We start from the raw sequence: 130,028 nt of genomic DNA, 5'->3' as shown, positions 1-130,028 counted from the left end.
GGCTCTTTTCTCTCAATGCTTAAACAAATGCTTCATATTGTTTCTCCTATACTTCTCCATGTATTAATTTAAGCAGAAATTATTCAGGAGTTTAAAATCAGAATATATTAATTTCTCTTTTCTTTGAGCTGAATTCTGCCTTTGAAACAATCTGAAGATCTCTTTTGATTGAAGGCGTTCTGCCTTCATCCGACAGAACAAATTTATGTAGAACAGAAGGTGCTGAAGGTGGGTGTATTTGACTACTAAAGAAATTTGCAGATAATAATGACGTTCATGAAAGATTTGTCAAATTCCAGGTTGTACTTGTTAAAGTTTGTTGTTCCTGTGAGCCTTCTGGAATAACAGAATACCTGCTTGTCAAAAAAAATCTTTGTATTTAGATCCCTTGAAATCCAGGGAAAAAAGAATCAAAACATCACTCTTTTGCTTAGAAATGTCTTTCCTACTTGTACCAAAAAATTGCTTTTCCTTTCTAAGACAAGAAATCACAGTGGCTAATAATCAACACTGCCCAATTACTTACACCAAATAGTAACTTATTACTATGACTCAATGAGAGGGTAATTTATGTTGTTTCATTACTATCTCATGAATCTTCTTGACTTACATTGCTAATATAGCAGATAACTAATTTGCTTCATGTCATTAAAGAATTTTAACCTGGGACTGTATTTAGGGTTTCACTTAATGCTTTTATATCAGAGTTCAAAGAAGTAAAAGCAATAAATAGAGAGGTAAATTGATTCTAGCCTGGTTGTGTTCACTGTATCCTGGGGTGTGTTTACATCAGATTTAAAACTGAAACAGTAACAAAATAACCAAAGCAGAGAAAAAAGGAATTCTCCATGTCTGTAGTTCAGGAAAGAACAGACAGCTGTCAGTATGAATCTATCTTGTAATTTATAAAATAATCAAAGATTGGTTTCTGTGGTGGAAAGAAAGGAAAAAAAAGGGTTCAGTCCAGGGAAAGCTCTGACTGATATCTATCTGTGGAGAGGAAGCAGAGAAGGTTGGGTTTTCCTTACACACTTGGGATTAGCAGTTTCTGGCTGTCCTTGTGTGTTCTTAGCTTCACATCTCTCCTCATCCCAATGCTGAGAGTTCCATGTTTTTCCTTTGAAAGACAATCCTTGTGCTTGTCAAGGAAACCTTTAAGGGACAGAGCACTAGAAAGGAAGTTTCAAATCTTTAAGAGAGCTGAGAGGAGTTTTTACCAATTCACTAGGGATGGATGGGTCAGAACCCAGGCTCCTGCTCCCAGGGGCTGCCATCCATCCCTACAGCACAGGCAAAATCTTCCCTTTGGGCTCCTACACCACACCTGACCTCCAGCAAAAAGAGACCAGAGGCAGAAAAATCTCCAGTGCTCCCACAGAGGAGGAAACCAGAGATTCCAAGGGCAGTGCCTATCTACCTACAATATCTCATGGTTGTTTTAAGGACTAAGCTGGATTAAAGAAGCAAATTGAACTGAAAACCCATTAGTTAACAATTTCTACTAAATATACTCCAACAGAGGGGAAAATTCACTTTTAAGAGTGAGTTAGCTGATTGCTGTCTGCTTAAAGCTTGACCACAGCTAAATTAAATGCTCTCCATTCACTGAATTGTAACTCAGTGCCAGAACTCCTGTAACAATGAAACTTTTCCTGAGTCAAGAGTTCCTTTAAGGGACTCTTTGCGCCACTCTTTGCACCAGCCATCCTTATATGCTCAATTTATGAGCCCATTTGAAAAGCTCCTGCAAAACCCAGAGCATTCTCAATACTCAATTTGGAATGCCCATAACTCAATCCAATGAAAACCAATTTTCTCCAGAGAACTCAAAAGCCTTTCTTCTTGGTGAAAGCAATTTCCAAGCAGTATTTCAAGTTTCAGCTCCCATAGGTTTTGGCTGTAAAAGTGTTTAAAAAGAGTCACTCTCTCTATAAATATAAATATTACATTTCTATTTTACTTTGGTATAGATAATTTTTAACCTCTCAATTTCATCACATACAGGAGCAGCTGAATGCCCTTCACTCAGGAGCTTCCAGGCAAACTAAGATTACCACAGGTTTCAGGAAGAGACAGGCTGAAATATTTAGGAACCAAAGGTGAAAATGCAGAAGAAAATAAACTTGAGAGTAATAGAAATCTTATAGTTGTTTGTCTTGCTTTCCATGGATCTCCAGAGTCCCCAGAATTCCTACACTGAGCTCAAGACTCCTTGTACTTGTCCCTCTGCAGGAAAATGTGTATTAAGAAATAATTCTCCCTCAGTAAGAACCTAAATATATGCTGTTAATGGTGAGAGAAGGAACAGAACTGAAATCAAAATCCCAATAAGCCATCCAACTCATATAATTCAACAGTTCAGCCACAAATTAAATTCAAGCCTCCAGCCTAATCTTCCTGTATTTTAAATCAACTTATTACTGTTTATCACTTATTTGTTTGCCTAGCAAAATTTCAGTTCCTGCTAGTACACTGCAGGCTTTGTTGCCAGAGATCTGATGCTTCCATGTCTTACTCCTTCCATATTTGCCTCCTCTCTTTTCCAGTGTGCACTTGAATTGTTTCTATCCAGTAAGAACAGATTTCACCCCGGGCAGCCAAGAGATTTAAAAACATCCCTTATTGCATTTCTGCAAAGGTTGAGAGTTCCACTCCATTGCTTCTCCTATTGCAATAAACTAGATGTGATGGAGATCCCACACAGATGAATCCTGGCTTTCATATACCCCATTAGAGTAGGAATAGAAATAATTTTGTTATCTCTGAACATTACAGAAAAATTGGTTTTCTCACTTCTTGTTTGTGCAGAACATTGGAAATCTCAAACTGTTACAAGTCAAACTCCCATGCACTTTTGGAATAATTTGAAGATTTTCAGTTTGGATAAAACCACTGCAAACACATCACTGTTTTTGTTAGCATTACCTAACATTTCAAAACTAGGACTTACTCAAATAATAAAATAAGCATCCCAGATTATTTTTCATACTGAAGACTGCAAATATTTTTTCTGATAAATTCAAAATCTTCTGATTGCAAAAACTTTCCCTCTTATTCTATTCCCTTTGCCTTAGTTTTTGCTTCAACAAATTTCAACAGCATCCAACCCATTGTGCCCTCATGGTGCTGAGATTCTGCAAGGCTTGTTCTCATCCTGCAGTTAAATTTTTATGCAATCTAAACGTCCTTGCTCTGCCAGTTTAACAGATCCAACATATTATTTCAGTGGATTTTGCATCTGATAAGCACTGCCACGTGCAAACATGAAGTTAAGAACCGAATCCTGATTTTACATCTGCAAAGCAATGGCAAGCATTCAGGAGTTTGATGTAATAAAGGTTGGGACAATATCAGAAGCCACAGCTTGGTTCACTTACTACTAAAATTTCCTACAGGAACTCTGGTCACTTTGACAGCTCATGAAATATTAGCCTAAGCAAAACACATCAGCACTTGTATATGTTTGAGAAGAGCAATTTATCAGAAATACAATAAACGCCAGCTGTAATTCTCTCAGAGGTCATTAGAACTTGGAAGTTAAGATTTACATTTTTTTATCAGAAGGAGAATTTACATTGGATTGAATTAATTTTTGGTATGTCCATGAATCATTCAGTTTTAATGGAGTTTTATCAATTTATAGCAGCAAATGATTTATGCCATTGGCATGACGCCCTCATAGGTTTCAAAACTGCTGAAATTAAGCGTTGGAGCATTCACTTTGGTTATTGTATCATTTTGAAACCTTGCAATGTGTCTGGATCTCTTGGATAGAAAACCATGCAGTAGCATTTCTTGCAGCCAGGAGCCTAGGCTGGAGACAGACCTTGCAGAAAAATAGGTAGCCTAGCTGAAATATCTGGCATTGCAGCTAAAATGAGTGTTGCTCAGAGACCTACCTTTAGTGAACAAAAACAAACAGGATCAGTGGTCACGTCTGAGATGGTATTGCAGGATTCATTGGGTTCATTCCTCCAGTACCACACTTACCTGTTCTTACAAACTGCAATAAAACATTGCATTATAATAACACATTACACTGACAGCATTTTACATGGATTAACTTCCTAGAAAAAACTTCTAAAATACCTCACCAATTTTGTGGTTTTCAGCTCTGCTTATTTTCTATTTCTGATTATTTCTCAAGTTTTCATATGTTTTTGGTTCTAAAACTTCTTTAGAATATATTCAATAAAATGTTACACAGACATGAACACACTTCCTATACACTGCAGACAGTCAATTATGTATGATTCAGCTTGAGTGGAAAAGAAAAGGGATACTGTAAGAATGATGATTTCATGTGCTTGCTAAAACTAAGGCTTGCTGGTACTTTCACCAACAAACTTGGCTTCTTCTTCCCAAGAGTGGGCTGGAAAGTTTTCCCAAATTCTACAGTGCAATATAGTTGATGAATACTTTTTTCTTAGTACTCAATATTCCATAGACAGCTAAGCTGGAGAATTATCCAGGGTGATGCTTTCCAAGGCAGCTTTCATTCACCTTGATTAAACTATTTCAGGAAAAGTTCTGCTCTCATGCCTAAAAGACTGGGCAGCAAAGTGTTGAACCTTGATTTTATAGAGGTAACTCCTTTTTGTTTCCAATATGTGGAGTTTCTCTGTCTACACACAGGCACCAATGAAAGGGAATGCTCAGGCAAGTAAGAACTGCAGGTCTTCTTTTTAATTAAAAAAGCTGTGCTACACATAGCACAAGATCATGCCACAAATTTTATCTCAGCTGAAACCTCACACATGCATATAAAAATAACCATAAATCCACCTAAACAAGCATGACTCCATAAAGCAGTGGGAAAACATCTTGACCTTTTCTAGACATCTCTTGAAAAGGTTTTCAAGGATTCCTAGGCAGGCCTTACCTAGGTGATAGTGCCCCTGATGATATCCTAAGTGTAGGAATGGTATTTACTGGCATAACTCTTGTGCAATATCTGAGCAGTATTGTGTCCCTGCAGCAAATACTGCACAGACTGACCTCCCAGACCCTGCTAACTTGGAATCAATTGCAGCACACACTTAGTGACAACTTACTGTAGGAACACAGAGTTTGTTCCTGCTTCATTTTGATGGGTGAATGTGTCTGGTATTTTCTGCAACACTTGACAGTAAGATGAGATTGACACCATTGGAAATGACATGCCTTTATATGCTTTGGAGTGTATTTCTCATCCAAGAGCACTTCCAGCTCTCAGAGTACTCTCTAGGAACAGTTGCAGCATGAACCAGCTGCCTGGTGTAAATTGTAGGGGAGTTCTTATTGACCTAATCAATCCACACTGGTAGAAAGAGGCAGGCCATGCTGAAAAAGCCTCCTCTCAGTGCACTTGTTGAGGAAAGATTAATAGCACTGACATCTGTGAGAGCAAAGATAAAGGCGAAAGCCCAAGAGAAACAGATCAAAACATGCAGCAGCAACCCAAAATATAGCAAGTATTTTCTTCTATACTGCCTCATTCTCTGTCCAGAACTACAGATTTACATGAGATGTTACCTAAAACTCATTAACACAGAAAAAAAGCAGAACCTCTAACAAATACTTTGCCTTTTTGGGTTCAGAGTTGGGACTTCCTGCTGGAAGAGATCAGAAAAGAAAGAGTGGTACAGAAAGAGCAATTAAATTTCTCAGATTAAGTTTTGACACTCAAAACTGCTACTAACTTGTGGGTGACTGACAGCAAAGTGAGAACTGGCAGCATTTCCTCTAAAGAAAAATCATTGCATAGCCTAGTAAAGTAATATTTTAAGGTATGACTTCTCTTATTTGAAAAACAGGATTGACAAATGCTATTTCTGTCCCGGATCCATTTTGAAGTGTTTCCACTTTTTAGCAGCAACTTCAGCTTCAATCAGAGTGCTTGCTGCTGGAGCACAGAGGCAAGCCATGGTCTCAGGAGTATGGCTGCTATAGGCCACCTCCTGTAAGCCAAATCCAAGTATTTTTTACTGATAAATCTGAAACTGATTTTGAGGTCACTAGGGTACCTTACTTAGATAAAGTTGGTGTGCTACAGATGCTTTTAGAACAAATTCCTGCTCCCACTGAAGTCAGCAGCATTACCACTGACATCAGCAAGATCAGGACTAGAAGTTCAAAATTTCCCTGTGGTATGAGTACCTGCTTTTCTGTGCCTTGTAGGTTCTTACCTTAAATATCACTGAGCTGAAAAGAGCAGAGAAGTGTTTTTAAAACCTCTTTTCAAATGGGTGTCCTTGAATGGAAATAATATTCTCTATCCTTTGCCCTTGTAACATCACTAAACAGAGATGTTCGACAAAAATACTAAATAATAAATTAGTTCTCTTTTGCTAACAGATTAGATGAATTAATTAAAAAGCCCTTAAGTTTTGGAAATGCATATACATTTTGCATAATCTTCTTGGATGTGTTTTAGCAAATTAAAAAATGAAGTTTATGATTTCCTTTCCCCCATACTTCCCAACTCATGTGCTTATCTATAAAATTCAGCAGTGGGAAAGGATAATTATCCTTAACAGCTGGATGTGGAGAGCAAGACAGGCAGAGAAGCCAAATGTCTGTGTACAGACTCTGCTGCAGATGGAACAGAGTTTGGTGTTCCTGAGCTACAAACCTGCCAGACATAAAACACTTCCAGGATGGGAATGGCACAGTTCCCCAGAAGTGCACCGCGCACAGGACCTGGAGGTTGCTCACAGTAATCACAGCAAGGCCAAAAACACAAGCACTAACTGAGTCAGCTTGGGTATCTGCAGGCCTCAAAAACACAGCCCAGGTTTTCAAGGAGTCAGAGCAAAGAACTGATCCAGGTCACCCAGATCCCCAGCTTGTGCCATGAGCCTCAGAACAACCTTACTTTATAGAGTTTAAAAGTTTACATCTCGTTGGATTTTGGGTGGATAAGAGCGTTACTTACAGCACTTGGAACTTCTGCTCAGTACCACTTAGGAATTTACCATTAACCCAGGTTATTAAAAAGCATAATCCAGCAGGGAAGACTTTGAATCCAATATCTTTTTCTTTTCAATATTGTTAATTTTTAACAGGTGACTTTTGAACGCTGCAACAATCCATAAAAGAAAATCTTCCATATTTTTAGTATCTTTAATTTAAACAGTTGTATCTTGAGACCTCTGATCCTGTGCAAAGAGCTTTTGAGAGCAGTTTGTTTGCCTTAATGAAATTTCTGCTGAGGAATCAGCTGAGGAGTTCCTAATGTATCATTTTACTTAATGGTCTTTTTTTTAACACAAGAAGCAGCCACCTGGATTTCTCTCTGCTTTGGCAAGCTTTGAGCACCTACCCTTTCATCATTCTTTCATCTTGAACTCTTTCTAGCTCTCTCCCCATATCATGCAACAAAAGCCTTTGATGTCCCAGAGCTGTGCCACAGAGGTCTCACCACAAGCTCATTAACTCACTGTAAACTGCACTGCTGTGCCATGTAAAAATATACAGAGTATTTCCATTTTTGGGTAGCATTGCCCAAAAGACTGTAAAAAGGCATCACTACAAATTGGGGTACACATCTCAATGTTCATTTTTAGTTTATGTGGCTTTGGTAGTTTCTCACATCCTTGTTAAAAAACATTAATGCTGTGTATAAAAATATATCTATCTATCTATCTATCTATCTATCTATCTATATATATATATATACACATGCATATATGTTTTGTGAAAACTTTTACTTTTTAGATGCAGCATATTGTACTTCTTAGTAGTAGAATATTATATCTTTAGCACAAAAAGTCCTGCAGCACTTTAGAAACCACTTTGAAGATTGAATGTAACAACCTATGATTTATCTGACAGATGTTTCATATTGTTTGATAGGGAGAAATACATCCAAGATTATAGCTTACATTTATAGCAAGATATTAGTGTAAACTCCTGGATGTAGTGCCAGCACACTCCTGGCAGTCAGCAGTACATCTGGCTATGCTTAGTACAAGCTAAGACCTCCACAGCCTCTCTGCTTATCTCACTCACAAGGACATCACATGCCCTTACTGAAAGGTCCAGTAACCAAACAGTTGAGAAGTCACAAGGTTTGATTTTTAAGTTTATGGACAGCCCCTCAAAACCCAGAAAGCATGACAATTCAATAAATGACTGTACCTGACAGATCACAGCATTAGCAGCAGACAACAGCAGCTGGCTGATGCCAATAAACCCCTTAGGAATTTCTGTCATTCTCCAGGGAATGGTAGCATAAAAGCCTCAAATAGAGATTAGCCAAAAGAGCTGACCCCAACAACTGAAGATTCAACAATTAATTGAAAGCTGTGTATTTGCTGATGGATCCAGCACAGTTGAATTTGTCCCATGATATCCCACGGCTAACAAAAACCTGAGGAGCCTGAAAGCAAAGCTGAAAAGCATTTTGCTTGCAAATAAACAGTATAAAAAGAAACATGCTGGCAAAATCATTCACTGAGGAGGAGAGAGCAAGCATGCTGGCAGCATACTCTCACCAAAATAAAAAGAAGACAATAATTCCAAATTATTTTTTAAAGGGAAAAGAATATTTCACCTGAATTTAGTCTTTTGAAAGATTCTAGAAAGCTGCGCAAATAAATTCAAATCCTGGATTCTTCTGAGAACACAAGATATCCTGGGAGGATCAGGAAACATATTTGTTTCTGATTTCCCTCCTATGCTGTGCTCCCTTTCTTTCCTGCTTAAGTGACAATGCTCCCAATGTTATTTCCACTTAGTGGATCTTTAGTTGTTACGTAAAATGCTTTGAACGTATTTGTGGCAGATTTTAACTTAGCATAGTTTGAAATGTGAGAATAAAAGTAAAAATCAATAAAATACGAAAAGCTGACTCTGGTGTGAAAGGGGAGATAAATGGCAGATACCTCTTCACTGCTAATTCTCTTCACTGGACATCTGACAGGGCAAGCCCTAATTGTGTGCATTCCACATACCTGAACCAGGATGTTCCAGTAGCCAGAACTTCATTTTCCCTCTGAAAATTCTTGGAGAATAATATTTAGTCTTCTTTTTTAGGTTTCAGTGAATTCTTAGATTAACAGTCTCTGGAATTTTTAAAATACATCTATGTTAGCATTTATTGATAAGAGTCAGTGAAGTAATTTCTCTCTGTTATACTCTGAAAAGATAATTATCTGAAAACATAATTACGACCATGCACAGCAGAAAAACATTTTACAGCTTTCTTAGTCTGCCTGTAGACTTTTAAAATATTTTCATATCCTACAAACTAATGTTATGCCTATTAGTAATTATGAAAGAAATTTAAAGTCAAGTTAATGGGATCGGGTTCTTCTTATACCTTCTGTAGTCTTGTACACTTTCATTGATGTTTATAAATTTTAAAAGTTACTCAAAAAAATACTTATGCCACATGAGGCTTACTTTGTAACATCTAAATTTTTAAACACTTTAGGTGTTTTTATCTGCTAGTTGTAACTTTACCTATTTTTAGGCAAAATGACCAAGTTTCTAATAATTCAGTTGCTTTTAACATTTCTAAATGGTTTTAAAAGCAGGTTTATATTTTTATTGCCTTAGCCAATTTAGAAAGAAGTTTCTGGACCTCAATTTTATTAAACCTACCATTCACCATAATTGGAAATATAAAAAAACATTGCTAACAATTGCCCAGAAAAAGAGCGACACCCTTACATAGTTTGTTACACGAGAACAAACATAAAATGCATTTTTTACTAAATAGTCAACACAAATGGTAAGGTTGCTGTTGCAGGCCACAGGAAAGTAGAGGGGTAAAATACAATTTAGTCAATCAATGTTACCTAATATCTGGAGTTTAATTATAGAAATTAAGCAGAATACAGTCATGCCAATTTTTATCCCAATAGAGATATTTTAAAACACAAGCAGACAGTTCTAAAGTGACCCACAGACACATTATTGCGTTCCAAGGACTTGTAGTTTTAATTGTGACACACAAGGGAAGTACACACAAGGAGGATTGCAACTAGACAGAAAATACACGAGTAGCTACATCTCCTACCATGACTGAAATGAAGGTGTCAGTGCAGGATTTAATCAGGAGAATTCCTAATTAAAGGCAGCTGGACAAGACAGCCACACATACAGATTCCTGACTGCCAGCCATGGGCACATCCATTGACTGAGCTGAGAGCTGAAACACAAAGTCTGTAAGTCATAAAATGATTTGAACTGGAAGTGACCTTACAGCTCATCCAGTTCCATGGGCAGGAAGAAGTCACACAAGTAAACCTCTACTACATTTTTAAAAATATATCTTGATTGGACTTTCTAAGTGAGAAGCTCTACAGAACTTGCCATTGAAGTAACAAAACATTCAGAGAAGGTTGAGAAAGTAAAGTAAATGTAATAGCAAATCTGAAGTGCTGGGTGTTTTTGAAATTACAATTTAGAACTGAAAATATGCTCAGATAATGGAAAGCCTACAGAAGAAACAAAAGCCTACAAGGTGCTTATGACTCTGTGCTACATTAATGGCCTTGCCAACCTAACAGTATTTTTGCCTTTAAAGATCTTGTCAGAACACTTCAGTGCATTTTTATTATGAATTTTATATTATTCAGACCCTTTCTATTTCACTTGGTGAAATAACTTCCATTACAGACTTTCAAATCAAGGCAGGCAGGGATTTTGAATTGGAGCTGTAAGCACAAGAATCCATAATACTGAGAAAGTTTACTTAAGTGAATTGGCCTTAGACACTGTAATTCAATAAGAATTACATTTTTACAACAGAACTCTGCCTCTGGAAAGATGTGAAAGGTAAAGACAAGATCTATACTCACATAAAGGACAACTTTTCAGCTTAGTTATGTTTTGTGAAGGATATGACTTCATCTCTTCCCATCATATATCTTCTAATCATGTTTGTGTAGTATAGGGCAGTACAAGCCCCCAGCGCTACATAAACAATGGATAATGACTGAATGCACCTAATCTGTCTCCAACAATTCTATTATGATTTCAGGAGTTACCTGGAAACACCCTGAAAACATCTGTGCAGGAATACAGTGAAAGAGAGACATAGAAATTACATTTCCTTTTCTTCTAATTAGACCTATCAGAGCCCCACCTCTTTTCTAGAACATAATGAAGTATCATTAGCTGGAGTGGGATGCTGTCTGACAGAACTGTTGAATTCCTTTTGATTTATAGCATAGACTGTCTGCTGCACTTATTGTGAGCCTGCCTGGTTTTGTCTGCCTGCCTTCAGAGCCAGGAGGAGCCCAGGAGGCTGGGCAAGCAGGGACAGCACTTCCAGTTGTGACACTTGAGGCACAGGAAGGAGCTCTCAGGATCCCTGGAGCCTTCTCTTGTCCAGGCTGAGCCTCCCCAGCTCTCTCAGCCTTTCCTCATGGAAGACAACCTGCAGCCCTCAGGGCCTGCCCCTCAACTCACTCCAGCAGCTCCAACAACAAACCTTGCTTGGTTTACAGGGACAAGACTGTGAAATGGCATTTCACAAGGCCAGATTCAACATCAAATTACCTGGTTTTACAACTGGATGGCAATTACCTAGTTTTTCAGTGCTCTGGCTGAAAGGCTGACTCAAACAAAAGTTTAAATAGGCCCCAGTTCACTGGAGGAGGAATCTGAAGCCAGGGAGCAGCTGCACAGTGGTGTGATGCCCCCTGGTCAGGCATATCTGGGTTGTCTGAGAACAGCAAGTCTCTGAGCAACATGGCCACATGTTCAAGTAAAAAGCAACGTGCCAAGTCATACTCATGTCACATACTCATTGACGGGGCCAAATCCAGTCCGAAAGTCTGGCTTTCTGATCAGTTCTAAAATATTTCAGCCAGACACAAACTGTCAAACACTTCCTCCAGGAAGTGGAGCTCCTGGAGACATGACTGAAAAGCTCGTGCCTGTGTCACTATATCCTGTGTGCTGCCATAGGAATCTCTCTCAGCTTGGGAGATTGCAGCACATTTCCCCAAAGTTAGTAAGCATTCCAACAAATTTCCATGGATCAAGTTACTTGAGGCCAAATGTTTATATTTCACCGAAGCCCAAATAAAACGTGCAACTGCGAGCAGAGCAGTAAGCAGTGGTAGGAATACGAGGCAAATATTTGACTTCTACACGTCAACCTGAGTCTAAGTTTATGCCAAAGTCCTTCTCCTGGAGTGAACTGATTGGGAATCACCCCAGACACAAGGAATTCTGTGTGAGCTCCACAGGCATTGCTCTCCTCACATGAAGGACAAGATGGCCATGGGGAGAGCAGCTCCTGGGCACCTTAGGAATAGCCCAGAGGTCAGACCACAAAATGCAGGTGCATAACCTTCATGAAGGCAAAATATGAGTCCTGGGGCCATAGTGGCTCACCAATACACTCCACACTTCCTTGGGTTTCTTTTAACCAATACACTCCACACTTTCCCCTTGAGTTTGGTTTAACCTATACACTCCACACCCTCCTTGGGTTTGGTTTAACCAATACACTCCACACCTCCCTGGGTTTGGTTTAACCAATACTCTTCACACCTCCTTGGGTTTGGTTTAGAGCTGCAGCAGTGAGTCCATAGCTAAGCCTGTGACAGCATCAGCCATGGAGCAAACAACTGGAGTGCTCTGCTTGTATTCATACAGCAGACCCAGCTTCATGGAACCTGCTCATTAAACAATCATGTAAAATTACAGAAGTAGGGTAAGAGAACTCCATAGTATTTGGAAGATAGACTTGAATACATTTTGAAGTTACTGCTCCGATTTGCACACAATATTGCTGAGGATAAAGCAAAGGCTCTGAGTTGCATATTATTCCTCTGTCTCTGTACAACATTTCAATCCAGCCACACTATAAACCCAAGAACAATTAATTTCCAAACTGCTGATAGTGCTACTCCCACAAAAGTTCATATTTTAAGGCAGCTCAGCTCACATCCATCCAGAAACCCATATCTACCAAAGGCTAAGCTTTTTAAAGCTCAGTGTCAAAGTCCTAAAAATATAGTCCCCTTCTGGTTTATTACATTGGTGACACATGTGAAATCAGCCTTATAAGAGAAGGATGAGAAAAACTCCCAGGATTTTTGTGGAGGTCTGAGAGGTAAGGACTGAACATATTTAGGTTATGCTGCTCTCTGTTGCCCTTGAGGAACATGGGACACACTGTCTCAATTATTACTGGTTTTATTACTACTCCTTTTGGCTTTTGTGATCTTGTTAGACTGTTCCTCCTTTATAAGGGCAAGTGTGCTTAGCAGAAAATGATGGCCTATAGTCCATTCACCTCCTAAACACCTGCTTTGGGTTAAATTGCCACTACTCATCGAGCTCAACATACTGAATTTACAGTATAAATAAACACAGCAGAAGAGGAACAGAAGGACATATAAAACACAAGCAAAACAGTGGAGTTGTGTATTTATATTTGTTACACCTGCTTTTATTACCGTTGTTATGTCTTCTATTTCAGTCCCCAATCCAGGCATTGAATTTTGAGAAACACTGGACTCAATTTTTGATGTACAAAATCAGACAGCTAAAAGATTAGCCAGTTGTGGAATGCCTCAACAGCATCCCCCTGCTTATCTAAAAAGCTGCCCCTCAGACTCTGGGGATGGATTTCCTCCCCTTACACAGAATATCAAGCAAATGTAACATATTCAGAGCCACCCCTGTTATTGTGGCCCAGCATTGCTATGAAAAAGGACAGGTGGGTTATGTTACCTAGGCTGTTTTCCCAGGTATTCAGGAGCTCACTGGGTCTGAATGCAGAACAACAGCAGCCACTCTCCTGCAACTCTAAGAGCACAAAAGCTCCAGGGCACCTTTTCTCTGTCTGGGGACAGATCTCCCTTATTTCTATAGAAAATGGAGGTAGCTCTCAATTTTACACAATCACTCATACCTCAAGTGAACAGACAAAACACTTCTACTTTCCTGGTCTGTTGCTCCTGCTGTGTTCCAGCTCTGCAATCAGACTAATCAGGCTGCTAAGAACTTTTCAGGGAGCATAAATATCAATAATCCTTCTCTGGCTCCTCAGCTAAGAGAGCTCAGCAGCTCTCAGCCTGCACAGACCTCAGACACACAGCAAAGTACTGAACCTCCAAAAATGGCTCTGAAATGGGATGTGGCGCAGCACAACTAGCCCTCTGAGGCTTTTAGCAGCAATCTCTGTCTAATGCCAAGCTGTGTAAAATACAGTGGAATTCAGAGTGTTCCTTTACCAGAAAGAATAATTAATGCAAGCAGTTATTATGGAAGAACACAGCCAACCTCATTTGCATCAGTGGTACTCTGCCAAACTCTTTACATTTGTGATAAATCGTCATTTCCAGGCCATTTTAGAGTCCCTTTGCATGAGCAGTGGGAAGGGCATAAGAATAAATAAAAAATGAGAAATATTAATCATTTTAATCAGAGGAGTTGGACATTTTTAGGTACATTAAGTTTCACATTGAGCATGACAACATCAGAAGAACCCCTGAAATTTTGTTCTGGTTTGATTACTGTGTAAACCCTGTCTCAGGAAAGGTCTAAAAATAATTGATGCTGCAGCTACTGAAGATTTGTCCATAACATAATGAAAACCATTTCATGAACTTTCAGTTTCTCACAGCTGTGTGATCAAAGTGAGCTAAATCATTAATCTGCTTTTGTAAGGAAATGTGTGAGACATCTGCTGGCAGCACATTCAAAAACCACCAATTTTTTCCCTACTGGTTAAGGCAAGGGCAAAGACTAAATCTAGTTCAAAACTCATTAAGACTAGTAGAGTCAATCCTATTAGCTTCAGTGTTGTTTTTTTTTTTAATCTGATCCCTGATATATTAAAAAATGTTCAGAAGACAGCAAGTATGCTTGTCCTTTTTTTGATTTTTTTTCCCTCTTTTTGGGGTAGCTGTAACCTCCTGCCCTCCTTGCTCTGCAGTGCTGAAATGCAAATTGCAGTGCTCTCAGAATGAGGCAAAGATAAACAGCTGAAGAACACAAAACCAAACAATTTTCCAAAGGCACAAGCAAGAACTTGGAAAATAACTTTCCAATGCATATTTTAACTATCTTACCCTACAAAGCACAGAAGATGTGCATTTGGGCAAGGGATACTGGCAATATTGGCCCTTATGGATCACATATCATCATGCTTCACCCAACAACCTCCAATTCTTGTGGTTTTCAAGTTTGTTTTGCTCTAACTCCCAGAAGCTATTACAGTGGAAAACAGAGCCGATCCACTGCTACTGTAGGGCACCATTCAACTTGAAATAAAAGATTGCCCAATTTCTATCTGCTTTCTACATCCATGCTCAGGTGGAGTGATGCTGATATATCTAGATGGAAGTAGAGAGAAATGGAAACAAACCACCCAGTTCTCCCCACTCATTTCAGCTTTCTGGCACACTAATTTGAAATTAATTACTGTTTGCATAATAACAAATGAAAGGTTTCATTATTTCTTTCAAAACCACATCAAATTAAACACACTGCCTATAGTCTACATTCTGCATGTGAAAGGGATACACTGAGCACATGGAACAGGGTAGAGGAGCTTAAGTCTACCAGGAACTAGTCACTGAAATGCTGGCCAGGTGTTTTACTGGAGCTGCCAGGTAAAAAGTTCATAAAGAGAATTTTTCCTGCTGGCAAACAGCAGAAAATCCTGCATGCAGCCACCTAGAATTACCTGCCAGAAGACTTCACCCTGAAATATTTTCTCTTAGGGTTTCTCACTCCTTGTCCTCTGTCCTTAAGATATATTCAAGGCATATTTTCTCAGATTTATTAACACTACAGCAAATAAATTTGCTAAATTTGAAAAGTTAAGGCTGACATAAGTGTTCTTGAAAGACAGAAGCCAGGCATCTCTGTCAATATTAAACCTGCAGTGTTTCTTTCACAATTTCAGTGGAAACCCATCCTTCTTTTCAGAGAGATCCACTTCAGGATCAACATCTCTTGGCAGCAGAAGATGAGATTAAGTACTGACAGATCAAGATATGATAATAGTAACAATTGTGATGAATAAAAAGGAAAAATAAGGCTAATGGTTCCCTACAACCTGAGTTTCTCTGTTGAGTTGCCACACAGACCATGTCATTGGAAGGGTTGTTGTCATTGTGCTTTGCTTTTAAACTCAAGAGAAACAAGCAGTTCCTCCTCACCCTTTATATAATTCCCAGTAAATATCCACAATTAAGTAAGGTTTGAGAGGCAGTGACACAAAGAACACAATGAACTTCAGCTCTTCCAAAGGCCCTTGTGCAGAAATGGTGACTTCTTACAGCTGAGTCAAGGGTGCAGCTTGGACAGGGTGAACAAAATACTCATGGAATATGATGATGTACAAAGGCAACTTGTCAAGAGCCTCTGAGGAAAGAAACCACCTCAGCTCAGAAAAAAACTGTATTCCAAGCAGTAATTACAAGACCCTTAGTTTTTAGTTGTTCCAATTATCTCTACACCTGGAAAACTCTGATTTGGTTTCTGTTCAGAAAATAATTAACTGGCTTCACTGGACTGCTTAGAAGACTAGCAGAGTTCCATTTAATGCAGACCTCCCTCAGGACCAAATGCAGACAGTGAACAGTCAGCTGCCAAAGGCACTGACATCAGTATTATCAGTATTATGGGCAGCCTTGAACACTGAGAGTGCACAAACCCAAAAGTCCTCACTTTCCCCACACTAAGAGCTGCCACCACCACTGCCACTCATGCACAGAATGCTCACAGCCAAACACCTTCTCAGGCACTTAAAAATATCACTTTCATAAAGAAAGTGATGTGAATGCTGCATTTTTGGGGGAAAAATAAAATCTAATATAGGTAAGATAAGATTTTTTCCACAACTGCCTAATGTGTACAACTTAAGGGTACACATTAGGGGATCAGGATGAACTACTTGAGACAGTTCATTTCAGTCCCAAACAAGCCCTACTGGAAAAGGCTGACAGAACTCTTTAATGTTCCATAAAACAGAATATACACTGAGAACCTAAGTCAAACTCTTTCATATGTGATTGCAAACTCTCATTTTTCCCTTATTTCCTGCTCCAATACCTATCTGTTTGTACAAAAAAACTACTGTTTGATAAGAGGCTTGCTTAAAATACTTCAGTTGCATTTGAATACGCAACTCTGCTGTGCCTAAATGGCAGCAGAGCTGTAAGCACAGGCCTTTCCCATTTCAATTAAGAGTACATACCACAACACCAATGGAAATTCCACTTGTTGCCAACTCAGTCACAAGGTTTTCTCTCAGTTCCACTGCCTCCACCATTGTGCCTTTCAGTTCTCAGTGCACATCTGTTGGAGCAGATCTTGCAGGCAGATACAATAATAAAGGATGATAAACCCTTTTAAGACAGGCTATCTTCATGGGTTTAGTGTATATGAATTGCTTTGGATCATGTTCACCCTGGAGCAGCACATGGTCGTCATCATATCAAGTCTGAAACCATTACAGAAAAGAACCATTCCAAATTCCTATACTTCAAATTCCTTCATAAAAGAGTACATAAAACTATCAGATTTGCCTCAGCTATTATTTCATGCTGTGCACGCTTCATGACTTTTTTCAATCTGCCCTTCTAATTGAAGGAATTACATTATCATGACTGTGAAGAGCTTTTCCCACTTCAGCCAGATACAGCAAATGACTGGGAAAGCAACAGGGCTTGAATTCCACAGGGTGACTTCTCCAGGAGCCAGATATGCTTCGAGGACAGCAGAGCCCTCATGTTGGAGCCCTGCCTGCGCACACCCCTTGGTGTTTGAACCTGTGACCATTGTGCCTGCTCTCCTCACACTGAGCACTTGAAAAGCCCTCCTGGACTTCACACATCACAGTAACAGCACCAGGAACAACTTCAAGTGGCTCTGCTGTAGACCAAGAACATTCCTATTAAGAAAGAAGTTTGTCAGCAAACTCCAGTGGGCTGGTGAGTAGAAGAGCTGAGCTGGGACTGACAGTGAGATGTCCAGCCCTGCTGGCTGCTCTTCCACCTCAGCTCTGCAAGCAGTGACAGGAATGTTTGTGAGGCTTCAACTCTTGGCAAGCTCCTTGCTGCCTGCAGACAGGCCTAAAACTGCAACATAAGCAATTCTCACTTGTGCCTTCCTGCAACGAGCCATCTAAAAGCACTGCCTCCAGATGTTCCAAGCAGTGTTTTCAATTTTCTCCTGCTCATAAACCAAACGTGTCTCAGGGATGACTTGTGCATGCCCTCTATGCTTTTACATATGACCTACTCTATACAGATTCCTATTGCGTGAGGAATGCTTTGCCAAGAAGGTTACTCTCAACATCAGAAATTAAAAAACAGTATTCCAGGCCAATTTTGAACAACTTTTACCATAAAAACCCCATTTCCTAATTATTTTTTATACACAGACTGCTGAGAAAGCCTCAAAAGCAGGTTTCCCAGGACAGCATGCTGATAATTGGTTGCATTTTTGTTTTAGCAAGTCATGTTCTCCACTGAGAAGCTGGACCAGCTCTGTCTCCTGTTCTGTCCCAAGGCTTTGGTGCAAAGAAAGCTTCCCAGGTGTACCACCTGCCTTTTCCAGCCCAGACAATGGTTAAACACAATCTATTTTACACCTATTTCTTCTCTAAGTAAAATCAGTATTTGTAGGTTTTAGTTAAGAATGTCAAGCTCTTAATTAAACATGAGACATTAGAGAACTCTCGACATCTAGTGATAGAGACTGAAAGTAGGAGATAAACAAAAATAAGAGACAAATTTGGCTTTTCCTCAACTTGACAGCATCCTGACTTGTTTGAGAATGAATCTGTTCTCTAATTAAGGCTTGGGGATGCTCTGGGTAGATGGATTTTCCCAGAATCTTTGCTGACTAACAGACTAAACTCATCCCTCAGCTTTGACACGACACAAATTCTTGATGAGCTTTCCTGGAACATTCTGCCTTGTGCCAGACACATCTGACTATGCAAGTGATGCTGGCTGCACCCTGATGGACTCTTTGCTAGGCACTGAGGTAGCAGGGAAAGATTAAAGGCTCTAGGAAGTGCCACTGGAATTTAGAAACCAACTCCGAGTCCAGAAAAACAAAGGGGATGGGACTTCATCTAGCCCAGATGGGGAGCAGAGAGAAAACAAATTCATTGTGTAAGAAAGAATAATTTTAAGAAGCAGAGCCTAGGATCAAAGGGGCTGGTAAATTAAGGCCACTCCATAGCAGTGGAATAAATTAAGTATCATAATGCAATGATATTTATGAAGCTTCCTGTGGCAGAAGATCTCTCTGCATCCCAAAACCTGAATCCAAATCATTAAGAATTAATATTAATCATTCTTTTTCAGAGCTACTGTTATGCTGCTGCAGGATTTTGGCACACATATCAACAATCCTATTTCATCTGCACGGCCACAGACCTCTTACTGGGAGAAAGACCAGGCATGTTTTTGGGTGCTGGGCAAGTTAGAGCTTTCAGTAACAGCCAAAGTCTTCTCTGATGACAACTCTGAGCTTCCCACACCTGAGATGAAGACAAAGGCAGGTTTATGTGGGAAGCCTTACTGATTTTACCTAGACATGAAAACCTCTCAGCTTCTTCAGGCTGAGAAACCAGAGACAGCCCATAACAGCTATCTTTCTTTTAAGAAAAGGTGGAACATTGCTCCTGAAAGTGAAGTCAGAAGTGAGCTATCTTTCTCAAGTTTCAGAATTAATTCCTACCTCAGCATTGCTTGGCCCCACAGGGCAGAATCCATACACCCTGATAAACTGCTGAGATTGCCAAGGATTTCATGCAGTCAAACAAAACACTACCAGGAATGCAGTTGCTACAAATATTCTATACTTTTTTGGCTTTTCAAAACTGGGATTTTTTCCTCTTTCAAACTCTAACAGTTTAACACCAGGTACAACCTCCTGTGGATCTCATTATCATAAACAGGCAATCAAGCTCATTATCTAAAACAAGGAAGTAGCTGCCAGGTCCCCATTTTTCCCCCCTTTCCTAAACAGGTTTTGGTTTTCTTATACCAAAGCATTGCCTGGAAACATGACCAACTTTTGAGTGCTTTGTGTCTTATTAGATGTGAATACTGGGGATATGAATACTTATTAGATATGAATACTTAGGGATATGAATACTGACTAAAGAGAAGGGAATAAAGCAATAAAATATTTAGCCAACTTATGAGCTTTACATGACTCAACTTCATTGGCACTGTCCCTGAGTTTTCCTCACTTGAAGGATGAATTGTATTCACTTTCTCTCCCTTCAGTTACTTAGTATAAATGGAAGAGGAATAAAATAATTTGAATTAAAATGTTATTCCAACAGCCTTTGAACTGAAAGGGTGGAAAAATGAAGTCCCATTTTCTTTCACATGCTCAAATCAGAGTTGCTATTGAGGCCCATGGATATTGGCAAACTTGCATATTGTGGTCTTATTCCATCAACTCCACACACACATTCTGGACACCCTTGTCCAGTATTTTATATGTGTAAATCCAGAGATATGGCACAAGTGTTGAAGTACCAGTAGAGCCTGGTGTGAGAGACCAGAGCAGTAAATATGTGCTAAGTCAAAGCAATATCTTAAACCAGCAGCTAAGCTTGCTCAGTCTCACCTTCCTATCACACTCACTTAGGAGATTTGGTAGTAAAACAGCAGGGAGAAAAATCAAATGCCTCCTATTCCTCACAGGGATGATCTTGTGGCTGTGCCCCATAAAAGATTTAAACCAACTACCTTTTGGGAAGGAAGCACAACATATCTGGTGTTACCCTGGGAAATCCCAGTTAAACCATAAGGCTCCAAAGGGCCACATACTTGAAGCACTTTAGGAATGGGATGCCATCTTTTCTTCCAACAGATTTCTGAAGCAGCTTGTATTTGAAGAGCAGATGTCTATTTTCCCTCACTTTCAGGCCTGCAATTTTGATTCCTGTTACACAGCTGCCACCTTTAATTCATTTCTTATACCTGACCGAGCTGCTCTGAGGTCAGTGATACATTGACTATGGTTCTGCCAACTCTTCCAGCAGCAAACCAGGAACTGGCCATGCCTTGTTCCTGTCATGAGAAGCTAAAAGAAGGGGAACTTGAAATGGGCTGGAGTTGATGTTGATTTTCAGAGTCAAGCTGAGAGGACACAACACCCCTTTCTCACCAATTCACTACAGGCAGAGTGTGTAAAACACACTCTAAAAAAAAAAATGCAGATGCAAGGAGAAATAATTATCAACTGACCCTCAATAAGTTTAGGCTGGAAATTAGGAAATAGGAAATTATTCAAGACATGAAATTTTTTATTAAGCTTTCACAAAGTTTCATCAGAATTCAGAGGACAAAGCAGACAGCCAGTTCAGGTACAGGTAAAAATATAATAATCTTCTAATAAAAGTATTCTGAGGGTCTTCCACAGAGTTTAGCACTTTTCTCAATCCCTTAGCTACTAAATGGAATAGTGGTAAGGGTATTTTATAAAGTTGATCATTACATGACTTGACATATATAATAGAAAATAATTTTGCATTAAGAAATTGTATTTTGGTGGATAATTAAGATGTAAACACCACATTTCTCAATGAGCGCTCCGTTTCCATTTCGAAAGCGCCCCGAGTCCCCAGTACGGTAACGAAGGAGGGTAACGAAGCTTTGCCTCTGTCCGTGTTGCTGGAGTGCCGCCTTGTGGGCACTCCCTGCAAGTGCACCCGGATCGGCTTTACGGCTTTACACTGAACAGCCTGGGCACAAAGGGAAAACACCAATTCCGCCCATTTCTTGTCTTCAAAACACCCAATTCAGCCCATTTCTTGTCTTCGTGAGAACAAAACGGCACTGTGAATTTTTACGTTGAAGGTGGGAGTCCCTCCGTGATCTTAAATCAACTTTCACATCTGTGACTGCACCTGCACTGTCCAGCTTTCAGCACAATTACATGAAAGCTCATGCTCACCTCACTGTTTGATCTCCTTAGGACATGAAAGCCAGATTATGTACTTGGTCAAAATGAGCTGCTGCACATTTTGACACAAAGTCTTTGCTATGTCTCCTCAGCAAACCAAAGAGCCTGCACACAGAATTTGAGAACTAAAGCTCTCCTTTAGTTTAGCAGGACTGACCCAGGCTTGGCCTTTTCTGTGACTCAGAATAGCTGTGATGTCTACACACAAATGACACATTTCTTTTTCTTCTTTTACAAGACTGAATGCCCAAGAATGGAAATTACATCATTTGTACCCTGCACCATAAATAAAAATATTTACATCACTAGATCTCAATAAATTTCTTTTGAAATAAACACTAAATGAGAGGAACCTGGATTGTCTATGGTCTCCCATTTCTCCATCAATACATCTGCTCAACTGTAACATGACATGTCCTAGGAAAGGGACAAGGGACTTGGCAGCTGTCTGCTAGAACCTGACTGTTTTCACAAAATAAATGATAGCAGCTGCCCATATTTGCTTCTTAGCCTCCTCTTCTTTTATTAATTTCAGGTTATCAGTCACTTACCAAATACAAAATATTCTCAGTTCTGCTTTCTAGAGCTCAACTCAAATCTTCTACAGGAAATTAAATAGTCATGAAAAACATGTAAGAAGTGTAACCAAAGATGACTCATTTAGAAATAGTTGATTTCTTTGATAGCAACATAGTCCTACAAGAGTATTAGGTACTTTGACAAGAATAATTTGCAGACTTTAATTATCTATTTTAGTGGGGTTTGGCTCAATAGCTGTAGAACACTGACATCTTCAGGTGGAAGAGCTATTGAAGTATATAAATAATAGGACAGGCTGAATATAAACCATTCAAATATGAAATAATTCTTGAAACAAGTTTCCCTTCCAAGATCTACTAATTTGGCTCTTTTCTCTTGGAAAGAATTACATGGCTCCAGAGACAGTTCCATACTGATAGCATAGACATGAAAATACCTGCAGCCTTTCCAATATGTGATTTGAGTGATGCTTGAAAGATGTCAAAAGATATGAGGATTCCTCACAAAATATTCTATTAAGTTTCAATGGAATCTACAGTTGAGACATTGCCCAAGGATTTCATTATTATGGGAAAGCCAACAATTTATAGTCTCAGTACAAGGGAGCAAAACACAGCTTCCTTTTAGTTTCTCCATTTGTTTCTAGCAGCCCTTTTGCATAGCATGCACTCTCAGTATCTGGATTAATTTGACTCAAGGCAAGTAATTAAGCTAATTCTGAATTTACAGTCTTGACAAAAAGTACTGAAATTCTGTGGTCCTGTTGATAACTTCACTATATCCATGGAACAGTTAATCTACTTTTGGCACTTCTCAGCACACAGATATGACATTTTGAGCAGATGTTAGTAAAGAAAATTGATTTTTCCTAATAAGGGCTTTTGCTGATTTTTATTCTGGATTTGAAGGCTATAATTCTATTGGATAGTAAGTGATGGTTCTCAGATGTCACAGTAACAGGTGATTCAAGCAATGTTAATCTATTTGAGAAATTAACTTACCATGCCAAAGCCTCTTATGAAGTCCTTGTAATTTTAAACATTTTACTATTCAATCTGTTTATCTCCAAGTCAAAGTTATAGCAAAAACAAATTTTATTAAAAAACTCATCGAGCGAGTGCTCATTTCTCTGAATAAAACCACCCCAACCCAAACACAGGAACATAAAGACAAAGATATTGCAGATGCCTGGTTAAACAGAACACTGTTAGTGAGGAACTCTGTTAAACACTCTCCCTGTCTACAATCAGTTCAGCTGAAATTACATCTTTACTCATCATGAATGAGAGAAAAGGAATAAAACAGCAGAATAATTTTTTTGAAAAAAGCATATGAATGTTTTTTTTTTAAAAAAGCATAACCAGTGCCCCTACTGCAAAATGAAGGAGTAGAAATAGGCATGTTAAAGACCAAGGAGGAACTTCTATATAAACATTTCTGATCCTCTGTGCAATGCAGAAGCTCCTAGTCCTGGGCATTCTGCACAAATGAATCCTTCTTAAACCCCAAGGCTGCAAGCAAGGCTGGCATGTTATTAAATGACACCTGCACTTAGGTGAGAATGGCTACTATGAGTTGCCACTTGACCAAAATCAGATATTTACTGACAATTTAGTCATATGTGAAAATGGATTGCAAACACCAGTGCAGGTTGTTTGGCACCCAAACTCTTGGATAATCACTGTATCAAGGAAAATTATTACATGTGTGCGCAGACACTTCCATAATTAGAAAATAAACTGACAGTTCCTGTAAACCCATAAACTGTAAAAGTCAGGTTTCCACAAGAAGACTCAACTCTGATGTAAATACAAAGCCTTTGAGCACCTATTGACTTCTTGCAGCGACATTCCTGTGCATGCTGACCCAGTGCTGCAGGAACTCAGGACAGCAAGGAATGACCATTTACTGCTTTGGCTCTCTAGAGGTCCTCCACGAGCTGTAAATGCCTTATCCGCAGGTTCTGCAGGCTTCCTGCTGCTGAGCGGCATCGGGACCTGCAGCCTGGATTCTCTGAATGACCAAAACACCACCCCTCTCTGCTTTAACCTAACAGCTGCTCACACTGCATTTAAATCAATGGCAGCTCCAGGAATCTGGTGGCAGTAACTGTCACAGGCATGTCCCAAACTAGCAGTTGTCACTGACACTGAAGAGTTAATTAAGCTTCAACAGTGAGGGGAGGTTTCTGGGCCTGCCATGCATCTTCATTTTTGGCAATGACAGCACAAAGCAGCCTCTGCTTATGTCAGCCTGAAAGCACAACCCAGAGCCAGGATGCCCGTGGAAATTACTGAATGCAGACTGTGATGCTACCTTACATCTACTGAGGGAGGAAAAAAAACATGGTAAAACGGAAGTTTTACAGGATTCATTTCAGCAGGACTACTCAAGAGTACATGCAGGAAAGACAAGTGGTAAAGTGTGCGTTAGGGAAGTTTATTCTCCCTGAGACTATAAAGCAGAATATGGGAAATGCCTCCAAGATATCATCAGGTAACTGCACTTATTTGGTTAACAGCAGATGACAAATCCCTTTTCTGCCACTAAAAGACAAGAACTAGAGCAGTACCATGGGCATGCTGCAGCAGCCATCTTTTCAACTTCCTCGGCTTTGTTGCAGGCCTCTTTCCCTAAGTGGAAATGAATACTCATTATGAATGCAGCTCCATTAACTTATGTCTGCTGATTTAAAAAGGTCATATATCCAACAAGATGAGGAGAAAAAAATTACATGTGGGAAAGCAAGGCTTTATTGTATGTGGAGATTCCTGAGCAGTACTAATTTAAAGCAGCATTTTCCACTCCAATTCTCTGGAGTTCCAATTGGAGTTCCATCCTCAAAGTGCTCTTCCTTCCTCACTGAAAGACTTGCCTCTCTTGCAGCTGCAGGGCAGGAGTCCCAGTGCAGACCTTTGAGTGCCACTTCTGAACTGCCATCAGAGCTCCTGCTCAGCAGTGCAGGACTATGTCCGCAGGAGTAAGAATATGGGATCTCCTTCCTGCCATCTCCTTGAGAAACAGCAATCTTGGAGGAGCAGTGAAGTCCTCCTTGGTCAGCTGGTGGCCTTTGCATCAGGCCCTGCTTGGTGGGTGGTGGGACAGATCTTGCTGGGCCTGTGTTTGCCAACACTGCTGATAATTGCAGGCTTGGCACCAGGGTAACCCAGCTGGATGGTGCTGTCAATTACCCTTATCCTCCATCTCACCTTCCCCACCTGCACTGCATCACTGCCAATTAGCTGGGAGGGACCTGAGGGCAGGGACCAGCTCTCTCATGCACATGAGCCTGCACACCAGGGACCATTTGTGGGGAGGCACTGCAACGATACAAACGATAACCTTGGCTTCTAATTACTCCACAAAACACAGCCCCTGTTTAACAAATATTAATGAAATGCTGTTTACTCCATGTCAAAGCATGTTGTTACAAAGAGTTTGATTTTCTTTTTTTAAGCAGATAACTATCAGAGTCTCACAGCTTTTTACTTCCAAGGGATACACAACTAGTTAATGGAGGACTGAAAGTGATAAAATATTATTCAAATAATAGAAATTATTTCCTAGTCTTGTTTCTTTTTCTACTCAATTCTAATATATCCTCCACTGTTACACTAGAAGATTCTAGTCATAAGAACAATTGTTACAAGACAGTTCAGTATAGCCTAAAATGCCAACTGCCTTAATGAACATGCCCACAAGGACTCAATTCTGCATTGCATCCTTATTACAACACTTCTCCAAGAGCCTTAGTCCAGTTTACCTGTGTTAACAATGCTTCCCTCCCTGTTTGTGGATCCCCCTAAAGAACACAACCACAGTACAAAAACAACTCCAGCAACAGAAGGCAGGATTGTTTTTTCATAATTTCATCATTCATTCAAGATTTCTTTCCCTTTTCTTTGCCATCTGGTTGACTTCCTGCTCGATCAGGAAAATTAGCGGAGCTGTGTTTTTCTGAAGCTGTTCTATTGACAAGAACACCAATGTATATTCAACTGAACCTCTAAGTACACAAATAAATAATAAAATAAATACACCAAGTGTTGACTGAGCATGCCAAAGCACAGTAATTCAGATGATAACATTGATAGGTTGAAAGGTTAGACCCCGTAGATGCTGAAGTGTGTGAAGGCCATATTTTATGTCGTCTTCAAGTTTTCTAATTAGTGGCCCACACTGCCCTGAGCTGCAGTATTCTGTAACAACAGATAATTGTGAGTTGCTTCCCTCAACAAATACTGGGAAATCTCTTTTAACTGTCCAACATATTCATTTGCTATCTAAAAGCAACTCTGACGAAGAGTTCTGATGCATTTTTCACTTGTGTTCTCTTGGGGGCTTCACTTGCACTCAGTTAATCTCAAGGACACACCTCTCTTACCTAATCAGTGTACAAATGAGCCAGAACCTCATTCTATATTCCTTTGAAGTTCATTATCCCTGCTACTTCTAAGAACAAAACTTTAGTTTACTAGAAGTCTTTGTTATCCTGGACTATTTTGACTTGCTCAATTATTTCTCAATTACAGAATACCTAAAACATTCCAAGACACAAATGGTAAGACAAAACCAGTTCTCCTCACAAAGAACCATTTTTTTCCCATAGCACGGGGGCGTAGAATATTTGTGATGTTGACATTTGTGACTTGGTAAATACCAGAATGTATACTTTGTACCAGACAAGCCTACTCTGCAAGAACTCATACATACCTGACTGTTCACAGGGAGCTGTAAAAGGAGCCATCCCATGTCAGAACTGAAAACTGAAATCAGGGCAGGGCAGCTGAATTCAGATCTTTAGGAGTAACCTGAGTAATGGGGTTGTACAAGAGAGCTGTAAAAAACAATAGCAACAGAAAACAATTAGAAGTGATTTTCCATTAATTACAGATGAGGACTTGGATTTTACATATGGATTTCAATGCCAGAAAACAAAGTGCTCTGAAACATTGGCTTACACATGTCAAGCATTTAAACAGTTCTGAGAAACTGACCAATCAAAACTTGTATTATTTAAAAGCCTATCCAGAGGTTGCCTTAAGGAAAACCCTAGTATCTGCAAAAATCACAAATATTTCTTTTAGTCCAGAACTTATCCCATGCCTAAAATAGTATAATTATACCCATTGTCCCAGATAATCTGGGAGATTGCATCTTCATGCATTAAAGGAACGCAAAGATTTCTATATTTGTTTATTCCCTGTGAAATCAGTAAGAAGAGAAAGCAATAAAGCTACTAAATGAACATAATTTTTGTCATACCTCCAAAAGTCACATTTGAGGAGTGCCTGTGCATTTGAGACAACACTCATCTGCTCTTGTATGTAAGGCAGAGTCGTACTTCAACCAAATCCACAGATGTCTGAGATTTCTGTTCAAGCCTATTCTTCAATACTGTGTAAACTGGCACACATTCAACAGTGTTACTGCAGATGAATATGATAGTCATACATTCCTCTTTCTGGAAATACAGGAAGAGATATTCAAAACAAGCACTTAAATAAAAGGAAACACTAGATAAAACCAGTTTCCACATGCTTTCAGGATTTTTCATTAACAGTTCAGGATCTAATCTGCCTTGGCCAGTGGTGGGTTCAGGAATGCCTATTCCCTGACATACAGCTGCAGGCCAGAACCTTTCCTCATCCATATAATGCTTTTGGGATGGTTTATCACCAATTTTATAATACTCATGTGGGATAGTGTTACTGCATTGGGTGCTTCTACCCTTGTCCCACCTGTGCATAAATCAGTCTTTATTCATGGGCGGACACAGCTGTCCCCATTCCTTCAGGCTGCTCCCTGACACACGGTTTCCTGCTCTGACATCTGCAAACACCCGAGATCTTCTGATACCTCACCCATGACTTGCTGGTCTGCATCATCTGAGCACGTACACATTTCTGGCACTTCCAGCAGCTTTCTTCCAAAAGGAAAAAACATCCAGGTTAAATGTGCATTGGGAGGTCTCTTAGTCAATAACATACAGAACATAAAACACATAGTAATTTGTTTCGGTGAGTTAACACCATTTTTGAGGCCTGTCATTCCTTGTCTATGACACCATTTAGATAAGGGAATTTGGGAGGGCTTGCAGATCCCGGATGCTGGATGCACACCCTGAGAGCATCCTGACTTAGTGGTGTAATCTGACCTCATCAATTATTCTGTGCAATCTGACCTCATCAATTATTCTGTGCAAACAAACGAACAGCTCTCCAGACATGCAAGATAATGGAAGAAACAGCCCTTGGAGGCAAGTGTGAGATCTGGATGAGCTGGGAACTAGAAGGTGGGGGTCTGCCGCAGAGCACCCCTGTGGACAAAGGCTGATAGACCCTAACCTCTCCCAAGAGCCACTCAACACTGCAGGTTGCAGCCAATAAAAAAAGAAATTAAAAGATTGAGAGCACCAGTGCTATTACATGATGATTTTAATTCTTATGTGGATGCTGATCATGGATTATGACTGGGTTTGATTCAGCCACTCACTACTTAAATCTAAAGGTATTGCTTGTCATTTCCACAAGTGTTTGCAGTAAAACTGACATCCCAACCAGGAGAGACAGCATGCCAAACTACAAACTGGTGTTTTACTGCAACCCACTCTTGGCTCTTGTGTCAGCACACTTGTACTTATTTTCTTAATATGCACTTTAATATGGGGCTTGCTATGCAAGTTGCATGTTTTTTTTTTCATGAAGCAGCAGAACCAGTTGATTATCTTACTGACTGGTGAGCTAAGTGATAAAAGATGCTAAAGATCAGAACAAATACTTGATTTGTATATTGTATTTGTTCCCATTGTAATTAGCTTAAGACCAGCTGTCTCAGAATTCAGACCAAATCACTGCTAGTAAAGCCTCGGTCCTTGTTTGAAAACGCAGGAGAGTATCAGAATATGAATGACAGAACAGAAACCACAATTTAGTATAGCACTACTGGGTCCTTGGGGCCACTAGTCACAGTCCCTAAACAAATAATCAACATCAAGTATTTTTTCTTTCTGCTCCTATTTCTTGTGGGTTTTTAAGGCACAATCAGCCTCGGTCAAGGGACAGAAATAATAAATTTGATAAGCAGGCTCATAAAAGAAAGCAGAGGACAGACACCACTGGCTCCATGTCACCCAGCCAGGGTGACAGCAAAGGTTATTTCCAGCAATGCAGGAACTGGGCAGCTGCAGAAACAAGCTGCCCTACCTCACCATAGTGAGGTATGCAGAGGCAGATGTCCTCTCCACTTGTTGAAGGACTAGATAGGCACAGACTGCCAAGATTAAGATTTTCCCAGGGAACTAGACAGGAATATTTATCTCCTCCCCTTTGTCTCTCCATCCCCCCCCCCCCCCCCCCCCCCCATTTACCCATTTCAGTTCCCTCGCCATGCTTAGCACTTGATTTCTTAATTCTCTAATCTTTGAGAAGCAAACGGAATCTAGTAACAATATTCATTAAATCAGTGGTTCAGAATATTCCACCCTGCTGACAGAAGAACAACTTATCACGTTATGCAGACAACAAAGCAACACAAAAGGACTAAGAAAACCAAAACAAAACCTCAGATGACCATGTGGCCTACACACATTTTTTTGAGTTCATTTGCTCCACTCTGGAGACTAGCAGAGAGCTGTTTTCCAGAACACCCACTCATTTTTTTTGTATGGTGGAACTAAACAATTAGCTCAACCTCCACCATATTTAACATTTGTTTTAATAAGTAGAAGAAGCCTTTCACAAATAGTTAATGTTGACTAGCATTGAGCTTCCCTTCTACAACTACAGTCAATTCTTTCTTCCTCTCTCTTCCCCCTTTTTTACTTCCAAGTTCAAACAAATGCCTTCGGCATACTTGCTGCAATAGGCAGCTGTTTCTGGCAACTATAGCTACTAAAAGGCATTTTGAACAGCACCAGAGAACACTGTCCAACACTTGTAACTTGTGGGTCGGTAAGTCTGCCAAGATACCACAGAGCATACACGTTCATGGTCTTAAAGGAAACTATCAAGTACTGAAGAGAAAAGCACTCCCTTCATAAAAGCCAAACTGTTTGATTATGCAAGTTGTCCCCAAAGCAGACATTGTGTACTCTTTGGAGGGTAAGGCAGCAGGGGAGGTCCACCTACATTCCTATAAAAGCCCACTCCCACTGGCTGGGAGGGAATGTGTGTTGCTAGGACATTCTTCAGGCTTCTGAGAGTCAGCATCATCTGCAGCCTACTGCAATGAAGTGCAGAAGAATGACAAGCATCTCACTAGAAGCCTGTGTATGCGTGTGTGTACGCACGCCTGAATCTGGAAATGCCAGTGTGGTCAGTCTGATGGTATTGGAGATCCTGGCCAGAGCTCCCAAAACATTCAGGACCCATTTCTTTTTCCTAGGGATAGAATCATACATGGCATGAATGCAGAAAGAGCAGAGAAAATAATTTTTGTATATCCACAGTCAGCTGGTTACAGTCTCAAATAGGTCATGGGAGCCTAAATTAAAGACTGGGGTTTTCTGCAGAAATAGAGACCCACTTCACAGCAAGAATAATTTCAATACCTTTCCCCAAAGGTATTTAATTTGGTAATTGTGTTATTGAGAGCACTAACCAACTTCCAGAACTAGAAGAACACGTGACTGTTCAGATGCTGTGGCAGCCCTGCAAGCTCTGCAGAACCGAGCATGCCGCGGGACCTCGGAGCTGTTTGTACCGCGAACCCAGCGCGGGCGATCCCTGTCATTTCACATTAAGTGCAAGCGCTGCTTTCTGCTCAAGGAAATGCTTTCTGCAGAAAGAGGATGGGAGTGCAACGAAAATGCCACAGAGTCCCTTTACACAATAAGCCTTCTCCAGAGTGGGTGGAAAGAGATAACACACAAACAGAAAATCAGTGATTGCTCCCGAGCGTTCCATTTACATCCCGGCAGGATCAGAGTGCTTAGGCTACCCCATGAGCACCCGATAACAACACAAATCACGCCACTCTGTTCTGAGCGGGCAGGGTCTCCTTGGCATTACGGCTGCTCAGTGACCCGTGCAGAGGAACACCCCTACAGCAAGAGCGATTCCAGCAGGCTTTTGTCACAAGCCCAGGCACCCTCTTGGCACAGCAGCCCCGACTACTGCTGCCAATGACAGCGTCTCATCCAGAGGGGGCATCAAGTGTATCAGCAGCACCTTTGCGTTCTTCTCCCCTGCTCACCCTGGTTTTGGCTGAGCATCACGGGCGGTGTGAATCACCGACCTGTCGCAATTGCCGATCACAGTTAATGAATTGGGAAGAAAAGAACTTGCAACAAATCTCTTTGCTGAACGCAGCACCTTGTTCATGGTCCGAGACAGCTCTCAAGGCTCAGACTGACGATATAATTACAGGATATGGAAATTTGCTCGACATTTGTGCTTGGCCTAAGCACATGAATACAATGTAGCTGCAGCCTTGCCAACCCATCTTTAAGTGTTTATCTGTTTCCCATGTTTTCTCACCTCCACACTGGTTTTGACACACAAACTTACAACATACCAACTACCAGAGTTTCACCATCATCAATTCTGGCACTGTAATTGACATTTAGTAAAAAACTCTGCAAACAGGACGTGCTGCAAGAAGCAAGAAGGATTTCAAGCTGAGCAATTCCTATAACCCATGGCTGCTATTTCTCTTAAATTCAAGTAGCTAACAAACTTGGTTATTTTTTTTTTTAATCACTGGTTCTTAGGGCCTAACTAGCATCCTGAAATAATTAAAAATCAAGCAAATGACACACAAGGCTTAAGGAGCATACATGGAACTCATTTTTATACAATATACTCCTGCATTGTATGGGCTTTTCATAATCTTTTCAGTCTACACAGTAGCTAAGAAATTGCCCCAAATTCTTGTTGCAAAGCTGATGAGTTATCAATGACAAATGCCACAGGTCCCATATCCCATGACTGTACTGCAGAGCACTGAGAACTTGGATCACTGCACAGGAACAGGAAGAGCTATCTTCAAGTCTTATCTCCACTCCAGGTTGGGAATCCATACAGACCTCTGTGCTGGGATGTGATTTCACAGCCCACATGATAGGCACAAATCTGTGCGGAGGCACATGACGCAGAATTTCCTTGGCAAATTCTCTCACCATGACATCAATGAGGGCAGCAATTGCAACTCCACAACAGGGTTTGATGACAATCAAGTCTAAACACTTGTGCTGCAGCAACAGCAACCACAAGGTTTGATGTCTCCCACCCAGAGTATTCATACATGACTGGAATATCTGGCACACACAGCAGCAAGAGAAATGCGATAAGTGTGATACCCTGTGGTAAGTGACATGTCATAGCTCAATAAGCTCATGGCTCAATCAGGAGTGGTGTTCACCTAATATCGAATGAATCTGTGGCTTACAGAAACACCCAGCTATCCCATCCCTAGCTGTGACACTCACACACCCCAAATCAGGCACATCACCTTGGGTGCAGCATTACAAACAGCAGAATTGTCATCTGCCCACCTCTAAATGCCAAGCATTGGTTCATTTCCCCATTCACACGTGCTCCCTCCAATGTGCATTACAATATTCAAACATTCCCAGACATGGGGAGAATTCCCTCTCTTGGCCACTGAAGCTGCTGTTCAGATGATGAGAGGAAGCACACTTGGGTGGTTCTGCATTGCTAAGGGTAGGCCAGCAGTGCAGGCCCCATGTTCTACACAGCCCGCTCTCAAGGGCTCGACTGTGGCAGTGCTCCACTGCTCTGGCTGCCATCGGTGGCTCGGCAGCAGCTCTTGCATTTCCGACATCTCCCTTGCTGATATACAAGGAGCGGTCACAGATTTGCATAATGCATTCCAGCAAGTTCAAGGGGATACAATAGTGTAACAGAACACCATGGAGGGTGGGACAGGGACACAAAAGAGCCACATACCACTCAGAAGAACAATTCCAATTCTTCTGGTAGCTAAAAAAAAATTTAAATAGAGTATATATGTTTCCAGGTGATGACCACATAAAGCTAACTCTGTCAGTGCCAATGCAAAGATGTGCCCTGCACTACCTTTATCCACCACTCCACTATTCTGACTTACAGATTTTATTCTCGTGTCCTTCGGAGCATCTTGCAGCATTTCTTGCATTTGCCCAATTCATTACACCATTTTCAGTCTTGTTTTTAATAAAATTTTTTAATTCAAAGGCAATCAAAGTAACTCAAGGAGTTTTATTCCCTACACTGTAACTTCTCACCAGATAAGCATAGCTGGAAACTCAGTTTTCCATGCTAAGTTCACACTTCAGTTGTGGATGTGGCTAGCTTCATAAAGTTCCCTAATTTTTATCATCTGAATCTACTGGACATAATCCATACTCTAATTTTCAATTCTTGCTGTCCCCTCTTGTCATTCATGTGTCAGGAGCAAAGGTGCAGTATAACCTCCCAAAAACTATATAAAACCTCTTAGAAGAGCACCACACTACTTTTGTATCTTAGACATTGACACAAACACCAATCTCAGAAGAAAAAAAAAACCCTCCATGCAGCATTTCAGTGGTAAACTTGAGCCACAATTAAAAATACAGCACTTCATTCATACTTGGAATTTCTAACATTCCCAGTTGATTATTCCTACAAGTTTTGTCTGGTAAAACCATGGTGGGATACAATTACTCTGCTTAAATGGTAAGTGTTTGGAGAATCCTCATAATTTCAAGAAGATGACTTTCTGTTCAGTGTACCAACTTTGGAACACAAAGTCCCCAGGTAGTTAATACAGACAAATCTTAGACCTTGTATATTCAGGAACTTGACTTGTTATTGGATTAGTTGGGATTTGGAACATCACAGCACACAGGCCTGTAGGGAACAGCACCAGAGCTGCAGACAGTGCAGCAGCAACAAGAACAATCATTAAGTGCCACCCATTATATGCTGCAACACACCCTACAAAGAAGATTTTCCTTAGTTAAACCACATGCAATAAAACCCTCTCAGAAGCAGTGACAAATCCCTGTGACAGGCTCACTCCAAAATTGCCTTCTTTTCTTCTCCATTTGGAAAAGAAAGCCTTTGGCACTAGTTTCCTGATAATTGTGCCAATTTATCAGTAAGAAAAGCAACACCACCAATAATAACAGGGAAATATCAGAACCCCTTCAAGTTCTTCTGTTTTTTTCCCCATCAACTCCCTCATTTTCTTGGAATCACTTTCCTCAGTAAACTAATGAGAGAGCAGAACAGGTACCTACCTGAGAGCAAACAAGTATTTCTGCCACCAACTAGTTAAAGGAATGTTTTACAAAGCCAAAGATGAATAATAGAGCAGTGAAGTTCATTTTGTTCCCTCATATGCATAAGGCACAGCAGAGTCTTCATTTACAGGCAGAAACTGATTCCAGGGGATCTGTGTTCCAGAAACAATCAGTGCCACAATCACCTCTGCCTATCAGGGGATCCAATTGCAGGAAAGGGTTTCTTAGTGACTGCAGTCCTAGGTGTGGTGAATACAGCACCCAGTCCCAGCAGAATTTAACTTCCACACTCTCCAAGTCTCTCCTTGGGCACCTTTACATCTACGTGGCAAAAATCTGTCAAGTTGGACATATATATTGATATTTTTTCATTAAACCATTTCACTACCAAACACCAAATTCATGCCTTCCAGAATAGAGGTGGTAAAGCTTGACTGATTCTCAACATTTTATACCTGCACTTTGGCAAAGCAGGGTATTTTTCCTGATCCCTCTTTTCAAGTGGCCTTCATATCATATCCAAAATCATGTCATTACAACACTGAAAAACATGGAAAAAAACTCTATTCAAGTTCAAGAGAGATAATACTATAACATGCTCTAAAACAGTACTTTAGAATACAAAGCAGTTATAACAACAGATGGCACCATCACTTTCTTCTGTAATTCATACTTATGATTTACATGTATTTATGATAACATTCAGGACAAAAATATTTAGATTTTTCATACACTTATAAAATTTATCTTTCTACAGAAAACACCTACACCATCTTTGATAAAGGGTTACAGAGTTTACTTAAACATAGCTTAAGAAAACAATTTTATGAAACAATTATTTTGAAAACCAACTGGTGCTGAACAGTATAAATCAGCATCAGAGAGAAAATGCAGCAGAACAGTTTTCAACAGCCAAGCACAGCAAAGGCAAAAAGACAGTCAAAGCATTTCATGTTTGACTGATATCAAAGTGAAAAGGAGCTTAAGTTACAGCATTCACCTAAGTGATCAAGCAGCCTTCCTGGCACAAGCCCAAAGCGAAGGCAGAATCATCTGACATGGAGCTGGAAGGCTTTGCCTCTCCTCATTAAGGACTCACATTTCCTGTTCTACTGAAAGCAGCACCCAGAAGTGCATTCCTCAGTGCAGATGTTAGAGATAGGAGTTGGCATTGCTTAGGTGAACATCCCTAAAAATATAAATCTGACACATTAAAATATGAGGGAAGAATTGCAAGTTGCAGAAGTTATTTTTGGGACAAAGTACCAAGCACCAGAGAACACTGCCCAGTGACAGGACAGAATGGCAGGGTATGGAGGAGACCCATACAGGTCACAGGTTTGCAGTGGGTCTAACAATACAGGTGCCAGTAACCAGACATGTCATGCTTGATTTCAGACCAAATTCGCAAAAGTCATCAAGAATTCTAAAATACCCTTAAACACACTACTTTTTCATTGCTCCTTAAAAACAAAATAAATGCACACTCCTCATTCCCTAAAAAGCCACTACCCTGATTCTCACCCACTTTACCTGATGTAATTTCACAGACGATTTCTTGCATTTCTTCTGCTGGTGTATTTTAACAACACCTGATGTATCTCGTAATTGGGTTCTTTTTCTCTAAAACTGTGACTGTGCTAGTTTGAATTTGAAAAAAAAATCATTTCATCAGAACACAAGCTCTTTGCTAACTTCCTCCTGAATGATTTTCAGGAGGAAGTTACACTCCAAAATGCACCTGTGTTCCTACAGAACCATAGCAGTATCATGGCATCTCTGCTCTTCAGAGGCAAGCTGTAGCTCATGAACTAGTTGGCAAGTCTGAAAGCAGCCTACAACCACAGCACAAGTGCCCTTGGAATCCAAAGATGAGGCATCATTCCATGAAGTAAGAAATGCTCATGACAAAAAGTCTCAGATCCCATGAAGTGTAAAGCCAAGTGTCTGTGGAAGTGCCTCTGACTCTTCTTTTAATCAACTTCTTTTAATCAACTTACATATTTCTTTATAAGCAATCCAACAAGCCTTTTGATATTTATGCTGTCCTGCTGCTTTGGGATCACCCAGATAGGCATCATCTGTCCTGAGACAGGAACAGCAGGCATTTTGCACACCAACCAAAGTAATTCCTCTTCTCATGTTCTTCCAATTTTGTAATGAAAACTACTTCCTGAGTTGGTTGCTCTCACTGGGGCCCTGCCAGTTCTGTCCCAGGTATAAAGGACTCTCCATATGCAGGTGTGACCAAGATAGGGCTACACAGACCAAAGTGAGGTATCCCTAAGCTGTTTCCAATGGCAAGTGAGTGAGAACTGTTCTGTCAGCCATAGCAGAGGTCAGTGACCAGGTTAAGAGCATCCTCACCATCACTGTGGTTACCACTTACCTTCCCCTTCTCACTGCAACACTCAGAAGAGGTTCTAGAGGCTCACAGCTTCAAATTTATTTTCCTGCTCTGTCAAATCAAATCAAATCCGTCAGTGATCTTTAAACTCCACAGCTCCTTTAATTCTCGAAGCTGAATTTTGTTTATCCTTACCCTGTTGGCCTCTTGAAGCATTTTCCCCAATACTTCCATTAGGAAAACAACAAAAACCGAAGGTCACATGTGTCTATTGCATTTCCCAGGGAAAAATGCACTAGGAAACCTACTCCAGTATACAATTTGGTCTTGAACCAAACGTTGATAATCTTAATGAAAAGCTAACCCTAGTAAGAGCAAAGGAACCAGCCAGGAGAGGTGAACTAATTGACCCCAAAGTAATATCATCAGAGGAGTTATTCCCTTTCTACTCCACTGACTCGCACTACAGAAACTCCAAAAAGCACAGCCTTTCTTGAAAATCACTCAGCAAACAGAACTAGCAAGTCACTGTCAACTTGATTCTTCTGTTTTCCTATTAGTAGGTATCAAAAGCTGCATAATGTGGCAGCACCAAGCCTACTGGCTGCAAGTTCAAACCTGCTTTTTGTCTGCATTCACAGCTGGAAAAAAACATCAGCTGTGCACCTTCACCTGTGCCAAATATCTTTCATAAGCAAGCCAGACAAAATGCAAGACACAACCATGGAAGTTTGGTAGCCTAATTATTAGAGCAAATCTCTTCTTGTATCTCGCTGCAGAAAAAAGAAATGGAAAAAATCCAACCAATAGAACCACATAAACCTAAAAAAAAAAATTAAAAATGCAACTAATAGGGCCACATAAGCCCCATTAGTCCCTGTGACAGTGGCTTAGAGTTCTAAGTAAAAATTACTTAGAGGGTGCACAGGAATGCGGTGTGTAGATACGTAGCAAAAGAAATGTCTCAAGGCAGTGTAATAAAATAAGGGGGGGAACCTCAAGGTAATATTAAAGCTCTTAAGGAACTAAAAAAAAAAAAAAAGCATTACCTAGTCCTCAAACTCAGATACAGCCTAAATTTAATTTTTGCCCATTAAAGTAAATGTAGTTATAGGCTGGAAAATTTAAACTGTATTACCCTAAGAGAGCAGAGCAGCAACAATAAGTACCAGCATCTCATGTGTTCCATTGGCTCATTTCATGATAGAAATTGGGCTTCAGTCATACACATCACATTTACAATTTGGTCCCCATTAGCAACATAATATAGCCCAAGTATAAGGCAATAATTTAACCTCAGTTCACAATTCTCTCTGTCTCTCATGGATACACACAAGAAAGAGGGATGTACTACAGCAATAGGCACTTAAGTAACTCATAACTTGTGTGACTGATGCCTAAATAACAAATAACACTTCTGTCCTCCTTGTATCAACTCCACTGCTTCAAGCCTGATTTGCAGACTGAATCCCATTAGGAAAAGAGTAGCAAACAAATGCAGACTGTCATAGGGGAAAAAAGCAACCCAGCACCACAAAGTTGTGCTAGTGCTCACACCAGAAGGAATGCAGTAATTCCACTAGAATAGGACACGTCCAACTACTTCAAAATGTTCAGGTAAATACTATCAACATAGAAGTTGATGTTAATTACATTATCCTATGTATTCCACAATTTTTAGTGCATTAAAGGATTGCAAAGAAAAGAGCTATAAGAAAACTCTTTTTGGCAATGAGTTGCACTGTGTTTAACAGCTAACAAGAAATTCCTTGCTGTAGGGGAACAGCAAGACAAGTTCATCCATCTGCAGGGTTAGGTACACACCTCACTGATCTACAGTGCTGCATTCTCCACTTCCCAACTCAGCAGTGCTCCTTTTCCCATTTATAACAAGCAGCATGCTGGTAAAGCCCATTTGAGACAAACTCAAGTGTTTCTTATGGCATTGGTTTCATACCAGACAATACAAGCACACAGGAATGTCATAGCCACCTCTCGCTCACCAGTACCCACATGGTAGGAACTGCTGCTGTGCTTGTTCACCACAGCTTCCTGAGACATATGATTGTCATTCACAAAGGAAGTTGCATCCACTTCTGCTCCACTGTTATGCTCATACATTGCCTGTCACTCAAGAATTGTCCAAAGGACATGCTTACCTCTCATACTTGCACTCTGTGATCCCAAAGAAGCACCCCACAGCAGTGTTACTTCTCTTCCTGTATTTAAGTCCACATTTGTAATGTTTGATTTGCAGCAGGTTACAAATGAAAAGGCTTTCAATCAAACTCCTCCAGAAAACAGCTGTAGGTGAAATCCAACACATGAGCTCAGACCAGAAAGGGATTTAAGAGGATCATCTTCTGAGATGTAAGCTGTCATGTTTTTATTTGCAGTGATGAATGACATGTGAACTGGATTGTGTATTGCTGCAGTTGCCATAGGGAAGGGACCTGCTCACACATACCTTTAAGTTGGATTTACAGCACACCAAGGAGAGCAGACAACACCAACAACAATGCAGCCCTGTCAATAAAAAAGGTAAGTGTGAAAGGGAGAAGAAAAGAATAAAAGAAAACAATGCTGTATCATTTCATGTTCAATCTGTTTCTCCCCTTCAGTGGAGGGCATGGATCTCTGTACTATTTGAATGCTCAGCTACCATTTTCCAAAAGCACTTGAATGAATGCTGAAGGACAAAGGTGTCGTTCTGGAAGACATAGCCTCTTGCAGCACAGTAGCCCTGAGATGCTGGTTCTGTTGATTGAGTGTCTCTTCAGCTCAGATGAGTGATAGGAAATCCATCTCTCAGCAACTCTGTGACTTCATCTGTACTGCCAAAGCAAGGAAAGGAGGTCGACAGCATCTGAGTGGAACCCATGGACAGTCCTCGCTACTGAGGGTACAACCAGAACAGGATACACTACTAAATGAGCTAAAAAACTCTCATACCCAAATGAAATTCACAGGCTGCAGTCTGTTTCTACTTGCTAAATTGTGCTTTTGAAGGAAAACTAGAGGCTGACTTCCAGCTGCTTTATTGTTTAGGTGACCCAGATTGTGTTTTAAACACATTTGCTCAGCTGAGCTATGAACTGGTTTCTTTAGGGAACAAGAATTATGCAGAGCATTAAGACCGATTATGAGACACCTCCTTTCATTTCAGAATTCAGAAAAGTCCCACAATGTTAAGAAAAACTGGTCATGAAGATCAAAGGAAAAGGGAAGGCAATTAACAGATTGTTTCTTTTGAAGAGGGATAAGTGCCAGTTTCCCAGCTTTTGTTGAAAAGAACAAGCAACAGCCATATTTCAAGGGGCTCATGGGAAACCTGCAAATCACAGGGACATCAGTTTGAGGACTGTGAAAAAATTCTGCATACTCTAAAATCTGAATTTGTAGGAAATATTTGCCTATTACAGCAAGGCAAGAAACTCAATATTCTAATGAACAAATATAATGCAAAAACATCAAAGAAGGGACAGTTCAGTCTGCACAGAGTAAGTTTGGAAGGCTGACACTAAAGAAAAGACATAGTAGGCATTGACTGCTACTTTTCACTGAAACCCAAGAAAACCAAATATAGTGAATCCTATACCCAGTCCATCTTGCTTGCAGTACAGATAAATAAGATTGATATTGAAAGTTCCACTTATGACTGAAGATGCATTTGGCAATGAGTCAGACAAGGAGGGCTTACCTTATTTTAATACATTCTATAAAGCAGCAAAAACACTCCAGTTGTTATTGGAAGAGAGAAGAGCTGCAAAGGCATGTAGTGACTAAACACAGGTATTACAGAGTGATAAACCAGAACAAGGTGCACAACCAGAAACAGCTGATAAAAAAAGTCTTGTTTGAAACATCAAGCACCAAGTTGTGGCCAAGGGTGTTGGTGGTAAAGAACACCAAGACATGACAGGCACCCCACAGGGAAGTTTTCTGGGTGTAGGAAATCCCAGCTAAAAGGGAACAGGACAGTTGTAGCTTGTACTGTTTCTGCACTCTCTCCTCAGCACCATCAGATGAATGACACCTCAGCCAGGAGGAAATCTTGGCTGAGTTTTAGGCTATACTCAAAGGATTTAAAAATGTATTCAGCCAAGCTAAAATACAGCTGATTCTGTAAGACAATATGCAAACTGAAGCAGAAATGCAACTACCCCTTACTAGCTAAGTGCTCTGTCTTCAAACATATGGACAGAAATGAAGTCCCTAATTATCTTTTTGAGTTTTCTCTCCAAGAAGAAACTTGTGGAATTACTGGATTGAAAAATAGTAAGAAAATAGGTGAATTCATTATGCAGGAAAGGAAAAGGCAATCTGGAATACAAAGCTAAAGCTGGCACTTGCTATCTCAGGCACTGAAAAACATCATACATAAGAGAAGACTTTTGGATTTCAGTTAAACATATATCTATGTAACAGAAAAGCAGATAATAGAATTTATGACACTATGTGAGATAGAGTACTAACTACTGAAAAATGTTATCAACACAAAGCTAGAGTTAATAGACATCAGCTGCTAGCTTTCAAAGTAACAAATTCACCTATAACTATAACGCATAAAAAAAGATCACAAAGGCTGTGGGAGATGCACTCCAAGTGTTTGATCCAGGGTTTCTCAGAAAGGATCCCCAACAAATTGTCAAAAAGCTCCAAATGATATATTCCAAAAAACCAACTAGCTACCCAACACAAGAACTCACTCCAAAAATCCTCAAACCAACAAAACCAGTCCAATCTCAGCCACATTGCTCTTTTGTCCATGAAGTTGTAAATCAGGGCACAGTCCTTCCTTATTTATTTGTATAGACTTTAAATGTACCCTGATGAAAGGCAGCTTTTCCATCAGGTCACCAGGGCAGAGCAGCTTGTGCTGTGACATGACAAAAAGCACTGCTGCATCCACAAGGATGATAGATCTAACACTGTGCTCCCAGATTATCTGTGTAACGCAAAGAGGAGCGCCAAACCAGGGGCCTCATACAACACAGTAACCCCACTGAGGGACAGGTGAGGTGCCAGGGCCAGGTTTTTTGACTTTGACTTGTGAGAAGAGAAAAGTTAAAAATAAAGAGGGTGTTTATTTTGATATCTTTACCTTGGCAATGGCCAGCAGCCTTTGCAGCGAGAGAATTACATGCAAGGGTAGAAAAGGGCCCAGTCATTGATGTCTGAGACTGATTCTGACTACTTGAGTGGCTCCAAAGATCACAGCCTTCAAGCTGCTGTTCTCTTCACTCCCACTGTTCTCCCAAACTGTCACAGTTCTGCCAAAAACATCTGAGGTACAAACACACATTTTTTGTTTAATATGATAAGTCACACAGGCTCAGTTTAGGAAAACTATCTATCCTGTCACAAAAAAAAAATTCATCTAACTTGCTCCCAGCAGTGCTTCTCTCCTCTTTCCACACAGTAACTGTGGAAAGTGTGCAGAGACATAAATGAAGGATACTTCCAACTCGGCTCAGCAGACTCACAACACAAGCACAATATCTCATAGCACTGAAAGCAAACAGGTGATGTTCCATGGAGTTTGAACATGAAATACATTATCTGTGTGATGCTTCACTCAAATAACTTCTTCACCAAAACACCTCAACCACATTACTGATAACCATGAACAACACTTGCATTTTGTTGCTTTGAGGCATTAGTAGCAGCATGGCTGAACATGTACCTAAAACTCCCAGTTTATGGAAAACACATAAGGTCTCCAACTCCTGGCCTATTCTAGACAAAGTGCATTTGACAGGGGAAATCCAAATAAATATATTGATAGACAACTGGCCAACATGCAGCTGTTAATCCAGCTTCAGTTCAGGTGCTACCTTCTCATCACAAATGAATTCAGAGCAAATTTAGGTTTGGAGGTCCACAATAGAACTGCCCAGATATGAAAGCTACAATACATAATAAAAAATTTAGCATCCCACTTATGTCGTGGGGGCCCACACACCTACAGGATCCATATAATTTGCATCTGTTGCTGAAAGTGGTCTTTTCAGTTTAGGTATCTGGTTTAAGGATCAGTAGACAATTAACAATTGATGAGCAGCTCAAATAGCTCACTTGATATCTCTGTCTCTGAGCACACTCCCACACTGTCAGTGTCTCAGTTCACTCTCTCAGCTACACTGAACAATAACTCCAAATCAAAACAGAGAGAGTTGCACTAAATGTCAATAAAGAAAACTGCTTCAGCGCTGCCTTAAAAAATACAATCAAAAAAAAAAAAATCAGCCTTTATTTGCTACATTTCCATTAACCTTGAAGCCTTAACACATACTCTTATAAACAAGTTACTAGCAGTAGATGGTGTTCTGCAATGCTTGTGAAATGCTGCTTAAATGCATTTTAATAATTGAGAATGGAAAATTTTGTCACTGTGTACTAGAAGCTTGTCAGGATATAATGCTGGGGAGCCAAAATTTGCTTTAGTTTGGTGTTTTATTTTAGAATGAGAAAGAAGAAACTAAAGGTCTGGAATTCTATTTAAATTATTTAAACTAGCTAATAGGTGTTTTAATTTTTTAAGGGCAATGCACAAGGTAAGCAACTTGTTAAAAAAAGGCCAAGTCAGTTGCCACAGAAATGATATCAGGGACAAATCCAAAGGCAATGTGTACATCCATCAGAGTCACAGCTCAGGAAACAGCAGACTGCAGTGTGCCAAGCAGCTTGAAGGCCATGGCATCGCCTGCATACACCTCTTCCCTCCTCCACAGGAATCAGTGTGTCTCACTTATTAAAAGGATGCAGCTTTGTGGAACCTCAGGACCACATTTCTCGAGGAGAGGTTCAGAACCAGCTCTCCCAATGGACAGTGGTAAAGCACACAAACTGCCCCTGCTGTATAATTTTCCTCTTTTCACCCATCATCACTTGATAAAATTAAAACACAAATAGTATTGATGTCAGTGATCAAAAAGAATTTAAAAACACAACCTGCTCTGATAATTAAAATTCCTCTAAACACATACCCATTTGTCATCTTCCATTTGTTTTCCCTTCCGCAAGCCACAGACATTTTCCCTATGAGTCTTTCTATTTGATAAGGCAAGAGTCATCCCTTTTAGGAAATAAATTACAAATAAGAAATGCTTGGATTAACCAGGCCTTACTGATCTTCCTTCATGAATAAACAATGAGCTTTTCCAGAACTGTGAGAGAAATGCATTCCATAAAATGAATGTGTTTCTTTGTTGTCAGACAAAAATCCAGCACAGAACCAAAGCACTTTGTTCTAGGCTGCTTGCACTTAGCATGGGTTTTAAATCCTGAACTTCTGGAGAGGAATTAACCCTGCCACACAAAAGAGTCTCCACACTTATCACACAGGAGTCTCAAAAATGATACTGAAATCAACTACATGGAGCCAATTTGCCTTGCCAGAACTCTGATATGGGGTGGATTTATCCAAAAGAGGAGTACACTTATTTATTTTTTCTCTCCTAGCTTTGGAAATATTCAAGAAAGCTCAGAGCCTCTTGCCTCTTTTCCCCCAACTGAATTAAAGTGGGAAGGTGTAAAAACTAAATAATCCAATTATATTCATGGCTTAGAACCTTGGATACAAGCAATGCAAAACCCAGTAAAAAGAAAACACAAGGGTGTTTTGGCTGATTCTGTCATTAATAGGTTTTATGATATTTTCTAATGTAAATGAAGTTGCTTATTTTCTTCTCCTCTAGAGTATTTAGAAAAAATTGTTGAAATCAACTTCTCACACAACTGCAAACAAAATTTTTTCTCTGAAGATTTCTCTTTCAAAATAAAACCGTGGTAGAGAGGCACTACCTTCTCTGAAGTAAAAACTGCTTAGCAGAGGGTGCTTTTCATGAAGCAGTGAAAAAAGGAGTGCCCAGTTCTTTCTCTGTCAAGTGCCATGGCTACAAACCAGCTATGATTCATGGAGCAACACTGACTTGCAGTGAGGATTTAGTCCCAAAGGACACAAGGAGGCCCACCCCAAGGACACCCAGCAGGATATGCAGGAACATACCCCAGGGTTAGTCAGTGGTACTGCTTCCATAGCCTCACCCTCTACCTCCATGCTTGACGTGGATTTTGAGGCGTCCTTTTTGGGGAGGTGTAGTCGGGGGGTGGCAGGAGGAGGAATGAACAAGTATCATCCTGTTCTACCAGCACCTTCTGTTACTCAGATGCTCCCATCATCATCTAAGGAGCAGAAATCAAAATCCCAGCCTATACTCAGTGCTTGATTCACAAGCATCACTCAAATGATTAGACAGAGAGAGCTGCATCAGGGAATATCAGGATGGACCAGCTTCTTGCAGAATTCATCTCCTATTTAATTAATATTATTCAGAGCTTGACACATTTTTACTCCTAATAAAGTACTACTGCTGACATGCCACACTTCATGAAGCTCTTCTTCCATAATTACATGGTTGTGATAAATACAACGGGGAAAGAAGACCAACTGATTTTGTATCAGTAATTTGAAATGTATTCATAAGCAGTGCTGTAAAAAATAGATTCTGCAAGTTCCAGGGACTAAGTACATAATTCTATACATAAGAGTTCTTCAGCTAATAAGCTATTTTTGGACTATGCTGGTCCAAGTTACAACAGGCTTAAAAGGCAGAAAAGGACAATCTATACTGAGATATGATTGATTAGAAATCTGTTTGTCAAACCAAAGTAGAATGACAGACAGCACACGTGCCAGAAAAGCTGCACGCCAGAAAGCCTACTTCAAGTACCCCCCCATAAATAACAGCAAATCTAATCCCCAATTTCTATGGCAACAAACATGCAGCTTTCCTTTCCCACTTCTATCTGCAGGTTTTCTTTTCCAGGGCCATTCACTACACAAGTTTCATCTTAGGACTCCAATTTCCTCTTGGACTGATCATGAACCATGAAGAACAATTCTTGGGTCCTGGCCACTAACCATTGTTAGGTGCACAGTTAAAAACAGCACTAGGAAATCCTTGTGAACTGTGGTTACAGCTGATTCACTTCCCCATTACAGGGGCATCTATCAGCAACAGGCTGAGACTCTGGCTGGGAATTCCAGGCTGATGCTGAGCACACCAGAGCTGGGTTCATTACTTCAGTGCTTATGGTATAATGGCATTGTTGCCAGAAGACATTAGCGCAATTTCAACTGTTGCTATGGCCTGTACACAATTAGTAAGAGACCATGAATTACCTTGGATTGAATAGGAGTCAGAAGAACAAAAGTGGGCTTCCATTACAGCTCAAGTAACTTATCAATTCAAGAAGTAAATATTGCATAATTTTATCGATAGTTGTCCGGTTTTAAATGTGTGATGCCCAGCAGATTATGCTTTTCCTAACAGAAATAGCAGCTTTACATCTTCATTCCTGTCTTAGCTTCCTTTTAGAATGTACAGACCATGTTCTATATGATGTATTGTTATCTCTAATCTTTTATGTACACAGAGAAGTACTTGTGTATAGAATATTACCAACACAACCCCTTTGGAATGACAGTCATTTTCCTATCCAAGAGGCAAAAGCCATAAAAATGACAAGCTGCTATTTTTAACTACAATGCTAATGCCTATTCCTCAGCAGCCTCTATTCCATCTGAGTTAGGCTGGAACAGATTGCTTCTTAAAAATGTAGCTAACACACATTTGCTGTGGAGCACTAATAGTGCAACAAGCTCTTTGGGTCTCCTTGACTTGCTGAATATTCCACTGCCAGAAGAGAAGGTAAACAATACAGAGCATCACTTTTTATCAGCATGTCAGACATTGTGTTAAACAGCAAGAAAACCTGAGGAGATGCTGGTTTTTCTCAGTTTCACAGCCACATAACTTTCAGTTGGGCATCCCCATAAGGATTGAGAGTTATGGAAACAAAATTTGCACAGGAGCACACAGCAATTTTAGCTCTGGAATGACCACATACTTTTAGGAAATAAGAACTGTATCTGCTATTAGTGCAATGATAACATCAATAAGATGCAAGCCTAAGAAACATGCTACAGAAAAAAAACCCCAAACAGCTAGTAAAAATAATTAAATCTTGAACATTTACATTGATCAAATACTTTGTGTACTAACAACTTGATCATATTGCCTCAAGCCTTCAAGTCTTTTAAATGTGAACTAAGTATGTTTATTCTTCAAATAACATCTTTTGCTGAAAAAGGAAATTAAGACAAAAATCATACCTTGGCTTCTCTAAAACTGATTAGTTATTTAGTAAAAAACAAATTAGTTATTGCTCTCATGTGTGATTTCAGACACTCCCAGAACCCAGATACTGCTTTGCTAAGATACAAAAACACAGTTGAGAAGAAATGCTTCTATTTTAGGGTTCAAAATCTACTTAATAGTGTAATACTGGCTACTTAATTACAAGAAAAACAACTTCCACGTAATTGTTACCTTGCAACATTTTAAGTCCTTAATACCACATAATAGCAGAAATAATTAAATGCAATTATGTCAGTGATTGTTGCTGATAGCTAAAAATCACACAATTATCACAATCGTGACCAATCCCAAATACCTCACCCTGGACACCATGGCAAAGTTTGTAATTCAAAGAGAAAATCCAATTACAGAAAGGCAGCCCAGAGGCTGGATGGAACAACTTGAGGTCCTTGGAAACACAGAAAGGTTTGAGTTGGAAGGGACCTTTAAAGATCATCTCATTCCAAGCACCTGTCATGTGCAGGGACATCTTCCACCAGATCAGGCTTCCCCAAAACCCCTCCAACATGGCCTTGAACACTTCCAGGCATGGGGTATTGACAGCTTCTCTAGGCAACATGTCTCATCACCTTCATAATGAAAAGTTCCTCCTCATATTCCACCTAAAACTATCCTCATCAGTTTAAAACCATTGTTCCTCCTCCCCATTCCCACAGCCAGCCTCTTTCTCCTCTGGAAGCACTGATACACACTACACAAGGAAGAATTCAATTTTCTGTACAAACAGCTTTTCTGAAAACAAATAAATTTTCCAATTACTATTAATACAGACAGTACGGAAAAGCTTGCACACACATCATAACTCCTTGGAAGAAAAAGCCCAACTATACAAATGGTGCTGTGAGACCTTGAGGAGTGACCTCAAGGCTGCTGCAATGCTGTGAGCAATTGTGCTACTCAGGCTGTTCAAATTAGGCTCTTCTTGCTGTGACAGCAGTTCCCAGTGCATGCCTGACTGAGCTTTCAGAAGGGATCTATTTGTTGTTTCAGTGTGGACCCTTTGGAAAAAAACAGGACTTCCAAATCCAAAATGCATAATTTTTTTCACTATTCTGCACATTGCTGCTGGTGCTTGGAACCAGAGTGCAGCTGTACCTGTAATTGCCTAATAACTGACCTACACTGGTTTTATAGTAACTCTGCAATAGTAAGAAAAATTTCTAGACCATAAATCAAGGACCACAGCTCAGAAGTTGACCAACTCACAACAGAGAGAAAATAAGGCATTTTTAATATTTCTGTCTGGGATCAGACAATTTCTCACATATGATAATTTAATATATTCCACAGAAAGCTCTTCTCTCTTTATTTCCTGAAACTACCCAGTAATAAAATACAGCACACCACACACAGGGCATATATTCTGTGATGCAAGCACCTAGATCTGTCATGTTCCTCAGGCTACTCTTCCAAACAAGAGCTAACACCTGCCTCCCCATGTACCAACACAAGTAATATCTGTATATGGAACAGTGACCTCTGTCACTATGAACTGAATTCTGGTTGGAGAGAACTCTCTGTCTCCCAGGGAGGGCTGCCCGATGGCTCCCAGTCTCTCTCTCTTCCACCCTTCCACCCCTGGGCTCAGGCCTACCTCTCCCAGCCACATGTCTTTTCCCCTCCCACCGCCCAGCCAGCAGCTGGGCCAGAGGAGAGACCCAAACTCTTTCCCATCAGAAACCCAAGAGAGCCTCCCAGGGGAGAGCTCTGCTTTTAACCCCGTGTTCTCAGAGGCGGTCCCAATGTCCTAATGGCCAGGTTAGATGCCAATATTAAAGTCTGAATGTCCATTGGCCTGACCACAGCATCCCAGAAAACACATTTTCTGTCAAACCACCACAGTTCCCCAAAACTGAACATGCTAGGCACCTGTGACTATAGAAAAAGAATCTAACACTTATGTCCCATTATTTCAGCATTCAGAAACCTGTTTGGGAAGAACACAGAAGTAACTAAGCTGATCAATAAACCTAGTCTAGTATCAGATCAGAGACTCAGAGCTGCCATACAGAAAACCAGGAGCTGTATTTTGGTTTTTAACTCATAGATTATTCTCTGCTAATAACCATAAAGCATACAATAAATTACTCATTAAAATGAGATCTTACATCTCAGGTGTAATAACATCTCTACTCAATTTCTAAGCACTAACATTGCTGGGAATGCAAACACCCCAAACTCAGCAAGTACCAGAAAAAAAAAATAAATGCAACATTAAACTAACAAAGTTTAGTTTTGTCCCAATGAGTCACCTTTAAGGTTATCTTGCCATTTTTCTTACCCTTACACATGACCTCCCAAAACCACCCCACCCAACTCCCCAAACCCCAAGGAAAAAGTTGACAATTAAATCTATGCAGTTCATCAAACAGATAAAATACCTTCCTCTAGCTGTACAGGCACGTGCCTGAAGCACTGTATCACTAAACCCCATCACTTTCTACCCTGTGGTTATAACCTTGATTTTTTTCCCCATGATCATAAAATTTGGCTGCAATTAAGCTAAACACATGGCTTCCCCTGTGGAATAAAACTCGCTTTTAGGACCAGGCTTTCATCTGCCAATAGCAGGGGTGCAGCAGCAGCGCCTCCAAGCATCTCTTGAGTCTCATGCCCGTTTCTCCCAGGATGTGGAACTCCCTGGGCAGCCCAGAGGCCGGCCCTTTGCACACGGCTTGCCCTCAGTTGGTGCGGCAGCTCAGGTGGATGCAGGAATTCCCCATGCTGCAGTTTCTGTGCCCTGGGGCCCCGGGTAACACTTGCTGCTCCATACAGACCGCAGAGGGTATTACAAGCCCCATTGGCTCACGCATAAGAAATGAAGCTGGTTTTTTTCTCAGCCTCACCTTCTGCACTGTTGTACCTTTGGAATCAGCCTTGCCTTGTCTCTGACAGCAAATGCAAGATAGCACCCAGGTAGTGACAGGGAAAGCCAAGCTTCATACCACAATACTCTGACACATTTAAAAGCAGCTTGTGGTCCCAGGAGGGGTCACCACGGTTTTAACAATGGACCCTGTTCACAGGACATAAAGCCAAATCTGGTAACTCTCCATGGACCGGGAAAGGTAGGAGTTGACTGTCATCCCTGTCTAATTTCTTATTTAATTCTACACCTCTATTTCCCACAAAATGATGCCTAAAAGGGGTACTTGCCAACAGCTTGGGACTCTCAGTGAGGCATTAGCACCTCCTTGGCCACTGTGGGACTTGTGTAGAGGGGACATATTGATACTTCCCAACAGCAATAGCAGATAAGGAAATGACTTCTATTGCACAAACAGTACTTTTGTTTGCATGGGGACAAGATGCAAAGTGGAGGTACATTATTCAGAAGAATCCCATGTTTATAGTGCAGCTTCTACTAGATGTGACTGCCCTGCTCATCAGAGCAACACTTGTTTATAAACATCTTTTCAGGACCACATCAAAGGATAACAAGTTGATAATATTATTGCTACTTAGAGGTCTAACAGCAAAACACTTCAAGTCAAGAGCACATTAAACTTTTGTGCTTAATTGAAATCTAATTCTGCTCATGGAAATCTAAGACAACCTAATTTACTTCATAGCAAAGCAGGAGCACAGGAAGTCTTTGTGCCACTAACTTGGGGCAATACCAAAACTTTTAACAATGTGTGTGGATCTAGCATCACCTTTTTATTACCAATATCTACATTCCCATCTTTAAAGCACATATTGAGATAGCATTATTTCAGATAATTCCCAGAACTAGACCTGAAAAAGAAAGTACAGTTTAAGAAGGAAATGCATGAGATAAGAGAACATCCCCTAGAGACTTAGACCGCTGTGTAGTGGGCAACACCCATGAAAGTTCAGTTTATGAACAATTAAGTTCAGGTTATACCTTGGAAACCACAGTTTGATTTGCTTCCCTCCAACAGCTCTAAATCCTGGAGAGAAGGCTAACTGAGCTCGTCAGAGGTTTGCATTAAAACCAATGGTGTCCTAAAAGCATTAATACCTACAGCGAGCTTTAGAAGCCTTGCTGAGGCAAACAGATAAGGCTTCTCTCCTTTTTTTCCTGGAGGGAGGAACAGAGCTTTCCCAATAGTCAAGATGACCAAATGTCAGAAGTTGTGAACACTAAGTCCCCTTGGTCAAATTGTCTGAACAGGTGAGAAAGTTCAGCATCTTTTTATTCTAAGCTATATTTTGGTAATTTTTAAATACAATTTTTTTAACCATTGGGACAACTCCTCATCAAATCTACCTTTATTCCCAGGTCACTATTTTTACTTCCAACTTACTATCCCCCAAGCCTGTTACTCTTTTAAGAGGAATGTGGGCATGTGTCATGGTTTAACACTGGCACAATGCCAGTGCCCCCATGAAGATACCTTCTCCCTGGTTTCTGCTGTGAGATGTGACCAGGAATAAGCAAAGCAGGCTCCTACTTAGGGAAAAAGAACCAGAACTTTATTAACTACTCTACAACTACAGATAAAATAAAACACACACATAGGGAAAATGAAAACTTCACAAATGCATTTCCTCCTCCCCCCACCAAATTTCCAACACAATACATTTGTTTCTCAAATCACCAACTCTCGGTCCAGCACCACCCTTCAAACAATCAATCCTCAGTTCATCAAGAGGAGAGGAGTCCTTCTTGTGCCATGGGCTTCCCCTGGAAACACAATCGAAGCCTCATGTGTTCCTGTGTCACTCGTGGCACCGCCCGGAGTACATCTGCCGTCGTGACTTCTTCCTTTTCATGTCCAGTGCTCTCACCACTGAACACGGACCAGAGCTGCTTCTAGGGTTGTCTTTTAAGGATGCTCTGTCCCGATCCAAAAAAGGCACAGTCTCTCCTTTGGGACACCTGTCCCCACAATCTCTCCTTTGGGACACCTGTCCCCCCCATATTTTTTCACCCCCTGGGGCCGAGGGGCATCAACACTGAACCCTCTTGGTTCTGAGGCCATTGCCTCCCCCTAGAATGCAGTCTCTGTATCACAAGGAACATGGTTCTGTCCATGGCTATACAAAAAGAGTCCAGCAAAAGCTACTCCATCATCTCTTCCCACTAGGATTCTTCTCTATTCTTCTACTATCTCTCACTTGCCCAGACCTCTCTCACACTTGCACATTCCTTCCTCATCTTCCACTCTATCTTCTAGGAAAGGTCAATGTTCTTTAAAGTTCTCATTCTCCAAAAAGGGGTTAAAAGCTCCTACAAGCGGCCGGCTGAACCCCCCCCCCCCCCCCCCCCCCTTCTCCGTCCCAGCTGTGCTGCCGGCACAGGCCCATTGTTTATCAAGCTTCAAGGTTACAGTCTTAGGCAGCGGCTCTCTCTCTCTGTCTCTCAGGGGGGGCTGCCCGATGGCTCCCGGTGTCTCTCTCTCTCTCTTCCACCCTTCCACCCCGGGGCTCAGGCCTACCTCTCTTGGCCACATGGCTTTTCCCCTCCCCCTGCCCAGCCAGCAGCTGGGCCAGGGGAGAGACCCGAACTCTTTCCCGCCGGAAACCCAAGAGGACCCTCCCAGCAGAGAGCTCTGCTTTTAACCCCGTGTTCTCAGAGGCGTGTCCATGTCCCAATGGCCAGGTTAAATGCCAATATTAAAGTCTGGATATCCATTGGCCAAAAACACAGCATCCCAAAAAACACATTTCCTGTCAAACCACCACAGCATGCTACAAAACTTTTTCCTGAACATCTGTAATACTTGAATTACAAGGAGACATGGTCATAAAGACCTCATATAAGAAATCAACTTGCTGGGGAAAAAGAAATGCTTTCTTATTTTTAAACTAACCTGTCAAATAATTTGAAATTCAACAGCCATTCTGTCACAAAAGTCATTTTACTGATTTTTTTTCTTTAGTGGATCCAGAGTATTTGAGACTAGACTACTGAAATCTGTATCTATAAAGGGAGAGAAAACCTTAATATCAACAGTCTTAGCTTCTCCATACCACAAAGTTCACAACAATATTTAATACAAGGCCAGAGACCCAGAGCTGTGAAAAATCACACAGCACAGGCCTAAAGAAACCAAAAATCTTCAAGATGATTTAATACCTTTCCCTCTCATGATTTGCTGCTACAACTGTGTCTAGACCAAATGTGCTTGTGGTCTTGTGGGCACTGTACAGCAGTCAACTAAAACCAACCAGGTAGGCTGCCACTAAATATCCTGAAAGAAGGGGAACTCAGCATAATAAGGGAAATAGATTAAAAAGTCTCAGTACATTATGATCTCAGTTTTGCAGTCACAAACTCTCTTCATAAACATGATTTCCCCATTGCGTAGATAACAAGTCACCACTACCAAAGCAGCCAGTGGTTTAAGTTGCTTGAATCTCACCATCATCATTTACTTCAGTTTGCACTGGAACCTCCTGGCAAGCTCAGAAACAAGGAGAAACTAGCAATTTCAAGTACTTGATCTCTGTTTTAATTGTTCATCCTCCCACTACGTGTGCCTTTCCAACTGAAAAAATTTTGAGGAAACTGCCATCTCATCTGTATTTACATTCATTTGGAAATCTTCAGGGCTGCTACTTCACAGCTGTTACACAGAAAGATTTTATTAGATCAGCTGAATGACTTCTCACTAATAATTTCCTAAGGTCAAAAAAAAAAGCCAGAAAAGAATCCCCCTTTTTTCCCATGATATCTGGATGACATAGTGCTATATACTCTCTCCTTTGCAGAAGATATTAAATCACCATCAGTTTGAGATCTGTGCAAGTATGAAGCACCTCCTGTAAACCATGTGCAGATAAAGCTCTTTGACTTCCCAAACTGGTAACATGCAACAGAGAAATCTACTACATAAGATGCAATATGAGAATGAAATCATGAAGCCAGGCACCTAAGGCAGCACTACCACAACACTCCTCAGACAATAATTGCCCTAAGAAAAACTAAACGGCAGTCTTCATTACCTACAAACAGCCTGACTAAATAGCCCATTCTGGGGGGGGTTCTGATCAGAGCCACAATAATATCTACTATTTCCTATTATTTTGCCTAATTAATATGTATTATTTCCTATGTTTGCAAACATACTCAAGGTTGTAATCTTTATGTAATAACCTGTCCCTTGCCAGGCACAAACACAAAAACACCAGAGACTGCTCTGTAGAGCCATAGTCAAGGTAAACTCAAGTTTCTCAGAGTCCTGCTTAGGAGAAGTAGTGCTGGGAAAATGGCAAGTGGCCTTTTAATGGCTCATAGGACTGGTTAATGAGTGACATTTAAACACATCTGTTGTTTGGAAAACCTTGAGCAGTGCTATTTCCTTGTATCTAGTAAGGAATGCAGTGTTCAACAACATAGTGAAGTAAGAGACCAGACAGATACAACAAAAGCCTTTCAACTAAACTAAAAAAAAACTCATTGAGTAGAAAAATATAAAATATTATGACACAGATGGGATTTTAGATTTTGATTGCACATTCGATTATACAACTCTTACAATTATTCTTTATAGGCCTCAAGACCGCATACAATTAGCAGCAAGAAGAAAAAAGAATTCTCACAAGTTAAGAAAAAGATTGCAGACCTCCAGACACAAGTTCTTTGGAATCCCCTGACATCAGCCCTCTGCACCCAAAAGAACTTCATTTTTTGTCTGATAAGCATCATTCGAAGTGTTTTTCCATAAACACACAATGTAACTGGGTAACAGATTCATTCACAGAAGTGAGCCAACTTGACCACACATTCCCAGCCCTAGTACCATTTTAGCTATGGGTAGTGGCTAGGTCACAATTTTCTACACTAATGCATCAATTTAGCAGAGCTATGGCAGAGAGTCAGAGCCTTCAAAGCATAACTGATTTGGTCCTGTCATGCCCCTGTCCACAAATCATTAACATCATCACAGGCTGAGGTTGGAAGGAAACTCCTAGAGGTACGCTCTGATGCCTTTGGAAGGTACCTGCTGCTGTCCCAGCCTTGCTTTCAGATCTGGCTGTGATTTAGTGGATGCCATGCCTCTGTGGCCAACCTCTGCTGGTGCTTAATCACCCTCATTGCAAAAAAATTTCCTCAATTTTAGAGGAAAACTCCCCTGTTTCATTTTGTGCCCAGTGGCTCCGGTTCTGGCACCAGGCAGCAAAGGCAGCCAAGTTCTGTCTCCTCTGTACCCTCCCCCTCCAGCTATCTATCCACTGATGAGATGCCCTGGAGCCTTCTGTTTTGAGCTGAAGAAGCACAGTGCTCCCAGCTGTTCCCTGAAGACAGGACAGTGCTTTTCTTTGAACACATTCCTGGCCCTTGGCTGCACACTCTCCTGTATCTCCCTCTCTCTCCTGTGCTGAGGGGCCCACATTATCCAATGCATGGTCCCACCAGTGCTTAACGCCTTGGAAAAACTGCTACAAGGTCAGGAACAGCTCTGCACAGGAAGTGTGCAAAACTAATTCAACTTCTCTTAAAGCACACCAGCACACAGAAGGTTTCCTGATACTAAAGATTACCATTGTCTCACTTGGCTTTACATTTTCAACCACATTCCTGACCCAGATTTTAAATTAGAAAAAAAAAAATCTATCCTTAACATTATAGCTCAACAGAGAAAGCCCAAGATGTAATACTTGAGCATCAGGTTGCTTTCCAATAAAAGTTCTGAAAACACCCTGGATTCTTAGCTTTGGCCACCTTATATTTTAAACAAATAAAGGTCATTTAGCACAGAAAACATGAAGTTACTACATATTTAGAATCTCCTGATGTTGAAAGCAGACCTCCAAAAGGTCTATTCCATAAAGTTTACATAGCCTTTGATTTCTGGAGATCTCTTCCTGTTGCACACTGATGAGAAAAACTATGTGATACACAGATGATGATACAATCTCTACTTTTGGCATTTGTCTCCTCAGTAACTTTTCTGAATGACACCACAAAGTTAATAGCACTCCTTCCCAATCCTACTAAAGAGAACATCTGAAATTAGTCATTATCTTTTATGCCTCAACAATGGCTGGAAAAAGTTTAGGGAAGAAAGAGGTGGGTTTATGTTAAATTCCAAGGCAGTAAATTGGGACAGTAAAAGATCAAGTAATCTGAATGAGTCACAAAAATTTGGCAAAGGAAGAAATTAGAACTTCATTTCCTGAGTTATGACCTGAAGCTTTTTGAACTTAAGCTACAAGCTTGTTGATTTTACCATTTGTATTCCAAAGGCAACATACACAGAAGGACATGGAGTCAGCAATTTGAATTATGCATAATAATGTAGCTTCTACCAGAAACACATTAATGCTTTCCTAAGCTATGATTGTACTGCAGCAGCACTTCAGGCTTTGCTTTAAGTCCTCACCACGCTTTGGCACACGGACAAATGGCTTCCCGAGCTTACCTGTGCATGCAGAGGTGCAGACACAGGCACACACTGATGACCCTTGCCCTGGAGCTGGGCTATGAATGCAGCAGAGATGCCAATTGCTGCACTGACATCCCCACACCCCTCTGGGGCAGAACCAGCCCAGGCACTGTGGCCACACTGGCACTCAGTGCCAAGGCAATTGCCAGTCTATGGCACAAACCAGCAGTTCTGCCCAAGAGGAGGCGCCTCAAGCGTGAAGATGAACAGAACTGTGTTTAGCATGCTTCTGTTCCCATACCATAAATAAAAGAAACTGAAATATTTGTCCAGAACTTCCTTGTGATGCACAGTGAGTTTCCCTGGCAGACTGGGTGACAGTTACTGAAAAGCTAGAGCAATGGCTGTGGTACCCAGTACCTGATGTCCTGCAACATGGATTGTACAGGCAATCTGAATGCCCAGCATGGCTCACAGGAGCTTGTTGCTGTAGTATTCCTTACACAGTGTCACATATCAACCCTTGCCTTCCCCTGCAGAGTCTGAGAGATTTAAAACAATGGATTAAGGCAGGAAGTTTGCCTCTGGCCCAAACCAGAGTTAAGCCCACATTTAACCCTCACTGAAGCCGGTGTGGGATCTCACAAAAAAGTCAGCATCAATTTTAGGATTCTGTGTTTAAATTCTCATCCTAATTTTACTCACCATAAGGTTTCAGAACAAAGGGAGAAAAAGACTGAACACTTGTGTCCAGGTTTTCTTAAATATATACATATACTGATTCTTACACATATAATTTGTAACTGATAGATAACTTACAAACACATTAAAATGGAAGCAGTAGCAAGATGGGTTAAGCTGAAAGAAGAATAAACAGACCAAGTAAAAAGCAAGTGGCACAGAGATACCTTATCTTATAAAGGGGTATCTTTATTACCACAGAGAATAATAAAAAGAGGAATTGCATAGGAATGGAGAAACCCCATGGATAATGCTTTACACATCTCAGAGCATTCCTCTTAAGGAGAACAAGAACAGATGAAGATATTTTTCTCATTTACACCAGGATATTATCAACAACTCTGACTGGAGAGATTGTGAAAAGAAAAGTTTTGCTTTTCTTTAGTACATCTAAAAACATGTGAGAGAAGCACATAGTAAAGACAATGACCATGGACTTACAGCTTACCTGAAGAATTACATGCTGGAAGCCCTTGCACTAATGAATCCATTGTAGAGTTCTGTTCCAACATGACTCTAAGGAGCAAAGTGCATTCCCCAGAAACCAAACCAACTTATGCTGTCCCAAATCCCTTGGTTGAACCTAATAAAATTTCCAAGTTAATTTTTGTGCGTTCCTTAATTGCCATGAACTTGTAAGGCAGTGCCTCAGACAGCTAATGGGATCTTTGGATCAAGATGTGCAGAAACATGTCCCAAAAGCTGTGCCAGTCAAGGATTTTCACAATAAATTGAGATAGTAATTCCATAGCTGTGGTGATCTAGGAGAGGTCAGGCTCATAGGAACAGGTAGTCTTGTTAGGCAAACCCTTGGGCACACAGTCACAGAAAACTCAGTGAAAGGTCACCTTGGTGAACTCAACTGAACACACTGAAAACCAGCAGAATAAGATGACTGAGCATGCAAAAATTTCTTGCCTAATGTGAAACTTAGTAATAGAGCCACTTGTGAGGTCTGCCCTGTATGTAAAAAGGAGTATTCATGTCCCATCAGCATTACAATAAAACCACATACGCAGATGTTCTGGAAGCTGGAAAATGAAACCCTTTGCATACAATGACACACATGCAAGATATCATCTATCTGATGTGGCTTTTGGGTACAAAACCTGAGACTGCTTCAGGAGCCCACAACTCAGAAATGATACTTACCAATTAACTTCTCATGGCACAAATGCTGCTTTCTTGCTGCTCACATATGTTTTCAGTGCATTACATGGCAGATAGCCCCAAGCTATATCTGGAAATTCAGCCATTTTTTAATAGAAATGTAGAGATATATTGCATGACTGTGCTTTGAAATATCAATATATGCACTTTTTATGTCAGTCTGAACACAACCACCACAAAAAACCACATTTGGGAAGCCCTTTGCCAATAAACCCACTGTTTTAAAAGCTATCAGGTCACACAGTCAGATTAGTGGACAGTCAAGACTTCTGTTGGCCCAGCTGCATTAGAGTGGAACAGAAATTAGGGGCATGTGTCACATCCTCCCTTCCTAAAAGGAGATGAGCAGCATTAGGGAAAGAAAATTTGACAGCCATTACACAGAACAGTCCAAGAAAGTACAAGAAAAAACCCCAATACACTGCTGTCATCATATTGCAAAAGTCCCATACCTTCTCCGTGGTTTCTCATGGGCAACTCCTCACAGCTCTGACTCCTTCACAGCACAGCCAACAACTCCAACTCTCCCCTCACCCAGCTCACCCACCCTTTTGTAGCACTCGTCTTCTTATTGGACACAGGTGTGGCCTGTTAAGGGCAGGCCTGTTCCTAACCTTTGGTGATTAGTACAGCTGCAACTCCTCAGGCATAAGACTACCTTCTGCACTATTCTTTTACATTCTATCCCTCCAGAACACACTAATACAAGTATGATTGGGAAATGCATTTATTCATCAACTACAATACCATGGCACAGAGGCCAGTGAGATACTTAAAATTCCACCACAGAAATAAAATTCAACTCAGACTAAAGAAATGAAAAAAAATTGATTGACTTGCAAAGAGACATAACCAAAGACAGCAGCAGTGATTGCTTCACTTACTGGCATAAAAGGCCTTAAAATGACTTGTTTTATTTAGTCTTTAACCTGGTCAGAATCACCAAATAGATCAAGTGTTAGCTAGAACAAGTAATTCCACCTTACAAAGCAAGTTTTTCTGGTATCTTTGGTGGGGTTTTTTTTGTTTTGTTTTTTTGTTTTGAGTTTGGTTTTTTTTTTGTTTAATTGGTGGTGGGTTTTTCAGTTTGGTTGTTTTTGGGGGGTTTTTTTTTGGGTGGTGTTTGGGTTTGTTTGTGGGTTGTTTGGTTTTTTTGTTTCCGTTTTTCTTATTTGGGATTGGGGTGGGTTTTTTTAGAGTTTGTGTGTGTGTGTGTGTGGTGTACAAGGAGCAGAATACCAGTACAATACCAGTAGAGGTCCTTGGTTTTCAGGGCTTACCTGCACTGCTCCAGGCCCCAAATGTTCTCATACTTGACCAGGTAAATATAACCTGTATATAACAGGAAGTCCCAAGCATAAACTGTAACTTCCCCTCTCATACAGTTGGTATTTAAATCAAAACCTTTTCTCACACGGCTTGATACTGAATCATTCCATGACCCTTGCAATAATGTAAATTGAATCCCACCATATCTCCCAACTTTTAGCATGCATTTCTTTCTAGCTGTGTCACTATTTACAAAACACTTTATCTACCAGGATGTTGCAATTTTGGAATAGGAGCTGGTAACTTTTATTTTGGCAAGCTTCACATGCTTCAATTTCACTTACCTCAGCAACGTTCTAGGAGTGAAGCATTTCCACAATTTGCCCGCTGTCCTTGCTGTTCCAGTCTGTAGACTGTCTCCTCCTGTGTTTCCTTCTGGGCATATACTGTCACAATATGGAGTAAAACAGGATGTAATTTATGTTGCTAATGCCATGCATTAAGTGGTGGTACTGCTATGTACCACAGACACACAAAAAATACTTCTGTTTCACCTTCATTATCAGTCTATAGTCATTCCCTCTTATAGTTAAAACAGCTGGTCCCTCTTGCTTATTAAGTGTATCTTTGAAGCTAAGCTGCCTGTTTAAAAACCATCTCAGCTCTGTTGTAACCAGGAGCTTCGTAGGGAAGCCTAACTCTGACAAGCAGCTTGTTTCCTTTCATTTCTGATGGTGGATTTTACCACAAACCTCATATCAATTAGTTGAAAACTGAATGAAGTTAGGCTGAAAATATTTCTAGCATCAAAAACATTAAAGGCATTTTCATCTTTGTAGTTATATGTCATTTATATGTCATTTTCATGGGCCAAAAACCACAGGACTTCAAATCCCTTTCTATTTAAAGATGCTCAAATTCAGATTTTGCTCTCCAAATGCTCAAACAAGCAGGTCGTATCACCCTACAGGACAAGTCTTTTATGATGGATCTGTCAAGATGCCACCCTTACATATTCACTGGGGCAGCAGCAAACATTTTTTCCTTGATACTTTTAAGGAAATTCAAAGATGCCTCTGCTGCTCTATATTGGGACACAAAAAAGGGCAGGTAGTGTTAATCTGGGAGGGAAAAATAAATTTGCTAAGAGAGATTTTCCCATTATTAGTCACAAAGTGTTTAATCCAGGCAAGACAGCAAGGTGTGACACCATCTGCCTATCACTGTGGTTGTCAATGGTAATGAAATTTAACTGTTCATGAACATTTCTTCTGTTTTCTAGAATGAAATATTAATCATTTTACAGTGCTGCATGTATTTGTGCTTTGTTCAGTGACCAGAACAAATAAGTTATTGGCACAATGATGCCCATCCTGTTAAACCCAGGCTGTCATATGGACACAACACAGCAACTACTGCCAGCCCTGTCACCAACACATGCAAGTCATTTCACAAATTCTTTGATGACTTGTCCTGACATCTCAATGGACTCTTCACACTGTTGTACTCACTGACTTCTCACTCAGATTCTCCATTACTTACCATTCCTTCAGTTCCTTAATTTCCAGCTCCTGGCCACTTGCATACCTGTATCCCATGGCATTGCTTGCTCTGCAATAGGTGGCAAAAGCTGACTCTGTCTCTCTGCAGCTGCCTTGCTTGTCCTTGTTTCACATCCTGCTTAAGTGTGCTCTCCTTGTTCCTTCAATGCCATCCTTCTTGCTGCAGAGAGGGCAATATCCTCCTTACTACCTGGCTGTATCCAAAATACGCATAAACCCCTGGGGGGAAAACCCCAAACAGTTGGCAGAACAGCAGCTCTCCTCCACCTATCCCTCCTGCAGACTCATCTCTGCCTCTAGAGCAGACCACGGTGCACTACCACCTGTTTCCCTAATACAGCAAAAATCTCTTTTACTTATCATTGATCACTTCTTGGAGATCAATCCATTTGACTTAAGCTCCTGTCAAAAAATTTTTTAAAAAAGCACCATAAAGGTGGGTAATGCACCACATTTTCCCAAAAGTGAAATAGGCTGGAAGCCAATCCAGAGAAATGTGCTTGAGTCTTACTTTTAGCAAAGGCAAAACAAGAGACAGATTTACTCCAGAAAGAAGCAACATAACCTATTCCTTAAGGAGCTTGTACCACTAGATGGTGCTTTCAAGAGAACCAAACAAATCAAGTCAAAGCTGCAGACAAGGTCAACACACCAGAATGGAGAGAAAAAAAGCACAGCAAATCAAGCTACAAACATAGCCTTATGGTATTAAACTTGTGTTCTAGGCCAGGCTGTGGTTCCCTGGCAGAGAAAAGGAGCCTGAACACACCCAGCCATCACAACAGGGACATGACGAGCAATGACACGGTAATAAATATTCCGAGCTCCCAACTGCTTCCAGCAGAGGATACCAGGGCATGGAGAGAAGCAAATAGACTCAAGCACCCTCTGGGCAAGCAGATGTCCTTTTCAGAAAAGGGATGAATTACACTCAAAGTGACCTGAAGCCATCTCACCACCTGTCACAGTCCCTCCAAGCATAAGACTGGACCACTGGGCTCAGTGGTCTGAGAAAAAAAAGGAAAAAGGTTGGTGTTTGTCCTTATGGATAGGCATGAATTGAGAACTTTTCTGGTTATTTCCACAATTCAGAAGCTCGTTAAACAAACCATAAGAAAAGCTTGGCAACTGCCTTGTTAATCATGTTTTAAAACACATGTAACATTGCTGTACAGATACACAGCTCAGCCAGCTGGAAGCTTCAAGAGGTTTTGTTTTGCCTCATGCTCCAATCAGGTAATGAATAGAACATGGCATAGAACAAATATATACATTTTAATTTCAGTCTTTGCACTGTTTTATTGTTTGTTTAAGCCAGCCCAACTGAGACTCCTTGCACTATACGCCCCTGGTTGCATTCCATTGGAAACAAAGGCATATTTGAGGGAAGTACCTCTTACAAAGAGGTATTGATGAACCAGAAATCAGAGTCTGGACAAATAACCATTTTTCTATAAACACAGCTCTATTGTTTCAGCTGTTCTTCTCCAAGGGAATAAATATTTCATTATTCAAAGCAGTGGCTGAAAAAGAAGAACTCCTCCCCCTTCAACCAATAATCTTCCCCTCTACACTCTAGAAAAACCAAACTCCATGATTTCCATGATGCCCCTTCTTGCAATATTTGTACTCATTTTTTCACTCTTAACTTGCCTATAGACATTACTGTGATATTAAAAAGAGAAAGTCCAAGCCAATTAAGGCAGTAATGTCTGCAATCCCTTGCCCACCACAATTCCAACTTGCTCTTTGCATCTGCACCACCTATATTAAACTCATGGTTTTGCTATTACCAATGCCTTCATTTTCATTAATCCTCTTTTTTTTTGGCTTTACTCCATCTGTCAAGATGCCTCTTCTGCAATGAATTCCTTCCCAAGTGTGCTCTCAGCCATCTCACAGATACAAAATCAAAGGGAGGAACCAATTCTGTCTTCCCTCCAGCCCTAGCAGACTCCAAGATCTAATCCCAATCAGGAAAACTTGCTTTCTGGGAATCACTGTTTCTGATCCACACAAACCCCACAGCACCAGAGTTACAAAACAAGCCAAGATTTCAGTAGGTGTGGAGGGATATCTCCATACTCTCACACAAAATCTCCAGTCTGGCAAGACTGAAGGAACACAGGTGAATAAATTCTCTAGTGTCCTATATCTCAAGAGAGCTGAGGGGAGAACTCATTACTCTCCTCAGCTATCTAGTGGAGTTAGGTAAAGGAACAGCAAGGCTTTTTCGGAAGTGCTCAGTGATAGCATGAAAGGCAGTGGACACAAAGGCCAAGAAGAGCTGCTTAGAAAAAAACCAACATAGTTGTCAAACACCAAAAGAGGTTGCCCAGATAGGCTGTGGAACCCTGATATTCCAATGTTCCAGACTGAACAGAGCAGGCCCTAAGCACCCAAAACTAATATGATCAATTCCTGCCAGGGGTGGGACTAGACCTCCAGACATAGCTTCCAACCTGGATTATTTTAAGATTCCTATGCTCAAGGATACCTGTATCTGCAGTAACCAGTAGCCAGTAACCATCTCCAAAACTGTGCTCCCAAACTTCTACAAGGGCAACATGAAGCAGCAGACTTCTACAGAAGGAAGATGAATTAAGGCTCCCAAATATTCAACTCTACATATGACAGTTCTGTAATCGATTTTAGTACATTGCTCCATTCACTGCACACAAAATCAAAAACCTAAGTCTCAGTTAATAATCACATATAGAAAATATCTAAACTCCCCCTCAAACACAACAAAAGGAGAAAATTACATTAACTGCAAATGGATCAAGATTTACCATGCCTTATCAATAAAAGAATCAACCTTCAAAGCTGCTGGTAAAACAAAAGTGTAAGGGGAGAGGTTAATCGTGAAATGGCTGATTTTTACTTCCCTAAACATACACTTGGATCAGCTGCAGTTCAGTCACTACAGTTAGAGTAACAGGATAATGGGACAAAGGGAAGTGTAACAGTTCACTGCTCCAAACATTTTCATGATCTTGCATATGTTTAACACGCCCCCGATATGAAATAGGATCCAGGTTCCCTTAGCAAACCCTTCAATGCATTATTCAACGTTCCTAGGAGGGCTTTAACACGGATGTACTCAGCAAGAGACAATAACTTCAATTAAATCACTGAGGGCTGAGTAAAGGATGAGGTCCTGCCGAGGAAGACGATTGATACAGGAGACAAACAGAGGAGACACATCGAAGATCACTGATAAGAGGAGACAAACACAGGAAACACATCGTTATGTGATGGTATCAGCCCCGGGCTGCAGGGAGATGGAAGAGCTCTGTACTGGGACACAGCGTCTGCTCTGCCCCACATCACAAGCTGGGCCAACACATCTGTCTGCAATTACATTTTTCCTAGCCAATTTTGGTGTACCTGGCACATCACAAGCACAGATGGGATTACATAGATACCCACAGATACAAGACACAAGCTAGTTAGCTCCATTTTCACACAACTATACAAGAACGTAGTAACGAAAAAACAAAGCAACAAAAATAAACAGTGGATTTAACAGAAGGCAAATTTCCCTGCCAAGAGAAAAGACTGCTAGAAAATAAAAGAAGGAAAAAGGTTTATTTGAAAAGGAGAGACCAGATTTTCAATGATAAAAAATATTAATTTCTTTTTTCTGCAGTTGTTTTAAACTGACTTCCTAGAGTTAGTATAAATCATGTTGCTGATATTCTGTACAAACTTGCTACTTGCTTAAAGATATTTCCCCTGTTCTATTTAATAGTGTTATTAGAATGCAGCCTTTAACATTATTCAGAATTGCATCAAAATTGTTAAATGCTCTAAAAGTTCAAAAGTCAATACATAAACTCATGAAGAACTTGGACAAATATACATATGATGACTCATTTGAGACCTTTGACTTGAAAGAAACTAGTATGTCATCAGGGGTATGACATGGCACACCAGTAGATTTCTAATATCTACATATATAATTAAAAATTTCTTTTCAGCTTGTTGGAGCTCTAATTTGTTAAGGCTATTTTTTCCCCTAGTTTTGGGAGGAATAAAAATGGGTTCCTGACATTCTTAGAAGTGCCTTTCCCATCCTTCTCTTGATATTTAGCCCATCTTCTAAATAAAAGGGAAGAAGAAAGGCTACACTGGGAACTAAATTAACAAGAGCAGTTTGGAGAGAAAATGACTTTCAATTTGTTCTCTCTTCCAAAGCTGATCGCCTGCCCTAAATGATTCATTCTGCACTTGAGGCCTCCAAGCTCTCTGGTTGCCTTAAGCACAAGGACAGCATGAAATAATTGAAACCAACAAAAAGGAAAAACTTGACATTGTAGGAAATGGTACTGGACATACTCCTTAAAAACAGATAAACCAGTAAGAAATGGTAAGGCCACAAAAGGGACAATGTAAAATGACCCAGGTATTTAGGTACTCTAAAAGGTGTAGCTATGAAAACAAGGCAAGTTCAGCTGCAAAAGGCTGTGGTCTCTTAGACTTTGATGGTGGAATTGCACAGAAGGGATACATTTCTTAGAGCTGAGCAGAAGGAGCACCTAAGCAAAAAAGGCTTCTGCAGCATTCAGAAAACAGCTTGTCAGAACACTTTTATAACTAGGGCTACTTAAAAAGCACAGAAGAGGGAAAACAATTTGTAAGGCAGACAGGAATGCATAAAGATGGAAGTCTATTACTGTAAAGATCAAATAGAAAAACAGAAGACATTCCTGGGAAGCCTGCTTCTCCACCTGAAGCACAAAGAGGTCCTCTGATATCAGATGCAGTGGTTTCAGTATGACAGTCTCGGTATCATAATGCTTGCAAAATGAAACACAGACACGCAGGTGAGGAACTAGTTTGGAATATCTGGCATGAGGATGTGGTGGTGGCTACCCAAACATTTGGAAACAACTTCTTGGCATGTGGTAGGTACATAGAGTGACTTTGGCATGCTTCCCCATCACCCCCAGCAGCAGAGCTACAACAAGATGAACCAGCACTGCTGCTGAGGGCCCACAGCTGTGCCATAAGTTCCATATCCCAAGTTCCTGGCTTCCCAAAGCACTGCAGAGCTGAGACATGCTTGTCGCAGCTGCAATGCCATATTCTCTCCCCTCTCTCTGGACTCACATCAGGGGCCATACTTGATCCCCATAGCAGACTGCATTCACCAGACTTGGGTTGTTCTGCTTCGTAGCCATTGTTGGAAGTCACTGTCCCTGACCCCTCCCAGCATTATAGCCAAGTGTATTTATATCAGTCACCCGGCACTGGAGCTTAAACTCAGGACCTCTGCCCTGCTCCCAAACACCCCAAAAAGAAGGCTGGAGAGCCCTGTTCCAGTTCTTCATATCTCACTTCTCCTAAATATCTGACCAGCAATTCAGGACTGAAAGGGACCTCCTGGGCTGGGACTATTAATCACATAGAACCCAGCCCTACAATGGCTTTCACAGACCCATCAAATTCATCTTAAAATCAGACAATATTTCTGACAAAGAAACTGGTAGAACAGGTTAGGGTCACAATTAGTTCACCAAGTAGAACTTAGCACTACCTGAGGAGACAGAACACATCCAATGAAGGAAGGACATGATGTCTTTTCAGCAGACATTTAATACTGTTTAACAAGTATTTTCAGACTGCTGCTTAATGTCACCTTTGACTAAAAAGGCTCCAAAATGCCAAGGCCAGTTGGGCTTGACAACAGGAGGAGGAAAAAGAAAAAAAGAAAACAGAAGGAAAAAGAGAAAAGGAGCCAATTACATAAGATACAAAGGAAATGCAGAACTTCACTTAAAGAGTTTCATAACTATCTTTTGTCAAGCTTTCACCATACTTCGGCCAATGCTATGAAGACTGTCTTAAAATAATTTATGAAACAGAAAACCAAATATGCACACACCATGACACACCCCTATCGCCTGTGTCACTATGGGATTACCAAGCAGATCTCAGTTCATTTAACTATTCCCTTGAAGCCATTTTTGGGTGCTGCCCTCTCACTCTGCTGCTTACTGCCCAGATGGGCTAAGGAGAGCAAACTAGATGCACAGAGCTTTGGCATTTGGTGTTTTCTTAATAGGTGTGGCAAGAGCTCTTATCAATGAGAAATGGTTCAAGAGCCAAATACAATACACTACTGCTGGAGCAATACATTTGCTTGGTTTACTGCTCTTTTTATTCCTTTCAGTCAAACAGCAACACCTTTCAGTAGAGTATCCAGGCACTATTAATTATTTTACTTATTACATACAAACTAACCTTTTCTGCTTACACAGGAAAGACACACAAACCATAGCCCATTATCATGGATAATTTAAGTTAGAACCACAGATGCAAAACTAAGCAGTGCTTCCTGAAGCCACTCACAGGGAAGTGTAGAAACAGAACTGAACCAAGCATCTTGTTGGATTGGCTCACTCTCTCTGCAGCCAGGTTTTGAATGCAGTACTTGTTCAAAGATATACATAATGTCAGTAAGGGTCTGAAAACACCTCTTGCAAAGCTAGGCATAAAATTAGTACTAGCTCCAAGCTTGGGTATTTTAGCAACTTTTTTGCCTTGTGAAATAAGACTATTGCAGTAGCCTTTCGTAATTACTTCTTCACGTCTAATGAACTAATTGGAACAAGCAACCCCCACCAGGTAACAGACTTGGAACACCTTCTGGTATTTTAAACTGAAAAAAGACTACCTCCAATACCTGCTTCATGTTGTTTTCCTCAGATTTAAAGAGATGAAGTCCGAGTGCCTCTTTGAAGGATGATGAAGAAAGCTCATCATGGTGTTATTTGCTGAGATAAAAACCTATAAAAGAGCCAACTACATGTGCAAACATTTCTAACAGCAACTAAGAGAACACTGCTCTCACATGCAGGGTTTTTACACACTTAATGACTAATTTTATGTAATTGAATTTAAAAGCATGAACAGAAACATGAATATTTCTATTTCCATATTCCTTTTTAAAAGCACACTGAAGAATATGTTACCACACAATTCAAGAAGTGACTATGCAATTGGGGAGAAACAGTATTGAAACACAGGGCTGAAACAGGAAGTGGCACAGGTTTTGAACCTCCTTCACAAAACCACCATTAAGCATAGGAACAAAACCAAGTGAGCAAAAAGTCACCAGAACAGCTGACATAAACAAATTTATTCAACTAAGAAGCACCTACCCCATACCTAACACTTCCTACCTACTTGTGTTTCAGGAGTGCCTAGAACTTGAAAGTGTACCGGGATAAACACAGCCGAAGTTTCCAGAAGCAACTTTTGTAAAAGCACATTATCACCACTTACTAACAGAAAAACCACTTGAGTTTTTCAATTTTCTAGCTACATTATCACATTTAGAAAAAGTACTCTGCTTAAAGCAGTAAAAAACCACAAAATAATAAGTTATTGAGTATACCTACTCCCTAGGCTATGGTCCTCAACACAAAAACTTCTCTGAGGATGAATAAAGTTCCGGCAGGCCACTAATCAGCTTCTAACAGTATGAAAAGAAGACACTCTCAAGAAACAGCATAACCCCTACTGCTAATCCACTCCCTTACTACTCACTCACAATGCTCAGTTATTGCATTTGTACCACCACAGGCAACCACCAGAGCCAAAAGAGAACACCCTCAACCACAACCTGCTCACCCTATAACTAACCCTACTCACCCAGCCTGCCTTTTTAACTTCTTGGGAGTAATCAAGGAAATCAAGGTCAGCTGCTTGTCATTAAAATCTTCCTCTCATCTCTTCAACCCACTTTGGTGCTCACTGCAGTTACTCTCACCTGTTCTTGAATCACAGCTTCTAGTGAAAAGCAGATGTGTAGCTGTTGGCTCTACCCCCCTTCACGGTTTTGCAGATCTTGACCAAATCTCCTCTCAGCTATTCCCTTCCCACACAGAAGAGTTCCACCTTCTTTAGTCTTTCCTCAAAGGAGAGATGCTTGATCTGCTCAAATGCTTTAAGCGCTCCTCCCTGTGCCTTCTCTAACCACAGAACATGCCTTGCAACAAGGCACAGCAAAGGGGGATTTTTATGGTTTTAACATTTTTCTACATTAAAGTGTCCTGGCCCCATGGTCGACAAACCTGCTCAGAAAGTTACTGCCAAGCAAGGAATAAATAAGACATGAGGTCTCGCCTAAATTTGTCCATAAAGGATTCCTTCTTTGTTTGTTAAAATTTTTGCCCCAGGAAATAGAATGTTGTGCTTTATAATTACACAGGCTGCACTGAACAACTGCAGGTGCATCGCAGATTTCTCATCTAGGAGAAAAACTGTCTGCTACTACCCAAATAACATCAGCCAAGTAGAAATTGTACCATTTCACACCTCCACGAGCCAAAAAGCATGGGGTGGTTGCTTTAGTTCTCTGTTGGGAGCCACCGTTTACAGCTGTAACACACAATTAAGGGGCTCACCCTTAGTGAGATTTAACCTTAGGTAGAATTAACTCGTGTGTTAGTGTCACTTGTGGGAGACAATAAGGCCAACACTTGCCTACTGCAAAGGCAGACTCATTTATACATTTTTCCCACTTTTGTGGGGATCTGTGAGCAGGTTCCAAAGACCTGACAGGCAGACCCAGAAGTGCTGGTTGTCTGGTAACACTGCAGTTAAATTGACTTCTATACATTTCAGATGATCAACTCCTTCTGGCATATTGGGAAGGCTAAAGAACTACAAGCCCTATTTAAATAAATAAATAGGCTGCTTGTAGTTTTGGCTGCTTGTGACTGTATATCAACCAGGCAGCAAAGGCAGCTAACTCTGCCTTGGGATCTGAGTTACAAGGAAGGTGATAGTTGTACTTTTCTCTATAAAAACTCTGGAGGTGTGTGCATGTATAGCCAAAACAATCAAGGCTGAGGACAAAACACTTGAAGAACTCCATGTGAATCATCATGATCCAGCAATCTACTGGAGAAATTACTTCCTCTTTGGCCAGACCTGTGCAAATCAGTAGAAATGCACAAGGGACATAATCTTCAGTATACCTTACACATATTGTCCAGTTCAATGAACTGGATTTGCAGAATCACAAATCTGGAATTATCAGTGTAGCATTTCTTGATTCTTATGAGCATGATAAAAACTTCACCAGGACAAAAACATGACAGGGAACCATTGTCTTCCTCCAACACAATCAAGTTCTAACCTCATTCTCTTGGATGAAGGCACTCAACAACCTCAGAGAAATATGTCATGTCAAGAGGCATTTCTTGCTCCTCAGCAAGTAAAAATAACCTTGATGACATCACTGTCCAAATTAAAAGCAAATTAATTAAATTCCTCCCTTGAAATATAATATGAAGGTGTCCCTTTGGACAACAATTGAAGGTTCTTCAAAAATGCTTTGAAGTGTTTATTAACTCTGTAAAACTTTAACAAAAATTAAGAATGCTTCATATTTATAGCATTTTGTGATTTTAAATTTTTTTATTTGAATCTGATTTCCTATCACAATTTCAGATTTCAAGACTCCAAAACATTTGCAACACAGAATTTCTTTGACAGGGTCTGGAACATACTGGAGAGCAAAAAATCCCTCTTTCAGTATTTTGCTGTAAACCTTATACACCTTAGAGTTATAATCATACCTTAGCTAATAATGAATGCCTCATATTTACTTTGAAAGAAATACAAAACTGTTAAATACAAAATTATACATATATCTGGAGTTGGAAATAAAATCAATTTGGAAATAGCATGGAACCATAACAGGTAGAGACAGGACACTGTGATGTACATGTACCTAGAGTTGATGGAAACTCAAGGCTAGTTGCCATTACAAGGCAAGGAAAGATGCCATTACAATAAATGTAGGATGTTATGAGAAAATCATTAGCTCTTTAAAAATTTTTGGTAAAACATTGTGTCTGACCTATTCTCATCTGCTCAAGACAGGAAACTGGGAAGGCAGAACAATGACAAAATTAAGCAAGTCTGATGTACTGACAGAAGAGCGGGTGGGGAATAATATGAAAGATTTTAGAAGTAACATTCACTCCTGAGTATTAAATAGCACTCAGTAATTAAATTCAAAATGCTACCAGCACTGTGAGACATCTTCAGTACAATATTCCATGAAGAAACCTTTAATTTTTTACCAAGGTCTGGTAAATAATTGTAATAGAATTCCCCAGGTACCTGCACCAATTGCCACTTTTAGAGATTTGAGAAACTTTAACGATTTGTTCCATGTGTAAGAAACAGAATAGCTCTTAAAAAGCTGTATAATGAATATAGAGGAAAACTATATGCCCCAAATAAATTGGATTGATTTGAATGAAAGTTGAGTTTCATTTTCTTTTGCAAGCCATCTTGACTAAAATGGAAATCAATTTAAAGCTTATGCTCATTTTTCTTATCATGCTGTTTCATTAACCTATCATTCCAATTTCATTAACTTTTTTGTTTTGTCTGATGAAACTTAAACCTTCACTTTTATTGAAGGAGTAACCTGATCTGTCAAATCAGGAAGACAATCTGACACTTCTTGTCCTTTAAAGCTCATTACAAAAACTTCAGTGAATGTGAAAATGAAAAGAAACAGGGAAAGTTCAGACTTTAGAGTGTATGAGAGGTGAGGGGCAAATCTTGTTGTTTCAAAGAACTTTACTGTCAGCTATGAGATAACAGCTTTATTATATTTTGACATATCATTATTAGATAACAAGAAAATAACACAGGAAAAAAACCCCAAATTCACGTCCACCCAAACATGAAACCAACTGGATAATTAGTGCTTGTATTTAAAGACGGTCGGGGCAGCGAAATTGTGATAACTACGTTAAGTTGGTGCTTAATTGGCTAAATAGTTGAACGTGGCTTGGAGCAACCTGGTCCAGCAGAAGGTATTTCTGGCCCCGGTAAAGGGTTGGATCTGAAGAGTGGCCGCACTGGGGCTGATTGTGGGGGTGGTCCCGGTCCGCCCGCCAGAGGCGGGCCGAGGGGAGCTGCCCTGTGCCGGGAGCTGCCCGCCGTCCCGGCAGCGGGGCAGTGCATGGGGCGGGAGGGCAGCCGAGCCTTTCCCCGGACGCGGGGGCGAGCGGCAGCGCCGGTGCATGCGGTGGGGCGGAGCGGGGGTAGCCCGGAGTGATGCGAAGTTGAGGGAGGACGGAGCGAGGGAGCCTCCTCTGCTCGCAGGGCAGCCCAGCCCCGCAGCAGGTGCAGCAGAGCCCGGGCGGAGGCACCGGCGGGCCCGGCGCTCTCGGCGCCGCAGCAGCGCCGCAGCCCGGGCCGGGCGGACCCGGCTGAAGGACAAGAGCCCCGAGCGGAGCTGCGTTCGTCGGCTCCTTACCAGAGGCAGCGACGCGGAGGAGCGGCCCTGAAGGGAGAGCGGTGAGGGGCCTTGGCGGTACCGAGGGGGCCCAGGGGTCCCGGCTGCGGCGCGGAGGGTCCGGGTGGGGAGGTGGAGAGGGAATGTCGTTCCACCTCACTGCTTGTCCTAGTCTACCTTCGCCCTCTTTCCTTCCTGCAAGGGGAAGGGTGCCTGCGGTGGCGGGTCTGATGTAGTGGGAGGAGGGAAAGCTGTTCAAGGGGATGGGGTGCGTGAGAGTCGAGGGGCTGAGAGAAAGAGCTATGGAAGGGGGATGAGGGCTGGAGGGCTGAGGGGAAGAGCCATGGAAGTCGGGGTGAGAAGTGGGGAGCTGAGGTGAAGAGCCGTGCCGTGGGGTGACAGCTGAGAGAAGGAGCCGCAGGGGAGCCGCGTCGATGCGGTGCCTCCGAGCGAGGGGACAGTGTGACCTGAGGAGGGAGCTGAGGGGTGAGGGGGAGCGCCATGTCCTGAGGGGCACCAGAAGGACGCGTCCCTTCCCGCCCTTTTCGTGAGGGGCGCTCGGGCGGGGAGACGAGAGGGGCCCGGGGGCGGCGCGCAGCTACCTGTGCGGCGCGGCAGGCGGGCACTCATCAGCCGGGCTCTGGCGTGGTCCTTGTCCGGCGCCGCAGCGGCGAGTGCGGGGAAGCCCAGCAGGTGCTGCCGCTGCTCCTTGAGGGAGTTGGAGCGCCGTGATGGAAGAGGGAGCCGGGGGGGGGGCTGAGCGGGCGCCCGCCTGCCCGGGGGTCCCTCAGCGGCGGCTCCGCAGCCCTGAGGGGAGGCGCGCGCGAGGAGTTCGGCGCGCGCGGGGCGCTGAGGGCGGGAGTGGGGACGCGGGAAGGCGCCGCTTTTCGGACACCGAATTCTGGCCGGTCTCGGCGGGTCCCCGTTTACTATTTAGTGTCGCCGTGAGGGGCTGTTGCCGACAGCGGCTCCGCGGTGGTGTCAGCGCGGGTAGCACCGCGCAGAGCCCCCCCTCCCTCCTTTGTTGGGTTGCCACCCAGCTGCCGGCTTGGAGACGCGGTGTGAGGGAGAGCGGGGGGACCTGGGATGGCTCCCAGAGCGCCTGGGATGCAGTGCCCTCCCTGGATATTCCCTCAGTTTCCATCCCAGCCGCCTCTGAAGGAACAGCGTTGCGTAATTGCTGCTGCGCCTCCCGGTTGGGCTCAAAAAGGAGGAAAACGGTGAAGCGTGAACTTTTCGGGCGACACATCGCTGAAGTTGCGGTATTTAAGCGGGTATCGAGTGGCATCTTGTCTCTTATTCTCTAAATAACCTACTCGTTTGAGCCCTGGCTGTGGAACAACAGGGAATTTTTGGGAATTGCGCAGCCCGTTTTGCGTGCTCCTCAGAGTTCCCTGGGGATGGACAGCAGGGAGCAACTGTAGTAGTAGGCATCCTTGAAGGTCTTCTCCTCCAAAGCAAAAACCCTAAATAAGTGGTTTTTTATGTCTTTTTCATGTTATGACCAAATTACTTAGTTTTGGGGATATTTCACATGATATTACTTATTTCTAGGCTTTTATGCCAACGTTTTCTTGGTTAGTGTTTCCAGTCTGAAGCTGCCTGCTTTTCCAAGCAATTATCACACAAGGTCACTTAGGTTTTTAGCTGAGCTAGTTTTAAAGCATTGACACTACCTAGTGTGCAATTAACCTTTGCTTCACATTTCCTTGTTTTTGTTTGCTTGTTTCAGTCATTGATCCAGGCCGAACACTGGATACTGCAGTGGCTTTTCTTTTCCAAAAGACCAACCAGTTTGTGCTGGAGTCTTGTGCTCCGAGACAGCTTTCATGCTGTTGTGAAAATATTTCAGTTGAAGTACAGGGAAATGAGTATTTAGCACAAAATACTTGTGACTTATTTTTCCTTTTTTTTTTTTTTTTGTGTCTTTCCTGTTAACAGAAGCTCTTTATAGAACCCGAGAAAAGAAATATTTGTTTGGTGAGGTGTCTGTTAAATATTGAGACTCAGAGGTGAGAATCATGTCAGTGTTTTATAAACAGTAGATTTTATTTTCTTAGGATGCTTCTAAACAGTTGGGTTGCTCTAAAGCAGGATTTGGGTGGAGAAACCCATGAGATTAACCTGGACTGGAGGAGAGGACATCTGAAAGGATCCTGCATCCTTCTTCTGTGCAGGGTGATGTCACCTGAGCTCGGAGTCCTCTCCTTGCCCGTGTGAGTGATTTGCTGAGTAAGTGCTAATGGAACAGTGGGCTGGTTTTGGGGGATGGAACTGGTGGCAATTGCAGCTGCTGTGCCTCGCTGGCATGGCTTTGTGTGTGGGGCCTTCCCTGCACCTGTTGAGACATGCACAGAGGACATGATTTGCTGGAATACTCTAACTACTACTTGAAGAGTGTTCTGAGCTAATTTAAAGAGTAACAGTGTCGGTCCTGACTTGGTTATGTTCTAATTGATGCTCTTGACTATGAGATACATTGGTTTTGACTTCAGCTGCTGAGGGTTTGTTGCCCTTGCCTACCTTTCCTGCTGTTTTCCACTTTGGGCTCTTTAAAGTGCTTTTTGTCCACATTGCTCTTTCTGAAGGTTGCTCCCTTCAGAACAGAAGAATTTACCTTGGTTTGTTCCTTATTGGTCAAATCTCTTGTCTTTTACTCACCAGAGAAATCCCACTGCGGTATTAAATCCTATTGGGTTGTTTGTGGTGAGATCAAATTCATGAGATGATTAGCAAATGAAATAACTTTTTTCCTCCAGCTCTAGACTTTCAACAAATATTTTTATTTCTGTTTGATTATTACAAAGTCATATTTGTGAAGGTAACAGAAGTGTGTTTGAGAAATGCTGACACATGAGAAGCATTTGACATTCACCTCCTTTGTTGGTATTTCTAGTCCTCAGAAAAATTTCAGCGTGGATTGACTTCTTATTGTTGTTTCAGAAAGTATCTTTGGGCTGAAAACTGACTTTCTGGTACAGGTCCAAGTGTTTGTGAATAGGTATTGTGGAGGGTTCTTCTCCCCGTTTTCCAGGAAGTAAAATGCACTGGAAGCATTTAGTGGAATTCTCTGTCCTTCCTCTAGGACAGCTTTGCTGGGAGGAAATTTCCAAGACTTGTGACATAAGGTTTCTTGAACCTTTTGATGAATTATTTTTGATCTTTTATGACACTTGGATGTATGTCTGTTAAAATGTTCAGGGTGTGAGGTCCTGCTATTCTGTGTAAGAAATAAGCGTTTAAATGGTTAGTAGCCCAAACTGTGCCTATAAACTGGTTTGTCATGCCCATAACTTTATTTGTATAGGGAAACAAGCATAGCATTCTTCTTTGCTCTGTGCTGTTCTTTCCTCCTATGAATGGATGGTTCAGCTTCACAAAAAATAAGCAACTTAAGACTATTTTCCCTTCTTACTCAGTAACTAAAGAGAGAGTTAATGGGAAGTCTTGAGTCAGCTTCTGATTCTGAGCTGAAAGTGAGCCTTGATGCCCTGCAGAAACAGCATGCTTGAAAAAAAATGAAATATTAAGTTGTGTCTTATACTTAAAAGGCGGTAACAGTGGGAATGTAGAAGTTGGAGGACCTTTCAAGTTTCTTAATTCAAGACTATATTCTATTAGAGAAATTATTTTCACCACCAGTCTGGAAAAAGTTGTTTATTTGTTATAACTGAAGATGGAGTGCATAAGTGTAACAAAAACTTTCAAACATTGATTTTAGATGTCCAGGATTTAATCTAAACTGCATTTAGATTGAAATGCAGTTACATTTGTATTTGATTTGTTTTAGGTTTTTTCTGCAGCCCCCATCTGATTTGAAAATTATTTGACTTAAGTCAGATGAATAAGGTGCTTTAGTGCCAGGAGTACCAATTCATGAAATAGATGTTTTTAAAAGTATTGAAAAAACTTTCAACAAAAATTAAGTACTATCTTTAAAAAAAAAAGACAAAAAAGCTAGCACAAAGCAAACAAAGCTAGCACTTCATGTAGTAGCTGCTTCAGATTTGTGAGTGCTAGGGATTTTTAAAATGAGATAGTTGTTAGAGATCGTAGCTGCTGTTTGCAAGGAACTAGATTTTTTTCTTTTTTATGTTTGCTTAGGAAGCCACTTGTGCCAATTGATCAAAATGCAAACATCTGCTCAGCAGTATTTCTTTTTAACAGCATGGTATCCTGAGGTGGACCTTGCAGCAGTATCCTTCTCTGGAGTGTTCTTGGTTGCTGCCCCTGGAGAGCTGGATCTGGCATGGTTCAGAGTCACCACAGCTCAGTTCAAACCTGTACATCAATGTGCTGTGAATGCCAGCAAAGCTTTACTGAATGATTACACCACTGATGAAGCCTTGCTGGTCCTCAGAAGAAAATTATTTCTGGAAACCGAGCTTTGAGGGGTGTGTGGTGATTTGTCCCTGGACACAAAACTGTATCACTTTAATCAAGCTTAAAATGTTTGTGTGAAGCTTTGTCCACACACATTTTGCTTCCCAGCAGCACAAAGTGGAAAATTCCATGTGTATTATTTCAGTAACATGTCTGGATAGGCCAGTCTAGTGCTTGGGGCATCCATGACTTGTGGGGCTAAAAGGAAATGGGAGCTGTTGCTGTCAGTCTTGTGAGGACTTGTGTGGAAACTTGCCCAAGGATGGTTGATGGTTATCTGAGGTTGTTTGTTTTTTTTTTAAGTTGAGAATCTTGAAAAGGAGATCTGAATGTGTAAAATACAGGAGTGAAGCTGTCATATTTCTTTAACCACTCCTAATAAGTCATTAATTACTGTACTTTGTGACAGTTTGGTAATTATTTTGCTTGCTTATCAATTAGCTTTATTTTCATGGAAGTACACTTGAGGATTGCAGTATTCCAAATAATTTTGTTGCAGACTATACTTTTATTAGATAAGTCTTGCCTTAAACTGCTTACTAATGAAATAACTACAGATACAGATTATAAAGTTATTTCTGTTTTGAACCCCCGGCAGGTATTTTTTGCTCTGTAGTGCTCATGTTGAGAAAGGTTTAGTTGCTTTCCAGAAGTGGAGGAATACCTGGGAAGTGCTGTTTTGGTGGGTAGGAACAGACATGTGCATGTGTAGAAGCACTTGGGGTGTACCTGGATGGGTTATTTTTCATTTGTTTTGGTTTTACACCGAGGTTATTCTGGGAATTGTGGTCTTGGAGATGGGAACCATCTTTGTCTTGACCCCTTGTAATCTTTGGATTTATTTTCTCTTTTCCCTAATGTTTGTGAATTAACAGATTGTACTTAAGTCTGAGACTGTCTTGGAAAATGTACAAACCCTGTCTTAACATTTTGAATTATACTCTAGACTTTCCTTTCATGAATTATACTCTAGTCTTACTCAACTACTAGTGCTAGAAATTCGCAGGAAGATTGTATGTTTAAAAATTTTTGTACAGCTACAAAAACATAAAAAGCCGCAACCCTTACTGGAGTGTATTTTGTTCCTTCTAGAAGATTCCCAAGTTGGTTTCTGTCCCCTGTAGCTCTGGTAAGTGATGTGGTCTTGCTCTTAAAATCAGAATCTCAGGATTAAACTATACAGGAAAGCTGTTACATTACAGTTTTATCCTTACTCTAGGCCCAGATTCTACCAGGAGATTGTTGAAAGCAGGCACTCAAAATACAAATCTGAGAGCAACAGACAACAACTGAATTTGAACAAAACCGACCCATAAATTTCGAAACAGAAGCTATTAATTAACAGACTGAATAAGCTAAATATTTTTTGCATGTGTGGTGTTGTTGCAATTATTTTAATGGAGCTGAATAAGAGCAAAGCGTGATGAAATGCAGTGTTTTTACTTTATTCCAGGTTATATTTCCCACTGCTGAAACAAACCTGTGATAGTTTCCTTTGTGATTGTGTTTGTGTGGCTTGTTAAAATGTGCTTATTTGCTATAGGATGAAGTCAGAAAAGGAACAAAGAAATTCATTGAGTGCTTCTGGCTGTCATGTGATGGCGTGACCAGGGAGAGCTTGTACCAAGCTGAAGCCAGCTGGAGTGAAAAGCAAAGCATCCCCCCAATAATTATTGAAGTTAAGTGAAAATCCCAGTGAAATGGGTTTCAGTTTAAAACTAACATTGTCTCAGGCCCTGGGGCTTGTTCGTGAGCCAAAATTCATGCTTGGGTGATGGTAGCACGTAACTACAGGCACCAAGGAATTAGGCTCACAGCAAAGTGCACTGCAATTTCTTCCAGCCCCTTCTTCAGAGGGTCATTATAGCAAGGGTGATCCAGTCATTAATTCAAGTATTGAAAATCAGAGTGAGGTTTTTTCTTTTTTTCCTTTTTCCATCTCTTTAGCGCTTCATTCATCTGCTCTTTGAGCCTGTCTTTTGATGCCAGTGTGAGAGCAAAGACACCGTGGGCAGCTTTGACCCTTCAGTGGGGGCATCTTTGTCTCCATCAGCTCCTGTGGCACTTATGCCTTGTCCTCTCTGCAGGTAGAAAGTTTCCTTTTATGTTCAGCACTTAGTCCTGTGGTGAGTTATTCTGTTCCTGGGCTCTTCGGGGCACAGTGGTCACACAGTAGGAACAGGGATGGTAAAAAATGTCTTTACCAACACTGGTGTCCCCTGGAAATGTGGAATAACCTGTTGGCTCCTCTCTGTTGATCCCTCCAGCCCTAATATCACAGGAATATTTCTGGTTCTTTCTAGTGCAAAACGGCTACTGCAGGTGGAGGAACTTAGGGTTTCAGGTCTGGGTACTTGGAGGGAAGATCTCCAAGGAGCTGAGGAGACTTTGTCAAGGGACTTGGGTGTTGTTGCCAAAACACAGTGTCGTGAGTGAGTTCCCAGTAGCTGCGAAGGAAGAGGTGTCATTTCTCAGGGAAGGTTCTCCTGTTGTGTTGATGAAGCAGACAAATCTCTCCACCAGGAGTGTGTGTCTCACTCACAAACAGATGGCTCTGGGCTGTGTGCAGGAAGCAGGTGTCTTTCCAAGGTGCCAGGGCTGGGATAACCATGGGCAGCATGGAGCAGAGCTGTGTCACGGAGATCGCCAATGCGGAGAAATCTGAGCTGCTGGCACACCCAGTCAGGCTGCCCTGGTGGAAGGCTTGCTGGTTTTGGAGCAGTGAGTGAGTGCTTGGCTTTGCTAATCCTCACTTTGTGAAGTGTTACAAATTATAGGGATCTTGAAATGCCCTGTTTGAGATGCCCGGTGCAAAACAGGGCAAAAAGGACTGGCTGTTCTTGCTCTATTTGCTTTTATTTGGGTTATTAAAATAACTCAAGAATGTGTTTTGATTTGTTTTGATTACCCTACCTGGTAGGTCTACAGAGGTTAATGTTTCACAGGTTTTAAAATCTTGATGAAACGCAATTCCATGCAGTTAGTTGGGCTGAACTTGGAAAATGGATGCTCATACAATACTGACCTTTTGTAAAGTTTATAATTTTTGCTGTGCATTGTTTGCTCAGTTTTAGTGCGTGGAGTGTTAAGGAATGTAGGTCATGTGGAGTGGAAGGTGCCTTGGCCCTGTTGGAACTTAGTTCACCTAATGAAAATATTTAATTAAACTTGAATCCTTTACTCTCAGGTAAATGAGATTTTTGACTGATACAGTCACTACTGCAGCATTATGACTCCAAAGCATGCAGGTTATAAGGGTCTTGATTAAAAGATCAAATTATTGCTCTTAATAGATTTGGAAATCCTGAGTAGATTTAGAACAGAACCATTATAAAGATAGTATTTGTAAGTATTTAATCTTTTTAGACATGATCAGTCTTTTCAGAAGTTTGGGGCAGTTTTCCATAACCATGAAGAACCACAGAGCACTTCTTTCCAAAAGCCAGTGGTCAAGTGTTACCAGGAGTGTTATACTTTGGTCACTTCCTATAAAGTTATTTCAGTAGGACAGAATGCCTTACATAGGAGTTCTGTTCCCATGTGACTTCTGAAAGATCCATCTACTGGCATGCTTTTTGAAAATATGTTATGTATAAATTGTAGAACCTTTATTTTGAAGAAGTGCCTCTTCTGCCATGCTACCTGTGAAGTGGGGCTTTCTAAAATCCTTTTTCTGCCGTGGTTGAGTACAAAAGCTTAGGTAAAACCCTTCAATGTTTGATAAAACCTGTTGCACATACACTAAGTAGTTACTAAAAGTGGTTTCATAAATTGTATATCCTTTTGACTCCCTCTTAATAGCTCCTTTGCTGTTTGCATTGCTGACACAATAAGTCTGACAGAGGATTGTAATGCCTATATATCTTCCTCTTTTGTCTGTGGATGAGATGTTCTTGTACTCGTTCAAGTGCTTCAGCCATTGGAATAGGAGCTGTTGTTTGCGAGACTCTACAAAGCAAATGCAAAAACCTGCTCTTGTTGATACACGTGTCTTACTAATTTCTTAATTTATTCATTTAGTTGAAAAAAGGAGCCTGTGGTTGGAAGCCAAATCACACCACTCATCTAAAACATGGCAACACAGAATAGCAATCACAGCATACACTGTGCCTCAGCAATTAGTAACAGGATGTGTGATAGAGAAAATCTAAGGACATAAACCCAAAGGCTGTACAATGCCTTATGACAGAGTCTCTTCCCAGATGATTTCCTGATTTGTTGCTCCCAGGCTCTGCACATTTCCGCATTTCTGGTGCTTTTTTGCTGCTTTTCAGCACGCAGGTCACTTAGTACCAAGTGCTTCCTAATATTAACCTGCAGTTTGCTTCCTCAAGTCAGCTTGTGCAATGCTGACTGTAATGTTGTAATGCTCCTAGAGGATTAGGGTATTTTGGATTGCCTGTGGAATATGTACAGCACGGCAAACAGTATTATGGGCTAAGAACATGTTTAACATTTCCCAGCCTAAAGGAATCGTTAGGAGGCAAGTTTTTGCTTGAAGATCATGGTATTCCTTACTGTTGTCTGTTATGCCACTAATTAAAATCTTCCTGTCTCAATGATAAAATTATATTCTGAGACATGCTGTCAGACATAATTTGGTTAATGTATTTCCTCACATAGGTACCATTTCTGGGTGCTCAGCAAAAAAATGCTGATGTGGAGTGCTATTAAATCTTAAAGTGTTTGGGGGAAATGTGAAAAATCAGACATGTTGAGGGATGTGTAAAAGGGAAGAGTTTTTCTTTTCTCTGCTCACTCCTTTGGTTTGGAATCAATGCACTTCATGCATATTTGTGTGTATGTGTATTTGTATTTTGTCTTTATTATCACCTTCATGTATTTGGCTAGCACACCTAAGATTTGGGTTGAGTACATGCATTTTTAGCATAGAATCATCCTGTACTCAGGACTAGTGAAACCTTCTCTTTGTCTTGAAGTATTTTATTTGTCTTTCAGCATTATACTTAACTGCAAGTGCCTTCTGTTAGTCATTCCTGCCTATCTGGGGCTTGATAAAAGGCTTTGCTTACAGGGCCTTTGGTCAGGCAGCCTGGGTTGTAGGGCTTGGCTCTGTGTTTGTATAAGTGAGGTGTTCACAAGCCTCTGGAGGACGGCTATCATGTTTTACCTGTAAAACTGTTTTTAACAGCAGCTAAAGCAAACAGAACTGCACACGAAGTACACTCATGTCAATGGAGTTTGGAGTGGGCAGGGCTGGAGTGGCACTCAATTGGGTAATGTCGGGCAACAATCTAGGATCAGTGGTCATTTCTTTCCCTGTTTTAATGCTTCCTTTCTATTGAGAGCAGTAGTAAACTATAATCAGCAGCTGCTTATGGTTTTTTTTTTTTTTCCCAGAGACAGTTTGTAGTGCTCTCTGTGACCAGTTCTTCTGCAGCTTCCCTCAGCATTTCTCTTGCTATGCTTTCAACCACGTGTCTCCTACTACAGCTACAGTACATCTGATTTTGAGAGGAATGAGCACCCTGTTTGTGTTTATCTGTGGTGAAGGCTGCAGTTGGGCATGGTGGGGTGGGATTGGCTCCTGAGGTGACACTGCCCTGCTCATGATTCCAGTTTTTTTGACCTCAGGTGGGATAACTAAGGCCAAAAATGCCTCACTGGGAGAAAACCACCCTGGCATGGGTGGTTGCTGTATTTAACTGAAAACTGGTCAAGGTCCCTCTACCTATGTGAAAATGGCATCAGATCTGCAGCTTTTAATGCAAGTTAGTTGCTGATTAAATCACCTTTCTTTTGGAAAAAAGGTTAAATGAAAAAATGGTGTTTCTGCCTTTTTGTTCCAATTGGCTCAGACAGTAATGTCAAGTTTTAGGGAGTTTACAGCTCCAAGAGCAGAGTTTGTGTTCTTCCTTCTAAAATAAGGAGTTTTGTGCAATGAGGTGTAGTAAAGGGAGGGGGACAATACTGAGAGCAAGATGAGGGAATAAATCTGTGTGTTAGCACCACAATGGTGGCAATTGCTGGTTTGCTGAATTACATGAAAATCTCACATTTCCCCGCTTTAAAAAATAATATTCCTGGGATGCACACATTAGCTTTCCATTTGGGCATAGTCATTTCATCGCTCATGAGCTCCCAGATTTGAGCTTGCAGAGGTGGCAGCCTGTTCCTTTAACCTGTGTTGTCTCGGTGGAATGGTAATGAGTAATTTGAACTCTTTGGGTAAGGTGAGTGATCAGCAGCTCAGAGATTGCTCCTTTGCTGTCAGAGAGCACTGCGGTTTGGGATGAAGGGCACCTTTCCCAGCAGAGGTCCTGTTCAAACTGCCCAGGTAAACTCAGCAAACCTTAACAGATCTAAAAAAAGGCTGAACGGAAGGGAGGAACTCAAAAAAGCAGATTGAATCGCTGAACTGAAGCTCTGTCAAACTTCCTTTGCTGCTTTTGAAGTCAGGAGTGTTCCTGGTTAGTGAATAAAAAGGACTCTTAATGTCCTTATGTATAAGAGCTGTTTAATCTTTTGAGTAGTGATAAATGTGGGAGCAGTTTGCATTCAGGCTGTGCTGGATAGAGGTGAGTGAGAGGCTCTTCTGCTTCTGGATCTCTCTACCATGGAGGAAAATGTGGATAATGATATTGCTGGCTTGCAAATAGCTATTTCTGAGTTTCAGAAAGAGCAGGTAGGCAGCCAGGAGTGTAAAGCAGGAGAAAGCCCTCAAATATGCCAAAAAGTTCTATTAGCAGTGATTAGCAGATTATTAAGGATTGGCAGCAAATCTAAATGTAATCTTGGGTATGTGTTCTAGGACTGTAATTGACTGTTACACCAATTATTACTTGGAATTCATCTAAAATAATTTAAAATTGATGTTTATATAAATGACATTAAGTCTTAATGTTTAAATTAATATTCTACAAGTCAGCTAGCACTACACTTATTTCAGTCATTCACTTCATTTCCACATTGCCCAGCCTTCAAGTATCAGAACTTTGTGAAGAAGGGGGGGGAAGATCCTCCCTCCTATTTTTTAGTTCTGAAAGTCATTATTTTCTGTGTAGTCACACTTCTTGTTGTAGGTTCTGCTTGGTTCTTCTGGGTGAATGGAAGAATTCTTCCTTAAAAAAAAAACCCAGTTGTGATTTAGAAGTGTTTTGGTCAGCTGAAAACTGCTCCAACAGTCTGACTGTCCAGGAGTGTGCTTGTTTTTCTGTAACCCTTTAAAACTCACGCTTCCTCTTTCACTTGAAAACCCCCACGTAGAGGTCATTAAACTTACTCCAACAGCTGCTCATAAAGTTAAAGGCATACCAAGAAGTTAAACATTAACTTTTTCTTGTTATGCTCCAATAGGAGAACCCTTTACAATGAGTAGTTGGTTTCACTACTAAAATGCCGCTCTGCATCTGGCCTTTCTCCATATCTTTGCTTTTGGGCCTTTTTGAAAGGAATGGCTTCAATTCAGTGATGATTTTATGGGTGTTGTTTGGTTGGGCGTTATGTTTTGGGGTTTTTAAGTGTTAGCAAATTTGGATTTTCCTTTTCACCCCTGTGATAAAAGGATGTTGCATGCCAGCTCAGATGCCAAAACAGACACCTTTAATGGAGGCAAATCCTAAGAAGAAGGACTTAAGATAGAGGTACAAAATGGTTTTATATTGTCAACCATCTTAGAGAAATTCATCATTCTGTGTCTCTGGGCTTTTCTTTCCCCTTTTCTATCAGGACATCTGATAGTTGCTTTCATGCTTCTGGTGTGCAGAAACAGAAGGCAGTTGCATTGGACGTTGATCCTGTTTATTTCTTTAGGCCAGTGGTTTGTTCTGGGAGTTGACAACTGGATTGTGGCTGGGAGTTAGTAGGAAGAATCCCTGAGCTCTGGCTGTTACTAGCCGGCTTCAGCTGAGCACCACCTTGGCCTTGTCCTGACACTTTTAAAGACTTCTGTGCCTGGGCACTGCCTGCTGCTTGGGGAGATGAGCTGAAGCAGAAATTCCCACTGGAACAGGCAAGTGTCCCAGGGGAATACCTGCTGTGCTGGGGGAGCTCACTGCTGAGGGCCCTTGAAGTGGGGGAGTGTCTGGGAGAGAGCCTGGAGCTGAGCTTGGGTGGTTGTGTGTTGATTCCCTGCTGATGGCACCAGGCGCCCACCCATTCCCCAGTCCCAGTCTGCCAAATGGGAATTAGGCTGGTGATTAATTGGCTTACAGAATGCTGTTACCTATTGCCCTTGTTCCTGCAGAATTCAAACCTGAGCTCCCTGCTTCTGTCTGGCCAGGGTATGAAATGATGAGGCTGCAGGTTCCTGCCAGAAGTTCAATAGAAGGTCAATGCAATTTTCCCCAGTAAAAATGTCACTTAATCGGCATTGCTCTAATAGCATCATGTGTTTTATATTGCTATGGCTTGGCAGGTCCTGTACATATATTTTCCAGCTCCTGTGGAAGGTGCTTATGTTGAAAAGGAGAGTTGCATAATAGGTTTTTGAGAAGTGGTGATTGTTTTACCAGTTCTGAAGATATCACAAGGTAGAGACTGCCAGGGAAGTGTGTTGTGTCATCTCTTGACAGTGATACACTGCAAGAGGATAAAAAATAATATTTGGTAAATGGTTTTAGTTATATTGCCAGGTTTTCATGTTAGTATTTATAATACCTTCAGAAGGAGTAGAATATGCCATGTGGTTCCTGTTTAAAACTTGGCTGCCAGGTAAATGTGGGGACAGGAAGCAGTGGGGAAACACTGTCAACATCCTAGGGGAAGGATGGCTGTAGTTCCATTGGCCTTTGGTGACACGTGTCACCCCAGCCATGGAAACTATGCCTTAGGGCTAAGGATTGTCTCTTCTGTGCTGTGCTCTAGGCCTTGGATCAGGAGATGGAAGTGGAGCTGGCCTGTGGCATCATGTTGGATCCTCAGGAGCCCTCAGGCTCCTGGAACCTTTGATTTCTGCTGCTGATAAAACATAACTGAGTTTGCCAGTCCTGCGCCTCCAATTCATGGTTTTGTAATATCGCTCTTGTTGACAGGAGCAGTAACTCAATACCGTGGGAACGCTTCTAGCATGGGGACATGGAATCAATATTGGGGTTTTTCTGAGTTTGATTAATCATTTTTCTTGGATATTTCATTGGTGAACCATGTTTACTTCCTTTTCCTAACACCTTTCTTAGCTAAGGAGCATTACCCTCCAGCAGGGTCCTGTTCAGGATAAGTGAGCATGGGCCAGGGCAGTGATTCTCCATCTGTGACTGGCCCTTTGAGACCACACCTGGAGTGCTGTGTCCAGTTCTGGGCCTCTTGCCTCATGAACCATGTGGAGGTGCTGGAGCACATCCTGACAAGGGCAGTGAAGCTGGTGAAGGATCTGTAGAATAATTCTTGTGAGAAGTAACTGAGGGAGCTGAGGGAAAAAGAAGCTCAGGTGAGATCTGCTGCCTACAGCTATCTGAAAGGGACATCCTTCAGAAAACTCACTACAGAGTAATATAACTCAAAAAACCCTTAAAATTTTTACATAATAAGCATATAGGAATATAGTAATTTATAAATAGCTATATGAAATGATCTATTTGTTAGCTAGTAACCCATGTAACATTAACTAAGAGAAAGTCCTGAGCAGTATCAGGAGGGAGGAGGGTTGTAGGAGGGTTATATGGCTATACCATAAGGAGATAAGGACTGAGTAGCAGTATTATCTGTTGTTTTTATTTAGAAAGGACACTGCAACAGACTCGGGCTTCCACCTGGATTGGTTTGGCCTGAGACAAGAGCAGATTGTTTGGTTTGGCTTGTACTCATTTCTCTGTCCTAGGAGGGTGATGGTGACTGAGGATTTTCTGACATGTCCTTTTTGTGCTTCTGAGGCACTTTGCTTTTCTCTGCTGCGTACAGCATTTTAAATCACCCAGCCATGTGTGAAAAGTATTTTCCCTTTCCCCAGCAGTGTGCTGCTGTCAGGAGCAGTGCTCTCAGGATGGCAGTGGGGTTTTTCAGCTGGTGTTCAAGTGGGTATTTAAGTGCTGATTGAAGTAGGTTGAGAATCAAGTACTTCAGTGGAAGTTGCCACGTTCACGTGTGCGGTACTAACTCCTGTTATTACACTTGTTCTTGTAAGCAGAATGTCATTTTTGGAGGCTCAGAGTTGGTTCTTACTCAAAGTGGTAGCATCTTCCTGCCTGATTTTTTGCTTTCCACTCCTATGTATCTGATCATCATTGATACTAAAGGAAAACATGGCAGGAATTTGCATGTCCTTTTAGACCTGTTAGCTTATGTGAAAACAAAACCCCAGATAATGTTATGCTAAAATCAGAGTAAAGTCGCAGCTTGAAGGAGGACATCTTGAAGCCTGTGGGTAACTATCAGAGAAGGACTTGTAACCATGCAAACTTAAGCAGCAAAGTGCAGTCCTGTTGTCTGTGATGTAATGCTCTTATTTCTCCTTGCAGCTATGAAGCCGTACGCTCCAGCCTTCATTCTCCTGTGGAGTGCTGTTGGGATAGCGAGGGCTGCCAAAATCGTTGTTGTGCCGCCAATTATGTTTGAAAGCCATCTTTATATTTTCAAGACTCTGGCCTCAGCCTTGCATGACCAAGGTCACCAGACAGTGTTTCTCCTCTCTGAGGGCAGAGAGATTCCTCCATCTAATCACTACAGACTGCAGCGCTACCCAGGGATCTTTAACAGCAGCACCTCAGATGATTTCCTCCAGTCCAAGATGAGGAGTATCTTCTCGGGGAGGCTGACCGCCCTCGAACTCTTTGATATCCTGGATCACTACTCCAAGAACTGTGACATGATCGTCGGCAACCGCAACCTCATGCGTGCCCTCAAACAGGAGAACTTTGACCTGCTCCTGGTAGATCCCAATGAGATGTGTGGATTTGTTATAGCCCATCTTTTGGGGGTTAAGTACGCCGTGTTTTCCACAGGCCTCTGGTATCCAGCAGAAGTGGGCGCTCCAGCTCCCCTGTCCTACGTTCCAGAATTTAACTCGCTGCTCACAGATCACATGAACCTATTCGAGAGGATTAAAAATACTGTTGTTTATCTTATTTCAAGATTTGGAGTCAGTTTTTTGGTTCTGCCAAAATATGAAAGGATAATGCAGAAACACAAGGTTCTTCCAGAGCGGTCCATGTATGACTTGGTCCATGGATCCAGCCTGTGGATGCTTTGTACTGATGTAGCACTGGAGTTTCCGAGACCTACGCTACCCAACGTTGTTTATGTGGGAGGAATCCTAACGAAGCCGGCCAGCCCTCTGCCAGAAGTAAGGTTTGCTGAGTTTTACAGTAATTCCTGTGCTTTCTGCTTGACTTCATGTCAGTGATTTTTCAGGTGGGACCTGTTCTTGCTGCTTGGTGAAATATTCTGGGGAAGTCACTTCATGTGGTGATGAGGGGAACTGTTGGTTGCAAATTCAACAAAATGAATAATTTTTGGATGCAGGAAGTATTTTGCTTTTGAGTGAGGTGTTTAATGCTGCACTAGAGGTGAGAAACAGTGCACTCTGCCTTGGAAATCACATCAGTAGCTTTTAACCAGACATGGTTTAAAATGAACCTGAGGGAGAATGTTTGAATACTGTTTTTTGCTTAAAGAAGCCTGCTGATAGTTTATGCTAGGTAACTTCATGGTATGGGTGTTTTTATGGTATTTGTTTTTGTATCCCCCTTAGGTTTGATAATGACTCTAAGACTAGGAATACATGAGCCTGGAAAGACTGTACTGAGTGAGAAATGGAGCTAAGAGTTGGCCAAAATAGCACTAAGGCTGCACTCAGATATGAATTTTTACTGTGCACCTGCACAACATCAGGCTCAGAACTTCAGACTGAAACAGTGATAGTGACTGGACTGGCTCCAGAAATCCTGGCTGCACAGATTAATTATTAAGTCTGATTAGTTCAATGATCTGTGATATGTTATACCTAAGAATGCCTCTGTTGAGCAATACAGTGGTGAGTGACAGGCAGAACAATCTCACAGAAAACAATGTCATTTGCACTTTGGTTTATGTGTACATAAACAAATAGATCTTGAATTGGAGGGGATTTTTAATGGATGCTTTCGGCTGGATGATACAAAGGACTGGGTAAACCTGCAGTGTTCAACAATTTGCTTCTTAAAATGGCTGTTTCAGCCTTTGGTTATTGTATGAAAGGTGCTATTGTCTGTTCTCCAGAGTGTCATCAGAGATGACCATAGCAGTGCTGCTTCTAAGTGGCTGTTTACACATGTGCTGCAGTGTGTTTGTGTTAAGGAAGGGTCAGGTATCCTGAGAAAGCAGACTGAAGGTACCCTTGTGCTGTCTAAAAGTTCATCCCTATTTTCCCTCCAGGAAAACTTTGCTGGCTGGATTGTTTTTCTTTTGTTTTCCAGACTGATATTTCTTTTCCTGTAAGAGAAAAAGGGTATTTGCATAATCGATTTGGGCAATGAGGTTAACACTGTCTGTTTTGTCTTTTGATGTTCAGTGTAACAGGATAGTGACCTTGAAAAAGACCTGTAGTGTCTGTTTCAAGTAAATGGTGGGAAATATTTGTTACAGAGGGGGAAAGAAACTGCCTATAATTATTAGTGAGCTGAGACATTATTTACTTTTTCAATTTTATCAGGCAATTCTCTCTTAGTGTTTGAAGCATGAGTTTTCATTGAAAGCAAGAGAGGGACAAAGTGAGCATATTCCTTTTTTATCCTGTCATTTGTTCATGCCGAAACTGTTACACATCCCCCTGTGGTGTGTATTGTAGGTAAATTACTGGGCAATCAGTTTGTGTTTGCTGAGCAATTGGATGCAATTCCTAAGTGTCCCTCTGTCCTGGCAGATGAGAGCTGCGAGTGCGGGTAGCGCGTGTGCTGCGGCTGCTCTCTGCTCTTGCTGCATCTCCGAGGCAGCAGCCTTGGCTAATTTATTTTCTGCAGCTTCTAGTTTGGTGCATTAAGGTGAGCCAGAAGCAGAGTTCATGTTTCTATGCTGGGCTGGAATTGGTGATGCTTCAGCAGCTCTCTCAAGTCATTTTCTTGTCCATGGATGATGATTAGAAAAGGGGAGCTTGTAGCAGGACACAGCAGCTAAAATGTGCCCACTAAAGCTGTTATTAGAAGTCTTTCAGGTGTCTTGAATTCACCAAAACTGCATGTAAGTAGCCTAACTTTGTCTGCTAGAGAAGTATTGGGGAAGAAATCAGGGGTCTTCTTTCAAGTCCAAAATACCTGCTCAGACTACCTGGGCACCTCAGTAGTGGCACCCCTGTGTTGTCAACAGTGTTTTCCTTTCTTTCCTCCCTCACCAAAAATAACCAAGTAGATGTTTAATCATAATGGAATGCCTATTTTAATGTTAGTTAAAACTTCTAGCTTTCTGCTTATAACCAGCATCTTTAAAATAAGAGGCAGGAACTAACAAGCAGTCAATGAGGAGATGAAGGTCAAGATCTTTTAAGGTGTTACATGGCAGCCATTCTTTCATTCCAGGGGATGGGGTAGCTCTGTTTTGTGGCTGCTCAGATTCTGCACATGTTCCCTGAGCTTCTTGAAAGAAAAGTTGGAAAAACACAGATTTAAAGGTAGCATGTAGCAGTGGGCACTCAATATTCATGTTGTGTAACAGTGTGAGGGGAAACAAACCTGATCCAACTTTGCTGGTCATCTGTGTTAATACTGTATTTTTTACATGTATGTGTGTGTATATATAAAAATACATAACCTGACCCAGCTTTGCTGTCCCATCTGCATTAATATTTCGATCCTGGGGCACATCGTCCCTGCTGCTCCTACAGTTAGCGTGTGTCAAGTACGATTTCTAGTTGCTGCTGAGCTCTGTAGCAATTACGCTGCAGCCTCCGGCTGTGGCACACAAACTGCGAGCGTGCCTTTGGGTTGCAGCTTGCCCGGATGCCTCGGGAAGGCTCCGATCCTGCTCGCTTCTCTCCCTCCCGGCCAGTGAGTGCCCCGGTGTCGCGCTGCGCTTGGCGCAGTGTCCCTCGGCAAGTCGCAGTGCTCGGCGTGCCAAGGAGGGGGAGCCAGCGGCGAGAGCAGCGGCTCCTTTGGAGGTCACCGCTCTGCCCGGCTCCCTGCGGCGCCTTGGGCTCCCTCCTTGGCAGGGCAGGGGCAGCCCCACCCGGGCAGGCAGTGGCTGAAGTGCCTGAGCATGGCACATCGCCCCTTGGGATCCCTGCTGCGGGGGGATGAAGTGAGCACACCCTGTCACTCGGCTCTGCCGTGCTGGGAGGGCTGATGGTGGTTTTGCCAAGCTCTGCATAGGCGATTGTGGTTGTTATCTGTGAGAGCCAGTGTGACGTTTTCGCTGGTTAAACTGGGTTTGGATGGTGCTTCTTGCATGAAATGTGCTGTGCTGCTCAGTAAAAGACGAGGAGATGGTTAAGGTGACTTATCCCACGTGCTTGTGAAATTTTATTTTGCTTATGGGTGGTGGGTGCAGAGTCCAGGATTTGTGTACATATCTAATCAAACCATATGCTGAATTATTTAGAGGACAGTGTGAACAGAACTAGCCTCAAAGGATGAAAAGCTAGAAAGAGACTGGCTATCAAGTTCTTAAGGTCCTCAGTGCCTTAAACTATTGAGGGTATGGTGTCCCTGGCAGCATTTTGCAGATAACTGTCATGGGCCATTAGGAAAATCACAGGCTCCTCTGCCTCTTCCTCACTACACTTCTCCAGAGGGACCTGAATGAAGCTGGCTTTTTAAAGGGACACTCTTTTGGGAAGCCTCTTCTCTGGCATTTCTGCCTTGTGACCAGGTTGGTGCATACCAGGCATTAATCAGCCTGATAAGTCCCTGAATCAGGGCAGGAAGCTGAGGGGTGCTCCAAGCAGCTGCCTTGGGAAGTACTCAATCCATGAGGAAACTGAATTTATGCTGCAGAGGAGGGTGCTCTCATTTTGGAGTAATAACTTGTCCTTACAGTTGCAGCTGTCAACAGATAATTACAGGAACTTCCTCACTCCTCCATGGACATCTCTTATCTGAGCTCGTTATTATAGAGATCAAAGTCTATGCAGCAAATTGGTGCCTTTGAAATATCTTCACTAAAAAGTATTTTGGTATTTTTTTGTTTGTTTTCTTGGTTTTTTTCCCTCTCTGAGCCTTGCTGACACTTGTATGTTTACTCGGTGTGTTAGCTGATACTGATGTGTATCTTGAACAAGGGGTGGGAGAATCAAGAGATGTTTTATTCCTTAAACGTGGTTTTTCTCCTTCATTCAGATCCAAGGACACATCTATAAGCCTTTGCAGACTGTAGCAGTGGATTGTTGTGCATGGCATAGTACCATCACTTTAGTATTATTTTTAAAGTCTGGGGAATGGTTCTTACAGACCCGTTTGGACAGTAAGTTCCTGATGATGTAAAGCATTTCCAGAGCTGTTTGGAAATGCCTGTGGTTGTCAGCTGGGGAGGCAAAAAGTCTTTTAAGGATAGTGGAGATGATGCAGCACTGTGTGAATTCTGTGCTGAACTGTATGATCATGTCTTTTAGCTCTGAAATTTGTTTTAGATAAAGCTTCTTCCCCCCAGAATTTGATGTTTTGATCCACAAGAAAGAGTTGTACCCACTGTCCTAAAACTGTAGTGTCCAGTCTCAGCTGCTCCAGCAGAACTGGGTTGGTGAACCATGTCTGGTCTGCTGTACTGCTGCGTTTTAAATTTGGGAAGAAATGTTGACTCAGTAGCTGTTTAGTGCAAGACACTGGGAAAAGCACACAAGGCTGATTTTGGAGCTTGGTTGTGTCTCCAGTTAAATTTGTGAGGAAGGCAGGTTCTCCAGGTGCATGTGCCAGGCATAAAGCTGGCATCCCATGAGCTGACCAAACCTGCAGTGAGCCTGTGCTGTCCATCAAAAAGTGAGTTTACTTGCTTCATGGATTACAGTCCAGGCTGGTTATTTGTTGAGTTCAAGCAGTTGTTTGTATTGGGAATGGAAAATAGAAGTTGCAGACCTTAGATGTTGGATAGGTCAGATGATGAAAGCTGAAAGCTAAAACCAAGAGAAGTGACTGTTTTTTTTTCATTCATACAAAAAAAAAAAGCCCCTAGCAACCCAACACTTTATTAAGCTACTACTGTAAATAGGCTTTGTGGTTTTAAATATTCTAGTTTATCATGTTCATATTGCAACACACAAACTAACAAGATTTATTCAGTTTGGGAACGTGCAGTGGTTTAAGTGAGTGTCTCTTGGAAAATTTTGAGGAATGACCTCCGTTGAGGACAAATAACAAGCCAGTGTTTTTCCCATATTTCTCCCATTTATAACATAAAACAGAAGGTAGGAATTTATTTTAAAGGGTGTTCTTTTTCCTGGGGTATTTGTAATATCCTTGAGTTTGGGTACCATATTGCTATAATTTGGGAAGTTGGGATGTGCTCAAAGCTTGACATTTACAAGTAGCAAACCTAATTATTAATATTATTGACTCGAAAAAAAATCATTAATCAAGACAGCTTTTCAGATGTCCTAGTTGCTTAAAGGTGAAGTGGATAATTTGTTTATGGCTAACACCTTGCTTTGGGGGATGAGGTGTCTCCAGCTTTGTGAGGAGACATCTTCCTGAGCCTTCCCAAGGGGAATTCTGCAGGCAGTGTGTTCTGCTGCTTACCCTGACCAAGGGGAGTCTGGTTGGAAGGTGTGGGTTTTACACAGGCTCAGAAGCCAGCTGACCTTAGCATTTTCAAAGAAATTGTGGTGAGTGATGGCTTTTTTAATATAAATATATATGGGTATTGTGTACATATATATATGTATGCATATTTATATATATATGCACTTTACGTGTATTTATAAAGCTGTTAAAAAAAAGAGAAGGGAGGAGGTAAACCCCAGGAAGAACGAAAACCTGTTTTATCTGAAGAGGAAAATGAATAAGAAATTGCAGTTGTTAGATTAAAGGATTTAAAGCTCCAGTTTAGAGTTCCTATGTCCTACCATCCACAGAGCACAGGTGTCATACTAGAACAATGACAGACAAAATTTCTCAGTTAAATGAGATTATCATGTGGATTTATGGGTGGGGGTGTATGTCAGTAGCTGTAGTCCAGAGGTCTGTATTTATAATTTAGCTTCTTGTCAATTTTCTTTTTAACTGTATTTTCACCAATTTCGTTTGACTTTGTTCTGTAGGCAGAATAAGTAAAAACAGTCTCCATACTTGGTACTGTTTTTTTCTTAATGCCTGTAGAGTTTTTTCCTCTGTATGGAGCAGCTCAGAGGGTTGGTAAGACCTTGGTTTGCATTTCCATTTGATAATCAAGTTTTCCATTCCTGCTTAGGAAAGTGGTTTTGGGGGTGTTTTTAACAGAATGCTGCTTGTGGGGTAATGCCAGCAAGGTTTTCAATTGGAACCCTGGGTGTGAGGATCCCTTTGCAGTGATTTTAATAACCTCTCCTGAAGGGCAAGCTCCTTGTTTTCCACTCCTCCCATTCATTTGAAAGGCAAGGTTGCTTTCCCAGGGTGCTTGCCAGAGCTCTGGTGAGTAATGGATTTTTGCACCAGGGAAGTCCTTGCATGGCACTTTCCTGGTTGACCTCTAGCTTTGGGTAGAGCCTGTTCCCAGAGCTTCACTGGATATGCCTGCAGCTCTGGAGGGGGCTCAGGTGAAGCAGTCAAGGCTTGAGGGACTGCATTTCCTCACTCTGGTTTGGAGTGAGAATTACATTCCTCTTTAAAGTTAAATGGACTTAAACTTGCTGTCCCTCTTGGATGCTAAATGGGAAAAGGCAGTTAAGGTCTGGGATCAGAAAATACAACATTCTAGGCACTGGAAAGCTTTGTAGGATTTTAAAGACTTTTTTTTAAACTTAATTTTATACCTCATATGTTGTGGAGAAGGCAGATACACAGTGGTGTATATATAAAACCAGCAAATAATTAGTTGAAAAATATGGCAGGAAAATGTCTGTTTTTCAGCAGGGTTCAATCTGTGTATAATACTGGAAATGCTAACAGCAATGTCAGATTAGTATGTGGTGACTGTACTTCTCAATGTTTGGGTTTCTGTTAGGAAACAGTTCAGATTTTAAGAGTTTGTTTCCCAACAGGTAGCAAAAAACCAGATTAAGTCTTTCTTCTTAGCTGGCAAGAAAGCAGGGATTTAGTCTAATGCCACAGTCTGGGTACGCTTCTTCAATGGGCGCAATGTATTGTTTTTGGTGTTAGCTCACTCTGTGCCAGTATGAATTACAAAATATGGAAAAATGGTGTGAATATTAACTGCATGCAATTGTTGTATATGGTAGAGTTCATTAATAAAGCCTAGGGGAGAGAAGAATTAACTTGTCATTAATGGAGAGGGACATGGGGGCTCGGGAGGGTCCCATCCTCATTGGGAACTGCGTGTCTGCCCTTAATTGAACTAAGAACTTAATTAAGATGGGTGATACGGAAAGGAGCAAGTCCTGATAAAATGAGAGAATGGCTTTTGCCTAGTGGCCCCTAGTTTTTACAAGGCAGGAGTTCAAGCAGTGGAAAATCACCTTGGGAGTCTGAGCGAGGCGCTGGGCAATGCGGAGCCAGCAGAAGCAGCTGGATGTGCGGAGTCAGGGAGGCTGACTCCATCCTCTGCCTCGTGCCCTCTGTGTGCACTGGCCTCTTCTGCGTCCTTTGCTGCTCCAAGCAAATAAAAACTCCTATTTTTGGTTCTAGACTGACTTAAAATTCATGGCAAGTAAATACAAACAGCTTACTTTGCCTGGAGTGATAGTTTCTCTGAGTTTCCTGTGGAATTATGGGGTTTTATAACTTTCAGGTTATACGATACTATTTTGTTTGTTTTGTGATAGTAAAGGTTGTATAAGTGCACCTGTATGACCTTAGACCACCTGTTCTGATACATTGTGTTAGTAAAATCTGAAATAAAAATGTATTAATACAGGATTGAACTATGTCACATGAGAGAAATACTATTCAGAGGACAGCAGAAAAATTTAGGCACTCAAAAAAAAAATCTTTATACCTTTCTGTTAATTTATCAGTGAGTACCTCTTTTCTAAAGATGGCTTAATGTGGCTTCTTAATTTAAAATAGATCTGGTTTTCTCTGCTCTTAGCAGCATTTTGTAGAAGTTGCATAGGATGCCTGTGCTCTGCCTTGGGGAAAGGGTGGTTTGCAACCATATCCAAAGAACAGGCGTTTGTGCTATTGCACATTTGAATGGAGCAGCTGAACAGGGGAAGCTTCGGATATTACACCCAGTTATGTTTGTATTTGTGCACTTTGTTTATTTGAAACAAAGCTCAGTATTAGGCACCACTGGTTACTGCCAGCTGGGCCCTCGCTCCCTGCTCACAGCTGTGTGTTCAGCACCGGGGCCTGCAGAGAATGGCTAATTAGACAACCAGGCAGAACAAAGCCCACACAGTGGGGCTGGCACAATAGTATTCCTGTCTCACACTGGTCAAAAGATGGATTTTATGTCTTTATTCCTCCCCCCTCGCTCCTATAGTACAGCATGGATCAATAAGTGCTTCTTGTCCCTATTCAAGCACAGAGTCCTGTACTATTTCTCCCAAAGGACATGGATTTGCACAGAACTTGATGGAAACAAGCAGAGACCTGGCAGGGCTGGGCACAGTGTTTTGAGTAGAGGCCCTTTGAGTTTTTTATGCTTTAGTATGCAGTTTTTATTTCTTTTTAAAATAACTTTGGAGAAAATTGTAATTAATATAGGTATCGGGTGATATTTGCATTATTTATTATTTTTTTAAACTGTTTAAGTGAAAATTTGAATTGGTTATAATATGTGTATTAGGTGGTCCTTTATTATGAATGTGTATAAAGCTGTAACTGCATGAAAAGCAAAATAGAGCTGGAAAACTTAGTTTACAGTTCAATTCAGAATGTGAATGTGCTGTATTAGGCTTGCCAGGCCTACACTTTCAATGGACATGATGTACACAAGCTCTGGGAATGTCTGTTCTGATTGTTCATTATACATTTCTATTGGCAGTTTTGTGTCAAGTTCATCCAGGTTTGGGGGTTATAATTCCTTCAGGTTGATTGCTGGTTTGGAAGGGAAGAGCCTGATCCCTGTTTCTAAGTCACTGCTGGGTTTGTCAAGTTGGCAGTGTAGCCTCAGCAAGGCAATGTTGTCTCTTGGCTGTGCTAGGACTTAGAAGGAAAAAACCCTTGCCTCAACCCTTGTAATTTTCAGTTTTAAGAAAACCTGAAAATTACTTATTTCTGTGTGAGGGAGAGGGTTAGGTGTTCTCTTCCAGTCACTGAAAGGAAGAGCCATTTAAAGAAGTGCATGTCCTGATGATTTATATCTTAAGTTTGCATTAACTTCGCACTTCTGTGCTCAGTTGAAGTTTGAATCAGAGTTTGAGGAAGGCTCAAAGCAGCTCATCATGTAACAAACTCCCTCCCCCGACTTTTTTCTCCAAAATGGTAATTTCCTTTCCTTGTGTTAAAAGAAAACCATCCTGAGTTTATTGGAAACCTGGAAATCCTTTAAAGTGGGCAGGAGGCGTGTGTGCTGCAAGGCAGGAGCTGTGAAGTGCTGCCCAACCAGGGAATGCTGATTTTAATGAGGGTGGCTCTAATGACTCATCCTGACTCAGTGCCTTTTCATACAGAGAGTAATTAGATCGCCGGGCAGAATGTGCTGGAGGTCAAAAGTGTAAGTGGATTTAAGACGAAGAAAGGGGTGAATTCATGGGGATGAACTTGGGTGTCTCTGAGGGCTTTTTTGGTGGGTTCATCGAGGCTGCTGTGGGGGATGTTAGGGCTAATATGGCCCCGGAGAGTGGAAAGGTAGGAAGGTGACTGAGGCCTGCTGAAATTGTAGGCAGAAAAAACTGTTCTGTGGCATCAGTGTGTGCTTTTTCCAGTGCTCAGGTTCTGTGAGCCTTGCTCCCAGCTTCTCTTTGGTGATCATTACGAGTGTACATGCAAGAATGAAGTGACATTGACAGCCACAGTCACAGTGCTGCTGAAGTATTCAATCCCTTTCAGAGATGTGCCAAGAGCACAGCCTGCTCTTTATCTGCTGTGGGTATCTCAGCTACACCTTGTATACTGCACAAAGAGCAGGCAAAATACAAGAAAATACTGAGGCTTTGTGCCATGGCCTGGCTGATTGTACCAGGACACTCAGATGTGTCTTAAAACCAGAGGCCTGGCAATGCCACTCGCTTGGATTCAGTTTCACTTGCTCCTCTGTGTAGAAATTCCATGCTAAAAAGCTGTCACAGAGATAATTACAGTAAGTTTAAGGACCTGGGAATAATGGAATAATAATCATCCAGGTCACAGACTTGGGGAGCTCTAAGAGGATGCAGTGTAAGTTCCCTCTTTTCCATAGCCTACTTTTTACCCAGCTCCCTACATTTGTAGTGATCCCCTTGAATCAGGGCTGTGTTATGCTAGGAATGATACAGATGTTTGCAGGAAAAACCTTCATCCCAACAAGTCTGTAGCTGATGTTCTGCAGCAATGATGTCCAGCACCCCTCTGGGGAAGCAGATTGGGAAGGGGCTGCTGGTCAGAGGGCAGGTAAACAATTCCTCTTGCTAACAGCATCATGTAAAACACAGATAAAATCTGGGGTAGGAAAGAACTTTCCAGATGATGTCAAAACACACCAAGCTGAGATCAAACTCTCTGGGTCGTCCTGAGGTTGGCACTGGGCAGTTTTGACCCTGAGGAATAAATTGCGTTCTTTCTAACTTACCATTCTAAAGGATACTCCATTAGGTTCCTCTGCTTCAGCTTTGGCCAGGCATCATCCAGCTCTGGTCTGGATATTAAGGTTCTGTTGATAAAAACTATTTTTTTTCTCAGTATTCCAGCTTTTTTTTTTTTTAATGTAATCACATTTTATATGACAAACAAATCCCATGCTTTCGGCCTGATGGTAGGATCTTGTCTTGCCAAGACCAAGCTTGTCAAGATTTTAAATTCACCTTTGTCCATGTGATGTTCCACTGAAGCAGTGGGATTACCTTCAAAGGGAAGGATTACAGAGGCTTGGCTATGAAACCACCATAACACAGGGTTGCTTTCCTGTTGCACAGCAAAATGCAAAAGTCTGTAGGTGACAAAATTCCTTTTTTAAAAATTATTCTTCTTGTACATAAAATTATAAGTACTTAGCAGCTATTTGTATTGTATACGGGGTTTTTTTGAATGCTATTTTAGAAATTCCATTACAGGGAAATACTTCCTCTATGTTTCTATAATGAAGTGTAATTGTTACTGTGTGAATACATGGGGTCTGTGAATTCTCCCAGAATTTCTCATAAAGCACAGAGGAGCAGTGGCATTGGGAGCCCATTCTCAGCTAGAACAGGCTCCTTTCCAGCAGCAGAAATCAAGTGTCTGGCCAAGGAGAGGTAGTCACAGGTAGGACCTTCTGATGCCAGGATGGTCTAGGATTCTTTTCCATCACTTTCCAGGGATCAAATTGGAGCTTAGTAGACTGCTCCATGGGTTTTCCGCTATAAAAGCACAAGTGACACTTGTTATTTTTCCTGTTTCCTCACCCATTCCACACCAGTTTCCAGGCACCTGGCATTTCTGGGTTCATCCTATCAGGCCCTGTGTAAGTAGTCTATGTCCAGTTAATTTAGACTTTCCCTCTGCTCTGAGGGACCTGGCATTGCCAAAGGTCAAACCCATAAAGGCTAAAGTGAAGAAAGCAGGAAGCACTTGGAGCTTTTTGACATCAGGTCCTTTGTCCCATTCACCTCTGGCTTTGGCTGGGTGAGTGCCCTGTGAAGACCAGGACCTGTGAATATTGAGCTTTTCAGGATGGTTTGTCCTAGAGCCCACAAAAAGTTATTTTCTCTTTAGCTTTAAACAGCTGATGGGAAAGACTTGAAGATGTAACTAGCTGAAGCACTACAGTGACTAATATAATGACATTTGCAGTGTGCCTTAGGTCCTGAAGTAAGATTCAAGGACGAGCTTTAAATAAATCACAAAACCACTTGGAAACTTTGGTGTCAGAAGTTCAGGCCCTAATAAATGATTCAGCTTTGAGGCAGGTCAGAGCCACTTCCCCTCCTTTGCCTTCTCCCTCTCTCTCCACATGAACAAAAAAAAAGGAAAAGAGTGCATTGGAGAAGGACAAGCAGTGGATTTAAAGAAAATGGAAATTATTTTGCTTTACAGCAGAGAGCAGTACACAGCCCCCGGTGCAGCGTGCTGGATTTTGTGCTGGGATACGACAGCTCGGCGTTACTCCATTACTGTCTGCCCTCCTATTTATTACCAGGACAAGAGGCACATTGTGAGCAGGGCTCTTCACTTTCTCTTTGCACATTTCCTATTGCTGCACTGGTGTTGAGCAGGCTTGTGCTTAAACTTGATGAGACCAGAATTAAACCATATCCTGAGATATTCTTCTTCCGACTGATGTGTGTTAGGAAAAACCCAGAATTTAAATTCATGCTTTAAAAAGTAAAAGGTATATTTTCTTTACTCCTTGTGCAGTAGGAACTGACAGTGTTTTTAGAAGCTCTGGCTTCTTTCAAGTTGTATTTATTCTTTTTATATAAATGAAAGCAAAACGAGGCTTTTGAAGCACTCTCCCATTGCTAAAGGCTGCAAATGACACAGCTGAGTCCCAGGCTTCATTCACACTTCTCCTGTGCAGGGCTTCCAAGCTGATACTATGAGATGGATCTATTTATGCCTTGCTGAGTTAAAATGCAGCCTGGTAACTTGTGCATGTGTGTCAACTGCTCATTTAAGGAGGGACAAATTGTCTGAAGCCGTTGGTGGTTAATAGTGCGGCTAAAACAAACACGGAAGAGTTTTGCTTTTTGTCACCTCTGCTCTGGATTCTGAATCTTGAGCCATTGTTCCCAGTGACTTCTAGGATGTTTGAGATTTGTGAACCTTGGCTTCTCAAGCATCAAATGCACCACCAACTGCTCATTCACAGCCACGTTTCCTTACCGTTCATGTGCTTTGCCTGCAGTGCTCAGTGTGAACTTTGTTTCCCACAGGATCTGCAGGCGTGGGTGAGCGGCGCTCACGAGAACGGCTTTGTCCTCGTCTCCTTTGGTGCTGGAGTCAAGTACCTGTCAGAAGACATCGCCAATAAGTTGGCACATGCCCTGGCAAGGCTGCCCCAGAGGGTCATCTGGAGGTAAAGGCACTGTTGGAGCAACTTGGGGTGGTTTGGAGAGTGCTTGTTTGCCACTGGAGTTGAGGCTGCCTGGGTGGCACAGACGATGTGGCACTCCTGAAAAACACTCAACATGAAAATACTGCAATATCCTGGTAACAAGGAGAAGCAGTTACTGTTGTGGCAGAATAAGGCGTGGTTACACTCCTAGGCTGAGTTTATGTCCTTGGAAGGATTAGGGACAGTGAAAACAAGCTAAGGTTATAACGTTTAGGACCTACTGTCCCTATTTTTGATGAAGGAACTACCCCAGGGCTCAAGAATGAATTCTGATGATGAAAAGCCTCCATTTTCTTTCTTCTTTCCCTTTTCTCTCACTCTTTTGGGCCCTTTTCCTCTTTTTATGTGTAAACACAGCCTTTCATTATTGATTTTCCCACTTGCTTGTTCTCTGTGAGAAATTGAAGGAGGAGAAATTTTCAGAAGTCAGAGTCAGTAAGAAGCATTCTTAGTTCTAAAAACGTCTTGAGTGGTGCTCACAACTCCCTGTAAAAATCCAAAAAATGTTTAGTCAGCTCTGCTTGGTGTCAAGCATCTCTGATATGATTTGGTGGAGTTCATGTGAACTATTTCTTGTTTTTCAAATATTGTGTCTTACACTTCATGTAGGTGTCTCACAACCCTGCCACACTCTTGGAGTTGTATTAATAGTTTTGGTGGCCTGTTCTCCACAATATTTTAAGGAATGTCCTTGCTGCTGTCTGTAGTTCAAGGATCAAATCCCACTAATGAACAGGAAAAATAGAATGCTTTCAGGCTCTGGCACAGAATCTGTGGTAGTGAAGATAACATCAGTTTTTGTTTGGAGTAGAGCCTTTGTTTTCTTATGAATCCCACAACACTGCTTGGCTTCTAATTAATAATACCAATTTATCTCACTGCTTTTCTTCTCTCCTTTTACTATGTTTTCCCTGGAATATGCCTCTTTAGGAAGCATCCATGTTTTGTAGTAAATAAATCTGGAGGATTTTTCATAAGGACAGCTTTTTTTTTAATGCCAACCCAACAATTTCATTTAAAGCCTTCTATTAAAATTTAGGTATTTATAGATCAGTCAGCTGTAACTTGGAGTTTTTGGGGTTTGGTTTTGCTCCTTAGATCATGGACCTGTGTGTTGGACAGAAAAGTAGTGAGTACTACTTGGTTGTCTTAATGTCATGATGTTAAATCAAGGGATTTTTGTAGTTTTTTATGCTCTTCTAGTTAGGGCATAAAGAAACTATCTAGTTAGCATAATTAATTGCTTTTATATAACTTAGCATAAATAATTTAGGCTTTTTTCAAGGTACAGAAGTACAGGCCAGTTGCAAAGATGTGTTGTGGATTCTTTGCTCAGTAACCAGAGTTCCAACAATGTATGTTTTGCTTCATTGGGAAAGTAGCTGGTTCTTTCTGAAGTTGCAGTTCCAGTCCTCTCTAATGAAAAAAACAACCCTATCCTTTAGTAGTTACTTGGGAGGGTTTGATAACTGTTTCCATTTCATGTTACTGGTTTAGGTTTTCAGGAAACAAACCAAGGAATTTAGGCAACAATACCAAGCTGATCGAATGGTTGCCACAAAATGACCTCCTTGGTGAGTATCTGTTTCCATTATTTATTGCTTATTCTCTCTTGAGTTCAGTTTGTTCTTCCAAAAATACTCTACTGAATTAGCAGCTATTATAAAGCCAGGATAATTTCTGTCATGGCAGTCATGGAGCAAGAATATGAAATTAGGATCTGAAGAGAGAATTGAACACCACTCTGTTAATTGTCTTTCCCTGATACAAATTGCATGTTTTCCCTAAGTTCAAGCCCTGTTCAAGGAGGAGTCATGAAACTGAGCATCAGAGTAAGTTTTAGGAGTCTGTAAATACTGTTTTATAAAGACAAGAAAGCTCTACCAGAACCTGGGTATGTGATGCAAGCTGATAACCTTTCTGTTGAACTGAGGTGCTTCAGGTTCTCAGGGGAAATGAAACTTGATATTTTATTTTTCTTTGTCTTCCCTGTCAAAGGGTGCCTGAGCCCCTTGCAGACCTGAGAGGCCACTGAATATTTGACTGCTTCTGGGACACCTGGATGTCTGTGTGTTCCCGAAACAGCTCTGACGGGAGCTGATGAGTGCATTAAGCATCAGTGTGTGTGAGCTGGAGAAGGTAGTGAGTAGGTAGATGACTCCTAGAGCAGGTAGATTTGTTTTGGTTACAGGGTTGCTCCGAGGCAGCCAGGCTGCTTTTCCCATCACATGAGGCTGTTGCTGTGATTGTCAGGTCTTGCTAAGCTCAAGTAAGGCATGTGAAACTTGAGGGAGAGTGTGACTTCAGTTGTCCTGCCGTTAAAAAAATATTATTTTCCATACAAGTGTGCTCCCCCTTGCTCAGGTGTACTGCTGGACCTGCTGGAGTCACTACCTGCAGCTCCTCAGGAGTGGGCAATGCATATGAATTACTCCATTAATCATTTTACACTACTCATACACATGAGAATTTTCTTTCTTTACTTTGGCTGTTCTCTCTCTCAGTGTGTAAGGAAATGATTTAATGCATGAGGAATTTTAGCAGAGGAGGAATTTCACCAAGGTAGAACTTCAGAACAAGCTGCAGTAACATTAACCTGCCAGAGTTGCAGTTATAGAAACATGGTGATCAATTTGTTGTACCCAGGTGCTTCAACAACAGGAGATAGAAGTGCATTTTGTAACCTTGGTGCCTCTTGTGGTTCCAGGTCACTCTAACATCAAAGCTTTCCTCAGTCACGGAGGCTTGAACAGCATTTTTGAGACCATGTACCACGGGGTGCCGGTGGTGGGCATCCCCCTCTTCGGTGACCATTACGACACTATGACCCGTGTGCAGGCCAAAGGGATGGGAATTCTGCTCAACTGGAAGACCATGACTGAGAGTGAGCTCTATGAAGCCCTAGTAAAAGTTATTAATGACCCCAGGTATGGAATGAGCCATTGTGCTTGTGTGTGAATGGATAGGAAACCGTTGTGCAGTGGAAAAAAACTGCCTTTTAAGATTTATGTGTGCAGTTGAGGCAAGTCTGGGTGTTTGTCCCATTTCCCAGGATTACCCAACAGCTGAAGTTTCTGTGTGGGTGCTGGGCTAATTGCTCAGCACCAAAACTCAGTTGTCTTGCTTGCTCTTTGTAGCAGTTGCCATGTGGAGGGCACAGAGATTATGGAAACAAACCTGTCCCAACTTATTCCGTGTTGCAGACTAAGGTCCCTTTGTGTCTGTTTTGATTACTCCACACGCGCAGTCTGGCTGTGGTGCTGCCTGGAGCAAGATACATGTACATGGTTTGGGTTTTAGCTAAAATGGGGAGATATTCAGGAAGAGTGCCTCTAAGTTCTGTGATTTTATTATTAAAAAAATTATACTTAGTGTTATTTTCATTTTCTGGCTCATAATACCATTCATATCCAGATAAAAATGAGTGAGGGGTTATCTGGCAGTATATTGTATTGGGCTAACCCTAACTTTGGAGCATGGTGCTATTGACGCTTCTTGCTTTCATGGCAGCTGAGTCTTTCTGGGAAAGGAGATGGCTGTCAGGAGCAAGCAGCAGAGAGGGGGAATGTTGATAGCAACCTTGATAACATCAGTTGCATCACCTTCCCCTTGTGCAATTATCCTTGGTGTGAAGGCAAGTCCTGTGTAAATAAGCTGCAGACAGGAAAGGAAGAAATTGGTAGGGTCAGCTGCTGGGGTGAAAAACCAAAAGTTTTGGGCGAAACTCCTGACCTGGGCGGAAATGGTTTATTGCAAAATCAACCCCAGGTTTCTCACTGTTGTCCGTTTCTCTGGTGATTCAGTTGCACAATGAGATGACAGCTTTTCCTTTCTTCCTTGTTTGCTTCCCTCCCCCAGCTATCGGCAGCGGGCGCTGCGGCTGTCGGAGATCCACAAGGACCAGCCTGGCCACCCAGTGAACCGGACTGTGTACTGGATCAACTACATCCTGCGCCACAACGGAGCCCAGCACCTGCGTGCTGCTGTTTACAGCATCTCCCTCTTTCAGTATTTCTTACTGGATATTGCCTTGGTCCTACTAGTGGGTGCTGCCTTACTTTACTATGTTTTGGCCAGGATGGCAAAGTTAATCTGCAAGCAGAGCAAACATCTCTGGTCCAATGACAAACATAGCGCTGTTAATGGACACTACCAGAACGGGATCCCCAATGGCAAGTATAGAAGGAACGGCCACATTAAGCATGAAAAAAAGGTGAAATGAGCCAACAGCCCCATGTAAAGTAGTAATGAATCAGATCAGTAATCAAATTTTATCGCTGTAACTTAGTCTAACAACTACTTAAAACCTCAATAAGCAGTTCTAACACTCCCCTTCAGTATGTAATATTATGTGACAAAATTCTACGGAACTAAGAGAGGTCTTAAAAAAAAAAACAAAAAAAAAGGCAAGCACAACCTAAAATGGAAAATATTTTATTCTTAATACTGATATGCAGAGAGGTTATTTTGGCACTGAAGTTTTTAGAAGCCTTAATTCTCTAAAGTTCTATACAATGACCGTATTTATGAATTTTCAGCTTTTAAAAGCTCAGTGTATGTGTCCTAAATGAGGAGAGGTTTCTTTTTATTTGCATAGGTGTTCTCCTTTTATTTTTTTTATTTTAATATCTCCATCTTTTTAGCTGAGAGAACTCTCTAGTGCTAGTTCTGTGTTTCCTTTGTGGAAGGTTCAACCTGTTGTGTAAGAATGCTGTTTAAAACACAAGTGATTTCCCCCAGTCTTTATGCGAGAAATAGCAAGTTGTGGACTGAGAAAACAAATGTTAAAAAAAATAAGAATAATCTTAAAGAGCACTGAAGAAAAATGGCAAAAATATGTATTCGTTTTACTGATAAAGCTGCATGACTCTTCTGCTCGCTACCAGTACTTTGGAGAAAAGGGTCCTGAGTAAGTCTACAGTGTGTCCTAACTTTAACTGAGACAAAATGTTGTCGCCTTTCTCTGCATACGGAATTTATGCCACAAAAATATTAGGGAGTCTTATTTCAGTTCCAAATATGGCTGTGTGGGAAGTAGATTTGCATAATTAAGAAAAATAAGTGAAACAACAGCAACAAAAAAAAAAAAAGAACTTATAAAAATCTAGCTCTGTGCTTAGTGCAGGAGGTTTTGTGATGGCCCAGAGCTGTGCAAGACTCGAAGCACTCCTTGGGGTTTGTTTAAAGGGAACGACCCCCACACAGCGCTCCCCCAGAGTTGAGTGTCTTTCCTGTTAATTCTCATTAAGTTCTTTCTGAATCGCAATGTTGTAGATGTTCTCTTTCAACAGTTGTCTCTGGAGAAACAGAAACATTACCTTCTATTAGTCTGGGCCACGCAATCCATGTTCCACCTTGTTGCCAATAGGAATTCTGTGCTGCGGGCTGTGTCCGGCCATCCTGCCTGGGGCTGGTGGCATGTGTGGGGTGAAGCCTGGTCACCTGGCTGTGGAGGTGGCCCCGTGTCCCCCTGCCCCCAGCAGCCTCCTTCAATCATTGTCGCCGACACGGGACCCCGCACTCCCGGGGTGGGAATGCTGGGCGCGGGATCCTTGCTGCCCTGCTGAACCAAAGTTGGCAACTCTGAGTTTTATTTCTGTGTCATTCTGTTTACTTGGAATTTGCACTACACATGTTGTGAGTGTATGCTTTATTTATTTGTAGTTCGAGGTCCCGTGGCTGAGAGGGAAAAGAGGGAAGTCCTGAGGTTTTGCCTTGTGTCGCTCACTAACATGGGAGGAGTTGGGATGATGACGGGATGCTGAGCTCATCTTCATACACAGTGATGCAAAATTTCATCACCATTCCATCAGGAGCCTCGGTCCTACAGCAATAAATAACAGTGCAGATATGTTTCTAATATGCAGGGCAGCTCCTCGTGCTGCTCTCTGAATACTTGAACACAAAAATGGTATTATAAATATAAGCCTATTAGCTATACCTTTTTACAATCTCGCAGCCCGTGGCAACTACAGGAGCACACAGAGGCGATGAATGGTGGGATGGTGAGAAGACTTCGAGTGTATGAATGACTTGGTTTAAAATGTGGGGGTTTTTTGGCATTAAAGAAGGTACAAAAGCACTGACCGGATGATTAAGCATAATTTAATCTCCACTGTGATAAAACTTAAGCAATAAACATGGATTTAATAGAGAAATTCTGTTGTTGGAAGTATATTTTTGTTCAGCTGGATGCTGGTTGTCTCCAAGTACCCACTGTATGTGTGTACTTAAGTGTGGATGCTTACTGGGGTACACTTAACTTTTCAGTGTTTACTGTGGTGCATGATATATATTTGAAATCAAAAATATATCTGGTTTTTGTGAGTGTAGGTCCATTTCCTGTAGGAGCTTTGAATTGAAAGAGAAAATGGTTCATTACATTTCTTAAAAGCAATTCAAGTTTTTTGAGGTTGGTGGACATAGCTGGCACAGTGGTTTCTGTTTTGTTGTTTTCCTGTACTTGGTAAACTCTTGACTTGAAAAGCAGGGCTGAAAGGTTTTTCACAGTGATGTTAGCTGAGATGATGGATTGGTTTCTTGAGTAGTCTCTGTAGGTACAAACATGCTGCAGTTCTTTTGCAGGAAGAGGCAGTTGCTGTGTTCATTGTGTTGCCAAATTCCTGATGAGGCTGATCCACCTCATGTCTAGAAATACCTGTTGTGTTTCAACTTCCTTCTAAATTCAGGCACAAGCTGTTACTGTGGTTATTTCAGTCCCCTCTTTGCCACAGCAAGCAACTTGTTCCTGTGTTTCAGAGACAGAATGGAGCAGTGATTGCTGTTGGTGCCCAGCCAGTGTTGGAATCAGCCAGATGGCTGAAGGAATGTTAAAGGAAGGGTTTAAAAACACATGTGTATCTCCAGAGTGCATCACAGTGTCAGGACTGAGGCTTTAGTCACCCCTCTGATCAACATTAGTTATTAAGCATTGAACAGAGAAACTGAGTTCATCTTCCAAGACAGTGCTCTGCCACCAATTGGAAAATACCACAGTTGGGCCTTACTTATCCTAATGAAAATCACACCTTTTGAAAGCTATAAAGCTGATTTATTTATGGGTATGTGTGTGTTTTCTCAAACAGAGGCCAGCAAATGCTGCATCTCATTTCACTGTAAAATGAAGAAGCACACAGTGTTGGGCAGTCCTGGTTACCCTGTAATGAAACAAAAATTGGATAGAAAAAACTGTGTTCCTCATAGATTGAGGGGATGGAAGGCTGAACAGTATTTAGGGAAAGCCTGGAAATTCCTGTTCTCCAATTTACTATTAGAGTAGGGGATAGAATGATGAGCTGCAGTGGGGCATAGGGATGTTCAGCATTCTCTGGAGATGTCTCTGGTTATTTGTGCTCTTCAAAGCTCACCTGGTCATTTTCCAAGCTCTCTGCAAAAAGATGCACTGAATGCCTGTGACAGCCTGATGGGAAGGAATTGTTCTCATTCTAAACACAAACAGCTCTTTGCTTCTTGAAATGAAGCAGCAGATATGTGATAATCTCAGAGACCTTGAATAAATTCCTAATTTCTGCTCCTGTGAGATTTATGGCAAGGGTAGGAATTTTCAGCTCCAGGAGATGACCACTGAGGAAAACTTAGTAGAGACAGTAAATATATATGTAGAGAAAATAGAGTTCTGTAAGGAATTAACACATGTGCCTGTTCTTGTAAGAGGTTCCACTGTGTTGTGCCCTGCTTTTTTGTGCATTTATGCATCTTTTTCTGAATGTTTCTGTATTTTCCCTTTTTGGTTCAGCAGCCTTTCTCAGCAGCATTTTTACTGTGTGTTAGTTTCTGAGCTTGCCAGGTTTTGATTTGCCATTTTCCCGAAGCCCCCTTGGTATTTCCCTGCCCTCCTGGTTCTGCCTTCCAGAACTCACCTGGGGACACCTTAACTCTACCAGAAGCTGTTCCAGTAGCTCCATCCCAGCTCTGCTTGTCTGGAAAGCTCCTGTGGATCCTGGATGTCCTCCCTGGCCTCTGTTGGCTCTTGGGTGGAGGTGGCCTCACCCCAGGGAGCGTTTCCAAGCTGAGATTTAAGTTTGGACATTGGATTTCACTGCAGATAAGACCTTTCAACACTTCAGGCCTCACCCATGAGCTTCTTGATGATCTTGATGAAAGAAATGTTTATTTAGCTTTTTCTCTTTGTTTTTGGCTCTGCAGCCTCTGGTCTGGGAAAAGGTGCAGTTCTTGGTCTTTTGGTGGCGCTGAGAAAAGCGTGACATGGAGACGCATGATTAAAATCTGCATTGCTTTTACTGGAAGAAAATGCTGGAATTTGCTTTTTTAGATGAAATGATAGGAACTTGGAGTGTGATTGATGGCTGGGCACAGCAAGGGGAATAGTTTATTCCCTGGATCCCATTGCTTGAATTACTCAGGTACAAGAACTTCATCCATTCTTTTTTAAGGACTCATTCCTACTGGCCACCTCTCCTGCTGTGGACTGCAAGTGGTTCCTGGTTTTTGCAGACAGATCTCCTTTGTGTGGAGCTGCACCACAAACGAACAGGGTGAGAAGATCCAGGTTAAAAATAACCCTAAGGGAATAAACCCCAGGTCATTGCCTGTTTGTCTCTTTCAGAGCAGCCTCACAACAGCAGATGGAGCAGTGAAGAAACCAGGGGGTGAGGAATGGCATGCAATGAGGGACAGGACTCTGTGACTCCATGCTTTTCCAAAAAAGGCAAATGAATCCACACCTGTTCATGACACTTGGGATTCCTCAAAGATTCATCAGCTTCTTTAATTTTATTTTTCTTTGTTTTTTTGTGTTTTAGTGGATGTAAAGAGAAGAGCATCTCAAGGTAACAATAGGAAGCATTCCAGTCTATCTGTGGGAGCCTGATGGGATTGCTGTATCAAATTAAGGGGGAGGGGGTGTATAAAAAAAAAGCTTTTAGTTAAGACGGTTAAAGTAACATTATAGGTAAAACAACTTTTCAGAAGTAACAAATTGTCACCACTGAACAAATGATGTAAGAGCAACTTTAGGGTAGGTTACTATTCCCAGACCTGTGACCAACTTTCTTGCTACTACTTTCTTAGCCAATTTCTTCATCTTCAGGAAATGTCCCACAGACCCAAACCATTTCACCAGATGTATTGTTATGGATGGGTTCTGGGCAGTCCTGCTGTTCCTGCGTGTGGGAGGAAAGGTTGGGAAAGCTGGACACTCTTCCTTGTGTCATAGGAGTCACCACATGTCCACCTGGGTGGCTGTCCTGGTGAGGGCACACCTTGGTATGTTGGCAGAGAGAAAACACAGAGGCAATCCTTGAGGGGTGGGGGAGGAATGGCAAGAGTGTGACCTTCTCCTTGATTTATCCATCCTATGGCATGAGGAATTTGTTTGTGGAATCTCTCAGGAGCTCATGTCAGGACTGTACCCCCCTGCTGTGTCACTTCTGCCTCATGCTGCTGCTGTGTCCTTGTACCTTTTTCAGGTCATTGCCCTGCCAAAAAGGTGACCCCTGTGGCCTTCCTCTGGCCAGGCTATTCAGTGGTTGTCTTTAATGCTCTGAGTTTTCCCATTCTGTTCCAGGACAGGAAGGATTATTCCCAGCACTTGCTGGTTGATCTTGGGTGATCTGTGTAGGGGCTCCTCATCTTCTGCCCTCTGCTCCTGGCTGGGATACAGGAGAAGGCAGCTGCCCTGGGCCATGCAGGAGCCTTCAAGGTGGGGATGCTGGGATGAGAGGTCCCTTTACTCACACCACGACCGGGAACATGGTCTACATCCCAGTTATGGGAGTGGGGAATAAAGGAGCTGTGTGGGTGGCAGCCAGAGGGCAGATGTCCAGGCCAAGTTCAAATATCAGTGTTCAGGCTGGAGGGATTTAAGCCATGTATAATTCTGGTCACTATTTAAAGGCTGATTTCTCAAGTCTTTAGCCTACAAACTCAATTTGAACTATATTTGAGGCTGAATTACCTGAACCACCATGATCTGTGTAAAATGGAGGCCAGGTTGTTGCTCCCCTTCAGTGTCCAGGGACAGTCTGGGTGCCAAGGGAGAGTTCCTTCAGCCTCCTGAGTGTGCACAGTTCAGGAACTTCCTGGCAGAGAACAATTGCTTCTCAGGGCTGGAGCCATGGAAAGGTATGTCAGGTGTGGTGTGAGAGATCATCCATGGCAAGGGACCAGTCATGCAAGCCAGAACATCTCTTATTGACATTTTTGGGGAAGTTCAGTTGAGCTGAACATCAATATTCCCATAACTGCTGAAGCATTGCTGCCCCTCACTCTCCTCACTGCCTTTATTTGCATTTTTCTCCTAATGCTTTGCCTCACTCTGTGAGAAATATGAAGAGACAACCACTCCCCAGAAAAATCCCTGCTTGACAGGAGTTGCTCTCCCCAGGACATCATATATTCAGACAGGTAGGTCTGAATATTCCCAGGGAAGGAGTCTCCCCAGCCCCTCTCTGGACAGGCTGCTCCAGCACTCAGTCGTTGGAGTGCTGCTCTTTGCTCTCAGCATCCCTGAACCCCTGGGTTTGTTGGCACCAGATTTCAAGGAAGGAAAAGCCAATGGCCAGCTTGTTCTGTCCCACTGATGACAGACAAAGGCTGGGAGGAGCTGAGGTTACACAGCAAGGAGTGTGGAAAAGGGCCTAGGAAGGGAGTTTAGCCAAATAACTATTCTGTGAGGCAAAGCCAGAAAGGTAAAGGGGAAGTTGGGCAGGAGAATATGGAGGTGTCCAAGGCCAGGTTGGATGGGGCTTGGAGCAACTTCTTGTAGTGGAAGGAGTTGGAGTCAGATGGGCTGTATGGTCTTTTCCCACCCAAACTATTCAGTAGTTCCATGATTCATTCTGTGGTTTAGGCTGGTGGCTTTCTGATTGTACTACAGGAAGAAAATGCAGCTTAGTTTCACTCTGGAGCTTGATGAACTTGGAGCCAGCCCCTTCTGGCGCACATGCAGACTGGAAAACACTTTCTATTTCACTTCTGGGCATTTCTGGGCTGGGAAATATCTTGGTGTTTCCCAGCATCACCTTGGCTTCTCACTATCTAATTGAAAGGATGGCTCTCCTCAGGAGGTGTGCTTTTTTGCTTTTAAAAGGGAGTTTAACAGGCCTAAACCAATCCAAAATCTGCTTCTCATCCTGGCTGATGTTTTAACTTGAGATCCAAAATCCCAGTTCATGGCATTATTTGAAATTTACAGTAATGTGTGCTTCTGGTTAAAAATAAGATTTTTTTTGTTTGTTTGTTTTTTGAGGGGTTGAAGAAGAATAACAAATGTGTGCACCCCTGTACACGTGTCAACATCCTACAACTGTGTCCATATATCCCTGTTTTCTGTGCCGGCCCTTTAGCACCTTGTGATGCTTTTTCCCGGGGCTGGAAGCTGGAGCATCCCACTGAAGGTATTCCCACAGTAGAGCGGCTTTCCCTGCAGACACCCTGTTAGACATCCGCCGCTTTTTTCCGTTTTCATCTTTTTTCCCTCCCGTTTTCCAATGCCCCCGCTGTTCTCCATAGGTGGGGCTGTGCTGCCACCTGGCGTCACAATCCCGCAAGCCGGGAAGGAGCCTCCTGCTTTTCGGGAAAAGTGTTTTTCTGCTGCTCCTTGGGGCTGTGCGTCCTTCAGAAAACCCTCAAAACAAACAAATATCCCCCCCCCCCAAAAAAAAAAAACCCACTCCAACAACAACAAAAACAAACAAACAAAACCAAAAACCAAACCAACAACAAAAGAAGGGAAGCACTGAGACATTTTTGCCATGTCCCATAGAGCTGCAGCTTCCTCCTGGGAAGTGGTTTTTTGGATGTTATGTGCTCTGTATTATAAGTTTTCATTAGATAATGCTGCTGGGATTTGAGCCCTTCTGCAGTATCCTTTTTCTTATCCCCATTCCTTGATCTCTATAATAAGTCAAGTAGAATCTTTCACATGTTGCTCTTGTCCCAGAGGATCCCTGTGGTTCAGGAGATGTGTTTTCCCACTAATTTCCCATATTTACATCTCCTGTGTTGTGCAAGGCTCTGAGGGCAGAGCCAGGTGTCAGGAGCAAAAGTCACAGCCATGAATATGCTTGGCTTTGGGATTGAAGGCAGGGGAAACAGAAAGGTAATGTTTCTTTTTCCTTAGGACAATGGGAAATTTCTATTTTACAGGGAATCTCCCTGGCAAATACTAATTGCAGGCTTGAAGGGTGCCACCACTGCCCAAGTGGAATTTGGGGGACTCAACTCTGGGTGGATCCTGCTCCAGCCCTGCCCTGGCTGTCCTTCCCAGTGCCTTTGGATTTGTGAGGACCTGGCTAGCACCAAGTGCAGTCTGTGCCTGAACACAAGGGGGTGATTCAGGGATTGGGAGAGGCTACCATTGGTGCCCCCAGCACAAAGGCAGGATTCAGGTGGAGCAGCCCCATCCCAGGATGAAATTGCAGCCCCTGCACCATGCTGAGAATGGGCCTTGTTTCCCTAATCTGCTGCTGCTCCACAGCTTTAAAGCTGAGGGAAAGAAAATCTGGATGTAAGTGCAACTGTGAAAGGAGTCAGTGATGGCAGGGAAATGTGAGATAAAATTATAGCCAGAATGGGCAGGTGGGGATTTATTTTCGATGTGGGAATAACGTCCATGCATGCACTCATAACCCCAAGGCAGCAGTTTGTCTCATCTCAGCCTTGCCAAACACGGGTGACCTTAGGCAGGGATAACTTTAAGGTCTACAAGGTCATGTCTTACCCCTTCATTCTGCTGCATCCTTTCTCTCAAAGATGAATTTGAGAACTGGTAATGTTTTTAAACCCCTGGTGGTTAAACCAGGGTTTAAAACCAGGGTTTAAACCCCCTGGTTTCCCCCGCTTTTGGGGTGGGAAATGAACACATTTTCTCCACATATTTTACCTTTCCAGATTCACATAGCTTGTATGGAGTAAATTACTCCCAAAAAATAATGGGTTCCTAAGTACAGAAGAATAGTTGCTAGTTAAAGATTTAGCTGTATTCCTTTCCTCAGTGCATCCCTAACTCAGGGAAGGTGGAAATGAGTCACAGAGTGGGAATCAGCAGATATCACAAATAATGTTGTTCCTGATGAATTAACGCCCTGACTTCCTCAAGGCGACTTTGGAGGTTGTTCAGAGCATCCTTGGCATTGCTTAATGGCTTTGCTCTGACATTCATCTTCAACCCAAATGGATTCTGCAATAGCTTAAAAAAGAAATTAAAAAACAAGTTAGTGCTTGAAAGGTTGAAAAGGAATTCTGCTTGGCTTGACCTTGTTGGTCATGGGAATGATTCTTCTGAGATTTCAGATGCATTTCAATCCACAAATTAGGGGAAAGACACTCCAGGTTTTATAGCTTGAGCAGCTCAGGTCTTTCTTCATCAGCAGAGATGAATCAGCCCCTCAGAGAAGTGAAGGAGCTGAATTCCAACTTCTGTTTCCATGTTAGCCTTGTACAATCCATGGTGCCATATCAGTGTAGTATATGGTGACATGATTCCTGTGAATTCCCCCCAGGACCCATTTCCTCCTGATTCTGTTTGTAAATATGTGGCTTTGTTCCAGGAATGCTTTTTGCTTCAGGCCTCCTTAATATGGTGGGGTATTTACTTGTGCTATTTGACTGCTTATATGTATAGGAAAAATTATTGCCAAGGAGATGAACACATGTCCTGGGGATAGTCTGAAGCTCCAGGGGCTGGCTTCCTCTCACAGCAGCATTCAGCTTGTTAGAGAAACTGCCCTGCAAAGGCAGGAGCTGTGAAGCTGCAGGTCTGTGGGGGCATCTGGGAGAGGATAGAAACACAGGGGCCCGGATTCTCCTACTGCAGCTGCTTCCAGTGGAGATATTCCCCAAATCCTCACCCTTCTGAAGTGACTCCCAAATGTTGTGGAGTGGGTACTCTGTGTATGTATTAAAGCACTGTTAGAGGATGTTGTTTACCTGCAGTGACAAAGGGGGGGGGGGGGGGGTTAGAACTTTAAATAACTTCTGCATTGTCTGTTGATGTTTTAATAGGCTCCAGGCTGGAAGTGTAATCCATAAAAATGTGTGTCAGGTGGTTGATGAATATAAGTTGCTGAGCACTGTAGCCCTGTGAGGCTGGAGGATGCACAAGGGAGACGGGGCTGTCTTCTGTGTCGGGGAGCTGGACTGTGAAATTCAGCACATGGCTCTGCAGCCTTGTCATTCTGTGTTTCCTGGAGTTCCACTGCTGCAGACACAGCCAGTTTATGGAGATGCACAAAGAGGTAAGAAAATCCCCTGTGGCACAGACACAGATCCTGGAAAAGTCACAGGGAAGAGGTTAAAGTGTGTGGGAGCTGGTGTGGCTGGAGAAAAGCCTTGGAGAAATCTGGGTGTTACCCAAGTGGCACAGGGAATGGTGCCACTTCTTCATCTTCAGGAAGGATAAATACATGAAATAGCCTGCTCCAAGTCTTTTGGTCTGTAGGCTGGAGGAGAGATAGTACAAGACCCAAAGTTTTAAGGGAAGGGAGGGCAAGGATAGCCCAAATGGAATGATGTGGATAGGGATGAAGGACGTGCTTCTGACAAGCCAAATTTGCCTTGCCTGTAGGGAAATGTGGTTTTCACACATTTTGAACTTGGGTTCAGTAATAGCTGTAGATCAGAGTAAATGAGGTATAATAAACAGCAATGCAGAGGGGCTGTGCTGACCATGGCTCTGAGCTGGGGAAAATAGCCTTTCTTACCCTGCTTGACTGAAATCCTGATGTCTTAAATCATTTTACCAGCCAGAAGCTTGGGGAGGAACGATTTGTCAGAATTCCCGATTATAGCAAAGAAGTAGAATGGACTGCGCTCCTCAATTACAGCAGCCATTCTGATCGCTCTTCCTCCCACACAAGGTGTACCAGGAAGGGCAGTTGGTACATAAATAAATAAATCCGAACACAGATCTTGTGCTGCTCCAGGAAGGGGAGCCTGGCGGTGTTGGTGGCTGAGGGAACAGGGGAGTTTGACTGTGGGGAGATGGTTTTGGTCACGTCCCCATTTACTAAATGTTCTGCCACATCCTGAAGCCAGAGCAGATGGATTGTACAAGGTTGAACAAGGTCCATTTGCTCAGGATGGATGGTACTCTGGAAAGGAAAACACTGACAGGGATTTTTCTCTGCCACAGGTGCTGCCTTGTAGACAAGGCCTTCCCAATGGATGAGGTGGGAGCTCTGAGCTAGAACACTCTGGCAGGTCTCCCAAGATGACTGGGATTTCAGATATTGCAGCTATTTTCGTGTTGCTTTAGCACATTCCACAGCCACTCCATGGGCTCGTGGGGGCTCTGGTGACCTCACAGCTTGGGACAAAGTACTCAGTGGTATTTGGGGAGGATGGGTGAAAACATCAGGAGGTGTGTGCCCTTTGTGAGGAGTACTTACATGCCTGAACTCCTTTGCAGTTCTTCCTGGAATAGGGTCTAAAGCTTTTTCTTTAGGTAAGATCCTAAAATCCTGGAGTACTATGGATTGGAAGGGATTTTAAAGCTCATCTTGTTCCAACCCCTGCCATGGTCAGGGACACCTTCTACTAGGCCATGTTGCTCCAAGCCTCAACCAGCCTGCCCTTGAAGCCCATGGCAGTGGTCACTGCTGGGATTGTTACTGTGGAGTAGCTGTTGGACAGTCAGGATTGACACCTGGAGAGTGCCCTCAGTCAGTGCCTTTTTTTGCAGAGAAACTAAGTGGCCAAAACCCAAAGTCAAAGCTTGTGTACAAATGAGGACAAACATGCCCTGTGCACTGACCCACAGCTCATTCCCCAGCCTGCCACCACCCTCTGGAGTGTCACCACATCCCCCTGCTCCCCGGATTGCTGCCTGTACGACAGAGACACCTCTGATAGGGACAATCCAGCAGAGCTGGGGATTTGCTGTCAGGCAGGAGGGGGGTGGTGCCGGCTGGTGAGAGCTGTGCTTTCTGTCTGATTCCCATTCCCCAGGGGCAGCTGACAGAGACAGCAGTGACAGGAAGATGACAAAGATGACAGGTTGCCTTATTGCCAGGGGCTCAGCGTGTGTGGAAACAGGAATTGCAGAGAGAGCCAGGGCCCAGGCTGTGGGATGCTTCCTACTGCTCTTCCTTCAGAGCCTGTTTGCTTGTCAGGGGGCAGGGACAGCCTGGTGGAGTATCCCTCTGGAATAAATGGGATAGGAGCAGGACTGCCCTGATGGCAAACATCAGTGCCCACAGTAAAAGCCTGCTGGATACTTCCAGCAGTGCCCAGAGTATCTTAGGGAACACTTAGCACCCACAGGGCTGCATGTCCTGGGGTGAAGCTGTGGTGTTGGCTTAGGGTAAACAGAAATCCCTCTGCTTCCCAGGGTGTTATCCTGCTTAATCAGGGCTCTTCCAGCTGAACTCAGCAAGGATACTCTCTGTCAGATCACTGCCTGAATCCTGGATGTCTTTACTGGAGGTACCAGAGCAGGACAAACAGTTCTGAGTTAGGCTTTTCCCTCCTGCCCTGTATCTGAGGGCACTGGGAGCAGTGTGGTGAGCCAGTGAATTGGGAGTTTGGGAGTTCTGAGCTGAGCAGACAGGACAAGAGCCTGACCAGCCCCAGGGATGAGACCTGGGGCAAAAACAGGGTTATCCCCTCTGTTATTCCCTCTGTGCCCCATTCCTTGAAGTGTCCAAGGCCAGGTTGAATGGAGCTTGGAGCAATCTGGGATAGTGGAAGGTGTCCCTGCCCATGGCAGGGGCTGGAAACTGGATGGTCTGGAAGGTCCCTTCCAACACAAACCATCTTGGGATTCTCTCTCTGAAGAGATTTTCTTTTTAATAGTGGCTGCACAAATGAGGGGAAGTAATTACTTTGTCCTAATGGATAGCCAAATCACCATCTCTAAGAATAAATATTTACAGAAATGAATAGCAATTCAAAACACAGAGTAATTGCAAAGCAAAATTTATAAATATTTTCAAAATTAATTGCTGTTGCTTCCCAGCAGAGCAGATGGAAAAAATTCTGTTAAAATGTTCCTTCATTGCTCTCTAAATATGTTAATAACTTAGTCAAATGAGGGCTTAACACAGGTTACTGGTTTTCCCCTTTTCCTGTGTGCCCTGAAGATTAAACCAGAATCAATCTTTACATTTGAATTCAATCCCAAGGAGGTGTCCTACTGAGTGTGCTGAGGGCTGTGCCACAGAAAATGTGCCTGAAACCAACATTTTGACCAAATTGTTGAACTTTGGTGGAAAGGATGAGTAACCCTGTTGGTGCATGGTCTGAAGCAGCTCAATTATGAATCCCAGAGATTTATGCAGTATTTGGATTCTCCCTGTGAGGTTCCATGAGTGTGCTCTGTCCATCTTTTTGCACGCTATCTTTACCTTGTGAGTGAGGGGTTCCCGTTCATCTCCCTTGCTTGCTATTTATTTCCACATCCTCCTGGAGGGGCTGTTTTATCTGTAAAGGGAGGAAAAAAAAATTCAGCATGTTTCAAATAACCTCCATCAAATTAGAAGCTGAGTGGGAAGCGTTCCCACAAATGTCCCTTGGAATTCATAAAAGGCCGGACATCAAAAGTGATGGAATTATTTAAGGTTTTATTTTCTCTGGCTGGAACAACAGGAGATAAATCAGGGGAACGATGTGATGTATTCCCAGTGTCTGCATCCAAAGCTCTGTGAGCAATTCTGTGAGCAGCTGTAGAGCAGAGCCTGTCTCCATTTCCCTTTCATTGCCATGCAGATTGCTTTCCCGGGGTGCTGGGAGTGGACAGGCTGATGTGTGCCGGGTAAACATTTACAGAACAAAGTGTTACAGCGCCCAGAATGATTCCAAAATCAGGCCTGCTGCAAATTGCCGTGAATGGGAATCATCTGTGGCCCGAGGGGAGCTGTCAGAGCCGCGGGACAGCTTGTGGGGAGCCTGGATGTGCCTGGCCCTGCAGGAGGGAAAGGAAGCAAAGTTAGAGATCCAGCTCTATCCTGAGCTGTTTCATTCCTCCCTGTCGGGGTGGGGAGGCCCTGGCACAGGGCACCCAGAGAAGCTGGGGTTGCCCCTGGATCCCTGGAAGTGCCCCAGGTTGGCCAGGGCTTGGAGCAGCCTGCAGTAGTGTGTGGGGTCCCTGCCCGTGGCAGGGCCTTGGCACTGGATGATGTTTAAGGTCCCTTCCAACCCAAACCATTCCAGGGCTCTGTGGTTTGCCAGCAGCTTCCACCTAAAGCCCAGCTGGTCCCAGCCACTGTCTGTGGGTGCAAAGGACCTCCCCAGGCTCAGCAGGAGCCAAGGTAGCTGGTTTTATTCAGGGAGAAATTTACCCATCTCTCACAATACTGGCACATCCGGCAGCTGTCCTGCAGGGATGGGAACCTCTTCCCTGTTGCCTTGCAATGGTGGTGTTCAGCTGCTCTCTGTCCTGGGTAACTTTGCAGCTCCTCAGGAGTTCAGGTTTTTGGAGCAGTCCCTGGTTTGCTGGGGAATACTTCAGTTGTGTTTGGACATTTGTAACTTCCCCAGTGCTCAAGTGTTCTGTGGAATGTCAGCAGCGGTTCCCTGCTGCTGGATCTGTTAATGGAGGCCTTGGGACAAAAGCATCTTTTGATAAGGTAAATCTGAGTTGTGAAACCCCCAAAATGAGGAGACTCCATGGGAAATTCAGGGGCTCTTTCTCTGGGGTGATTGATGAGGTGGCAAGATACAGAGGAACCCATCTGATCCCACCCTACTCTCCCAGGCTCTGGCAAAGGCAGATGGGGTTTGGATCAGGGTGGAGAACAGGAGCCCTGGAGGCTGCTGCTCCAGCTGTAAATCTGCTGCTTGTCTCCATCCCATTGCTCCTATAATTCACAGGCACAGCTGAACTGTCAGCACGTGGCTTCCCTCTGTAAGGAGGCTGAAATGGACTTTATTGGTTCCTTTCTGAGGGTGAAGGGTCTTGGATGATGCTAAAAATCCAGGTCATGACATCCTCCTCACAGGAGGAGGCCAGATACTGCAGTTTTTTTATTGCACAGATATATAAAGGAGGGAATATAATAAGTAATTAGAAGGAAAATAAGTGTGCAGACCTCAATTCTTTTTTTCAGAAAATCATTGTTTTCAAGAAGAGCTCCTGATTCAGGTAGGCATTAAACCACCTGCACTGGAGGATGTGGCTCTGCCTAGCACCTCCTGTTTGCTCCCTGGCCAGGCAAGAATTAACACTTGGGAGTTGTGAGGGATGAGGGACAAATGGCCTGATTGCAGAGGGAAGGGAGGAGAAGGAACAGTAGGAGTTCTTTGCTCAGCACCACTGCGCTGATCACTTATTAAATTACATCCATTGTGGGATCTGAAAGAGCTCCTCCTTTTATCTTGGCAGCCATCAAGATGGAAACAATAATAAAACTCTGCTGACAGCTGCCACAAAGGTGGCTTTGTTTTCAGAGCCCCTCTTCAATTTCTGCTGGATCAGAGAGCAAACAAAACAACAAAACCCAAGGAAGTTCTTGCTGGGCTGGTGTGGGGAGAGAGGAGCAGTGTGGTAAATGCTGGGTTTGGTCCTGGCTAGCTGCTGGAGGACCAAAGGGGAGATGGAACAGCAGGCTCTGGGTGTCACCAGGTCTGACACCAGCTTTGCAAACACTCCCCGTGCCTGTGCAGTATCACTGGGTGGTTAATCACAGCTCCTGACTTGGTACAAGACATTTTATAATGAGATTAGCAGGTGGCTCTACAAGAGCAAAGCCTCCTACCCAGCACCACGTAATTAATCCATAAAAAATAAAGGCAGGCTCTCTCCTTGGCAGCTTATAAGTATTTCAGGCTTCGCAGTGTCATAGGCTTTGTTACAACTTTGAGCTTAAGGAATTAAAAAGAAAAAAAAATTAAAAACCTAAATTCAGTAATTTAATTCTAATTAATTCATTATCCCAGGATCTTCTTTGGATTGCAGCTCATAGCTACAATATTTCTCTGGATTTCTTCCAGTTTTTTTTTTTCCCAAGCTTTGCTGCTTTGTGGGCAGATAAGGAGTGCATAGATACATTTGTGGTCCTCAGGTTGTATATTAATATTCTTTAACCATCCTAAAGTTCACCAATTTAATGCTGTATCATCCAGGAACAGCCTTTTCTTAAGCAAGTTTCAGGATTTTATGGCTTTTCTGCTCGTGAAATTGTTTTTAAAGAACACTAAAAAGTTCTCTCTCTTCTCTAGCACTGCCCTGGAGAACTGACATTCCCACCATGAGCAATCTTTCAGCAGGAAACATTTGGGCACATCTTTTGTGCCCCTCAGGTTGGTTTTGCTGAGTGCATCCACACAACCCTGGAGCAGGAACAGATTATTTTAGGTAACCTCAGGATGGGCCTGGCTGCCCACATCAGTGTGAGCAGCCTTTGAGTCATTCCTGTGAGGTTTGTCCCCAGGGGTGGCACCTGCAGCTGCCTGGTGGTGGCTCTTTGGGCAGGGTGGTAGGAGGTTATGGAAGCTGGAGGAGCTGGAAGTCCATAAACAGGCATATTTCCCACCTGGAGAAGGTACAGAGCCTGCAAAACCTGGTAAGGTTTTAGGGCATAAACTGCCTGTGGCAGCCCTGCCCTGCTGCCTGGAACATTGATTTATTTTAGGATTGTAGAAATGCTACTCCTAGGAGCTCTCTGAGAGCCCCCTGGGTACTTTTAGCTTTCTCCTCTCACAGGTCAGCAGGGGGAAAGCTGGTGGATGGCAGCACCAGAGGGCTTTATAATCCTGGGAATGCTGCCCAGGAAGCCAATTCCCTGGGCTGGGATGGGGAAGTTTGTCTTCACCAGGGCTGGACAGTGAGAAAATGCTTTTTCGGGGGAATGGGGTGGGTTTGTTTTCTTGTTTTGCGGCTTTTAATGTATTTATACGTTGTGGGGAGTGGTGTGTGTGTGAGTCAGGAGGGAACTGATGCAGCTCTGCCCTGCCTGGAGCTGCTGCCTGATAAATGAGCCAGGTGGCACTGTGGGGCTGCTCACCCGGGACGGGAGAAGGGGCACGGGGCTCTTCAGCTCTGCTTCTCTGCCTTGCTTGCTGCTGCCTCTCTCGTCTTACGTGAGATGGAGCTGAAGCGTTCAGTTCATTAAAAAAAAAAAAAAAAAAGAATAAATTCAGTTAGGGTAGAAGACACAGCTCTTTGCTACTGAGAGTATTTAAGCTCTGCAGGGTGGGAGACAAGAGCTGTGGCCCTTTTGCATCAGCCTTCCTGGAGAGCTGGACTGGCTTTGCCAGGAGAGGAGCCCAGGAGAGGGGAGTGGAGGAAAAGTCCTCTTTTGAGAACATTCTTGCCCTCTTTTTTTCTAATAGCCATGGACGCATTCCTGCTGGTTTCTCATGTCTGGGGCCAACTCAGAGGAGGGAGGGCAGTTTGAATATATATATTCAAATACCTGAGTTCAGGCATGGTCCCTCCTTTTCCCATATCCATGTGTCCAGGCAGCCTTGGAGTCACCCCCACATTTATTTTAGTGGGGATGCAGTGGGAGAGGGGCTTCCTCTCCAGTGCTGAGGGATTGTCAGGCTGGATTGTCACCCTGTGCACATCATCCACTGATCAGCCAAGTCCCTCAGCAGTCCTGTCACTGCTCTTGTGTGGGGAAAGGAGATTTTCCACAGCAGGAGACAGACAATTCCTCACACTCCAAACAAAGCCTGCCAGAAAAAGATCTGTTTGATACTCAGGCAGCTAAAATGAGCCATAGTATTTATTCCCACAGCTCTATCTGCCCTAAATATCAGATCTATGTGAGTATCAAAGGGGCTTCCAACCAAAGCACGGTGGCTCTGACAGCAATAAAAGACAGGCACCCACGGATAACTCTTCCCAATGGTTTTACAGCCAGGTAATCAATATATCACAACAGACATGTTGCCTTTTATTTGCTGTTTCTGCACCACCCAGGATCCTTGGATGTGGTGTTGACACCAGCACAAGGGTACAGGAGCTGGGGATTGATAGCAAACACTTCTTCGGGTGTATTGATTACCCAGAAAGGGATGAGGATAAATTTTTGTGTGTTCCTACTCTGTCTCCAAGTCTGTTAAAAGGAAAGAAATGGCCTGGTTTGCTTCTCTATTTCTCTCTTCTGAGAAGCTGAAAAAAACCCCAAAACAACATGGCAAGAGCTTGGGGCTGATGGGTCTTCTTTTATTTTTTTAGACAGTGGGGAAATCTAATATATTTCTTTTTTGACCTTTTGTCTGCTTTTCCCATCTTGGGAGCAGAGAAAACAAGGATGACAGCTAAAAGGGACAGAATGCCAAAACAGGGGAAAAAACCCAACCCTGAAAAGACAACTCCTGACATCCTTCTATTAATCTAATGAGAATTTGGTTTAGTATTGAATTACTGAAAACAGGAATCTGATTACTTTTCATTGGTATGGGAAGTGGGAGCTGTGTTCCAAGGGGGGGAGATTTGACCTTGTACTGCAAGCGCTCCAGACCTTGCTTTGGCACAACTTTTCCCACTCAAAATTCCAGGTGTGCTCAGCATATTCTGGAATTAGAAGAGTTCCTTCTGGGCAGGAAGGCCACCCCTCAAGGACACCCATCTCTGTTTATCTCCTGAGTTCCTGCAGAAGCTGGAATTGTCTCCGTCAGCAGCAGGTGCCTCTCAGGGTCTGGGGAAGCTCTGTGAGAAGTGAAGGACGTGAGTGAAACAAGTGGAATTCTCCAGCTTGATACCTGGAATTAAATGTAGTTATTGTAGCCAGTGTGGGGGAGGTGTGGTGCTGGAAAATAAAAATTCCTGTGAGAAGTTAGTGAGCTCCAGGGCAAATCCCTGAGCTGCAGCCAGCCATACCAATCACTGCAGGGTGATGTAAGATCATTCCATCCCCCCTCCTCCAAACCCACCAAAACTAACCAAACAAAAACTGGAGTTCAGACACAAAATACACCTGCTAGTTCATTAATTCATTTCTGCCTTAAATTCTCTGCTCCCCGGGCATTCCCTGGAATCACCTTTGCAGAGGGCAAATTTCCTTCTGGTAGCTTGGAAGATTATTATTATTATTATTATTAAGATACAATTGAGAAAAAAGACCTCAAAATAATGTCAGCATCAGTGCTGCCAGGATTTTTTTTTTGCTTTTGTTTTGCTGGGTGTTTTTGAGGAAGAGCCTTTTGCTGTAATGTTGTTTTAAGGATTTTTTTCCTTGTTTCTTTTTTCCAAGTGATTTGTGAACATCTCTGTCACCCTTTCATCCCTTCTGAAAAAGCTTTGCTTTTGTGAAGAGGCTGCAGCATGTCAGAATGAAGTGCAAATACCCACTTCAAGGCTCTAACAAGTTCTGTGCCACTAAGAGCCTTTGATTCCTGCATTTAATTATGTCACATTGGATTAGAATAATCCTATTCCTCCTTGTTTCTCCAACTCAGTTTTCCATACTTATCTTGCACTTAATTAAAAGTGCCTCCTTCACTGCTGGGCTGGTAGGGAAATGAAGGCTGACACAGGGTGAATTTTGCACTGGAGGGATCTTATTTTTAACCTGCCATACTCTGCACCTATAGACAAATATTTATCCCACTTCTCATTCTCCCCTTGCCTAAAGAAATACTCATTTCAAGTCCAGGAAAACGGAAGGTTACTTTGTGAATTTGCTGTTAAACATTTGCAAGATATTGAGAGGTGTGAGGAAAGGAGAAGTTGAATACCGTGCTAATTTCTAGCTAAATTTGGCTAAACCTTAGCTAATTTCTTGGCAGAGCTTTCCCCACCTCCCCTTTTTCTTTTAATAGCCGTGTTTGGACTTGAAAATCTTAAAGGTCTCTTCCAACCTTAAGGATTCTCTGATTCCATGAGTTTATGGTAGCAATGAATTTGGGGTTTTTACCCACTGACAGGAAATGCTGTCAGGAGACAAATAAAACAAATGTGCTTTTGGCACTCTACATCTGATTATTAAATTTTGAGTTGGCAGCTGCTTTGAGGCACAATGCCTGATTTTGAGGTCTGTTATTCATCTCTAGCTTTTCTTTCAGCTCCAGTAGTTGAGAAAATTTGTTGGAATTTTCTGAGCACCTGCTCTTATTTCCAGCCCTTATGGCCTTATTTCAGCTCTGCTCTGTGCAGCTCCACTCACCAGAGCAGCTTTTCCTGCATGGTCCATGACTCAGGACCCTTGAGTCATCCTGGTGTTTTGGGATTAGCCAAAGGATTTTAGGGCATTACGCTTCTTATTCCTGAAGCGGCGATTTGGGATTTTTGAGATTAACGCGGCTTTTTCCTTTGATCCCTATTTGGTCCTTCAATCCCTATTTTCTCCTTCCTTCCTGTGGTGCTACAAATGCAGATCTGGCCATGAGCCTCCTCTGCCCTGGCTGCACCTACAGTCACGGGGCTTGATTTTCCAGAGGCTCCTCCCAGGTTTTCCAGAGTGGTGCTGGCTGTCATCTTTGCTCCAGCAGATATGGAAAGTGTTTAAACTGCCACCATAACAGGATTATGCTTTTAAACCCTCCATGATTCCAGCTTCAGAGCAGCATTTTGAGATCAGGTTTGGATTCCTATGGCTTTTGATTATTTTGGGAAGCTGGGGAGCAAGGTTGCGATTCGCTGCGCTAATTGTGGCTCCCAGAAGGGGGGAGTTTTGGCTTTCCCAGGGAGTCTGCAGCCAAAAAAAAACTGCCTCTGTGAGCTGTTGGGTGGGTCAGCACCTCCAGGGTTGTCCCTGTCCCTGGGTGATGCTGTGGTGGACCCCAGGAGCTCCCTCGGCACTGGGAGTTCCTGGTGAAGCTATGCCAGGCTGGTTTGGCTTCCAGTAGCTGGCTCGTGTCTGAAAGCACCCCCAGCACTCCTCCAACACTTAGTAACACGGCGTATTTAAACCTGGTAATTGCTGCTGTGCTCCAGGCCCTGCAGAAGCAGTTCTTGAGGCAGGATGTCCAATCCCTGTGCCACTGAATTCCCTTGGATGAGGACACACTCTTTGCGCTGCTGCCAATTTTCTCCTACTCTCACTTTCTAAAATAATACATCTCAGTCACCTCTTAAATTAGACACAAGCTTAACCCTGTGACAGAGTTCATGAAACCTGTGTGCTGTGAGGAGAGACTGGAATGTGCTTTTAATTTGGGAAATGCCATAGGTGCCAGGTCAGTCAGCTGGATTTTATATAGCAATTCATAGGATCATGGATGGGTTTGGTTTAGAAGGGACCCTGCAGAGCATCTTGTGGGCTTGTTTTTCCTGAGTTGCTTTGCCAGGAACCCCAACTTTCTTTTCCATAAGCAAAGCTCTGCCTCCAAAGAAGTGCTTTCCCCTTCAGGGATGTGTTACTCATTTCCTATTCCCTGCTTTCAATGATTTCTCCTTGGCTTTACAGTCTCCTCTCCATCCACACATGTCCGAATGCAGGGATGGCTCTCAGCAGTGCAGCAAAATGTATCTCCAAGCTTTCCCAGCAGACACTTGCCTGCAGTGCCCAGCCCCTGCTTCATGTGAAAGCCCTCTGTAATCCCGGCACAAGAAGCTGCAGAGTTTTCCTCTGCCCCTTTATTACACAGGAGGGTGGGTGTCTGCCCCACAATTCAGCTCTTCCATTGGAAAAACAACAAAGCTGTGAAGGTATAAATTATTGAGGCCATTAATCAACAGGTGGCAAATGGAAAAGGCAGCCAAAATGGATGCTCCAGTCTGTGGGCAAACTAGAGTCATTTTAAATGGGCACTAAGCTCTGTAATTGAAGGTGCAAGAGTACAAAACTTAACACTGGAAGGAAACCAGAAAATGGATGTACTTATGGTTGGGCACTTGTGAAGGTAGTTTTATTGCACATTACCAAATTTTATAATGTCTTCATTGTGTCACTGTTAGGTATCCAGAATTAATATTCTTTAATGTGTAAAATAAAAGTGTGTTTAATGTGCCAGTATTAAATAGGTCCATGGCAAAGTCAAGTCTGCGAGGGATATTTCTCCTTTAGCACTCGGTATTTTATCGAAGAACATTTTATGAAAAAATCCCACACTGAGTGGGCTGCTGGTAAATGCTTCCCTTCCCTCAGAGCTCAATTCCTCAGGGTGGTCTTTGTGAAAGGGGGCAAAAAAGAGTTTCTCATTTCCAAAGGACCATGGATGGAAACAGCCTGTACAGGTCCATGTGCAGGTGAATTGGCACCTGACATTGGGAAAAGGGGGAGGAATTGCCCAGCCTGTGCTTTGCTGACAGAACTGGAGCTTTCAGACTGTCAGAGCTGGAAAAGCACTGAAGTCTTTGTGGCAATTTTCTAAATGCTGCTGAGCTTTCCAAGAGGACTCATAGTTCTCTTCCTTAGGGATTTCCCTTTAAACAAGCATCCTAATTTACAGTATTTCCCTGATTCCTGCCTTTGTTCTAGGCCCACTCATGGGCTCACCCTGCACAATTCACCTCATTCCCTGATTAGTGCTTGGCTCTGTGAGCATGCCAAGCCCTAAGTAAAAGCACTTGGGGTTTATGAAAATATGGAGCTATTTTGGAAAAAAGGATCTGCAGCACTGCAGGAATGGTGATTTAGGATTCACACTAAAACCTTCAGTGCCGAGCAGCTCCTGTGGCAATAAAAATCCTCTGTTCTACAGATGTTTTGCACACCAGAGCCAAAACACTGTCACAGGATGTCACCAATATAAAACATGTCTGTCAAAATTTCATGTGGGAGGGGGGAAAAAATGGCTTGTCATGAGCTGGGCTTTAGAAAGACTGTGACAACGTGGTCTGTGTTAAAGCCCTGACACGACACCTTCCCACAGCAATCCAGGCAATCCTCCAAATGCTTCTTACTCTGCCACTTCTCTAACGTGGAGGCAAATAAAAAAGGCTTCCTGGCTGTGCATCTGACCTTTGGAGAAATGAGTTTTAGTGTTGTGCTGAGGTGCTTGTCCCTTCTGATTGTCCTGGCTGCTTTGGATTGCCTCCCTGTACCTTGCTAGGCTTTCATCCCCAGGTTTGGGATCATATCTTTTAAGAAGATCGAAGGGAATTAAGTCCCCAGGCTCAAGTCTCCTTTTCCAAGCAGCTGATAAATTGTAGTGTGTTCTGTGTGGCAGTTACTGGAAATAGCTGAAGTCTGCAGAGGGTGAGCCAGGATCCATAAAAATGTTCTTCCTACTTAGGATGACGATTTATAATTTAGCTGCAGCTCCCAGCCTAATGATGGCAGATTTCATCACAGTGCCATCCAGCTCTGCTGTGCTTTATGACCAAGAAGCTTCCCTGCATTGGAACAGAGGGAAAACTGTGGGAATGATGCAGGAAAACCACATCAGAGAGAGCCTCAGCACTCTCCTAGAACACATTGTCTTAATTAACTGGGATAACCTAAAAGTAATTGAAGCCTGTATGGTCTAGGCAATGAAAAGTGATGCTTCCCTGGGAGATCTGCAGTTTCCTCTCTAGAAGCAGGGAGCAGAATTTAGTCAAGGAAGAGTCAGTTGGGACTGAAATTTGCAGGTGAATGACTAGATGCTGATGATGAGAAGTAGCCCCAAGGTGTGTGGGTGAGTAGGAAAGCACAAAGGGGAAGCAGGCCTACAGCACTTCCTTGTAGGAAGGCAGAAACCCCAAAATCTAAGACACAAAACTTTCTCCTAAAAGATGAAAATACTCAAAAGGTGATTCTGTGCCTTTTTTTTTAGATCAGATTGCTTATGAAATATTAAATGCTTCACGTTGCAGCACAATTTCTCTTTGCTTACTTGGTGTGATTACACAAAGCTCTGCAGGAAGATGTGCTGCAGCTACAATGTCATTAAATAACATTTTCTGTTGGTGGGTCTATTCTCTCCTTCACCAGAATATTTAATTGTCACTGATGCTGATGGGAATTGTGAGCCTTTGGAGGGCGTGCAGATTTAATGTGGAGATGATTCCCCAGCTAAGGCAAACACAGTGAAACACACACACACACACAGAGTTAAAGAAAAACTGTAAATAAATATCTGCCTCAGAGCAAGTTCTGAAAAAACTCATCTCCTCCAACATCCAGCTCTTCCTTGTAGCTCAGCTCCTCCTCTGAAGGGAAGCTAAATTACCAAGAGGGGATGTGTGTTACAGATAAGTTCTGCAAGGCAGCAGAACATCCACCAGACTCTGAGAAGTGGCAAGTACAAAGTCAATTGAATGGCATGCAGTTATCTCCCAAATTATAAACCACACTTTTCAACCCCCACAGCATTTTATGGAATTGCAATTCAGATTGAGAAATCCCACTCCACCCGCTGCTGACCTTCTCCTGGCTGAAAATAACCTCTGAGAAAACCCCAGGATAACTCCAACTGCCAATCCATAAACCCTCCTGACCTTCTGTGATGGAGACAGATTTGTGTATTAACGTGTCACATTCCCATTCCCAAAGAAATAGGAGCACTATAAAACTAGCCCAGGTCTGGTTAGAGGGAGCTGCAGCAGGACAAACAGCTTTGCAAACCCAAAGTGGCAGATCTGGGTTTATTGAGATGTTTTAAATGTTTTTCTCCCCACCCAGCAGCTGCAGCTGACTGAAATGCAAATATCAATCTGTTTTCCTGGGAAGTCTTTAATTCCTCATGAGCGGAAATAGGAGTATAAATTATATGCAGGATTCATTTCTGCCATTCTATAAATCAGTTGCTGACTGGGATTTGGATATTTACAGGGCTGACAAAGAGCTCCTCTCCTCTCCTCTCCTCTCCTCTCCTCTCCTCTCCTCTCCTCTCCTCTCCTCTCCTCTCCTCTCCTCTCCTCTCCTCTCCTCTCCCACTGGACATAGGAAGGCTCTTTACACAAACAGATTACCTCACAAGTTAGTTCAGGTTTCCAGGTTCCAGGAGGGAATAGTCTGATTCATGAATTTCATAGAAGTAGTAAAATTTTTCAAGAATTCGGCTGTTGTTTTATTAAATAAGACTGAGGCAGGAAATTTGCCTGGGCCTGGAAAGCCTGATAGAAAGCCAGCTGATTTTTAGGGCCTACAAGTATAGGGGCCCACAAGTTTGGGTTTTTTGTTTTTCTGGTTTTTTAACAGATTTAGACTCCTAAAATA

General features: G+C 42.2%; 1 protein-coding gene and 1 long non-coding RNA gene across 4 annotated transcripts; one reads left to right on the top strand and one right to left on the bottom strand.

Annotated features, from left to right (window-relative positions):
• Positions 1-39,185: 39,185 nt before the first annotated feature.
• On the bottom strand, positions 39,186-73,681 carry LOC139591962 (uncharacterized). Its single transcript, XR_011679818.1, has 6 exons — positions 73,167-73,681; positions 62,243-62,293; positions 61,312-61,446; positions 60,069-60,170; positions 39,487-39,545; positions 39,186-39,323 (listed from the first exon to the last, which is right to left on the bottom strand). It is a non-coding gene; the product is annotated as an uncharacterized lncRNA (long non-coding RNA).
• Positions 72,242-107,231, top strand: UGT8 (UDP glycosyltransferase 8). Of its 3 annotated transcripts, none has more exons than XM_071431176.1 (6): positions 72,242-72,590; positions 87,363-88,186; positions 100,892-101,034; positions 102,571-102,647; positions 103,781-104,000; positions 104,932-107,231. In XM_071431176.1, the coding sequence occupies exons 1-6, from the start codon at positions 72,350-72,352 to the stop codon at positions 105,293-105,295; spliced, it is 1,869 nt and encodes a 622-aa protein (XP_071287277.1). In that variant the 5' UTR covers positions 72,242-72,349; the 3' UTR covers positions 105,296-107,231. The 3 variants fall into 3 exon arrangements, with proteins under 3 accessions (XP_071287277.1, XP_071287279.1, XP_071287280.1); XM_071431178.1 differs by having other exon boundaries at positions 72,453-72,626; XM_071431179.1 differs by lacking the exon at positions 72,242-72,590 and adding an exon at positions 73,675-73,838.
• The last annotated feature ends 22,797 nt before the right edge of the window (positions 107,232-130,028 follow it).

The sequence above is a fragment of the Agelaius tricolor genome, unplaced genomic scaffold (genome assembly GCF_023055355.1).
Source record: "Agelaius tricolor isolate 1412-34295 unplaced genomic scaffold, bAgeTri1.0.p SCAF_8, whole genome shotgun sequence".
In the NCBI taxonomy this organism is placed as follows: domain Eukaryota; kingdom Metazoa; phylum Chordata; class Aves; order Passeriformes; family Icteridae; genus Agelaius; species Agelaius tricolor.
Note: the sequence above shows the minus strand (reverse complement) of the source record. Positions and strands in the feature narration are given on the sequence as shown.

Bases quoted from the DNA above. Each gene is read 5' to 3' on its own strand.
- UGT8 (XM_071431176.1), top strand. From the start codon at position 72,350: ATGCGGTGGGGCGGAGCGGGGGTAGCCCGGAGTGATGCGAAGTTGAGG. The intron at 72,591-87,362 runs GCAGCGACGCGG...TTCTCCTTGCAG, and splicing joins TCGTCGGCTCCTTACCAGAG to CTATGAAGCCGTACGCTCCA. The intron at 102,648-103,780 runs GTGAGTATCTGT...TTGTGGTTCCAG, and splicing joins GCCACAAAATGACCTCCTTG to GTCACTCTAACATCAAAGCT.